Source organism: Salvelinus fontinalis, chromosome 13 (genome assembly GCF_029448725.1).
Source record: "Salvelinus fontinalis isolate EN_2023a chromosome 13, ASM2944872v1, whole genome shotgun sequence".
Classification (NCBI taxonomy): domain Eukaryota; kingdom Metazoa; phylum Chordata; class Actinopteri; order Salmoniformes; family Salmonidae; genus Salvelinus; species Salvelinus fontinalis.
This window is the reverse complement of record NC_074677.1, coordinates 9,065,955-9,210,133: the sequence shown is the minus strand read 5'-3', so window position 1 is coordinate 9,210,133 and position 144,179 is coordinate 9,065,955. Positions and strand designations below refer to the sequence as shown.

The 144,179-nt window shown below is 42.5% G+C and overlaps 4 protein-coding genes across 7 annotated transcripts in view; 1 reads left to right on the top strand and 3 right to left on the bottom strand.

The window, feature by feature from the left end:
* LOC129868042 (fasciculation and elongation protein zeta-1-like) overlaps nucleotides 1-18,168 on the bottom strand; it is a 43,679-nt gene extending 25,511 nt beyond the window's left edge. For 2 of the 3 annotated variants that reach the window (XM_055941617.1, XM_055941620.1), the window contains exons 1-2: nucleotides 17,803-18,168; nucleotides 1,133-1,501 (exon numbers count right to left, since the gene is read on the bottom strand). In XM_055941617.1, coding sequence (XP_055797592.1) covers nucleotides 1,133-1,458 — 326 coding nt within the window. In that variant the 5' untranslated portion in view covers nucleotides 1,459-1,501; nucleotides 17,803-18,168. Of the gene's footprint in view, nucleotides 1-1,132; nucleotides 1,502-5,197; nucleotides 5,365-17,802 lie in introns of all 3 variants that reach the window. The other variant, XM_055941618.1, reaches the window with a different exon arrangement.
* A 28,597-nt stretch (nucleotides 18,169-46,765) lies between these two features.
* LOC129868040 (vacuolar protein sorting-associated protein 26B-like) lies at nucleotides 46,766-54,003 on the bottom strand. 2 transcript variants are annotated; one of them, XM_055941614.1, is made up of 6 exons: nucleotides 53,513-54,000; nucleotides 52,582-52,738; nucleotides 51,779-51,943; nucleotides 50,244-50,419; nucleotides 49,828-49,970; nucleotides 46,766-48,656 (listed from the first exon to the last, which is right to left on the bottom strand). In XM_055941614.1, exons 1-6 carry the CDS (start codon nucleotides 53,733-53,735, stop codon nucleotides 48,522-48,524), a joined length of 999 nt encoding a protein of 332 aa, XP_055797589.1. In that variant the 5' UTR covers nucleotides 53,736-54,000; the 3' UTR covers nucleotides 46,766-48,521. The 2 variants fall into 2 exon arrangements, with proteins under 2 accessions (XP_055797589.1, XP_055797590.1); XM_055941615.1 differs by having other exon boundaries at nucleotides 48,532-48,699; nucleotides 53,513-54,003.
* A 601-nt stretch (nucleotides 54,004-54,604) lies between these two features.
* ncapd3 (non-SMC condensin II complex, subunit D3) lies at nucleotides 54,605-87,081 on the top strand. Its single transcript, XM_055941613.1, has 35 exons — nucleotides 54,605-54,712; nucleotides 58,325-58,491; nucleotides 59,165-59,327; nucleotides 59,489-59,655; nucleotides 59,833-59,997; nucleotides 60,109-60,170; nucleotides 60,264-60,351; nucleotides 60,469-60,602; nucleotides 66,168-66,240; nucleotides 66,848-66,973; nucleotides 67,057-67,309; nucleotides 67,417-67,455; nucleotides 67,538-67,630; nucleotides 67,744-67,811; nucleotides 69,957-70,091; nucleotides 70,425-70,645; nucleotides 71,363-71,554; nucleotides 71,859-71,956; nucleotides 72,919-73,028; nucleotides 73,138-73,245; nucleotides 73,402-73,516; nucleotides 73,700-73,795; nucleotides 74,042-74,280; nucleotides 74,576-74,655; nucleotides 74,776-74,913; nucleotides 76,727-76,860; nucleotides 77,025-77,230; nucleotides 77,536-77,646; nucleotides 79,560-79,727; nucleotides 80,102-80,223; nucleotides 84,335-84,423; nucleotides 84,548-84,595; nucleotides 86,216-86,278; nucleotides 86,374-86,428; nucleotides 86,515-87,081. Exons 1-35 carry the CDS (start codon nucleotides 54,661-54,663, stop codon nucleotides 86,585-86,587), a joined length of 4,251 nt encoding a protein of 1,416 aa, XP_055797588.1. The 5' UTR covers nucleotides 54,605-54,660; the 3' UTR covers nucleotides 86,588-87,081.
* On the bottom strand, nucleotides 86,689-130,593 carry LOC129868041 (junctional adhesion molecule 3B-like). The gene is made up of 9 exons (XM_055941616.1): nucleotides 130,457-130,593; nucleotides 92,605-92,673; nucleotides 92,342-92,455; nucleotides 91,953-92,105; nucleotides 91,016-91,218; nucleotides 89,925-90,024; nucleotides 89,252-89,381; nucleotides 88,975-89,029; nucleotides 86,689-88,898 (listed from the first exon to the last, which is right to left on the bottom strand). Exons 1-9 carry the CDS (start codon nucleotides 130,539-130,541, stop codon nucleotides 88,863-88,865), a joined length of 945 nt encoding a protein of 314 aa, XP_055797591.1. The 5' UTR covers nucleotides 130,542-130,593; the 3' UTR covers nucleotides 86,689-88,862.
* Nucleotides 130,594-144,179: the final 13,586 nt, after the last annotated feature.

Genomic DNA, 144,179 nt, shown 5'->3' with positions numbered 1-144,179 from the left:
CATTCCATCAACTGTGTTGCATAACATAGTTTATAGATTATGTATCACTTTTGGCTAGATAAAATAATGCTTGGATAAATGTGTATATATTCCTTGCATCACTACAAGGATAAGGATAGGGGAACCAATTTCAAAACATTCAAATCAAAACATCATATGATGCAGTTTCTAACTCTGCAGTGAAATGTAGAATACAGTAGATCATCAAATGCAAAACAAGGTCATTAATGCACCCCCACATGCTAACAACAGCATCCCCAACATACAAATTTGTATATCATTGTATATCATCAATACTTTGTCCTTTGGTCCTATGTACTCTGAATATGGATCAATAGGCATACCCAAGGGCACCTACAACCAAGCTATTTTTAGCAAGAGGGTTTATTTCCACCCAATACAAGAATGTCTGTGTTTCTGCTTCAGAGGCTGTTGGCGAATGGGAGTGCTAGCTGCCTGCTGGTAGAGGCGGCGACAGACCAAAAGAGCGTTCAAAAATACATTTAATAATTCAAGACCTATACCGGCTGTGGACTGCTGGGGTGGGCAGGGTCACACGGGTGGTTTGTGTTTTTGAGTTTTTCTGCTGAAGGGTGATTTGGTCGCTGTGAGGTGAGCTGAGTATCAGGATCTGAGTGCTGAGTCATGAGCTATAGTAGTGGTATATCAGCCAATGCTCTGTTTAGCTGATAGCTGTGGTGACTTGTGGTATTCTATCTAAACTGTAATGAATGCATAGGTGTAGTGTTCATAGCTGCTCCTTTCACACCATACCCAGACTTTACATGCTCTGTTTGCAGTAAATAGTGTGCCTTATGAATAGGATTGTATAGTCACAAAAGTATGCAGTATGACGACAGAAGAGGAAGACATCATCAGACATGATGGACTACCTAAACAAGTAAGCATTGAACAATGCTTTGTTCAAAAGATTGCTGCAAAGAATGTGCCATATTATCAAAAAGATTACTGGGGTGCATTGTACAACCCAAAAGGTAAGCCGCTGAAGTGAAAAATCACTTCCCCCGTCATACACCATTTGTATCTTAAACTCTTATCACAAAAGCACAGAACCTTTATGCTGAGGTCAGACTTAAGCTTAAAAACCACAAAGGTGGTGGCCAACACTTACTCTTCATCCTGCAGCCGCTCCTCGTCCTCCTCGGTGTGAGACTGGTTGCGCACGGGGGCCAGGCCCTCCGTCTTGGTGTTGTAGTTGTGGAAACAGACATTCAGCTTCTCGTCAAACTCGTTGACCAGGTCCTCCATGGACTTGAAACTCATCATCTCAGAGAAGTTCTCCAGTTCGGAGAAGTCCTCACGGGTGATTGGGACCAGGGGGGCCATGGGGGCCAGGGGGACGGTGCTGTAAGGGGTTCGGCTGAGGGGCATGTCCTCTACCCGGTAGGGCCTGAGGTCCTCAAACTCCTCATCCAGGCACACAAGCGGGGCCTCCATGGTGGGTGTCCCCAATCACAAGTCAATGACAGAGAAAGAAGCCCTAGCATAGGGAAGGAAGAGACCAAAATTAGAAAACAACATGGACTTTACAGGGGGTTGCTTTTTTCAATTTGTGTCATTAGATCATACTCCAGAAACACTGTCAATACCACTGACCCAGAAAAGACTAAGAATTTCTGGGTCCCAGCACCGGCACCAGTACTTCAGGTCTCAGGAAGACAGTAGCGATGCTAATTCGGCCATCTGCTACATCAGCAGTAGCACATCTGATTCAACAAACAAAGGCTTGGTGGTTAGTTGAATCAGGTGTGTTAGTGCTGGGCTGGAGTAAAAATACCTGATTACATGATACATTCACACATCAGTTTTCTCGAGTAATTTCAAATGGCTATTTACCAATAAAATACACATAGAAATTTTGTAGCAAGTCTGGAATGACAAAGTCCCTCCCAGACAAAGAGGAAGGGACTCAGCTGGACCAGGAAAGACCCAGTCCCCCAGGGAGCCAAAATGGTTAATTAAGCAATATTGGTGGGATTTCATTGATGAGGAAAGGGATTCAGGGACTGACAGTCATTATAAAGACACTACAGTGTCCACCCATTATGTCTTAAGAGCGATACTCAACAAAAGAAAGGGCATAGCTAGCCCTAAATTTAGACAATGTGCTAATTATAGATTTTATCGCTGTGGCAAATTCTGTTTCACAGCAAGATTGTACTAAGCACCATGAAATGTGGGAAACATTGTTCAAGATGGACACTAACCAACTTAAGTGCAAATCCTAAACACTTAAAACTACAGTATATTAGGTCATATAGCTATAATTATCAGACATCCTCAATGATGAATTACTCTGTATGTAATTCTTGTTATTACTATCCTGGTAAGTATGGAGTGCTCTGTACAAAATTAACAACAACAGTTGATTCTTGTGGAAGACTGTTGGATGAAAGTTGTGTTTCAGTCCAAGTTCTGATGCAGTGCAATTACAGGAGTGAGAGCTAAATGTACACTGCTCAAAAAAATAAAGGGAACACTTAAACAACACAATGTAACTCCAAGTCAATCACACTTCTGTGAAATCAAACTGTCCACTTAGGAAGCAACACTGATTGACAATAAATTTCACATGCTGTTGTGCAAATGGAATGGACAAAAGGTGGAAATTATAGGCAATTAGTAAGACACCCCCAAAAAAGGAATGGTTCTGCAGGTGGTGACCACAGACCACTTCTCAGTTCCTATGCTTCCTGGCTGATGTTTTGGTCACTTTTGAATGCTGGCGGTGCTTTCACTCTAGTGGTAGCATGAGACGGAGTCTACAACCCACACCAGTGGCTCAGGTAGTGCAGTTCATCCAGGATGGCACATCAATGCGAGCTGTGGCAAAAAGGTTTGTTGTGTCTGTCAGTGTAGTGTCCAGAGTATGGAGGCGCTACCAGGAGACAGGCCAGTACATCAGGAGACGTGGAGGAGGCCGTAGGAGGGCAACAACCCAGCAGCAGGACCGCTACCTCCGCCTTTGTGCAAGGAGGTGCACTGCCAGAGCCCTGCAAAATGACCTCCAGCAGGCCACAAATGTGCATGTGTCAGCATATGGTCTCACAAGGGGTCTGAGGATCTCATCTCGGTACCTAATGGCAGTCAGGCTACCTCTGGCGAGCACATGGAGGACTGTGCGGCCCCACAAAGAAATGCCACCCACACCATGACTGACCCACCACCAAACCGGTCATGCTGGAGGATGTTGCAGGCAGCAGAACGTTCTCCACGGCGTCTCCAGACTCTGTCACGTCTGTCACATGTGCTCATGTGCTCAGTGTGAACCTGCTTTCATCTGTGAAGAGCACAGGGCGCCAGTAGCGAATTTGCCAATCTTGGTGTTCTCTGGCAAATGCCAAACGTCCTGCACGGTGTTGGGCTGTAAGCACAACCCCCACCTGTGGACGTCAGGCCCTCATACTACCCTCATGGAGTCTGTTACTGACCGTTTGAGCAGACACATGCACATTTGTGGCCTGCTGGAGGTCATTTTGCAGGGCTACAGCAGAGTCTCACAACTCAATCGCTGGTTGAAAACTGTTTCCTGCCCCTCCCATAAGATATAATTTGTAGATAATTGGCCCTCTTTCTGGGACTCACCCACAAACAGGACCAAGCCTGACCTGCTGAGGAGTGACGGACTCCATCCTAGCTGGAGGGGTGCTCTCATCTTATCTACCAACATAGACAGGGCTCTAACTCCACAATGAAATAGGGTGCAGGCCAGGCAGCAGGCTGTTAGCCAGCCTGCCAGCTTAGTGGAGTCTGCCACTAGCATAGTCAGTGTAGTCAGCTCAGCTATCCCCATTGAGACTGTGTCTGTGCCTCGACCTAGGTTGGGCAAAACTAAACATGGCGGTGTTCGCCTTAGCAATCTCACTAGGATAAAGACCTCCTCCATTCCTGCCATTATTGAAAGAGATCGTTATACCTCACATCTCAAAATAGGGCTACTTAATGTTAGATCCCTCACTTCAAAGGCAGTTATAGTCAATGAACTAATCACTGATCATAATCTTGATGTGATTGGCCTGACTGAAACATGGCTTAAGCCTGATGAATTTATTGTGTGAAATGAGGCCTCACCTCCTGGTTACACTAGTGACCATATCCCCCATGCATCCCGCAAAGGCGGAGGTGTTGCTAACATTTACAAAACATTTACTAACATTTACTAACATTTACAAAAAAAAAATGCCGTTTTTGTCTTTTGAGCTTCTAGTCATGAAATCTATGCAGCCTACTCAATCACTTTTTATAGCTACTGTTTACAGGCCTCCTGGGCCATATACAGCGTTCCTCACTGAGTTCCCTGAATTCCTATCGGACCTTGTAGTCATAGCAGATAATATTCAAATTTTTGGTGATTTTAATATTCATATGGAAAAGTCCACAGACCCACTCCAAAAGGCTTTTGGAGCCATCATTGACTCGGTGTGTTTAGTCCAACATGTCTCTGGACCTACTCCCTGCCACAGTCATACTCTGGACCTAGTTTTGTCCCATGGAATAAATGTTGTAGATCTTAATGTTTTTCCTCATAATCCTGGACTATCGGACCACCATTTTATTACGTTTGCAATCGCAACAAATAATCTGCTCAGACCCCAACCAAGGAGCATCAAAAGTCGTGCTATAAATTCTAGGACAACACAAAGATTCCTTGATGCCCTTCCAGACTCCTTCTGCCTACCCAAGGACGTCAGAGGACAAAAATCAGTTAACCACCTAACTGAGGAACTCAATTTAACCTTGCGCAATACCCTAGATGCAGTTGCACCCCTAAAAACTAAAAACATTTGTCATATTACGAAAACAAGCAACACCCAAACATGACGGAGAGTAAGACAGGGAAACCGATTCAAAAACGAAAACGTGACTCTTCAACAGACACTGATGATCTAATATTCTCACCACCGGCAATGGTAAAGGTCGAAACCGATCTGTTAAAATCAATAAATGACAAACTGGGTATACTTGAATTAGTTAGTAAGGATATAAAAGAGTTGAAGGTAAGCCTAGAGATGAGTGATGAAAAAGCTGCGGCATTGGAGAAGGAAACACACGTGCTAAAAGGGACAGTCAATAAGATTGTAACCGAAATGAATGAAATTAAAAAGGAGAACACCGTTCTGAAGGAATGCTTACTGGACATACAAACTAGATCCATGAGAGAGAATTTGGTACTTACAAATATCCAAGAGAAAGAAGGAGAGGTTCCTGAATCTGTAGTTAGAGAGTTCCTTTTTGCAGCGCTTCAGATTCCACGCGAAGTTATCGATAAGATCCAACTTGAACGTGTACACCGCCTCGGACAGAGAGGGCAGAGGTACGAACGCCCAATCGTTGCCAAATTTGCTTCATTTAAAGATAAAATAATGGTTAAAAGCCTGGGTAAAAGACTTGCTGGGACCAAAATTGGCATGAATGATCAGTTTCCGAAAGAAATTGCAGAACGGCGCAAAGTTCTGTATCCAATTTTCAAAGAAAATAGATTAAAAGCGAAACGAGTAGCTCTCGTCGTTGATCAACTATAAATTGATAACCAGTTGTTCAGAGACACAAAGACTACTCCATGGTTATTTTAAAAAATACAAAGTTCTCGTAGATGAGGAAAATAAACACAATTCAAGCCCGGTTATTGATTGTAACAATACAATACAAAATATAGCTTTTCTATAAATCTTCACATTTAACTAATTGAACACAAGCACTATTTCTACATAGTGAAGATAAAAACTAAGTAAACAGAAGGCACAGTATGTGTGGATGGTGTGGTGTGTGTTTATTTTTATTTGTTATGTTTGGAAAGTTGAGTGAGTGAGTAATGAAATGGTTGCATATCCCAGAGCCAAAGTATTGCTGTGAGCCGGGTATGAGAGGGCTTTCAATGTTGTTCAGATGATGGATATACTTTTATAATGAATTATACGTCTTATTTATTTATTGTCCTATCATGGGGAACTACATTTTTAAAATAAATTATATCTAATTATTTATTATCCTATTTTAATGGTATGGTCCATGGCCCTATACCCTAGACACCCACATGAATGGCCCAGATACTAAGGAGAAGTCCCTAACTGTTTTATGTGCATGCTGTAAGCGGTCTGTATGCAGCCAAAATGAGGTCAGGGACCAAGAGCAGCACTGCCCCCTCAAGATTCTGAGCCTGCTTGGCAGGGTTGGTCCTACAAAGCCAAAGCCCCCTAAAGGGAGAGCATAATAAACAAGGAAATTCTCAAAGCTGCTAATGAGAACCTTGACGACCTTGTACCTAGCCGGTGGGGATTCCGGTGGGGTGCCCCCACCCAGGCAGTGGCAGTGCTGGCAACACTAGCTGCAGTAACCCATGGGGAGGGGGTCACACTCGGACATTCAGAGAGGGGGTATATTATTGTGGCCCTGGTGGCACGAAATCAAAGTCGGACTGCATGGAGATGCTTGTGGGTGTTTCAGGAAGAAGGTGTACATTTGACCTCCATCATCTAGGATGTGACAATGGTAAATAAATCTCTACATTTATGCTCATTTTTTGCGCGGTCTTGCAGGCCTTCTCATGCAGCTGCAACTGCAAGTACATTTGTAAATCATGACCCATCTTGAGTTGGGCTCTGGGATGGTGCAATTGTTGAGAGGGTGAGCTTATGGTTGTGTGGGGGTAAGGGCTGAATGTGTGTGGGTGTATGTGTGTATCCCACAACTGTTGCGAAGGAAGAAGTAAAAGATGTTAGGGACTATAGAGGATGATCCACAGCAATATGTAATAAAAATCGAGGTGAGGGCGATGGAAATGCATTTGGCAATGGATCTGCTTCGGTTCGGTGGATGGCGCTGTGTGCACTTTTCGAAGGATGGATCCCAGTCGGTCCGGGGCTGTGCGATGCGGGGGGTCGGGGGTGGTCTGCCGGGCATTGGGATGACAACCCAACTCGAGATGGGGGCTTTTGGAGGGTGGAATAGTGGGGACCAATTGGAGGTTTGCTTAGTGGAGATGCAAATGTCATGGTACAACTATATAGACACTCAATCATTATGTTACTTTTTAATAGGACGTTTACAAACATATATTTTGATAAAAATAATTGAAAGGTGTGTCTCATTATGGTAAGTGGTGAAATAAGTATGGCCAGTTACAATTGTAATGGCTTAGCAGATAATAAGAAAAGACGATCAGTATTTACCTGGCTAAAAGAGAAGGATTATAATATCTACTGTTTACAGGAAACCCATTCGACAGTTTTAGATGAAGTTTTGTGGAAAAAGATCTGGGGGAGCGAAATATATTTCTCCCATGGGCAAAGAAATTCAAAAGGGGTGATGGTTTTAATTAACTTTGATCCAAATGTGCAACTTGTCCAAACAGATCCTCAAGGTAGATGGATTATTTTAAATATGTTATTGGACAATAAACATATATGGCTTATTAACCTATACGGTCCGAATAATGATGATCCAAGCTTCTTTGACAATATATATAAGAATGTATCAACTCTACAAGCAACACTAGACTCTATTATTATAGTGGGAGATTTTAATACGGTCTTAAATACCTCTATGGACCGGAAAGGAAATCACACTACAAACTATCACCCTCAGGCACTTAAGGAAATCAGGAATGTCATGGATATATTGGAATTAGTGGATATATGGAGACTTAAATACCCTGACCTAGTGAGATATACATGGCGGAGGCTTAATCAAGCTAGTCGCCTTGACTACTTTCTTATATCATTCTCTCTGGCACCAAAAGTTAAAAAGTGTTTGATAGGGGACAGAATGCGGTCGGACCATCACATAATTGGCATATATATTACTCTTACAGAATTTCCACGTGGGCGAGGATATTGGAAATTTAATCAAAGCCTACTAGATGATAAATTGTTTAGAACTAGGACAGAAAAATGTATAACTGACTTTTTTAGACATAACATAGGTACAGCAGATCCCCATATTGTATGGGACACTTTTAAGTGTGCCTTTAGAGGCCATGCAATTCAGTACTCATCTATAAAACAAAAGCAATTTCGATCAAAAGAGTCCATATTAACAAATGAAATTGAAGGACTAACAGTACAGTTAGATAACAATAAAAACGGTACCATAGAGGCACAGAATAAGTTAGAGGAAAAACAAAAAGAAATGGAGGAACTTATTCAAGAAAGATCCAGTGTAATATATTATAAAAATAAAGCGAACTGGATGGAATATGGGGAAAAATGCACCAAATTCTTTTTCAATCTTCAATATAGAAATGCTACCAAAAAAAAACGTATTAAAACTTGTTACAAATGATGGAGTCACGCATGATTCACCAAATGATATTTTGAAAGAGGAAGTAAAGTACTTTAAGAATATGTTTTCGTTTCAGGCTCCTCCATCTCCACTAACTGAAACTAATTGTATGGATTTTTTCCCTAATAATAATGTAAAATTAACATCTGTACAGAAAGACTCATGTGAAGGCCTAATTACAGAGGACGAACTACTTGATGCAATTGGGGCCTTTAAGGATGGGAAAACTCCAGGACTGGATGGCATACCAGTGGAAGTATACAAACATTTTTTTGATATACTCAAAGGACCATTATTAGCTTGTTTTAACCACTCCTATATACATGATAGATTATCAGACACACAACAAGAAGGTGTGATATCATTATTACTGAAACAGGACCCAAGTGGTATATATAAAGATCCAGTCCATTTAAAAAATTGGAGACCTCTTACACTTCAGTGTTGTGATGCAAAAATCCTAGCAAAATGCTTGGCGCATAGAATAAAAAAAGTTTAGTCAGATATTATTCATCCTAATCAGACAGGTTTTTTCATGGACGATACATTGGAGATAATATAAGGCAAGTACTGGAAACAATAGAAAACTATGAAATATCGGGGACACCAGGCCTGGTGTCACGTTCCTGATCTGTTTTCTGTTGTTTTGTATGTGTGTGATGGTCAGGGCGTGAGTTTTGGGTGGGCAGTCTATGTTTTCTGTTTCTATGTTGGTTTTGGGTTGCCTGGTATGGCTCTTAATTAGAGGCAGGTGTTTTGCGTTTTCCTCTAATTGAGAGTCATATTAAGGTAGGTTGTTCTCACTGTTTGTTTGTGGGTGATTGTCGCTGTGTCTGTGTTTATTGCACCACACGGTACTGTCTCGTCTCGTTCGTTCGTTCCTGTTCATGTGTTCTTCGTTTCATGTAAGTTCGTAGTTTAGGTCTGTCTAGTTCGTTTTGTTATTTTGTATATTTAGTCAAGTGTATTTCGTGTCTGTCTTCGTCTTGAAATAAAGCATTATGTATTCATCACCCGCTGCGCCTTGGTCTACTAACTATCCGAAAGACGACCGTTACAGAATCACCCACCAAAACCCAGATCAAGCAGCGGGTTAACGGACAGCAACGACAGCAGCAGTGGGAAAAGGAGGATTGGACATGGGAAGAGATCCTGGACGGTAAAGGACCCTGGGCACAGCCAGAGGAGTGTCGCCGTTCCAAGGCGGAGCTGGAGGCATCTAAAGCGGAGAGGCGACGTTATGAGGAGGCAGCACGGAAGCAAGGCTGGAAGCCCGCAAGTACTACCCAAAAATTTCTTGGGGGGGTGGCTAAGAGGTAGTGGGCCGAGGGCAGGTAGGAGACCTGCGCCCACTTCCCAGGCTAACCGTGGAGAGCGGGAGTACGGGCAGACACCATGTTACGCAGTAGAGCGCACGGTGTCTCCTGTACGTGTTCATAGCCCGGTGCGGGTTATTCCACCTCCCCGCACTGGTAGGGCTAGGGTGGGCATTGAGCCAAGTGCCATGAAGCCGGCTCAACATATCTGGCCTCCAGTACGTCTCCTCGGGCCGGTGTACATGGCACCAGCCTTACGCATGGTGTCCCCGGTTCGCCAACACAGCCCAGTGCGGGTTATTCCACCTCCCCGCACTGGACGGGCTACGGGGAGCATGCAACCAGGTAAGGTTGGGCAGGCTCAGTGCTCAAGGGAGCCAGTACGCCTACACGGTCCGGTATTTCCGGCGCTACCTCCTCGCCCCAGCCCAGTACCACCAGTTCAGGCACCACGCACTAAACCACCTGTGCGTCTCCAGAGCCCTGTTCCTCCTACACGCACTCTCCCTATGGTGCGTGTCTCCAGCCCAGTGCCTCCAGTTCCGGCACCACGCACTAAGCCATCTGTGCGTCTCCAGAGCCCTGTACGCACTGTTCCTTCTCCCCGCACTCGCCCTGAGGTGCGTGCCCTCAGCCCGGAACCTCCAGTTCCGGGACCACGCACCAGGCCTATAGTGCGCTTCGAGAGGTCAGTGTGCCCTGTCCCTGCTCCCCGCACTAGCCTTGAAGTGCGTGCCGTCAGCCCGGTACCTCCAGTTCCGTCACCACGCATCAGGCCTACTGTGCGCCTCAGCAGGGCAGAGTCGGCCGTCTGCCCAACGCCTTCTGCACTGCCTGTCTGCCCAGCTCCGTCTGAGCCATCTGTCTGCCCAGCGCCGTCTGAGCCATCTGTCTGCCCAGCGCCGTCTGAGCCATCTGTCTGCCCAGCGCCGTCTGAGCCATCTGTCTGCCCAGCGCCGTCTGAGCCATCTGTCTGCCCAGCGCCGTCTGAGCCATCTGTCTGCCCAGCGCCTTCTGAGCCATCTGTCTGCCCAGCGCCTTCTGAGCCATCCGTCTGCCCAGCGCCTTCTGAGCCATCCGTCTGCCACGAGCCATTAGAGCCGCCCGTCTGTCCCGAGCCATTAGAGCCGTCCGTCAGTCAGGAGCCGCTAGAGCCGTCCGTCAGTCAGGAGCCGCCAGAGCCGCCAGCCAGTCAGGAGCTGCCAGAGCCGCCAGCCAGTCAGGAGCTGCCAGAGCCGCCAGCCAGTCAGGAGCTGCCAGAGCCGCCAGCCAGTCAGGAGCCGCCAGCCAGTCAGGAGCTGCCCTCCAGTAATGAGCTGCCCTTCAGTCATGAGCTGCCCAACAGTCATGAGCTGCCTTACAGTCATGAGCTGCCTTACAGTCATGAGCTGCCCTACAGTCATGAGCTGCCCTACAGTCATGAGCTGCCCTACAGTCATGAGCTGCCCTACAGTCATGAGCTGCCACTCAGTCCGGAGTGCCACCGCGGACAGATGCCCACCCAGACCCTCCCCTTGAGTTTTAGGGGTGCGCCCGGAGTTCGCACCTTGAGGGGGGGGTTCTGTCACGTTCCTGACCTGTTTTCTGTTGTTTTGTATGTGTGTGATGGTCAGGGCGTGAGTTTTGGGTGGGCAGTCTATGTTTTCTGTTTCTATGTTGGTTTTGGGTTGCCTGGTATGGCTCTTAATTAGAGGCAGGTGTTTTGCGTTTTCCTCTAATTGAGAGTCATATTAAGGTAGGTTGTTCTCACTGTTTGTTTGTGGGTGATTGTCGCTGTGTCTGTGTTTATTGCACCACACGGTACTGTCTCGTCTCGTTCGTTCGTTCGTTCCTGTTCATGTGTTCTTCGTTTCATGTAAGTTCGTAGTTTAGGTCTGTCTAGTTCGTTTTGTTATTTTGTATATTTAGTCAAGTGTATTTCGTGTCTGTCTTCGTCTTGAAATAAAGCATTATGTATTCATCACCCGCTGCGCCTTGGTCTACTAACTATCCGAAAGACGACCGTTACACCTGGTTTTTATAGCTGATTTTGAAAAGGCTTTTGATAAAGTACGACTGGAGTTTATATATAAATGCCTAGAATATTTCAATTTTGGGGAATCTCTTATAAAATGGGTTAAAATTATGTATAGTAACCCTAGGTGTAAAATAGTAAATAATGGCTACATCTCAGAAAGTTTTAAACTATCTAGAGGAGTAAAACAAGGTTGTCCACTATCGGCATATCTATTTATTATTGCCATCGAAATGTTAGCTGTTAAAATTAGATCAAACATTAATATTAAGGGATTAGAAATCCAGGGCCTAAAAACTAAGGTGTCATTGTACGCTGATGATTCATGTTTTCTTTTAAAACCACAACTAGAATCTCTCCACGGCCTCTTAGAGGATCTAGATACATTTGCTATCCTCTCTGGATTAAAACCAAATTATGATAAATGTACCATATTACGTATTGGATCACTAAAAAATACACATTTTACATTGCCATGTAGTTTACCAATTAAATGGTCTAACGGAGATGTGGACATACTCGGTATACAAATCCCAAAAGAAAGAAATGATCTCACTCCAATAAATTTTTATAGAAAGTTAGCAAAAATAGATAAAATCTTGCTACCATGGAAAGGAAAATACCTGTCTATTTGTGGGAAAATCACCCTGATTAACTCTTTAATCATATCACAGTTTACCTATTTGCTTATGGTTTTGCCAACACCTAGTGACCTGCTTTTTAAATTATATGAACAAAAAATATTCAATTTTATTTGGAAGGGCAAACAAAATAAAATTAAAAGGGCCTATTTATATAACGAATATGAATTCGGAGGTCAGAAATTATTAAATATTAAAGCATTAGACCTCTCACTAAAGGCATCAGTCATACAAAAGTTATACTTAAATCCAAACTGGTTCTCTAGTAGATTGGTACGAATGTCTCATCCTATGTTCAAGAAGGGCCTTTTTCCCTTTATTCAGATTACACCTGCTCACTTTCGGTTGCTTGAAAAGGAAATAATCTCCAAAATATCTTTATTTTTTAAACAAGCCTTAGAAAGTTGGTTGCAATTTCAGTTTAATCCACCTCAAAGGACGGAACAAATAGTACAACAAATCTTGTGGTTAAATTCAAATATAGTAATTGATAAAAAACTGTATTTATCGAAGAAATGTTTAAAAAGGTATAGTTTTTGTGAATGATATCATAAATAGGACTGGTGGAGTAATGTCACACATGCAGCTAACACAGACATATGGAAATGTCTGCTCTACCCAAAATTACAACCAATTAATTGCAGCATTACCACAAAAATGGAAGAGGCAGGTAGAAGGGGATAAAAGTAAGGAACTTGTATGTCGGCCTTATATTAAAGAACATAAATGGTTAAAGAAAAGTGTGATAAATAAAAACACATACCAATTTAATTTAAGGACCAAAAAACTGACAGCTGTGCCATATAAATTGCAAAATAGTTGGGAAGAGATTTTCGATGTACCCATTCCATGGCACATGGTTTATGAATTGATACGCAAAACAACGCTGGATTCAAAACTTCGAATTTTTCAATTTAAATTATTGTACAAAATTCTTGCAACTAATAGAATGTTATATATATGCGGGATACAATCTTTCCAGCTCTGCAGATTCTGCTGTGAGGAGGCAGAGTCATTAGACCATTTATTTTGGTATTGTCCGCATGTAGCTCGTTTTTGGTCACAGGTCCAGGAATGGTTGAAGAATTGCAACATTTGCGTAGAACTAACGCTACAGATAGCAATACTGGGGGATTTGAAAAGCCATAGTCAATCAATCAATAATATAATAATTATTTTAGCAAAAATGTTTATTTTTAATTTACAATCCGTGGAAGCTATGAGAATAGGAAGATTCAAATCTTTTGTGAAGTATCACAGCACAGTTGAAAAATATGTGGCAAATAAAAATCCGAAATGGATGATGTTGGAAGATAGATGGGAAAGGTTGAGTGGAGCTGAAGGGTGGGACTAATAACAAGATAAACAATGTAGGGCATACGGGATCTGTGAAATGTGTATAGGTGCGGAGCTATTGTGAAATAGCACAGTTACAAAAGGAAATCAAACTGGATGGACAACAGAAATAGAGGAAGGACTAAGAACAAACAAGAGAGAACTATTATAAAGTAGACTGTGTCTGTAAAATGTGTATAAGATGTATAAATTGAAGGTAAAAACAGAAATGTTTATCAGTTTACTCCAATTGGGGGATCGGTGGTAGGGTTTGCGGGGAATAATAATAAAGGTATACTCTTTAAAAAAAGTATGTATGTCTATGTAGGTATGTGTATGTATATATGTGTATATGTATGCATACGTGAATGGATATATATATTTACCCCAAAAAATATGGGGGATTGTAAATGATGCAGACAATTACATTGGAAGCAACATTCTTTCCGCAATATTAACCTGTTGAGGCTGGGGGCGCTGTTGTCACTATTTATGCTAATCGTGTAATTTTTGAAACGGCTTCCCACAAAATTCTTGATGGTACAATATGCATATTATTATTATTATTAATGGATAGAAAACAGTCTATAGTTTCTATAGGAGTTGAAATTTTGTCTCTAAGTGGAACAGAACCCATTCTACAGCAATTTCCCTGACATGGAGTCAGATTTCAGAAATGTTGGCCCCTGATCTGGAGTCAGTTAAAAGGCCACTGTTATTGCTATGAGTATACGGACACTGCTTACGTCTTCCCCTGGATGCCTTTACGTGATGACGATTTGAATGGGGTCGATTGCGCGTTCACAGGCACTATAAATTAAAAAGCCCTGTAGCTAGCAACTCTTTTCTTGGTGCGTCACGCGCGTGGAGGACACCGACCCGCACCTGTTCCAAGCATTAGTGTTGGGAGTAATCTTTCTCCGGTCATGTTAAGACTCGTTATAGGCGTTAAAAACATCATAAGGTAGTTAATTTAAAGCGTTTTATAGCAATTTATATCCGTTTAGTGCGATTTTGGGACATTTATTTCTGAAACGCTGTGAATCGCTGGGCACGCTTCCAGTTCATCCCGAACGCAGTTGGCATTTCCACATGGCAAGAGGACAGCTTTCCACCAAAAGACGATTAGACCCAGGAAAGGATCCTTTGCCCAAGATACTGATGGAAGAACAGCTCAAAGTAGGACATTTTTATTATGATAAATTGGTGATAGCTACTGGTGTTGGTGGACAAATAAAAGATGGTGGATTATGCTAATGTGTTTTTAGGTAATAGATTTACATCTTTACATATTGTGTCTTCCCTGTAAAACAGGGGATTTTCTCTCTCTCCACGGGGATTCTCTGCCTCTAACCCTATTACAGGGGCTGAGTCACTGGCTTACTGGTGCTCTTTCATGCCATCCCTAGGAGGGGTGCGTCACTTGAGTGGGTTGAGTTACTGACGTGATCTTCCTGGGTTGGCGCCCCCCCTTGGTTTGTGCTGTGGTGGAGATCTTTGTGGGCTATACTCGGCCTTGTCTCAGGATGGTAAGTTGGTGGTTGAAGGTATCCCTCTAGTGGTGCGGGGGATGTGCTTTGGTGAAGTGGGTGGGGTTATATCCTTCGTGTTTGGCCCTGTCCAGGGGTATCATCGGATGGGGCCATAGTGTCTCCTGACCCCTCCTGTCTCAGCCTCCAGTATTTATGCTGCAGTAGTTTATGTGTCGGGGGGCTAGGGTCAGTTGGTTATATCTGGAGTACTTCTCCTGTCTTATCCGGTGTCCTGTGTGAATTTTAGTATGCTCTCTCTAATTCTCTCCTTCTCTCTTTCTTTCTCTCTCTCGGAGGACCTGAGCCCTAGGACCATGCGTCAGGACTACCTGGCATGATGACTCCTTGCTGTCCCCAGTTAACCTGGCCTTGCTGCTGTTCCAGTTTCAACTGTTCTGCCTGCGGCTATGGAACCCTGACCTGTCCACCGGACGTGCTACCTGTCCCAGACCTGCTGTTTTCAACTCTCTAGAGACCGCAGGAGCGGTAGAGACACTCTTAATGATCGGCTATGAAAAGCCAACTGACATTTACTCCTGAGGTGCTGACTTGCTACACCCTCGATAACTACTGTGATTATTATTATTTTACCATGCTGGTCATTTATGAACATTTGAACATCTTGGCCATGTTCTGTTATAATCTCCACCCGGCACAGCCAGAAGAGGACTGGCCACCCCTCATAGCCTGGTTCCTCTCTAGGTTTCTTCCTAGGTTTTGGCCTTTCTAGGGAGTTTTTCCTAGCCACTGTGCTTCTACACCTGCATTGCTTGCTGTTTGGGGTTTTAGGCTGGGTTTCTGTACAGCACTGTGAGATATTAGCTGATGTACGAAGGGCTATATAAAATAAACTTGATTTGATTTGATTCATCAAAAGACAGATATTAATCTTTAGCCCCTCCTCTCTCTCTTTGTCTCTCTATCTCTTTCTCCCATCATACCCACCCTTATTTTCTGCAGAGAAGCCTCTGAGTATGTATTCATATAGCATCTCAAAGTTGGAATGCTGATGTAGGATAAGTTTGGCCTTTTCATACACGTCGACCTAGAGCATTCCAAACATGCTCAATGAATGACGTCTGGTAAGTATGCAGGCTGGAAGAACTGGGACATTTTCAGCTTCCAGGAATTTTGAACATATCCTTGCGACATGGGGCTGTGCATTAACAATGAGCCTCAGGATCTCGTCATGGTATCTATGTGCATTCAAATTGCCATCGATAAAATACAATTGTGTTCGTAGTGCATGCACATACCATAACCCCACTACCACCATGGGGTTTACATACACAAACGGATCGCCCACACGACTTCATACACGCTACCTGCCATCTACCCAGTACAGTTGAAACCGGGATTCATCCGTCAAGAGCACACTTCTCCAGTGTGCCAGTGGCCATCGAAGGTGAGTATTTTCCCACTGAAGTCGGTTACATCTCTGACGATGAGCATGCAGATGAGCTTCCCTGAGACGGTTTCTGACAGTTTGTGCAGAAATTCTTCAGTTGTGCAAACCCACAATTGAATTAGCTGTCCGGGTGTCTGGTCTCAGACCATCCCGCAGATAAAGAAGCCGGATGTGGGGGTCCTGGTTTGGTGTGTTTACACGTGGTCTGCGGTTGTGTAGGCCAGTTTGGATGTACTACCAAATTCTCTAAAATGACATTGGAGGCGGCTTATGGGAGATACATTAAATATAGTAAGAGATATTTGCAGCTTTTCATGGCTACATGAGAAGCTTTGAAAATTTGTTAGTTCTTAGTCCATGTGCTAATGAACATCTTGCAGGTAGATACAAAGAAAAGACTGAAAATAGCAGAACATTATTTTGTTCTGGTAGGCTGCCGTGAAATCACGGCTTAGAGTGACAATATGAGTTTGTTTGCGTGTTTGTGTATGTTTGTATGTGTATGCCCATGTGAATGTATATGCAGTGAGTGTAATGGTATGCACGCATGTGTGTGTGAATGGGACATTTGACCTTCACGTTAACCAATGGACCCAGGTAAAGGTGGTGTTAACCTACCAATGTTTTGCTCCTTGCCTAGGGCCAAAACACCCACACACCACCCAGACCAAAAAAAACAATCGCAGAATCACATCGGATGTCCTTTAATACAATGTAACCAAATAGATGTCCCCATTTTACACTGGCAAAAACAAACGCTAGCACAGTGACTAGAGAATAAATCAATATTTGTTGTTATGCCAAATCCATTGCCATAATTGCATTCCATAAGATCTTATGGCTGTAAAATAAAAATATATAATCATTTTTGGACATATTTGGGACAATTCAATCGATATAGCGATGGATGGATCATATGGTTGCATTTATCTCAGAACAATACAAACACGTCTTCTGCTATTCATATTCATATGGCTGTGTGGCTGCCTGCCAAAGTCTCTCTCTGTGGTAAACATGAATATTAATATGTTTACATCTAGTACTTTCATTGGCTACATGAGAACATGCTTGTCAGTTCCCATAGCCATTATGGAAGAAAATGGATTTGGGGAAGGAAGAGCAGAGAGAGGGAGAGGATGAGGGGACGAAGAGATGGAAGACAAGACCATGATTACATAAGAATGAGGGAGATGATGGAAAACAATGATGGAGGGAGAGGTGGAGGTAGAGAAGGATAGATAGAATGATAGATTACCTGCAGTAACTGTGCCTCCTGTAATATGGCTTAGAAACAGAGAGACGGTCCCTCCTTGTCCTGGGCAAAGCAGATCTGCACTACGGCACCTTCCTCTGCAAATCCCAACACTGACCAACCAACAGCAATTACAGTCATTACAGAGACTGAAGAGAAAAAGAGAATGAGAGAGAAAGAACCATGACAATGTCCGGTGCTGTTCTGTCCATCCGTTCTACTCCACTAACACACAGCCCCCTCACTTATCTCTTTCTGCTGCTAGCAGCGTGTTGTTTTTGAATTAGTAAGCAGCCTCAGCCACAGAGAGAGAAAGAGAGAGAGCCTGTGCATTGCTCGCTCGCTACATCACCTGCCTGCCTAACGGAATCATCATCCCCCCTCCCCTCCTCCTTCTCTCCCTTTGTCCATACCTCCCTTCCTCCCTCCTTCCAAGGCTCAAAGCCCTCAATATTAATGAGGAAAAGGGCGGGGGGAAGGTGAGGAGGTGAAGGGAGAAGCAGCTGCACCATGTGTGTACTGTAGAGACCAGGCTAACTGTGTCCGCAATGGCTACATTATTAGATTGCCCTGGAACCTGCTACTTATCATTCTATGTGTAGAATGGTAGGAAAACTAGCTTCATTGACCAGAGCCTGTGAATATGTTAGCTTGGCTGATTAGCATTTTGACAGGGACAGAATGCTGCTGGAACGGAAAAGAGCTGAAAGGAGGTACCTTGAGATTGGTGGTGGTGGTTAGCTTGCTTGCTAGCCTGTGAAGGAAGAAGTTTATTACTAACCTTATTGATGTCACTTGTTAAATACACTTTTTAATCAGTGTAGATGAAGGGGAGGAGACAGGTTCAAGAAGGCTTTTTAAGCCTTGAGACAATTGAGACATGGATTGTATATGTGTCCCATTCAGAGGGTGAATGGGCAAGACAAAAGATGTGTGTTTTTTCAATTTTATTTAACTAGGCAAGTCAGTTAAGAACAAATTATTATTTTCAATGACAGCCTAGGAACAGTGGGTTAACTGCCTTGTTCAGGGGGAGAATGACAGATTTTTACCTTGTCAGCTCAGGGATTCGATCTTGCGGCCTTTCGGTTACTAATCCAACGCTCTAACCACTAAGCTACCTGCCACCCCGATGGTTAAGGTGCTATGGTGTTAGGTGCCAGGCGCACCGTTTTTTTTCAAGTACTGCAACGTTGCTGAGTTTTTCACGCTCAACAGTTTCCCGTGTGTATCAAGAATGGTCTACCACCCAAAGGACATCCAGCCAACTTGACACAACTGTGGGAAGCAATTTAATCAACATGGGCCAGCATCCCTGTGGAACGCTTTTGATACCTTGTAGAGTCCATGCCCCGGGGGGAGTGCAACTCAATATTAGGACGGTGTTCTTAATATTTTGTACACTTAGTGTATATCTGTAGTTATCATAGGTCCTGTGATAGAAATATTGAGAGAGACAGAGCGACAGAGAGTGACAGAGGGAGATAGAGACTGAAAGGGAGTGACAGATTGAGAGAATGGCAAACAGGCAGCAATACACCTCTATTCCACCATGCCAGAAGACGGTTGTAGAGGGATTGCTGCCAACTTAGTTTTTGTCACCCTGTGAGTTACAGATGGCTTTACACACACCCACACAACGTAAACCCACTCAGCTCCTCGTCAGTCCCTGGCCTGCTTCCTGTCCCTAATCCCTGACTGGGTTTAATCTGATTCTGTAGTGGAGGTGAAATCCCCTTTGGAAGGCTCATAGCCAACATAGGAATAGAAACACGTGCTCATGTAACGGCTTCACGCACTATTATAACACCATGGCAGCACAGATAGTGATACAGACACATATGGCCATGCCATGATCTCTCCCTGGTACAGTTGGGCTATACTCTTCCGCTAGCTGCACTAGCTGGTTTCGCATAGCAGATTATCATAAATCTATTATGGGGCTAATGCAGTGCGTTTTGTGGATGACTTGATGTAATGTTATGGAGTTGAGTGTCTAAGCGTAACATCATCACCTTAACGTATCGATCAGAACCTGGTTATGGTCGGTCCGGTACTTAGGTTACACAGTTCCAATGTTCCCCTACCCACTGTGGCAAAGTCATGCAAGTGATAACGAGCTCTTATTGTGTGATTTAGTGTGCTTATTTGACACTAGACAAATATGAGCAAAATATATATCTTAGTTTCTTTCCCTGATATGACCTGGGGTGTTTTCACTAGGAAACAAACAGAAACAAATGGACCAAAACGGAGAGGAACCTTCCTGAATTTGTCCAATAAGAAACTCTCATTTTTGTAGCAAAACATTTTACTACGATGTTCACTAATGAATACACCCCAGAACATATGAAATATACTTTGTTTCAAAAGGAAGGAAGGAAAGTTCAAATATATTTCCAAACGCCATGACACCCAAACATCAATCCAAATTCATCTGAAAGCTATGGCTTTTTCTCAATTGTGAAAAAGTCTGTCCTCTCCTTGACTCCTCCGTTCTCCTTTCCTCCCTGACCCTGGTCACTGTAGAAGAGGATACATTTGTTAATAAGTGAACAAAGGAGTTGGCTCCTCTTCTCGATTGCCTCCTCCGGCGGAGGATTCACAGATGTATCCTACCACAGAAGAGTTTTGAAATCCGCCACACCCCCTTTGAATCAGCTGTGGTTTTGTCGGAGGAAAGCATGCACACATTTAAAAACGATACGCTACTTATCCTTATATCTATAAAATATCTAGCACAACTAACTACACTTCTTTTGCATTTTGGGACCCTCCTCTGTAAACGTAATTTGCCCGGTAACGCTAGTGGAGAAGGAGAATCTAATTTCATACGAATACATTTGATTCCACGTTTCCTCTCCTCGTTTAGCTTTTACATTTTTCAAAAGGAGGCGAGGAGAGAACAGAGAGGAGACGATACAAGGAATAAGTGTTGGAAAATCCAATACATTTTCCCAGAAATCCTGGTCGGAAAATGTCGGATTTCCTTGCTTATTCCCTCACGATTCCGGGAATCTTCCAACTGGGATTTGTGGAAAACTAGGGAATTTAAGGAAAGTTAATGGAATTTTGTAACCCTTCGAGGAATCAAGTAAATGCAATTGAGATTCTCCTTAAACTAAGGTGTATCTTGACTTAACACTTCCTTTGAACATAATGTTGATTGTTCTCCTACAAGCGTTCTCATGAGCCAAATCCGTTATCGACAGTCTTGACTACTTCACAATTGCATTGGGCAGACAAAAAATAAGTCTTAATTGAGAAGAGGGGAGGCAATGCTTGGTTTTTAATAAAATAAAACGAAATGGAAAAAACATCTGTAACAGTCTGTAATTTCAACATGTTTCAAGCTGATCACCATTGTCTCTGTTCCCATGAACTCCATGGTAACCTGCCTAAATGACTATCGTCCCACAGCACTCACATCTGTAATCATGAAATGCTTTGAAAGGCTGGTCATGGGCCACATCAACACCATTATTCCAGAGACCCTGGACCCACTCCAATTTGCATACCGCCCCAACAATTCACAGATGAGACAATCTCAATTGCACTTCACACTGCTCTCTCCCACCTGGACAAGAGGAATACCTATGTGAGAATGATGTTCATTGAATACAGCTAAGCATTCACCACCATAGTCCTGTTCCAAGCTCATCACCAAGCTTGGAACCCCATCTCCCTCTGCAACTGGATGCTGGACTTCCTGACTGGCCGCCCCCAGGTGGTCAGGGTAGGCAACAACACCTCCACCACGCTGACCCTGAATACGGGGGCCCTCAGGGATGTGTACTTAGTCCTCTCCTGTACTCCCTGTTTACCCACGACTGCATGGCCACGGACAACCCCAACACCATCATCAAGTTTGCTGACGACATGAAAGTGGTAGGCCTGATCACCGACGGTGATGAGACGGCGTACAGAGAGGAGGTCAGAGACCTCCCAGCTAGTACATTTGGTTCCTTGGAAGTTGTGGGAATGTAAGTTTTTGGTTTCCCATTGGTGCTGGGAACGAAGCCAAAGTTTCCTGACCGGTAAAACCAAAAGTTTTTTAAATGTTCTGAGAAAGGAAGTGTAAATTTGGCCTGTTCTAGAGGTCTCAAGAAGGTTCTGGGAACACTCTACTATGGTTCCCTGAACGTTTTCCTGGGAGGTTATATATTTAAAAAAAACTACAGTCGATGTCCGTGGCCCGACAAAAATATTCCCATCAAAATCTGTCATTTTAAGCTAGAGATATGTTTTTTTTGCATGGGCAACCAACTGCATCCGCCGATGTTGCCCTTCCGCATCAGCGGTGAAAAGTGGCAGAGCAAGAGCGGTGTTTGTCAGACCATGAGACATTCTGAAAATCGGTCTTCTCACAAAAACGTGTATTGCATCCAAACACTTTAACTATAAACTATTATGACCACTCTATGGAAAGATGAGACTCTGAAGTCGTTAGATCCGATCTGTCAACTTCTGTATGCAGCGTCTGAACCATTTGGGCTACACACTAATACCCCTCTGTGTAAAGATGAGTTTCTCACGAACACGTATATGTTGGTTGTGTTGTACTAGGATGCACACAAGCCCAACAAGACTAGTCTGAAGGTAACCAGATACCATTGTTTTTTAAATGAATGGGAGTATATATGGAGATAGTTTAGTGCCTAAAATAAGGGTTTAACTTCTTTGGTATAGGGGGCAGCATTTTCACTTTTGGATGAATTTCGTGCCCATAGTGAACTGCCTCCTACTCTGTCCCACGTGCTAATATATGCATATTATTACAATTGGATAGAAAACACTCTGATCTTTCTAAAACTGTTTGAATGATGTCTGTGAGTATAACAGAACTCATATGGCAGGCAAAAACCTGAGAAAAAATCCAAACAGGAAGTGAAAAATCTGAGAGTGGTTGATGTTAAAGTCATCGACTATTCAATTCCCTGTAATATATGGATCTGTTTGCTCTTCATACGCCTTCCACTAGACGTCAACAGTCAGTAGAACGTGGAATGAAGTTTATGCTGTGTTGTGGGACCGGATGGGAGGGGAATGAGTCAGTGGTCTGACAGATTGCCAGTTCTTGGTCACGCGCTTTCCTCATGTTGTCGTCTTGCGTTCCATTACTTATACAGACATGAAATAATGCTTCGGTTGGAACGTTATTGGACATAAATGATAACAACATTCTGAAGATTGATTCTCTACTAAATTTGACCAGTTTATTCGACCTGGAATATAACTTTTTGAAGTTTTCGTCCGACGTTTGCCTGCATCTGCGCGAGCGTTTGGACACGTGTACTACACATGCTAGCAACATTAGCTAATTGGACATAAGTAATGGACATTATCGAACAAAACAACGATTTATTGTGGAACTAGGATTCCTGGCACTGCATTCTGATGAAGATAATCAAAGGTAAGGGAATATTTATGATGTAATTTCGTATTTCTGTTGACTCCAACATGGCGGAGAAATGTTGTTAAATCTGAGCGCAATCTCAGATTATTGCATGGTGTGCTTTTTATGTAAGGTTATTTTTAAATCTGACACAGCGGTTGCATTAAGAACAAGTGTCACGGTTGTCTTGAGGTGAATGAATGGACCAAGGCGCAGCGTGATATGAATACATCTTCTTTTATTTTACGACGAAGATGAACACGAAACGAAACACTTATACAAACAAATACACCGGGCTATGTAGGCGAACCGGGGACACCATGCGTAAGGCTGGTGCCATGTAAACCGGCCCGAGGAGACGCACTGGTGGCCAGATATGTAGGGCCGGCTTCATGACATCCGGCTCAATGCTCAATCTAGCCCTGCCAGTGCGGGGAGGTGGAATAACCCGCACCGGGCTATGCACACGTACAGGAGACACCGTGCGCTCTACTGCGTAACACGGTGTCTGCCCGTACTCCCGCTCTCCACGGTTAACCTGGGAAGTGGGCGCAGGTCTCCTACCTGCACTCGGCCCACTACCTCTTAGCCACCCCCCCAAGACGTTTTTGGGGTTTACTCACAGGCTTCCTTGCTAGTCGCGTACCCTCATAACTTCGGTTCCTCTCTCCGGTTGCCTCTGCTCTCCTAATCGCCTCCAGCTGTTCCCATGGAAGGCAATCTCTTCCAGCTCGGATCTCCTCCCATGTGTAGCAACCCTTGCCGTCCAATACATCCTCCCATGTCCACGAGTCCTGGTTACTTTGCCGCTGTTGTTGGTTCCGCTCACGCTGCTTGATCCATGTGTGGTGGGAGATTCTGTCACGGTTGTCTTGAGGTGAATGAATGGACCAAGGCGCAGCGTGATATGAATACATTTTCTTTTATTTTACGACGAAGATGAACACGAAACGAAACACTTATACAAACTATACAAAACAACAAACAACCGTGAAGCTACAAACGAAAGTGCACACACAAGCTACTTACGTTCAACATAGACAATCTCCCACAATCACCTAAAGCCTATGGCTGCCTTAAATATGGCTCCCAATCAGAGACAATTAATTACATCTGTCTCTGATTGAGAACCAAACCAGGCAACCATAGACTTTCCTAGAACTCTCTCCTGAACACAACCCCATACACTATACAACACCCCCTAAACAATACACACACCCTAAACTAGACAAAACACACAAACTTCCCATGTCACACCCTGACCTAACTAAAATAATAAAGAAAACAAAGAATACTAAGGCCAGGGCGTGACAACAAGTGTATCTTTAATTATATGTAAAACATGTATCTTTCATCAAAGTTTATGATGAGTATTTCTGTTATTTGACGTGGCTCTCTGTAATTACTCCGGATATTTTGGAGGCATTGCTGAACATGGCGCCAATGTAAACCGAGATTTGTGGATATAAATATGCACATTATCGAACAAAACATAAATGTATTGTGTAACATGATGTCATATGAGTGTCATCTGATGAAGATGTTCAAAGGTTAGTGATTAATTTTATCTCTATTTCTGGTTTTTGTTACTACTATCTTTTGCTGGGAAAATGGCTGTGTTTTTCTGTGGCTATGTACTGAGCTAACATAATTGTTTGGTGTGCTTTCCCCGTAAATCCTTTTTGAAATCAGACATGTTGGCTGGATTCACAACACGTGTAGCTTTAATTTGGTGTCTTTCATGTGTGATTTCATGAAAGATTGATTTTTATAGTAATATATTGGAATTTGGCGCGCTACATTTTTTCTGGATTTTGGCCAAGTGAGATGCTATCGTCCCACCTATCCTAGAGAAGTTAAATACATCTAATATATATATATATAGTTTCCTGATCTTTCTTATATCTCTCAGATATAGGACAGACACTTCAGAACAAACTTCCTTTTGATTTTTTGGGGGACTATCTATTTATCCATGTATGAAGTTGTTATTCAATACATTTCAATGGGCTAATAGCAATAAGGCCAAATTCAATGTTTCATCAAATCCTTTTGTATATATTTTTTGATACCTTAAGTGGTCCTAAACTCAAAATCAAATATCTAAATGATTACTGGTATGACCATCTTAAAATAATTCCATGTTAGTAGTTTTCTTGTGTATTTCTTTAAGTTATCTAAATGTTCTGAGAACATGACTTTAAATAGAACCACGAGGAAACCTGTAGGAAACGTTATGCTGAAGTACTGAAATTCCCATAGAAGAATGTTGTTTGTTAATGTTCTCTGAACATTCTGAGAACATGACTTTAAATATAACCATGATGAAACCTGGTGGAAAGGTTATTCTGAAGTACTGAAATTTCCACAGAACAACGTTGTTTCTTAATGTTCTCTGAACTATTTGAGAACATTCCCAATTTCAAATCAGTTGGAGAACGTTCCTAGGACATTACCAAAAATGTATTAAGTGTAACCATGCTTGACCTGTTTGGAAACATTCTTTCTAAGTAATGAAATACCAAGAAAATATGTATTTTTTGTCAAATTCCTTAAATGTGCTGAGAATGTTCCAAACCCATGCAACTATCCTGCACCATTCCCAGAACGTTGTGGGAAGGTTGTATGCAAAATAACCATAGGACAACCACTCTCTCACCAAGCATTAGGAAATATATACAGCAGTTCTCAGATGCAGTGCTCTTGACTTCTTCCACATGTTGCTGTGTTAAAGCCTGAATTCAAAATCAATTAAATATTTTCTTCTCACACATCTACACACAATACCCCATAATGACAAAAATAAAAAATTCCGATTTTTTTTATACATTTATTGAAAATGAAATACAGAAATATCTCATTTACACCCCTGAGTCAAACCTTCGTAATCAAAATCACATTTTATTGGTCACATACACATGGTTAGCAGACATCACCGGATTCCTGCCATAGCTCTGGACCTTCGCATCGGATCATCGCAGCTAGCTAGCTGCTACCGAGTGGCTATAGTGGCTAACGCTCTTGTCCCGAAGCTAGCACCAGTTGGCCTCGAGCCAGGCGCATCTCCCGGCTAGCAAACGAAATTACTCCAGTTACAATATCTCTTTTGTCAATTGGCCTGGACACTTTGTCAACACGGAGCCCCGCCGAACCATCACGACTGGTCTGCCGATGTAATTCCGTCCGACGTGTCCTTAACCGGCCTTTGTCGGACATCGGTAAAGATGCTTCTGCTAGCACCGGCCTGCTAACTTTAGGAACGCCGTGTCCCCCTCTTGCTAGAGTAGTAACGACTACTTACCGGTTTCCCTGTTTCATCTATTGCTGTTCACTGGACCCTATGATCACCTGGCTATATAGCTGATGCCTGCTGAACTGTTCATAAATCACAGTACTCCATTTTTGTTTATCTGTCGGCCACAGCCTTGAACTCAGGCCCTGTGTGTAGTCAACTGACCCTCTCTGCCCATTCATCGCCATTTTACCTGTTGTTGTTGTCTTAGCTGATTAGCTGTTGTTGTCTTACCCATTGTTGTCTTAGCTAGCTCTCCCAATCAACACCTTTGATTGCTTTATTTCTCACTTTATGTCTCTCTCTAATGTCAATATGCCTTGTATACTGTTGTTTAGGGTAGTTATCATTGTTTTTTTTTACTGCGGAGCCCCTAGACCCACTCAACATGCCTCAGATACCTCTTTTGTCCCATTCCCACACATGCGGTGACCTCACCCAGCATAACTAGTGCGTCCAGAGATGCAACCTCTCTTATCGTCACTCAATGCCTAGGTTTACCTCCACTGTACCCGCACCCTATCATACCCATCTGTACATTATTCCCTGAATCCATTCTACCACGCACAGAAATCTGCTCCTTTTATTCTCTGCCCCCAACGCACTAGACAACCAGTTTTGATAGCCTTTAGCCGTACCCTGATCCTACACCTACTCTGTTCCTCAGGTGATGTAGAGGTTAACCCAGGCCCTGTGTGTCCCCAGGCTCTCTCATTTGTTGACTTCTGTAACTGTAAAAGCCTTGGTTTCATGCATGTTAACATCAGAAGCCTCCTCCCTAAGTTTGTTTTACTCACTGCTTTAGCACACTCAACCCCTGATGTCCTTGCCGTGTCTAAATCCTGGATTAGGAAGGCCACCAAAAATTCAGAGATTTCCATCCCCAATTACAACATTTTCAGTCAAGGTAGAACTGCCAAAGGGGGAGGAGTTGCAATTTACTGCAGAGACAGCCTGCAAAGTTCTGTCATACTTTTCAGGTCTATGCACAAACAGTTCGAGCTTCTAATTTAAAAATGATTCTCTCCAGAAATAAGTCTCTCACTGTTGCCGCCTGTTATAGACCTGGACAACATATGTGAATTGATTGCTCCCCATCTATCTTCAGAGTTCGTACTGTTAGGTGACCTAAACTGGGATATGCTTAACACGCTGGCCGTCCTACAATCTAAACTAGATGCCCTCAAACTCACAAAAATTATCAAGGAACCCACCAGGTACAACCCTAAATCTGTAAACATGGGCACCCTCATAGATATTATCCTGACCAACTTGCCCTCCAAATACATCTCTGCTGTTTTCAATCAGGATCTCAGCGATCACTGCCTCATTGCCTGCATCCGTTATGGGTCCGCGGTCAAACGACCACCCCTCATCACTGTCAAACGCTCCCTAAAACACTTCTGCGAGCAGGCCTTTCTAATCGACCTGGCCCGGGTATCCTGGAAGGATATTGACCTCATCCGTCAGTAGAGGATGCCTAGTTGTTCTTTAAAAGTAATTTCCTCACCATCTTAAATAAACATGCCCCTTTCAAAAAATGTAGAACTAAGAACAGATATAGCCCTTGGTTCACTCCAGATCTGACTGCCCTCAACCAGCACAAAAACATCCTGTGGCGGACTGTACTAGCATCGAATAGTCCCCTTAATATGCAACTTTTTAAGGAAGTCAGGAACCAATACACACAGTCAGTTAGGAAAGCAAAGGCTAGATTTTTCAAATAGAAATTTGGATCCTGTAGCTCTAACTCCAAAAAGTTTTGGGAGACTGTAAAGTCCATGGAGAATAAGAGCACCTCCTCCCAGCTGCCCACTGCACTGAGGCTAGGAAACACTGTCACTACTGATAAATCCACGATAATCGGGAATTTCAATAAGCATTTCTCCACGGCTGGCCATGCTTTCCTCCTGACTACCCCAACCCCGGCCAACAGCTCTGGACCCCCGGCAGCTACTTGCCCAAGCTGCCGGAGAGAAATGCTTATAGCAGAACATCCAGATAGCTGATGTTCTGAAAGAGCTGCAAAATCTGGACCCGTACAAATCAGCTGGGCTAGACAATCTGGACCGTCTCTTTATAAAATTATCCGTCGCCATTAGTGCAACCACTATTACTAGTCTGTTCAACCTCTCTTTCGTATTGTCCTAGATTCCTAAAGATTGCAAAGCTGCCACGGTCATCCCGCTCTTCAAAGGGGGTGACACTCTAGACCCAAACTGTTACAGATCTATATCCATCCTGCCTTGCCTTTCTAAAGTCTTCGAAAGGTAAGTTAACAAACAGATCACTGACCGTTTTGAATCCCACCGTACCTTCTCCGCTGTGCAATCCAGTTTCCGAGCTGGTCACGGGTGCACCTCAGCCATGCTCAAGGTACTAAACAATATTATAAACGCCATCGATAAAAGACAGTACTGTGCAGCCGTCTTCATCGACCTGGCCAAGGCTTTCGACTCTGTCAATCACCATATTCTTATCGGCAGACTCAACAGCCTTGGTTTCTCAAATGACTGCCTCGCCTGGTTCACCAACTACTTCCCAGATAGAGTTCAGTGTGTCAATCAGAGGGCCTGTTGTCCGGACCTCTGGCAGTCTCTATGGGGGTGTCACAGGGTTCAATTCTCGGGCCGACTCTTTTCTCTGTATACATCAATGATGTCACTCTTGCTGCTGGTGATTCTCTGATACACCTCTATGCAGACGACACAATTCTGAATACATCTGGCCCTTCTTTGGACACTGTGTTCACAAACCTCCAAACGAGCTTCAATGCCATACAACATTCCTTCCGTGGCCTCCAACTGCTCTTAAATGCAAGTAAAACTAAATGCATGCTCTTCAACCGATCGCTGCCCGCACCTGCACGCCTGACTAGCATCACTAGTCTGGACGGTTCTTAGAATATGTGGACAACTGCAAATACCTAGGTGTCTGGCCAGACTCTAAACTCTCCTTCCAGACTCATATTAATCATCTCCAATCCAAAATTAAATCTAGAATCGATTTCCTATTTCGCAACAAAGCCTCCTTCACTCACGCTGCCAAACATACCCTCGTAAAACGGACTATCCTACCGATCCTCGACTTTGGCGATGTCATTTACAATATAGCATCCAGCACTCTACTCAGCAAACTGGATGCAGTCTATCAGTGCCTTCCGTTTTGTCACCAAAGCCCCAAATACCACCGACGACTGCGACCTGTATTCTCTTGTCGGCTGGCCCTCGTTACATATTCGTCGCCAGACCTACTGGCTCCAGGTCATCTATACGTCTTTGCTAGGTAAAGCTCCGTCTTATCTCAGCTCACTGGTCACCATAACAACACCCACTCGTAGTACGCGCTCCAGCTGGTACATCTCACTGGTCATTCCCAAAGCCAACACCTACTTTGGCCGCCTTTCCGTTACAGTTCTCTGCTGCCAATGACTGGAACGAATTACAAATATCGCTGAAGTTGGAGACTTCACTAAATTTAAGCATCAGCTATCTGAGCAGCTTACCGATCGCTGCAGCTGTACACAGCCCATCTGTAAATAGCCCATCCAATCTTCCTACCTCATCCATATATAGTTTTTATTTACTTTTTTGTCTTTTGCACACCATTATTTCTTCTTCCACATCATCATCTGCACATCTATCACTCCAGTGTTAATTTGATCAATTATAATTACTTCGCTACTATTGGCCTATTTATTGGAGTAAGGAGGTAATCCTTACTCCCTTTGCACACACTGTATATAGATTTTTCTAATGTGTTATTGACTGTACTTTTGTTTATCCTATGTGTAACTCTGTGTTGTTGTTTTTTGTCGCACTGCTTTGCTTTATCTTGGCCAGGTCGCAGTTGTAAATGAGAACTTGTTCTCAACTGGCCTGCCTGGTTAAATAAAGGTGAAATATATATATTTTTTAAAATGATGACAGAAGTGAGTGCTAAGGGGCGATAGTCATTTAGTTCAGTTACCTTAGCTTTCTTGGGAACACGAACAATGATGGCCATCTTGAAGCATGTGGGCACAGCAGACTGGGATAGGGATTGATTGAAGCACCTTTGGCAACAAGTACAGCTGTCAGTCTTTCTGTGTAAGTCTCTAAGAGCTTTCCACACCTGGATTGTGCAACATTTGCCAGTTATTATTTTCAAAATTCTTCCACCTCTGTCAAATTGGTTGTTGATCATTGCTAGACAACCATGTTCAGGTCTTGCCATTAATTTCCAAGTAGATTTAAGTAAAAACTGTAACTCGGCCAATCAGGAACATTCACTGCTTTCTTGGTAAGCAACCACAGTGTAGATTTGGCCTTGTGGTTTAGGTAATTGTCCTGCTTAAAGATAAATTCATCTCTCAGTGTCTGGTGGAAATCAGACTGAACCAGGTTTTTCTCTTGGATTTTGCCTGTGCTCTATTCAGTTTATTTTTATCCTAAAAAACTCCCCAGTCCTTGCCGATGACAAGCATATCCAGGATGCAGCCACCATCATGTTTCAAAATATGAGGAGTGGTACTCAGTGATGTGTTGAATTTTCCCCAAACATAACACTTTGTATTCAGGACATAAAGGTAATGTCTTTGCCATATTTTAGTGCAGTTTTACTTTAGTGCCTTATTGCAAACGGGAAGTAAACAAGCAAACAGCTGGAGGCAGGGCTTTCTCCTATAGAGCTCCATTTTTATTTAATGGTCTGCCTACGCATGTGAGAGACGCAGACTCGGTCTCAACCTTTAAGTCTTTACTGAAGACTCATCTCTTCAGTGGGTCATATGATTGAGTGTAGTCTGGCCAAGGAGTGTGAAGGTGAACGGAAAGGCTCTGGAGCAACGAACCGCCCTTGCTGTCTTTGCCTGGCCGGTTCCCCTCTCTCCACTGGAATTCTCTGCCTCTAACCCTATTACAGGTGCTGAGTCACTGGCTTACTGGTGCTCTTCCATGGCGTCCCTATGAGGGGTGCGTCACTTGAGTGGGTTGAGTCACTGACATGATCTTCCTGTCTGGGTGTGGTGGAGATCTTTGTGGGCTATACTCGGCCTTGTCTCAGGATGGTAAGTTGGTGGTTGAAGATATCCCTCTAGTGGTTTTGGGGCTGTGCTTTGGCAAAGTGGGTGGGGTTATATCCTGCCTGTTTGGCCCTGTCTGGGGGTATCATCGGATGGGGCCACAGTGTCCCCTGACACCTCCTGTCTCAGCCTCCAGTATTTATGCTGCAGTAGTTTATGTGTCGGGGGGCTAGGGTCAGTCTGTTATATCTGGAGTACTTCTCCTGTCTTATCCGGTGTCCTGTGTGAATTTTAGTATGCTCTCTCTAACTCTCTCTTTCTTTCTTTCTCTCTCTTGGAGGACCTGAGCCCTAGGACCATGCCTCAGGACTACCTGGCATGATGACTCCTTGTTGACCAGTCCACATGGCCGTGCTGCTGCTCCAGTTTCAACTGTTCTGCCTGCGGCTATGGACCCCTGACCTGTTCACTGTGATTATTATTATTTGACCATGCTGGTCATTTATGAACATTTGAACATCATGGCCATGTTCTGTTATAATCTCCACCCGGCACAGCCAAAAGAGGACTGGCCACCCCTCATAGCCTGGTTCCTCTCTAGGTTTCTTCCTAGGTTTTGGCCTTTCTAGGGAGTTTTTCCTAGCCACCGTGCTTCTACAGCTACATTGCTTGCTGTTTGGGGTTTTAGGCTGGGTTTCTGTACAGCACTTTGAGATATCAGCTGATGTAAGAAGGGCTATATAAATACAGTTGATTTGATTTTGAAGCATTTTTTGGAATATTTTATTCTGAACAAGCTTCCTTCTTTTCACTGTAATTTAGGCTAGTATTGTGGAGTAGCTACAATGTTGTTGATCCATCTTCATTTTTCTCCTATTACAGCCATTGAACTCTAACTGTTTTAAAGTCACCATTGGCATCAAAAATCCCTGAGGTTTCCTTCCTCTCCGGCATCTTTGTATCTGTATCTTAGTGACTGGGTGTGTTGATACACATCCAAAGTGTAATTAATAACTTAACCATGCTCAAAGGGATATTCAATGTCTGCTTTTATTTATTGTTTACCCATCTACCAACAGATAATTGTATGTGTGGGGTAGAGATGAGGTAGTCATTCAAAAATCATGTTAAACAATTATTGCAAATTATTGCAGATAGAGTCCATGCAACTTATTATGTGACTTGTTAGCCCTTTCCTGCAGTCGAATGACCTAGTGGCCTCATGGGTGGAATGTTTAATATTTTTCAAAATTTCATACTCAAAAAACATTATTTATTTCTAAACACCAAAACTCCCGTGTTTCTATGTCAAACGGTTTTGATATTTTTCAGTCTCCTGTGACACAGTTGAAGTCGGAAGTTTACATACACCTTAGCCAAATACATTTAAACTCAGTTTTTCACAATTCCTGACATTTAATCCAAGTAAAAATACCCTGTCTTAGGTCAGTTAGGATCACCACTTTATTTTAAGAATATGAAATGTCAGAATAATAGTAGAGAGAATTATTTATTTCAGCTTTTATTTCTTTCATCACATTCCCCAGTGGGTCAGAAGATTACATACACACAATTAGTTCCTCTTAGTTCCTCATTCCTCTTGACAGAGCTGGTGTAACTGAGTCAGGTTTGTAGGCCTCCTTGCTCGCACACGCTTTTTCAGTTCTGCCCACACATTTTCTACAAGATTGAGGTCAGGGCTTTGTGATGGCCACTCCAATACCTTGACTTTGTTGTCCTTAAGCCATTTTGCCACAGCTTTGGAAGTATGCTTGGGGTCATTGCCCATTTGGAAGACCCATTAGCTAACAAGCTTTAACTTCCTGACTGATGTCTTGAGATGTTGCTTCAATATATCCACATAATTTTCCATCCTCATGATGCCATCTATTTCAAATCAAATCAAATCAAATCTTATTTGTCACATACACATGGTTAGCAGATGTTAATGCGAGTGTAGCGAAATGCTTGTGCTTCTAGTTCCGACAATGCAGTAATAACCAACAAGTAATCTAACCTAACAATTCCACAACTACTACCTTATACACACAAGTGTAGAGGGATAAAGAATATGTACATAAAGATATATGAATGAGTGATGGTACAGAACGGCATAGGCAAGATGCAGTAGATGGTATAGAGTACAGTATATACATATGAGATGAGTAATGTAGGGTATGTAAACATAAAGTGGCATAGTTTAAAGTGGCTAGTGATACATGTATTACATAAAGATGGCAAGATGCAGTAGATGATATAGAGTACAGTATATACATATACATATGAGATGAGTAATGTAGGGTATGTAAACATTATATTAAGTGGCATTGTTTAAAGTGGCTAGTGGTACATTTTTACATAATTTCCATCAATTCCCATTATTAAAGAGCTGGAGTTGAGTCAGTATGTTGGCAGCGGCCGCTAAATCTTCGTGGTGGCTGTTTAACAGTCTGATGGCCTTGAGATAGAAGCTGTTTTTCAGTCTCTCGGTCCCTGCTTTGATGCACCTGTACTGACCTCGCCTTCTGGATGATAGCGGGGTGAACAGGCAGTGGCTTGGGTGGTTGTTGTCCTTGATGATCTTTATGGCCTTCCTGTGACATTGGGTGGTGTAGGTGTCCTGGAGGGCAGGTAGTTTGCCCCCGGTGATGCGTTGTGCAGACCTCACTACCCTCTGGAGAGCCTTACGGTTGTGGGCGGAGCAGTTGCCGTACCAGGCGGAGATACAGCCCGACAGAATGCTCTCGATTGTGCATCTGTAGAAGTTTGTGAGTGCTTTTGGTGACAAGCCAAATTTCTTCAGCCTCCTGAGGTTGAAGAGGCACTGCTGCGCCTTCTTCACAACGCTGTCTGTGTGGGTGGACCAATTCAGTTTGTCCGTGATGTGTACACCGAGGAACTTAAAACTTTCCACCTTCTCCAATACTGACCCGTCGATGTGGATAGGGGGGTGCTCCCTCTGCTGTTTCCTGAAGTCCACAATCATCTCATTTGTTTTGTTGACGTTGAGTGTGAAGTTATTTTCCTGACACCACACTCCGAGGGCCCTCACCTCCTCCCTGTAGGCCAGGGGTGTCAAACTCATTCCACGGAGGGCCTAGTGTCTGCAGGTTTTTGGTTTTTCCTTTCAATAAAGCCCTAGACAACCAGGTGTGGGGAGTTCCTAACTAATTAGTGATGTTAATTCATCAATCAAGTATAAGGGAGGAGCGAAAACCCGCAGACACTCGGCCCCCCGTGGAATGAGTTTGACATCTGTGCTGTAGGCCGTCTCGTCGTTGTTGGTAATCAAGCCTACCACTGTAGTGTCATCCGCAAACTTGATGATTGAGTTGGAGGCGTGCATGGCCACGCAGTCGTGGGTGAACAGGGAGTACAGGAGAGGGCTCAGAACGCACCCTTGTGGGGCCCCAGTGTTGAGGATCAGCGGGGTGGAGATGTTGTTACCTACCCTCACCACCTGGCGGCGGCCCGTCAGGAAGTCCAGGACCCAGTTGCACAGGGCGGGGTCGAGACCCAGGGTCTCGAGCTTGATGACGAGTTTGGAGGGTACTATGGTGTTAAATGCTGAGCTGTAGTCGATGAACAGCATTCTCACATAGGTATTCCTCTTGTCCAGATGGTTTAGGGCAGTGTGCAGTGTGGTTGCGATTGCGTCGTCTGTGGACCTATTGGGTCGGTAAGCAAATTGGAGTGGGTCTAGGGTGTCCGGTAGGGTGGAGGTGATATGGTCCTTGACTAGTCTCTCAAAGCACTTCATGATGACGGAAGTGAGTGCTACGGGGCTGTAGTCGTTTAGCTCAGTTACCTTAGCTTTCTTGGAAACAGGAACAATGGTGGCCCTCTTGAAGCATGTGGGAACAGCAGACTGGGATAAGGATTGATTGAATATGTCGGTAAACACACCAGCCAGCTGGTCTGCGCATGCTCTGAGGACGCGGCTGGGAATGCCGTCTGGGCCTGCAGCCTTGCGAGGGTTAACACGTTTAAATGTTTTACTCACCTCGGCTGCAGTGAAGTAGTGAGGTCTGCCCGCAGGTTTTGGTAGCGGGCCGTGTCAGTGGCACTGTATTGTCCTCAAAGCGAGTAAAAAGGTTACTTAGCCTGTCTGGGAGCAAGACATCCTGGTCCGCGACGGGGCTGGTTTTCTTTTTGTAATCCGTGATTGACTGTAGACCCCGCCACATACCTCTTGTGTCTGGCACTTCACTTATTTTGTGAAGTGCCCCAGTCCCTCCTGCAGCAAAGCACCCCCACGACATGATACTGCGACCCCCGTGCTTCACAGTTGGGATGGTCTTCTTCGGCTTGCAAGCCTCCCCCTTTTTCCTCCAAACATAACGATGGTCAGTATGGCCAAACAGTTCTATTTTTGTTTCATCAGACCAGAGGACATTTCTCCAAAAAGTAAGATCTTTGTCCCCATGTGCAGTTGCAAACCGTAGTCTGGATTTTTATTGCAGTTTTGGAGCAGTGGCCACTTCCTTGCTGAGCGGCCTTTCGGGTTACGTTGATATAGGACTCGTTTTACTGTGGATAGATACTTTTGTACCTGTTTTGTACCTGCATCTTCACAAGGTCCTTTGCTGTTGTTCTGGGATTGATTTGCACTTTTCGCACCAAAGTACGTTCATCTCTAGGAGACAGAACACGTCTCCTTCCTGAGCGGTATGACGGCTGCGTGGTCCCATGGTGTTTATACTTGCATGCTATTGTTTGTACAGATGAACGTGGTACCTTCAGGCGTTTGGAAATTGCTCCCAAGGGTGAACCAGACTTGTGGAGGTCTACAATTGTTTTCTGAGGTCTTGGCTGATTTCTTTTGATTTTCCCATGATGTCAAGCAAAGAGGCACTGAGTTTGAAGGTAGGCCTTGAAATACATCCACAGGTACACCTCCAATTGACTCAAAGTATGTCAATTAGCCTATCAGAAGCTTCTAAAGCCATGACACAATTTTCTGGGATTTTCCAAGCTGTTTAAAGGCACAGTCAACTTAGTGTATGTAAACTTCTCTACCCACTGGGATTGTGATAAAGTGAATTATAAGTGGAAAAATCTGTCTGTAAACAATTGTTGGAAAAATGACTTGTGTCATGCACAAAGTAGATGTCCTAACTGACTTGCCAAAACTATAGTTTGTTAACAAGAAATTTGTGGAGTGGTTGAAAAACAAGTTTTAATGTCTCCAACCTAACCATTGGACAAAGGATGTACCCCACAAATGTTTGCTTAGTTTTTTTTGCCAAACTAACAATGTCTTACTGTATTTAAATTATTTTATTTGATTTCAACTAACTTAAACTTCCGACTTCAACTGTATATATAGAGGGCTCTATTTTCGTCTGGTGTTAAGCTGGCGCTAGTGTCAAACACAGGTTAGTTTGCAATTTCATTATGTAAAAACTGCCGCACTGGTGTTTTTACCTGTCTTATATCAGCTCACTTGTGCTCAGTGTCCTTAAAAAACATGATTCAAAGTGATAATTTCAGGCAGTGCTGATGGGGTTTTACAGTAAGATGGTTTTAGTGGTAATGCAGTTGGCTATGGCATGAATTTTGACAACGGAAACACCCCTATCCAACCGTGATGCACACTGCCCATATGCACATGAAACAACAGTAGCCCAATCTGCTTTTGGAGCCTGAATACTTCATATTTAGAAACATAAAAACTCATGTTTTTTCCCCATTTCATTTTATTTGATTAAAGACCAAGCATAGCCTCCTCTCCTCTCAATTAAAACCTGTTGAGGACAGAGGGCGCTGTTTTCACTTTGGGGAAAAATCGTGCCCAATTTAAACGGCCTCGTACTCAATTCTTGCTCGTACAATATGCATATTATTATTACTATTGGATAGAAAACACTCTCTAGTTTCTAAAACCGTTTGAATTATATCTGTGAGTAAAACAGAACTCCTTTTGCAGCAAACTTCCTGACAGGAAGTGGAAAATCTGAAATCGATGCACTCTTCAAGGGGCTGCCTATTAAAGTCCTTGTTATTTATTAGTTTAGATGCACTTCATACGTCTTCCACTAGATGTCGACAAGCAGTGAGAGAAGAAATTGAGTGTGTAACTTGATCTGGACTCGAATTATAGCTCTTGGCATGACGTGTCACCAGTTTCCTGTTTTCTGGAGAGCGCGAGGAGGGACCTGGATTTGCCTTCTCATAAGCTGCCATTATGGACGACTAATATCTCCGGCTTTGATTTTATTTGATACATGTGACAATATCATCGTAAAGTATGTTTTTTCTATATAGTTTAATCAGATTATTGAAATTGTTTCGGGAGTTTTGCCGTGTTCCGTTCTCTTCCGTTTGTTGACATGGAGAGATTCGCGCCACTTGGCAAGTGTGCTTGCTAAATCGAGCGGGAAAAAGGCCGTTCTAAATCTAAACAACGATTGTTCCCGACAAAGGACCCCTTGTACAACATTCTGATGAAAGATCAGCAAAAGTAGGACCCATTTTATGATGCTATTTCATATATCTGTCGAACATGTTGTGTTAGTCGTTTGCGCCCAGCTTTTGGGTACTCTCTCGCTATAACTAAGCTGGATGTCGTAATGAAGTTTTTTTAGAATTCTAACACGGCGATTGCATTAAGAACTAGTGTATCTATCATTTCCTATACAACATGTATTTTTTAGTTATGTTTATGAATAGTAATTTGGTCAGAATATGTGTGTCAGAAAAAGTGTCAGAAAAATATCCGGACGTTGTGGGAAAAAGATGCTACGTTAGCACAATGTATAACCACTGATTTCAGCTCTAAATATGCACATTTTCGAACAAAACATAAGTGTATGTATAACCTGATGTTATAGGACTGTCATCTGATGAAGCTTATCAAGGTTAGTCAAAAATTATATATCTTTTGCTGGTTTGTCACGATCGCTAACTTTTACTACTGGGGAATGGCTTGTGTTTCTGGCTATTGTGGTAAGCTAATATAACGCTATATTGTGTTTTCGCTGTAAAACACTTAAGAAATCGGAAAAATTGTCTGGAATCACAAGATGCCTGTCTTTCATTTGCTGTACACCATGTATTTTTCAGAAATGTTTTATGATGAGTATTTAGGTATTTGACGTTGGTGTCTGTAATTATTATGGCTGCTTTCGGTGCAATTTCTGATTGTAGCTGCAATGTAAACTATGATTTATACCTGAAATATGCAAATGTTTCGAACAAAACATAGATTTATTGAATAACATGTTATAAGACTGCCATCTGATGAAGTTGTTTGTTGGTTAGTTTGGTTGGTTCTTGGTTAGTTAGGTTGGCTTTGTGCATGCTACCTGTGCTGTGAAAAATGTCTGTCCTTTTTTGTATTTGGTGGTGAGCTAACATAAATATACGTGCTGTTTTCGCTGTAAAACATTTTAAAAAATCAGACATGTTGGCTGGATTCACAAGCTGTGTACCTTTCATTTGCTGTATTGGACTTGTTAATGTGTGAAAGTGAAATATTTCTCAAAAATATATTTTGAATTTCGCGCTCTGCCTTTTCAGTGGAATGTGGGAGGAGTTCCGCTGGCGGAACGCCAGAGTCAGACAGGTTAAGGCTTTTTTTTGTCTGCCCAATGCAATCGCAAACTAGTCAGGACTATCGATAAAGGGTTTGGCAAAGCTTTATTCAATATTTGTAGGCAGGCCCACATTATTTTAGCCATGCAGGTCCTGTTTAGGATTTGCGTAAAACTCCCTCCATGCTCATCATGAAACGAGAGATGCGTACCTCTGTGAATACCTGTGAACCTCGTATTTAAAAGTTATCTGTAACCTGTAAAAAATTGTTTCCTATATTATTCAAAACCCAAGCCCTCCCGTAGGCCTACTATAACGAAGGCTTGTTCAACAGCAAAGTGTGTCTTTTTTATCCTGGCGATTGTATGATATCATTGCATTTTACATGTTTTTTATTTTTATTTTTAACTGCTTGTTTTTCATTACATTTTATTACAACCAAACTTATTAGAATGTTTCACCTTCCTGGTTTTATGGAGACAACGTCCGCTTGCAATGCAACTTCTGGAAATGTGTGAATACGATCTGATCTGTAAAATTGTTATGATTATGTTAATAAAACATAGGCCTATTTAGGAGCAGTATAACGGTGAGTGGACATTCTCCCTTTCTCTTTATATTGGATCTTTGTCTAGCTACTGAGAAAAGTGTGGATGTGCGTAAAACTATCCATATTCTGCATTGTTTTAATATTATATGCCCACGGAAAGAAATTATGGTGCCTGTAAGTGTGACATATCCTATTTTGTTTAGAATTTGATTAGAATTATTCATTCTCTTTTTAGGCCTTATCAATATTGAACTTAACCTTGCTTATTGACAATGTTTGGCGTGTCCATGCACAGCCATAATGCAATTTACAGTAGGCCTATTGCTTTTATCAGTGTGAATACTACTAAAACCTATATCAGTGTGAATACTAGCCATGCAATTACTTAGAACAATGTGGACTGCAAATGGGTTCCAGTTAATGTATTTCGTGAAGATAGCTCTACATTTTGTTATTTCATTTCTGTAAGCCATTTAACAAACTATAACTGACTAACATTGGAATTGGAGTTGATTCCAAGGCAATACATAAAAGACCATAAATACACAGCATGAAGCAACCACATATTTCGCCATGGAGCACAGCGCCAGCAAGTGTGGCAATAATTGTGATAGTGAAAATAGCAAAAATATTTCTGACACACCCCTGAACCTATAGCAGTACTGCCTTCGCTTAGTTTTACCATTGCATTAAGTTTATTAAAATAGAGCCCAAAGTGTAAAATTGGGATGCAAACTTTGAATTGAATGCATTTATACTCTATATCTGAAATGCTACAGGTGTCTTCTTCTTTTATGCCCATAACCATGTGTGTGAGGTGTATGTACAGTGCATTCTGAAAGTATTCAGACCCCTTGACCTTTTCCACATTTTGTTACATTACAGCCTTGTTCTAAAATTGATTAAATTAATTGTTTTCCTCATCAATCTACACACAATACCCCATAATGACAAAGCAAAAAATAAATGTTTGCACATTTATAAATAAATAAAAAACTACTGAAATATGATATTTCCTTAAGTATTCAGAACCTTTACGCACCTTTGGAAGTGATTACAACCTTGAGTCTTCTTGGGTATGACGCTACAAGCTTGGCACACCTGTATTTGTGGAGTTTCTCTCATTCTTCTCTGCAGATCCTCTCAAGCTCTGTCAGTTTGGATAGGGAGTGTCAATGCACAGCTATTTTGAGGTCTCTCCAGAGATGTTCGATCATGCTGTCAATCCAGTATGACTTCTGCCGCATTTAAAACAACTGGAAACTCGGAACTGGGAAAACTCAGACTTCAGTGAGTTCAAGACAACTGGGAACTCTGAAAAAAACAAGCTCCGACTGGGAAAATACGTTTGAACGATCATCCAACTCGGGAACTCTGGCCTCTTTCTAGAGCTTCGACCTGAAGATCACTGTCATCATGATTCAACCTTGTTTTTTTTAATGATTTCCCAGTTGTCTTGAAAGCACCATACGAATGGCAGACTTTGATGACAAAATTTGCCCACAAGAAGGATCGCCGTGCCACCTTCTGTTTAAGTGAGCACACAAGGCTCTGCTGATAGCCAGGTGTAGCGGTGGTAAGGATTCACTCCCTGGTGCTGAAAAGAAAGCTCTGTTGTTGGGACAGCTTTATTTTTGTGGGCACTGTTTGTCACCATTATAGTGCAATTCATGTATTGTTTAGTGCTGTGTTGTGTAGTGGCTTTTGTTTGCCACACCAAGAATTGACATGCTAAAATCGCCACTGCTTCTGCATAACGTAAAATCAAACAAACCATAACACTCAAGGATACATTACCCTTAATGTGACCACAATAGGTGATGCAAGGTCACATATGTAAAGGAAATCATGTTTAAACAAATAGGAATAGCTTTGGGCCTTTAAACGGTTCTCTTTTCTAGTAGAGCAAATTATTTTTTTCTACATTATCAGCAACACCCGGATACCAGTTTTGATTGAATAAGGAGAACCCCAACGTGCAATCGGATCCGGGGAAGACCATACACCTCCACTGTTGGTTTTCAAGGTTAACAATTTGTTAATATGGCTGCAGTTCAAGTTTCTGGGCTGGAGCCTAATACTGTGTGAAAAGGCTTTAGCTCTTCAGGCCCAGTGGATAAGTGGAATTTGCCTGAAAATAATCAACACTGAAGAACACAGCACACATTTTTCTGATGGCTTCATTCCTCAACTGATAAAAATACATCGGTCAGCAGCATCTGCTCAATCAATACCAATAACCTTAGCATGGATGAGTTACTGTAGAAGGCTGCCACTGACTGACTGCTCTTCCATCAGCAACCTTTTAGACCGCATCTACTAAACTGTCCATCTCATCTGGCATCCAGCCTCTGGCAGGACTAAAGACGCTCACTTACATTACAATGTAACAATGTAACAATGTGTATGCACTTTAGGGTGCATCTTAATAGTCTACAGTGACTTCCTTTCCTTGTCTCCTTTTCTTACTTTACACTCCTTTGGAGTCACAGGATAGGTAGAATTATTTCAGAAATTTCATTTCACTTGAATTTAATTTTACCATCTTTCACCATTACATATGACGGAAATGAAAGGGAGCCACTTCCACCCTCAGTGTTTGAATGGTTGAAAATATACTATCCCTCTCACAGAGAGACGGGAATAAGGTCTTCAAAGACATTGAAGGTCTAACCAGGAGTACATGCAAGCCTACCCCCTAGTGACAATGTTTGTGTGTCACATCATGAGAGGTTCAAGCCAGGCATTGAATAATAACATATAATTTTCAGGCTCTCTTTTAATCAGAGAAATAGGATTAAAAACCATTTTCAAAAACAGAAATACAAAATACAACTATTAAAGGTAAAAGATACTTGTATCCTGTATGAGCATTTAGCTTTTAGCCTACAATGTCACACCCTGATCTGTTTCACCTGTCTTTGGGCTTGTCTCCACCCCCCTCAAGGTGTCGCCCATTTCCCCATTATTCCCGAAATCAAATCAAAGTTTATTTGTCACGTGCGCCGAATACAACAGGTGTAGTAGACCTTACATTGAATCGCTTACTTACAGGCTCTAACCAATAGTGCAAAAAAGGTATTAGGTGAACAATAGGTATGTAAAGAAATAAAACAACAGTAAAAAGACAAGCTATATATAGTAGCGAGGCTATAAAAGTAACGAGGGTACATACAGACACCGGTTAGTCAGGCAGAATGCACAGGTAGATATGGTTAAAGTGACTATGCATATATGATGACAAGAGAGTAGCAGTAGCGTAAAAGAGGGTGGGTGGTGGGTGGCGGGACACATGCAGATAGCCCGGTTAGCCAATGTGTGGGGGCACTGGTTGGTCGGCACAATTGAGGTAGTATGTACATGAATGTATAGTTAAAGTGACTATGCATATATGATAAACAGAGAGTAGCAGCAGCGTAAAAAGAGGGGTTGGGGGGACGCACACAATGCAAATAGTCCGGGTAGCCATTTCATTACCTGTTACCAGGGGTAAAAACTGTTGAGAAGCCTTTTTGTCCTAGACTTGGCACTCTGTTACCGCTTGTCATGCGGTAGTAGAGAGAACAGTCTATGACTGGGGTGGCTGGGGTCTTTGACAATTTTTAGGGCCTTCCTCTAACACCGCCTGGTGTGGAGGTCCTGGATGGCAGGCAGCTTAGCCCCAGTGATGTACTGGGCCGTACGCACTACCCTCTGTAGTGCCTTGCGGTCAGAGGCCGAGCAATTGCCGTACCAGGCAGTGATGCAACCAGTCAGGATGCTCTCGATGTTGCAGCTGTAGAACCTTTTGAGGAGCTCAGGACCCATGACAAATCTTTTTAGTTTCCTGAGGGGGAATAGGCTTTGTCGTGCCCTCTTCATGACTGTCTTGGTGTGTTTGGACTATTCTAGTTTGTTGTTGATGTGGACGCCAAGGAACTTGAAGCTCTCAACCTGCTCCACTACAGCCCCGTCGATGAGAATGGGGGCGTGCTCAGTCCTCCTTTTCCTGTAGTCCACAATAATCTCCTTTGTCTTGGTTACGTTGAGGGATAGGTCGGGCACCACCCGGCCAGGTCTATGACCTCCTCCCTATAGGCTGTCTCGATTGTTGTCGGTGATCAGGCCTACCACTGTTGTGTCGTCTGCAAATGTAATGATGGTGTTGGAGTCGTGCCTGGCCATGCAGTCGTGGGTGAACAGGGAGTACAGAAGGGGGCTGAGCACGTACCCTGGGAAGCTCCAGTGTTGAGGATCAGCATGGCAGATGTGTTGCTACCTACCCTCACCACCTGGGGGCGGCCCGTCAGGAAATCCAGGATCCAGTTGCAGAGGGAGGTGTTTAGTCCTAGTCACATAAGTGTTCCTTTTGTCCAGGTGGGAAAGGGCAGTGTGGAGTGCAATAGAGATTGCATCATCTGTGGATCTGTTTGGGCGGTATGCAAATTGGGGTGGGTCTAGGGTTTCTGGGATAATGGTGTTAATGTGAGCCATTACCAACATTTCAAAGTATTTCATGGCTACGGACGTGAGTGCTACGGGTCTGTAGTGTACTTATACCTGTGTTCTCTGTTGCCAGTTTGTTTTGTTTCGTCAAGCCTACAAGTGGTTTTCCCATGCTTCTGTCTTGCTCTAGATCCTGTTTTCTAGCTTTCCTGGTTATTGACCATTCTGCCTGCACGCCGTTCTGTACCTTTCGGACTCTGCTCTGGACAACTGACCTCTGCCTGCCCTTGACCTGTCATTTGCCTGCCCACCTGTTTCTGTAATAAACTTTTGCTACTTCGAAACTGTCTGCATCTGGGTCTTCTCCTGAGCCTTGATATACAGCTTTGTCTGTATACTAACATTCCCTTTCACAAATGGGATAGTACCTTATAGCTTGCTATGAAATATGAATTACGTTTATTTTAGGTCAAAATACACATACATTTCTGTAAATACACTTAAGGCTACAGTGTAGGATTGGGACATCCATTTTTTTCTCATAAATGAATGGTATATAGTCATATATTTTTGAAAAATACAAATCATGAGCTTGTTTACCTCAATTTATTGTAAACAATACCATTGCAAACAATGTACAGTCGTTGCCAAAAGTTTTGAGAATGACACAAATATACATTTTCACAAAGTCTGCTGCCTCAGTTTGTATGATGGCAATTTGCATATACTCCAGAATGTTATAAAGAGTGATCAGATGAATTGCAATTAATTGCAAAGTCCCTCTTTGCCATACAAATGAACTGAATCCCCCAAAAACATTTCCACTGCATTTCAGCCCTGCCACAAAAGGACCAGCTGACATCATGACAGTGATTCTCTCGTTAACACAGGTGTGAGTGTTGACGAGGACAAGGCTTGAGATCACTCTGTCATACTGATTGAGTTCGAATAACAGACTGGAAGCTTCAAAAGGAGGGTGGTGCTTGGAATCATTGTTTTGCACAAAAGATTGCAAGATTGCACCTAAATCGTAAATTGTAAGATTGCACCTAAATCAACCATTTATCAGATCATCAAGAACTTCAAGGAGAGCGGTTCAATTGTTGTGAAGAAGGCTTCACGGCGCCCAAGAAAGTCCAGCAAGTGCCAGGACTGTCTCCTAAAGTTGATTCAGCTGCGGGATCGGGGCACCACCAGTACAGAGCTTGCTCAGGAATGGCAGCAGGCAGGTGTGAGTGCATCTGCACGCACAGTGAGGCGAACACTTTTGGAGGATGGCCTGGTGTTAAGAAGGGCAGCAAAGAAGCCACTTCTCTCCAGGAAAAAAAACCAGGGACAGACTGATATTCTGCAAAAGGTACAGGGATTGGACTGCTGAGGACTGGGGTAAAGTCATTTTCTCTGATGAATCCCCTTTCCGATTGTTTGAGGCATCCGGAAAAAAACTTGTCCTGAGAAGACAAGGTGAGCGCTACCATCAGTCATGTGTCATGTCAACAGTAAAACATCCTGAGATCATTCATGTGTGGGGTTGCTTCTCAGCCAAGGGAGTGGGCTTACTCACAATTTTGCCTAAGAACACAGCCATGAATAAAGAATGGTACCAACACATCCTCCGAGAGCAACTTCTCCCAACAATCCAGGAACAGCTTGGTGACAAACAATGCCTTTTCCAGCATGATGGAGCACCTTGCCATAAGGCAAAAGTGATAACTAAGTGGCTCGGGGAACAAAACATCAATATTTTGGGTCCATGGCCAGGAAACTCCCCAGACCTTAATCCCATTGAGAACTTATGGTCAATCCTCAAGAGGCGGGTGGACAAACAAAATCCCACAAATTCTGACAAACTCCAAGCATTGATTATGCAAGAAAGGGTTGCCATCAGTCAGGATGTGGCCCAATAGTTAATTGATAGCATGCCAGGGCGGATTGCAGAGGTCTTGAAAAGAAGGGTCAACACTGCAAATATTGACTCTTTGCATCAACTTCATGTAATTGTCAATAAAAGCCTTTGACACTTATGAAATGCTTGTAATTATACTTCAGTATTCCATAGTAACATCTGACAAAAATATCTAAAGACACTGAAGCAGCAAACTTTGTGGAAATTAATATTTGTGTCATTCTCAAAACTTTGGCCATGACTATATAGCTTCAAAACTGTCAGTCCTTGCATCTGGAGCGCTGTCTATGTGGTGTAATATTTTCCCATCCCTCAGCTGTATGTTAAAATAAGTGGCAGGATGGCCATTTTTTGTATTTATTTTTATTTGCAGACTGTAGTTTTAAAGGTTTGTATGATATCTTTATGTTGATATATTTATGTTTCATTTATGTACCTTTCTTTTGAGTCATTTTGAATTAAATCCATCATTCTCTAATACGTTTAAGAACCTTTGTTTAGCATTAATAAAGCATAACATGGCTGCATGGGCTTTATACTAATGCGACTCTATGCAGCCAATAACAATATCCACGACAGGTATATAATGCCAGTAACCGCTTGTGGATTTGACAGCTCTAATCCAGTTCCACCCCCAACACCGTCAAAACAACAGCTATGTGGTAGTCGGCTAGTGCAATCTGAATGAATCTAGCCCAAAGTCTAGTTAAAGGCCATAATACAGTGCCTTCGGAAAGTATTCAGACCCCTTCACTTTTCCAGATTTTGTTACGTTAAAGCCTTACTCTAAAATTGATTAAATAGTTTTTCCCCCCTCATCAATCTATACACAATACTGCATATTGACAAAGCAAAAACAGTTTTTTAGAAATGTTTGCAAATTTATTTCCTCTGACACAAATGTATTTACTTTTGACACATTCTTTGTTTCTTCATATTATTTACAATCAAAATTACACCATTTTGAGGACTTCAGTGCATTCACACCGGAAGTCATGTGCCTGGTGTAAAATGGTTGGAGATGACAGGAAAAACAAGCTGTGAGGTTGTTTCTCGAATTGAACTAGAGCCATTAAGCAATTAACTTTTTGCCTAAGGGTTATCCAATGCTGGCAATGTCTTCTAGGTACTTTTAAAACAAATTACTGACAGAAAACAGACTGATTTCACATAATTTGGATCTAGTGCAAATAAAAATGAATGGTTTAAATGTATCTTATTTCTGGTTGATAGTTTGGAAAGGTTACACCAAAATCTTTCACACGTATTAGCAGCAGTGGCAGTATGTAAGTTAGTTTTGAGTGGGTGGAGATTTCAGTAGGACCAATGGAATGGTCTAAAATAAGAAAACCCTGCCTACCCAGGGAACCGGCATGGTATACTGATGGTTTCTCTAAACTGATGGCTTCTACGGTAAGATGGAGTACATTTTAGCTAAGCCTAACCCTTTTCCTAACCTTAACCTAATTATCCTAACCTGCTACATTAATTCTCCTAACATGCTACATTAATTCTCCATCTAGCCACAACCGTGAAAGCCATTAGTTCCAAGAAACTATCAGTGTCACCACACTTGGGCCATGCAAAACGAACTTGGCCAATGTTAATGGACATAAGCCATCTGGCTTACATTTCTAACAGATAGATGAACCCAGAACATGTATAATGTTACTAAAAGATCAAATACATAAAAAAAGATTCTGTTAAAAAATAAAACATTGCTGTTTACATCTACTGATAATGACAAAGCTTGGAATGGAATGTTTTTTTTGATGATGGAATGGAATGGAATGCAATGCTGATAGTTGATGTCTGACAATTGAAATGTAATTTTCCCAAAATGTTCCCTATTTGCATGACATTTCGCACAATAAAAAAACATTTAGCATATTCTCTGATTCTAAAGCCACGTTTATACCTGGCACTAACATGTGTCCAGTGTCCACATACAGTGGACGGATGAGAGACACATTTTTGTGTCGACGGAAGAGACCTTGATCAGATAGTGATTTGATAATCTTGATCGGATGACGACCACATGTTAATGCAAAGTGTAAACAGGACTTAAGAAACCTTGCATGTCCATTGAGTCCAACTGCCAAAGACAAGTATTCATTAAGAGATGCCTAAAGGAAGCTATGTCAACAGCAGCTGTTTTCACCATAGTTTCGAGTTAAGAAATCACTATTTCAAAGAAAATAAAAAAGCATATTATGCTAATCAGTACGGCAGAAAAACCTAGCTAAAAGTTAATAAAATATACCCTGAGAATGCCTTATTTCTTCAAACATGAAATTTGTCATCCCTTTTCAACTGCAGTTGTTGTAGAAAGTGCCATCAGTGTTTGTGGTGAGATGGCGATGTTGAAATGGGCGAGGGTAGAAATATATGCCTAAGATGGCTGATGTTCACATATTGAATATCAACACACACATGCTCTCATTCAAAGATGCTCTGATAAACACACACACATTCATAGATGCAGTGAAAAAACACATGCATTCTTTCTCACATTCATAGATTCACAGACATGTACACTACATTGTACACACACTGTACATGCACACAGACACACACACCTGTACAAAGCGATGGAGTGTAGGCTATTCTGGAGTTTTACTGTTCCTTAGCCTGGGCCTGAGCAAGGGCTTTCTCTGCACTGGACGAGCCCTTGAAGCGCTGTGAGGCGATGGCCGCTTGGTGGGACATGCTCTTTTTCACTATGTCCCCCTTCCTCCACAGAGTGATCTCCTAGAACAAGGCAATAAAACAGAATGAAACAGAGAGAAACTACCTGGACATGTCCAATAAGAATGTCCATTTTTATTTCCCGTTGTGATAATGAACACATCCCAGTTTAACTACTGCACTCACCAACACACAGCCTACTATACTCGACCTTGTCTCAGGATGGTAAGTTGGTGGTTGAAGGTATCCCTCTAGTGGTGTGGGGGCTGTGCTTTGGCAAAGTGGGTGGGGTTATATCCTTCCTGTTTGGCTCTGTCCGGTGGTATCATCGGATGGGGCCACAGTGTCTCCTGACCCCTCCTGTCTCAGCCTCCAGTATTTATGCTGCAGTAGTTTATGTGTCGGGGGGCTAGGGTCAGTCTGTTATATCTGGAGTACTTCTCCTGTCTTATCCGGTGTCCTGTGTGAATTTTAGTATGCACTCTCTAATTCTCTCTCTCTTTCTTTCTTTCTCTCTCTTGGAGGACCTGAGCCCTAGGACCATGCCTCAGGACTACCTGGCAAGATGACTCCTTGCTGACCCCATTCCACATGGCCGTGCTGCTGCTCCAGTTTCAACTGTTCTGCCTGCGGCTATGGACCCCTGACCTGTTCACTGTGATTATTATTATTTGACCATGCTGGTCATTTATGAACATTTGAACATCATGGCCATGTTCTGTTATAATCTCCACCCGGCACAGCCAAAAGAGGACTGGCCACCCCTCATAGCCTGGTTCCTCTCTAGGTTTCTTCCTAGGTTTTGGCCTTTCTAGGGAGTTTTTCCTAGCCACCGTGCTTCTACACCTGCATTGCTTGTTGTTTGGGGTTTTAGGCTGGGTTTCTGTATAGCACTTTGATATATCAGCTGATGTAAGAAGGGCTAAATAAATACATTTGATTTGATGTACACCTCATGTTACAATTTGCTATGGTGTGATACAGGTATGATAGGACCTCTATTTGATGTCCTTTCTTTACATCCCAATACAAATAAATGTTTTTTTACAGCCTACTGTTACACAGCACTCATACACAGAGTTGAAATTAACAATGTGCTGACCTTGTACCTTGACATGAACCACAAATTTGTCACCAATCAGATCAAATAGAACAACAGCAGCTACCTGCCTGCCATTCTATCTCTATTATGTGTTTATTGTTTCTACTGTCTCTACTGTGTATCTGCATGTACCTGCTGTTTGAAGTAACGCCTCTCCTCCTCGTCTATGAGCACCAGGTTGAGGTAGTACCGCACAGAGTACTTCTTGTTGATGTCCCTCATTGTAGGAGTCATCTCATAGCCAGCCAGGAATAGTCGGATAGGGATGGACTCCCCTGAAAGACAAAAGCCATACTATTAAAGTGATAGTTCACTGTAAAATATATGTTTTTTGGCAGACGTTTTCAATCCAAGTCCCATGCCCATCATTTGTGTAAATCCAGCGTGGAGGCTGGTAAAAGGAGAATCCGCAGGATGGGCTCATTGTAATGGCTGGAATAAAGTCAACGGAAAACTATCAAACATACAGTTCCATTCTAGCCATTAGAATGAGCCCTTCCTCTGGTTTCACCTTCCACCAGCCTCCACTGGTTGTCGGTGCCACTTACCTCTCACTGGTGCTCCGTCCATAATCTCATACTTGGCTATGGTGTCGTTCTCATGGTACACATTTGGGCCCGTGCCTGTCGTTTCTCGCTTGATGATGTCAATCTCCATGTGTCTGATCTTGAGCCGTACCAAGAGGAAGTAAATCTTTCCCACGATTACATCTTTTAGGTGGTATCTGCATTAAAGGGACAGTTCACAGTTAAAGGGACTGTTTAAATGGCATATTTAGGTTATGGTTTCCTTACCTTGAAAGCAGTCTATGGACAAGGAGAGACCGAAATCCACACTTTGGTTTTGATTAACTGTCCACTTCCATCCAATACTAATAAACAGTAATGACAGAAGTTGTCATAACAAGTACTTTGACAATGTTTCACTCGCCTCAAACTGATCAGTGTTTAATTTGCGACATAAGCTACTTCAAATGTCCTATTACATTCAGATGTTTTTTCCTCAAAAATCATACGATACAGCGCTATCAACAAGGCAGGTCCTACAGGCCCTAATTTTGTTGCACCTGGACTAGTATTCAGTCGTGTGGTCTTGTGCCACAAAAAGGGACTCAGGAAAATTGAAATTGGCTCAGAACAGGGAAGCACGGCTGGCCCTTGGATGTACACAGAGAGCTAACATAAATATATATATTTTTATATATATTTTATTTAACCTTTATTTAACTAGGCAAGTCAATTAAGAAGAATTTCTTATTTACAATGACAGCCTACCCCTCCAAACCACGACGACGCTGGGCCAATTGTGCGCCGCCATATTGGACTCCCAATCACAGCCGGATGTGATACAGCCTGGATTCGAACCAGGGATTGTAGTGACACTTCTTGCACTGAGATGTAGTGCCGTAGACCACTTGCGAGCCACAAAAAATATTTATGTTGAATGCACCGAGCTGTCTGTTTGAACTACTTGCACACAGCTCGAACACCCATGCATACCCCACAAGACATGCCACAAGAGTTCTTTTCACAGTCCCCAAGTCCAGAACAGACTATGGGAGGCGCACAGTACTACATAGAGCCATGACTACATGGAACTATATTCCACATCAAGTAACTGATGCAAGCAGTAAAATGAGATATAAAAAACAGATAAAAATACACCTTATGGAACAGCCGGGACTGTGAAGCAACACAAACAGACACATGCATACACACACACGTTAACATACGCACTATACACACACGTACACTGGGATTGTAGATATTGTAGATATGTGGTAGTGGTGGTGTAGGGGCCTGAGAGCACACAGTGTGTTGTGAAATCTGTGAATGTATAGTAATGTTTTCAAAATTGTATAACTGCCTTAATTTTGCTGGACCCCAGGAAGAGTAGCTGCTGCCTTGGTAGCAGCTAATGGGGATCCATAATAAATACAAATATAAACATGCTATTAGCATAGGAGTTTAGGGAAGTTGAACCAGGGAGACTTAAGTTTGACTTCACTAAAGCTCTGCTATATCATCATTCAAAAACATGAATATTTTTTCAAATATGATAAACCATGGTAACAGAGTCATACTTGGACTTGTTGTACTCAAACTCGATGTGTAGACAGTCTTCGATTCCCACTTCCATCTTGATCGACGAGTTGAGTTCTGGGTATGTGCTGAGCGTGTGCACGACAATGTCCATCTCTTTACTGATGTCGTTCAGTCTCCGGCTTACCGTTGCCCTCAGAAAGTAGCTGAAATATAAAAGAGAAGAGGCAGAAAATCAACTCATCTACTCAATGGGTATAAATGCATGATGCACAAAGAACAATTCAGAAAGTCTCCAATAGGAGTCACATTCTACCCATAAAGACCACAAATAGCTGGTGAGACACAGTAGAAATCAGGTGAAATCTGTGCTTTGATATAACTGTATTTGCACTTCACTCTACAGGCAAATGATACTCTCATGTTAACATATTTGACATATGTACAGAAGTTAAGCTACTGTAGATATACACTGTACTGGAGACATCGGAAATGGCAATTCTCTAGACTGGGCTCCAGTCTATCTCTATTTTCAGATTCTATTATTTCTGTTTCTATTTCCTTGTTTTGCCAAGGCAACAATTCTGTTTTGTTGACTGCATAACTCTTTAAATGGCACTCTAGAGCTCCATTCTTTTGGACAAAGGCATTTTTATCACAGACAATCAGCTTTACAATGCTTAAAATTATTACAATTAACTAAATGGCCTAGAATCACATGCATACATGTGATATACATACATATTTAGTGATGGAACTCAAATTGTGTGTGAGGGTAATTGATTTTGACCTATAATGTTGTACAAATGGTTCATGCATGGTTTGTTGCCAGATACTTCCTTACCGTAATTTGACATTCTGGCCTGTGTAGGACTCGTATGGTTTCTCCACGTGTGTGAACTCAAAGTCAAAAGCCTGGGACTGTGTTAGCTCTCCCGGTCTGGCCAAGTCTTTAACCAGAGACACAAACTCATGGTGGTTCCCCCTGTCGTAGTACAGCTCTGACAAGAGAGAAATAGTTAGTCACCAGTTTTCAATGGTGAAAAATTATCTTGAAGAGTTTACAGATTACTTTCTATCCCTTTAAAAAGGCATTACATGTAGTGTGAATGGATTAAAGGTAATGTTATAAATGACAACTGGTTACTGCATCTTACAACTGTGTAATAACGTTTATTACAATGTAACTATAAAGGACCTATGATATAGGCCACATTTATGTTCAAGTGTAACTGACAGGTGAAGTAAGTATCATGATTCTCACACATCTCTGAACTTCTGACCAGGCAGATAACTAATCTACTGTAGGAGAGTTTCTGTGGCACAATAGTGCTTCTGTTTATCACTTATATCACAGCCAACCACAGGTCACTACGTTTTAACCCGTGCCCAAGCAGCGTGCAGTGAATAGACTAATGAGCATGGCATGACTTAATACCTTCACTCATCGACTAAAACGTTGCATATCAATTGTAACATACTCAAAGCAAACTAAAGACCAGTTGGTGATAACATATATTTCTCTTTTAACGGGCAACACACGTGGCACATACATACATGTATGTCATATGACTTGGGTCATCGAGCTACAGTTGCAACATTGATCAATCAATCGACACAGATAGTTAATTTAATCAGCTTGACAATTCATTAGGAAGACAACATCACGAATAGAGACTTCTTAATCGAAGTAAATTCATGTTTTGCGCCATGGATAATTGTGTAGCTTATTAAGTTATTTTGGCAGTGACAACCCTGCTGTGTCATAGACTTACCAATCTGCCCAATAAACTCCATTTTGATGCCTTGATGCTCGAGTCTTTTCCCTGGATTCTTAAGTGTTACGTTGACGTTTCCAGATACTGTCTCACCATCATATAACAGAAAATATTTGTCCTTTTTCCCATCCTCAGTCTTATGTTCAACTCTCTTTCTTGTCTCAGTGTCTTTCAAAACGATATCGATTTCTGCACTTTGACCAAAACTAAAGAAACTCATCACTGGACCTTGTTTCAGAGCCTATACCTTTTTCAACAAGCCTTTGTAGATTTTGCATGTACAACAAAACTCTTACGTTACTGTATTCCAAATGCTTCCTACGAGTGATTTCCTCCGGAATTTAGATTGTGCTGTCTGTCCTATGACACGAAACTAAACGAAGCGATTGTTGAATGTTTCCAATTACAGCAATATTGCAATGCCCACTGTAGCGTTTCCTCGTTAAATGCGCATGCGTGTGACTGCAGGCTCGGGATCAGTGTAATGTGTATTGCATGCAGATATTCAGATAGAAATGGCCAAATCATTTTGGATAGCTATAGGCAACTTCACACTGACACCATATCAGATCACAGAGAAATATTACAATTTTGAAGTGTTCATTTTTCATTTAAATTCTTGTGATTTTCCTGACCCCCTTGCTCAACGAATGTATTTCTTATCCATTATAGTTAGAAGAAAGGAACCACCTATGTCAAGAAAAATAATTTTATTCCAGATGTGGCAAAATGAAACAATATTTAAGCAATAAGGCCCTAGGGGCTGTGGTATATGGCCAATATACCTCGGCTAAGGGCTGTTCTAACGCACGACACAATGCGGAGTGCATGGATACAGCCCTTAGCTGTGGTATATTGCCCATATACCACAAACCCCAGAGGTGCCTTATTGCTATTATGAACTGGTTACCAACATAATTAGAGAATAAAAAAAATATTGTTTTGTTATATCCGTACCACGACTGTCAGCCAATCCGCATTCAGGGCTCAAACCACCCAGTTTATAAAAATATATATGTCAACCAAAGCGGTCAGCTTCAGTTTCTGCGCAATTTCGACGCAACATTTCTGGTGTAAATATAACCGACGATGACGTAAATCAAGGGCGCGAATGTAGAGGAGTTGGCGGGTTTATTCAAAGAAAGATGGAGTTGATACGTGCTCTAGATTTTCTGAAATTGAAAGACGTCTCCGGAGGTAAGTCCTAATTTGAAAGGATATGTGTAATGAAGTAGTACGGAAATAACAATTGGCCTGCTTATATTATTGATATTTTAACGAATTTGCCGTGCCAGGTTGCAAGAGAACCGATGCTATCTAGCTAGCGTGAACGCCTGACGTGACGTTATCCCTGTTTTGATTTGCTAGTTTTTTGCTAACCAGCTAGCTACTGTTAAGTCCTAATATGTTAAGTGTCACCAACTTCAGTGATATGAGCTTATCTAACACTTTACCAATACTAGTATGGCAGGTTTTATCGACTTAGCTAGCTAACGTTACATTTTATTGTTATAACACTAACATTACTGTGGTTGTGTAGTTCCATTTGTCACTTGCTAAATTCAAGTTGCCATACAAGTCTGTATTCCCATTCCTTTGATGAATATATCATACAGTCCATGCCTAGTATACAGTACACTGTTCATTCCATTTCCACAGTAGCACCTACACTGAAATGGCATAAGAGTATCAACACTGAGCTAACTAATAGCTACAGCTGCAGCTAATAGCCACAGCTGATGACTTGCAGCCTTATTCCAGGAGCTGTTCCAAGACTCCTCTTCGTCTCCCTCTTTTATGAAAGGAGTGTTTCGAAAGGCTCTGTGTATTTCCGTCACTGCTAGCATACGTTTGACAGCTATCAGGCTCTTGTTTGACAGCTGTCGGGCTCACTTGAACATTCCAGAACGTAGGAACAAATGGCAGATTTCGCTGTACATAACAAAGAAATAGTCAGGGTTTAGCTAATATAATTATCTCACATTTACCTACAACAATAATGACTTGACAAAGTTTCATCATGATGTAGGCGTAAGAAACAATGTTTGGAATACAGTAACGTTACATGCTGACTACACCGCTCGCGTGCGTTAAAAAATAAATTTTGAAATCTATGTTACTCGATTATTGCGGCAAGCGAGCGTCTGCGTTGCTAAGGGCTAAAATATAAATCAGTTATATTTCTGATGCAGATCGCGCTGCAAGTCCTGCATCTCCCATCTCCTCATTGGTTTATAGAAGCAGGTACCCATGTGCCATCTCCTCATTGGTTATACCCACGTGGGTGACTGGAAGACAAACGAGGTCAGGTAATGCACCTAATTTATGAAACTTGCAATATAATGTCGCTACCAGGAGACAGGCCAGTACATCAGGAGACGTGGAGGAGGGCGTAGGAGGGCAACAACCCAGCAGCAGGATCGCTACCTCCGCCTTTGTGCAAGGAGGAGCAGGAGGAGCACTGCCAGAGCCCTGCAAAATGACCTCCAGCAGGCCACAAATGTGCATGTGTCAGCATATGGTCTCACAAGGGGTCTGAGGATCTCATCTCGGTACCTAATGGCAGTCAGGCTACCTCTGGCGAGCACATGGAGGGCTGTGCGGCCCCCCAAAGAAATGCCACCCCACACCATGACTGACCCACCGCCAAACCGGTCATGCTGGAAGATGTTGCAGGCAGCAGAACGTTCTCCACGGCGTCTCCGCGGAGGTAGCAGTCCTGCTGCTGGGTTGTTGCCATCCTACGGCCACCTCCACGTCTCCTGATGTACTGACCTGTCTCCTGGTAGCGACCAAATGCTCAGGACACTACGCTGAAAGACACAGCAAACCTTTTTGCCACAGCTCGCATTGATGTGCCATCCTGGATGAGCTGCACTACCTGAGCCACTTGTGTGGGTTGTAGACTCCGTCTCATGCTACCACTAGGGTGAGAGCACCGCCAGCATTCAAAAGTGACCAAAACATCAGCCAGGAAGCATAGGAACTGAGAAGTGGTCTGTGGTCACCACCTGCAGAATCACTCCTTTATTGGGGGTGTCTTGCTAATTGCCTATAATTTCCACCTTTTGTCTATTCCATTTGCACAACAGCATGTGAAATTTATTGTCAATCAGTGTTGCTTCCTAAGTGGACAGTTTGATTTCACAGAAGTGTGATTGACTTGGAGTTACATTGTGTTGTTTAAGTGTTCCCTTTATTTTTTTGAGCAGTGTATATATATATTTTTTTGGGGGGGGGGGTGTAATATAATGAATTTGAAATTATTTATACTTTTACTTTTTAAAGTTAAGTATATTTAAAACCAAATATTTTATGACTTACTCAAGTAGTATTTTACTGTCTGACTTTTACTTTTAATTTTCTATTAAGGTATCTTTACTTTTACTCAAGTATGACAATTTAGGTACTTTTTCCACCACTGCACCCTATAATCTGTAAACCGTACATGATACAGACATCTTGGTGTCATCATTATACCCATTATAGTGTGCACTGTCCTCTAACATATGGAGTATGTCTAGATTCTGAAATACACATTTCAATTTATTCAATGTTAGTCATATTAATAGTTTTATCTCAACTACCCTTTTTTATTTAGCTTATTTTTAGACTTATTGTTTGAAACAATATACTCTTCAAACGCATACAATTTCCAGAGTGGGCTCTCTGGTACTTATAATGATATTACCCATTTTATACATAGAAATTGACGTTATAGGTCATTAACCATTGTGCCAGCAGCATACCACCCTGCATACCACTACTGGCTTGCTTCTGAAGCTAAGCAGGGTTGGTCCTGGTCAGGCCCTGGATGGGAGACCAGATGCTGCTGGAAGTGGTGTTGGAGGGCCAGTAGGAGGCACTCTTTCCTCTGGTCTAAAAAAAAAAAAAAATATCCCAATGCCCCAGGGCAGTGATTGGGGACACTGCCGTGTGTAGGGTGCCGTCTTTCGGATGGGACGTTAAACGGGTGTCCTGACTCTGAGGTCATTAAAGATCCCATGGCACTTATCGTAAGAGTAGGGGTGTTAACCCCGGTGTCTTGGCTAAATTCCCAATCTGGCCCTCAAACCATCATGGTCACCTAATAATCCCCAGTTTACAATTGGCTCATTCATCCACCTCCTCTCCCCTGTAACTATTCCCCAGGTCGTTTCTGCAAATGAGAACGTGTTCTCAGTCAACTTACCTGGTAAAATAACGGGAAAAAAAATAATAAAAAATAAATAAATAATAATAATAATAATAAATAAAAACAATCACATCCCTCCTTTAGAATTGCACATTCAGTAAATCACCAGCCGGGGGAGTTCACTTTGAATCCATTTACCATTCACTGTGGTGTTTGGAAAATTGGTCTTTAAAATAAACAAAATCAAAAAGGAGAGTTTTTTTCATATGAATATTTTTTATGTTGAATAAATTAATCTCTATTTGAGAATCTAGAGTAGACATACTCCATATGTTAGAGTACACTAGAAGAGGTATAATGACCAAGATGTTATCGAAGGCATGTATAAGTCAAAAAATTGCATAAAATGGCCACTTTCTTCATGATTTTCTTAAGTGGTTTGTAATACACATTTTTAAAGCATGTCAAGTGTCCTGCCTCCAATTGTTCTGGCAATTCTCACATAGGAACTTCAATCTGAGATGCCAAAAATATTTTCCGCTCCAGCTGGCGTGGAATTGCCCTATGATAGCTAGCTGATTTATTATCATGTCAAGTCAGTCTTGCATTCATTGTTCAGAGTTTGGGCTCAAGTAAGGAGTTTAAACTAATATTCATTGGTGTTTTTTGTGCAGGTTGGGTTGATGCTGTGTGGGATTTTGAATTCACTGAAACTGAACCACTGGATGCTGCCATTGTCATAAAAAATGGATCCAAGGAATTCAAAACGTTGTACAGTCACCTGCTACCCTATATGACTGACACTGAGGTGTCCACTTTAGGAACTGATGGCACATCACAAGTAAGAACTGTTTTAGTAAAGAGTTTAGCTTGAAAATTGCATAGTCTTTTCTGTTTGGCTGTCCTTAACCTCAAGTACTTGTAGCATACCCTTTTTAAAGATGGAATTGTAATGTTGAAACTGCCAGGTCCGTTTAGGATATTACAACAACAAAGTTACTGCAACCAACCAACACTGACACATCATTGCACGTGCGAAAGAACATCAGAATATGTACCACATTTACCGACGCACCTCACCTCGCTCAGTTTCATCCACAAAATAAAATAACAAAGGTGCTGGAGTGGACAGTAGAGCTGTTTCCTCTAGTGTGAATTCCATCTTGAAATGCATGGTTTTATTTCTATCAACTTCATACTGGTCATGAGGTTAGTTATCAAATCAGGAGCGTGTAATACCATGTCTGTTATGTTTAGTATGAAAATCAGAGACCTGTGGCGGACGGTGGATGGGGTCTTCCTGGGACATACATCTATATTATAATAAAAAATTGTGCAGTGGAGGCCATGATTTAGCAGTGGCGTTGCGCCACTGCTACATGCATATAGGGGAAACACTGAATAATTTACAAATAGGTTTGACTTGAAAGTTGGGAACCTTTCTGTTACAGAGAAGCAATCCATAGAATGTACTCTGATTTATCATTCCCTTGATTCTGTGATTGTATTTTTAGAGTGTCTGGACAGTGTTCGGTGACAATGGGGTCTCTGTCAAGTCACTTGTGGCGGTGCTGTCGTACTTTGTTTTGGGAGGGAAGTCCAAAACAGCCAGCGTTCAGCAAAGGATAAGCGCTCTACAGGCATCCTCCCTCTACTTACTGCTACTGGGAATCCCAGGTATGTTCTGTACTGTACTAAGTAAAATTCTGAAGCATGTTTGATTAGGACTTCTAATGTGGACAGGTGAAAATAATTTCCTGTGGGCTGGAGGTTACCCTGTGAATGTGTGTTTACTCTGGTCTGTCTCTTGGTCTTGCCTTTCTGTCTGTCTTCCACAGGTAGTGTGGTCAACAAAATGTTCCACCAAATACTCTTTGACACTTGCTTGAACACCGTGAGCAACTGTTGGCCCCAGAGCTTGGTCAAGAAGCGCAAGAAAGATACTTTGAAGAGCTCTCAGGCTGACGGCAAACGGTCCAAACCACACAGGAAAGACAATGACGAGGTTTGTCACAGATATACTGGAAATGTCCAGGCATGTTCCTGTTTTCATACTTGGGGCTGTCTTACCTTACACAATATTGTATAATGACACTGATCAAATCTCAATGATCCTTTAATTTTGCCAAGGTTACTTACTTTGTTCATTCTAAGTGTTTTTGTCTTGTCTCTCACTCAACAGATGGAAGTAGATGAGAATGAGGAACAGGAGGAGGAGGTCCATTTGTCTCCACAGGACCTCATGAAAATCAGAGAGGGAGTCGTCCTCCTGGTGAAAAGCCTCCTCCGGCTCCTCCTCAAATTTCCGTTGAAGGATGAGCCACAGAGTGCAGACAACTGTGTACAGGTACTTCTGGATAGTGCCAGTATCTATAGGCTAGGTGGTTTTGACCTCGTTGTCTATTAAAATGTTGAGCAGTTACACCATTAAAAGCTGGATCTTCTTTGTCAACTTTAGATGTTTGCCAAGCTGACTAACTTTGAGCCTGTTATTGGAGAATTGACCTTTGGTGCTGGACAGTAAGTACACAGACATACATACACTTCATTATCCTATGTGAACTTAAATATTTTCAAATATTTTTTTTTTTAATTGTATTGATCTGTGCCCAGGGATATCGACGACATGAGGACAATGCCTGAGTTGGCCTATTACGGATTGTGGTTGCTCTGCTCCTCAAATCATGGAGATGAGAAAGTGGTATTTAGGAAAATGCATATACAACACATCTTCCTTGGTCAAAACATTGCTACTGACTTACTACCGTAATGAGTTTAAGCTCTGGTTCTTTGTTGTTGAATTAACTTGTCTCTCCAGTCTCTGGGCCGGGTTTTCCACAGAGTCCTGTATGTGATCCTCATGATGAGCAAAGGGGAAAGTGGCAAGCCCTCCCTCATGATGGCCACCCAAGCTGTCCTCGCTGCCCGGGATCAGGCCATTGGCTTTGTCAGGTAAGGAATGGCAGTTCACAACGTGAATCAATAAACATGCTTCCTCTCCTTCACTCCATGTCCATCTGCAATGATCAGGAAACAGGAGGATATGTCCAAAAAAACATTTTGTCAAAAGCTTCATAAACAACAGGTGTAGACTAAAGTGTTTTGATTTTGATACCAAGTTTAGTATCACAAAAGTCGATACCATCACAATACCAAAATGATACGGGGGGGGGGGCGGGGGCATATTAGCCGAAGTCACAGAATGGCACTTGATCCAGACAGATTTTTGAGTTCAATATCATTACATTTGACATTTTTTAATGTATGCATTATAAAATCATACAATCAATTTGACTTTTGTAAAAAATAAAAAATAAACTATGTACTACATAACATAATGGTATTCATCAGGACAGGCTAGAGCTAGCAATGAGTAAGTGGCGCAGGCTGTGAGGAGGCTCAGTGTTCTCGCGCTATAATTATTGGGACATCGGCTGCATTGATACAGACTTTATCCTCTCAAGCAGTAGACGATGACATGAGACACATTTGACAGAAGTATAGAAAGTAAAAATAAAAAATGTAGTACAGACCTATTTTCACGTTTGGCCTTGCGAATGTTAACCTGTTTAAAGGCCTTATTCACATCGGTTAATAAGGCTGATGGAACAGATTGTTCGGAACAGCTGGTGCTATCATGCATGGTTCAGTTTTTTATTTTTTTAATAATAGAACATACAATTTATTTTTTCCTTTCAAAGCATTTCATGGCTATAGATGTGAGTGCTACCATGCAATAGTCATTTATATATACGTGTGTGTGTGTATATATGCATATATGCATATATATATATATATACACACACATAGACATACGTGTACACTGCTCAAAACACTGCTCAAAAAAATAAAGGGGACACTTAAACAACACAATATAACTCCAAGTCAATCACACTTCTGTGAAATCAAACTGTCCACTTAGGAAGCAACACTGATTGACAATAAATTTCACATGCTGTTGTGCAAATGGCATAGACAAAAGGTCTGGACACTACGCTGACAGACACAGCAAACCTTCTTGCCACAGCTCGCATTGATGTGCCATCCTGGATGAGCTGCACTACCTGAGCCACTTGTGTGGGTTGTAGACTCCGTCTCATGCTACCACTAGAGCGAGAGCACCGCCAGCATACAAAAGTGACCAAAACATCAGCCAGGAAGCATAGGAACTGAGAAGTGGTCTGTGGTCACCACCTGCAGAATCACTTCTTTATTGGGGGTGTCTTGCTAATTGCCTATAATTTCCACTTGTTTTCTATTCCATTTGCACAACAGCATGTGAAATGTATTGTCAATCAGTGTTGCTTCCTAAGTGGACAGTTTGATTTCACAGAAGTGTGATTGACTTGGCGTTACATTGTGTTGTTTAAGTGTTCCCTTTATTTTTTTGAGCAGTGTGTGTATTTATATATATGTGTGTGTGTGTGTGTGTGTGTGTGTGTGTGTGTGTGTGTGTGTGTGTGTGTGTGTATATATGCACATATATACAGTGGGGCAAAAAAGTATTTAGTCAGCCACCAATTGTGCAAGTTCTTCCACTTAAAAAGATGAGAGGCTTGTAATTTTCATCATAGGTACACTTCAAATATGACAGAGAAAATGAGGGGGAAAAATCCAGACAATCACATTGTAGGATTTTTAACGAATTCATTTGCAAATTATGGTGGAAAATAAGTATTTGGTCAATAACAAAAGTTTAACTGAATACTTTGTTATATACCCTTTGTTGGCAATGACAGAGGTCAAATGTTTTCTGTAAGTCTTCGCAAGGTTTTCACACACTGTTGCTGGTATTTTGGCCCATTCCTCCATGCAGATCTCCTCTAGAGCAGTGATGTTTTGGGGCTGTTGCTGGGCAACACGGACTTTCAACTCCCTCCAAAGATTTTCTATGGGGTTGAGATCTGGAGACTGGCTAGGCCACTCCAGGACCTTGAAATGCTTCTTACAAAGCCACTCCTTCGTTGCCCGGGCGGTGTGTTTGGGATCATTGTCATGCTGAAAGACCCAGCCACGTTTCATCTTCAATGCCCTTGCTGATGGGAGGTTTTCACTCAAAATCTCACGATACATGGCCCCATTCATTCTTTCCTTTACACGGATCAGTCGTCCTGGTCCCTTTGCAGAAAAACAGCCCCAAAGCATGATGTTTCCACCCCCATGCTTCACAGTAGGTATGGTGTTCTTTGGATGCAACTCAGCATTCTTTGTCCTCCAAACACGACGAGTTGAGTTTACCAAAAAGTTATATTTTGGTTTCATCTGACCATATGACATTCTCCCAATCTTCTTCTGGATCATCCAAATGCTCTCTAGCAAACTTCAGACGGGCCTGGACATGTACTGGCTTAAGCAGGGGGACACGTCTGGCACTGCAGGATTTGAGTCCCTGGCGGCGTAGTGTGTTACTGATGGTAGGCTTTGTTACTTTGGTCCCAGCTCTCTGCAGGTCATTCACTAGGTCCCCCCGTGTGGTTCTGGGATTTTTGCTCACCGTTCTTGTGATCATTTTGACCCCACGGGGTGAGATCTTGCGTGGAGCCCCAGATCGAGGGAGATTATCATTCAGTCTTCCATTTCCTAATAATTGCTCCCACAGTTGATTTCTTCAAACCAAGCTGCTTACCTATTGCAGATTCAGTCTTCCCAGCCTGGTGCAGGTCTACAATTTTTTGTTTCTGGTGTCCTTTGACAGCTCTTTGGTCTTGGCCATAGTGGAGTTTGGAGTGTGACTGTTTGAGGTTGTGGACAGGTGTCTTTTATAATGATAACAAGTTCAAACAGGTGCCATTAATACAGGTAACGAATGGAGGACAGAGGAGCCTCTTAAAGAAGAAGTTACAGGTCTGTGAGAGCCAGAAATCTTGCTTGTTTGTAGTTGACCAAATAGTTATTTTCCACCATAATTTGCAAATAAATTCATAAAAAATCCTACAATGTGATATTCTGGATTTTTTTTCTCTTTTTGTCTGTCACAGTTGAAGTGTACCTATGATGAAAATTACAGGCCTCTCCTTTTTAAGTGGGAGAACTTGCACAATTGGTGGCTGACTAAATATTTTTTTGCCCCACTGTATATACACACATATATGTATGTGTGTGTGCATATATACATACAGTTGAAATCAGAAGTTTGAATACACTTTGGTTGGAGGAATTTAAACTTGTTTTTCAACCACTCCACAAATGTATTACTAACAAAGTATAGTTTTGGCAAGTTGGTTAGGACATCTACTTTGTGCATGACACAAGTAATTTTGTCAACAATTGTTTACAGACAGATTATTTGACTTATAACTCACTGTATCACAATTCCAGTTGGTCAGAAGTTTACATACACTAAGTTCACTGTGCCTTAAACAGCGTGGAAAATTCCAGAAAATTGTCATGTCTTTAGAAGCTTTTGATAGGCTAATTGACATCATTTGAGTCAATTGGAGGTGTACCTGTGGATGTATTTTAAGGCCTACCTTCAAACGCAGTGCCTCTTTGCTTGACATCGTGGGAAAATCAAAAGAAATCAGTCAAGACCTCAGGGGGAAAAAAATGTAGACCACAAGTCTGGTTCATCCTTGGGAGCAATTTCCAAACGCCTGATGGTACCACGTTCATCTGTGCAAGTATAAACACCATGGGACCACACAGCCGTCCTACCGCTCAGGAAGGAGACGTGTTCTGTCTCCTAGAGATGAATGTACTTTGGTGCGGAAAGTGCAAATCAATCCCAGAACAGCAAAGGACCTTGTGAAGATGCTGGAGGAAACGGGTACAAAAGCATCTATATCCACAGTAAAACGAGTCCTATATCGACATATCCTGAAAGGCCGCTCAGCAAGGAAGAAGCCACTGCTCCAAAACTGCCATATAAAAGCCAGACTACGGTTTGCAACTGCACATGGGGACTAAGATCTTACTTTTTGGAGAAATGTCCTCTGGTCTGATGAAACAAAAATAGAACTGTTTGGTCACAATGACCATTGTTATGTTTGGAGGAAAAAGGGCTAGCAAGCTGAAAAACACCATCCCAACCGTGGAGCACGGGGGTGGCAATATCATGTTGTGGGTGTGCTTTGCTGCAGGAAGATGAAGATTGAAAATTATGTGGATATATTGAAGCAACATCTCAAGACATCGGTCAGGAAGTTAAAGCTTGGTCGCAAATGGGTCTTCCAAATGGACAATGACCCCAAGCATACTTCCAAAGTTGTGGCAAAAATGGTTTAAGGACGATGAAGTCAAGGTATTGGAGTTGCCATCACAAAGCCCTGATCTCAATCCCATAGAAAATGTGTGGGCAGAACTGAAAAAGCGTGTGCGAGCAAGGAGGCCTACAAACCTGACTCAGTTACACCAGCTCTGTCAGGAGGAATGGGCCAAAATTCACCCAACTTATTGTAGGAAGCTTGTGGAAGGTTACCTGAAACATTTGACCCAAGTTAAACATTTTCAAGGCAATGCTACCAAATACTAATTGAGTGCATGTGAACTTCTGACCCACTGGGAATGTGATGAAAGAAATAAAAGCTGAAATAAATCATTCTCTCTTATTATTCTGACATTTCACATTCTTAAAATAAAGTGGTGATCCTAACTGACCTAAAACAGGGAATTTTTACTTGGATTAAATGTCAGGAATTGTGATGCACCTTAGCCAACTACATTTAAACTGTATGTAAACTTTTGACTTCAACTGTGTGTGTTTTATATATATATATATATATAACATAAAATAAAATAAACATGTACTCCTGAGCTCTGATGCGGTAAGGCAGGGGTTCTTACATTTTTTCACTCGTGGCCCCCCTTCCAGGATAAAACTTATTTCCTGTAATTCTACACTTCGTTATTGAATTTTTTTATGCAAGTCAGTTTATAACAAATTCTTATTTACAATGATGGCCTACTGGGGAACAGTGGGTTAATTGCCTTGTTCACGGGCAGAATGGCAGATTTTTACCATGTCAGCTCGGGGATTCGATCCAGCAACCTTTTGGTTACCGCTCTGACCACAAGGCTACCTGCCGCCCCATGAGGCGCAGAGAAAATCTAGCAGTTTTAATTCTCAAATTCTTGGAATTATATACATGTGTATTCATGTGATATTTGAGTCACTCAAACATTACAACAATCTATGGGCTAAAAAAAACTTCAGCTGACATTGGCTAGTTGATCTAGACATGGCTCTCTAAGGTATGCAATGACTGACATGCCAAGGAAAACTTATGATGCACTCCCAATTGCGGCTTGTGCATTCTAATTTGACAACTTTCAAGAACTAGTTGAAAGCCGGTCTGAACGCCCCAGTGTACGGGGGGGGGGGGGTGATCCCCGTACACTGCTGTTTTACCCTTTACCTTTTTGTATGTAGAATCTTTAAAAAGCTCCCTCAAAGTATATTTAAAAAACTAACATGCACTCCTGTATGGACTCGTAAGAACCCTTGAATTTTTTTGTTGCAGTTTGAAATGCATATCACTAGTTGCTGTAATGGATCTCGCCCTGTGTGTCTCATCATAGTCATGTTGTTGATGAACTGAAAGAGCCAGCACTGCCCTTTCTACGGATCCTCCTGCAGCACATATCCTTCCGGGTAAAACTACATTTACTTTAAAATGCAATCCATACATTTTTTGTCAATTCGGAACTAATCCAACATCTGTCTAAAAGAGAATTTACTCCTATAAAAGACGTTGGGGCCTCCCGAGTGGCGCAGTGGTCTAAAGCACTGCATCGCAGTTTTGCGTCGTCACTACAGCCTGCGGTTCGATCCCAGGCTGTGTCACAACCAGCCGTGACCAGGAGTCCCATAGGGCGTCGCACAATTGGCCCAGCGTCATCCGGGTTGGGGAGGGTTTGTCCGGGGTGGCTTCACTTGGCTCATCGCTCTCTAGCGACTCCTTGTGGCGGGCTGGGCGCCTGCAGGTTGACTTCGGTCGTCAGTTGAACAGTGTTTCATCCGACACATTGGTGCAACTGGCTTCTGGGTTAAGCGAGCAGGTGTTAAGAAGTGCGGATTGGTGGTTCATGTTTCACAGGACGCATGACTCGACCTTCGCCTCTCCCGAGACCATGGGGGAGTTGCAGCAATGAGACAAGATCGTAATCCTGAAAAGGGGGATAAAAGTTAGAACAGAAAATACAAATAAAGACATTGGATCACATTAGATAATAGCTTTGTCCTGGCATGAATTTTTCAGATGGTGGACAAGACAGACTACCGTACGCATGGAGCCCAGGCCGTGGCCAAGCTGCTGGCCAAAATGCCCTGTGGAGACTACGCGTCATTCATAAAGTGGCTATTTGATTACTCCAGACAATCAAAGGTAAGTGCTGTCAAGTATGAATTAGTTGGGATTTGAGCTGTTGGCTTTGAACTGAATCTGAACTTTCTGCTGTCTTCCTCTAGGTGGCGTACCGGATGTTTGCACTGGACGTGTCCATGGCTCTGCTGGAACAGCCAGAGAGGGAAGCAAATGAAAATTTAGACGCAGAACTAGTTTCCTTCCTGTCCCACAGGTTCCTGGTCCACAACATGGTGTTTGGCCGTCGCTCAGACGCTTCGCCCACAGTCCGAGGCCACGCCCTCACCTGCCTGGCCCAGTGCCTGGAGCTGCCCTCCATGAACGCCACACGCAGCATCAAAGAGCTCTTCTCCACCAGTGAGTCTCACACACACAAACATTAACATATGCATGTATGTACACATGCACAAAGCACCAAATACTAGTTGCATACTAAACTAATTTGTAATTTCTATCAATTTTAGCATCTGCGCAGACTGTCTTGGAGGGTAACGGTTCTGATGGTAAGCTCTAGAACAGCTTTAAATCCAGTAATATAGTTGGATATTTTTGTTTGTTTACTCAGTGACCTGCTCCTTTTTTTAGGCACTTTAAATTCACAGACGACCCAAAAAACGTTCAAGACTTTACCTTTCAAGACTATTGAGATCACAAACAATGACCATGCAAGTTTTGAGGGTAAGTCCAAAAAAAATTACAGGCTTTTTAGGTGTTTATTTATAACATTGTTTGATGGGACATGATTTCAGTATTTGATGGTAATGTGATGCTCATGTTTTCTTTTGCAAAAGACACAATGGCTTTACTGAAGCGCCGTGTGAGTGACCCAAAGACCAACGTGAGGAAGTGTGCACTGCAGGTACGTACTTCTGTCTTTGTTTAATGTGTGTACTGTACAGTAGTTGACATGACTTAAAGAGCTGTAGGCTTCTCTTGCATGGTTGTATGCCATTAACCTTCTTGAGTCAATTAGCATAATATAAAAATCTGCCAGTTTGGCCTGTCCACTTTTTATGACCCTTTTATGGAAAGGTGAGACTCTCACGAACACACTATCTAGGACGCTCACAAGACTCGTCTGAAGGTACCCTGGTACCATTTTTTTATTTTTATGAAAGGAAGTATACAGTACTGTGCAAAAGTTTTAGGCAGGTGTGAAAAAATGCTGTAAAGCAAGAATTGTTATATTTATCAATTAACAAAATGCAAAGTGAGTGAGCGGAAGAAAAATCTACATCAAATCAATATTTGGTGTGACCACCCTTTGCCTTCAAAACAGCATCAATTCTTATAGGTACACTTGCACACATTTTTTGAAGGAACTTGGCATGTAGGTTGGCCTAAACATCTTGGAGAACCTAACTACAGTTCTTCTTTGGGTTTAGGCAGCCTCAGGTGCTTCTCTCTCTTCATGCAAACCCAGACAGACTCGATGATGTTGAGATCAGGGCTCTGTGGTGGCCATACCATCACTTTCAGGACTCCTTGTTCTTCTTTACGCTAAAGATAGTTCTTAATGACTTTAGCTGTATGTTTGGGGTTGTTGTCATGCTGCAGAATACATTTTGGGCAAATCAGATGCCTCCCTGATGGTATTGTGTAAGTATCTACCTGTATTTCTCAGCATTGAGGAGACCATTAATTCTGACAAAATCCCCAACTCCATTTGCAGAAATGCAGCCCCAAACTTGCATGGAACCTCCAACATGCTTCACTGTTGCCTGCAGACACTTATTCGTGTACCACTCTCCAGCCCTTCGTTGAAGAAACTTCCTCTGCTACAGCCAAATATTTCACATTTTGGCTTATCAGTCCAGAGCACCTGCTGCCCTTTTTCTGCACCCCAGTTCCTGTGTTTTTGTGCATAGTTGAGTCGCTTGGCCTTGTTTCCACGTTGGAGGTATGGCTTTTTGGTCGCAAGTCTTCCATGAAGGCCACATCTGACCAGACTTCTCCGGACAGTAGATGGGTGTACCAGGGTCCCACTGTTTTCTGCAAATTCTGCTGCAGTAAGCTCCTTGGCTGACCACTGCATCTACAGTCCTCAATGTTGCCCGTTTCTTTGTGCTGCTTCAAAAGAGTTTGGACAGCACATCTGGAAGAGACCTTGCTGATGCAGTATAACTTCCTTGTCTTGTTGCGGTGCTCAGTTTTGCCATGGTGTATGACTTTTGACTTCAGCAACCTCACCTTCAGCAACCTCACCTTGTTAGCTGAGTTTGGCTGTTCCTCACCCAGTTTTATTCCTCCTACACAGCTGTTTCAGTTCATGATTGTTTCAACCTACATATTGAATTTGAATTTTTACCTGTTTGGTGTAATTGTTTAATCTTACACCTGACTATATGCCTACAAAATCCCTGACTTTGTGCAAGTGTACCTACAATAATTTATGCTGTTTTGAAGGCAAAGGGTGGTCAAACCAAATATGGATTTGAATTAGATTTTATTCTGTTCACTCACTTTGCATTTAGTTAATTGATAAATATAATCTATTAACATGTCTATTTTTGAAAGCATTCTTACTTTACAGCATTTTTTCACACCTGCCTAAAACGTTTGCACAGTACTGTATATGGAAGTAGTTTAGTACCTAAAAAAAAAAGTGGTTAAATATGTAAAAAATAAATACATTTCCTGATGTTTCTTATCTCAGATATAGGACAGGCACTTCAAAACAAACTTTCCTAAAAAAAATTGGGGACAGTTTTTCCATGTGTCACTCTGTTATTCAATGTGTTTTTATGGGCTAATGGCAGTAAGACCAAATTCAATGTTTAATCAAATAATAAATACCTAAAGGGGTCCTAGCATTCAAAATAAAGTATCTAATTGATTCTTTGTATGACCATCTTCAAATAATTCCATATGTTAGCTTAGTAGAACACCGATTGTGGAATGCACATTTCTTGCTTGCTACTCATTCTACCTGCTGGGGCAATATAAGGTGTGCAAACACGACCAACCCGCTCTTTAAAATCTCACTAACCCTCATTGTGTCCAGGCGATGATGGGCCTGCTGAAGCACAACGTGATCATGCTCAGTGAGGAGAACTTGGCTGTGCTGTCAGAACGCACCCGGGACCCCGCCCTGTCTGTCAAGAAGAAGGCCCTGCAGTGCCTCATGGACCTCCTTGCTGTGAGTAGCTAGCTCTGTCTGTGTGGGTGGCACTGCTCACTGCCTCTCCTTCTACTACCCTCTAGTCTAGGGTACTGCTGGGGGTACTCGAGGACTGGAGTTGGGAAACACTGCCCAAGTCTAGTTGAGCTTCTGCCATATTGTACATGAGCAGATCAACACTTCCATCCTATTCACCTATGGAGTTTCCATGGTCCAGGAAACTGGCTCATAAGGTTTAGGAGCCTTGTAGATCTCTGGCCTGTATAGTCAACTTCAGTCATTCACAAGCACTCTCCTCTTTTCTCCATATTTTTCTCATATCTCTGTGCCTGGTGCTACCCCTCCATTCAGGCCCACCCAGAGAACAGCCTGGTACAGAAGGCATGGCTGCGGGGCGTGGTGCCGGCCGTGGTGGACGCAGAGAGCTCTGTCCAGGAGAAAGCCCTGGAGTGCCTAGAGCAGACCATCCTCAGCCAGGTGAAGAGCCACGGCTCCTACAGCTACAGGGATGCCCAGCAGACACTGACCTGGGACCTGCTGGGCCTGCTGTGTGACCACTGCCAAGACCTTGGGTAGGTGCTGTTAAAAGAATTTTGATTCCTGTTTATTAACCAATTCAATTAAAACACTCTGCCCATAAATAAGAATTTGTAAGATAAATCTGCATAAAATGGACAGATCCCAGTCTTAAAATCAATCAATCAATAGCGTTTATTCTCGAGAGTACTGATCATAATACATTTTACATCAGGTTATATAATAAAGATGATGTCATAGGTTTTAATGTCCAACCTCCTCTCGGATACAATGGCAATACAGTTCGAGTTCTCATTACTGTCTGCCACCTGTTCAACTATCTACAACCAACTCAAGGTCTTTCCCCTCCCTGGGTAGAGACATCATTCTAGCCTGTCTGAAGATAAACCCATTCTTTCTAACAAGGAACACATAACATTCAGCATTTATGAGTTATAATTCTAAGTCAAATGTATACATATTTTAGTCATTAAACACAAAAATCCCGTAACAGGTGCACATTCACGCTGCTTTCGGAGACTTCATGTTAATTAAGTGCGTCTGGGGGTGCTCTTCAGCCAAAAGTGGTCTGCTAAATGTCCAGAAATAATCTAATCTAGAAGTGAGGAACACCTCCCCACAGCCAATATTATGCTAAATATGTATGAATTATATTCAAACAAAAATCTGACCTAAACAATTAACTTCCATGGTGTATCTAAGTGGGGACACAAAAACATTTATTAAACCTTTGCGTTCCTCCTCCTCTACAGCCGGTACTTCAGCAGGGCCTTCACGGTGTGGTCCAAGCAGAACAAGTTCACTGCAGCCTTCATCAACAACCTCATCTCTCACACGGAGGCAGAGCACGCGGCCGGGGCGTGGCTGCTGCTCTCCAAAGTGGCCAGCTCCTGCCCCCGACTCGACTACGGAAAGATCTTGGACGCCTGGGATGACCTGGTCAGGTCAGTGTAGTTCAGGCTATTGATAAATATCTTACAGTATTTATTTTTGTAAATAACTGTATCCGGCGCGCTCTCTTGCCTTCTCTTAATAGTAAGACAATGCATCCTTTCTTCCTCCGTTCCTTTAAGTATTTCCTGACCTTAGACAATGTGATTTGGTGAAAGCAGAGGTTTCACAACATGGCTTTCACCAGTCCAGTCACTATACAGACTGGTCATTATGTCAAGAAAGGGATGCTGCGTATTTTCAAACAGCCCATCTCCTGTCCTTGTCAAATATTTTACTGAATGTTTTATTTTCTAGGTCAAAGAACGTCACAGTGACAACATCCTGCCATATCCTGTGCGTGATCGGGGACATTGGCGAGCATCTGAACGAAGACACCAAGAGCAGGATTGTCGGTGGGTGTCCAAGTTGCTTTGAATGGGATGACACAGGATGAACTGTCAAGATGGCTCTTTCTAAGGCATAAAATTAACACCTACCAAATGTGGCTAGAGTTAGCTATAGCTAAGAATGTGTATTTCACCAGCCACGTTGGCGGGTAGTCAATTTGCAGGGCTCTACAGTGCAAGCATTACATTCGCATTTAAAAAAGTAAAGTATGAGCACAATTTACAGAAGAAAAATACTACAGTTTTCTAAAATTTTGTTTCGTATCTGCTAATCGTACAAAGAAATATGCATCCTATATCTTGCCTCAAGCAGCAGAGGAGCTGTGCGTACTGAGTGAAGTACTGAATGATTTAGTTTTGGAGGTGCTGCACACAAGCATAAAAGTTGGTCTAATTTACTCAAGTTTACAAATTGAGACTTTGTCCTTGTGTTTCTTGGCTATTTACATTGTTTTGTTCACAAGCTCGGTTGTTTTTAATGTTAGTTTGAGTCTGCTGCTTCAACTGATAGTGAAGAGATGCCCTAGTCAGGTCCCAAATCTCTCATATGACTGGAGTGGCCCCGTTACCATGGTAACAACCTGTTCTTAAAGGGGCAGCTGAATATTTTGTCTCATCTGATATTTTGGTTAAAATGGAATGAAATTTAGCAATATACCACATTAATTCTTACTATCACATTTCTTGTTTTTTAGGAACATTACAACGTCTGTTGTTTTGATGCAATTATGGTAAATATTTTGGCTGGTAAAGTGGCTGGTAGATTTTATTTTTTAAATTTAGGCCCCGGTTCCCTCCCCTCTATTGTAGGAGTTTTTCTTGATTGGGAGAAATTCTGTGCCTTTGACTATAACTAGGGTTCAGATTTTTTCCTGGTCGCATCATGTGGTCTGGAAATAGCCCTGACCCTAGCTATCCTTACTTTTTGTTTGTGAATCTAACTTATTTTTTATATTTTTTAATGGCAGAGGACATTATTACCTGGCTGAAGAGCTTTGACATGCCTCTGGAGGTGATCAGTGCCAGTGTGGAGACTCTGTGTCGACTGGGCAAGGCAGAGGCAGTCAGTGACACACAGGTAGTTTTTGTGTGCGAGCCTCAAATATTAGAATAAATCCCAGTAACTCACTTCCGTTCTTTTAATGTGGACTGTATTAGCTAACCAGAAGTTAAATTATGCTTTGCAGACATTCCTTAACCAACACTGTGGAGAACTAGTCTCGGTCTGTGAGGCGTATCTTTCCGGCGTCATCCTGAATGAAAATGGAGCACAGAATTTGAATGAGGATTTGGTGGTGAGAGAAATGAACATCTAAACAGAATCACTCATTGACAGGTCCTTTGAATACTATTGCAAAGCGAGTGTAAACTGGATCTTTTGTGTATTAATTGGGCTTCATTGAGGTCATCTTGCCCATCCATCTACCTACTAATTTTTCCCCCCCGGTCAGGTGAAGCACCTGTACACACTAGGCGTGGCGTCGCTGCATTGTCCCTCCAAAGTGGGCAAACGCATTGTGCTCCTGGTCCAGTCTGTCCTCACCTCCAGTGTGGAACAACAGTCAGGTATTTTAATGCATTATTCAGAGAATATTAGAATGTTATGGAGCCCTTAAGTGGCTGCAGGGGGAAAAACCTTTTGTAAAATCAGCTGTTCAGTATCTTTGGTCACATATGCATTGTTCTTCTGGTCCATTCACAGCTATGTCAAATGTTTCTTTCTACTATACATGTTTCGTGTTCTAACAGAGGGGTCAGAGGAGCTGGCTGGCTCCAAGCCTCTGTCTCAGTTTAAGGCTTCCTCCATGCCCAGCAGCGTCCGGGCTCATGCTGTCATCACTCTAGGTATGACCTCACCTCAGACCACCTTCCTGGAAATGAATGTAATTTTGGCTGAGACACTGTCCAGAAACAACCCCACACCATTATGCTATAGATATATGGTAGGGGCCTGAGTGCACACACACAATGTTTTTAGAATTGTATAACTGCCTTAATTTTGCTGGACCCCAGGAAGAGTAGCATACCATAAGCACTCTGCTCCAAAAATAACTGGATCGCTAACTCTCCACCCCTCCCGTCTCCCTACAGGTAAGCTGTGCCTGCAGCACGAGGAGCTGACCCGCAAGTACCTGCCGGCGTTCGCCCGCGAACTGGAACTGTGCAGCGAGTTGTCGGTGCGCAGCAACGTGGTCGTGGTCATGTGTGACCTGTGCGTGCGCTACACCAACATGGTTGACCGCTACGTTCCCAACGTGTCGGCATGTCTCCGCGATAAGGAGCCGCTCATCCGCAAGCAGACCCTCACCATGCTCACTAACCTGCTGCAGGTAGGACTCAGAAACGATAGATGGCGCCCTCTGCTGTACCGGTTGTGGCTGGAGGACAATAAACTGACAGAAATTAAGTGTTACTAGGGCTTGATTGATTTAAAATGTATCAATATTCTTAAATGACTTTGTCCTCCTAAATGTTTTTCTCAGTCGCTGTAATCCTGGAATTATATATACTTGTTATTCCTGAATTCAGCTTGCTAAAGCCACAATGTAAAAGTTTTTTCCAATAAACCTGTCACTGTCAGGAAGAGGGTAAAGAATTATGAATCGTTTCTGTTGCTGTTTGTAGGAAGAGTTTGTCAAATGGAAGGGCTCGCTGTTCTTCCGTTTCATTGCAGTGCTGGTGGATTCTGACCCTACCATTGCTAGGTAAGTGGTGATCATTATGTATGCTGTCACCAGTTCCAATGCACTCAATACAAAAAGCAAAAAATGAACATAACTGAGGGAACTAGTAAATTAATCCCATCACATTTATTTCCATTCCAGTCTGTGTGAGTACTGCCTGGTTCACCTCCTGCTCAAGAAGAACCCAGTGATGTTCTCACAGCACTTCATTGAGTGCATCTTCCACTTCAACTCCTATGAGAAACACAAGACCTACAACAAATTCCCTCAAACGGCCAGGTACAATTTATGTCCTATTTTTGGCTAAAAGTAGTTTTATATTGGCTACCAATTGCTTTCTGAACTCAGCAAAGAAAGAAACGTCCTCTCAATTAACTGTGTTTATTTTCATCAAACTTAACATGTGTAAAATATTTTTATGAACATAACAGGATTCAACAACTGAGACATAAACTGAACAAGTTCCACAGACATGTGACTAACAGAAATGAAATAATGTGTCCCTGAACAAAGGGGTCAAAATCAAAAGTAACAGTCAGTATCTGGTGTGGCCACCAGCTGCATTAAGTATTGCAGTGCATCTCCTCCTCATGGACTGCACCAGATTTGCCAGTTCTTACAGTGAGATGTTACCCAACTCTTCCACCAAGGCGCCTGCAAGTTCCCGGATATTTCTGGGGGCAATGGCCCTAGCCCTCACCCTCTGATCCAACAGGTCCCAGACGTGTTAATGGGTTTGAGAGCCGTGCTCTTCGCTGTCCATGGCAGAACACTGACATTCCTGTCTTGCAGGAAATCACGCACAGAACGAGCAGTATGGCTGGTGGCATTGTCAGGCTGGAGGGTCATGTAAGGATGAGCTGGCAGGAAGGGTACCACGTGAGGGAGGAGGATGTCTTCCCTGTAATGCACAGCGTTGAGATTGCCTGCAATGACATCAAGCTCAGTCCGATGATGCTGTGACACACCGCCCCAGACCATGACGGACCCTCCACCTCCAAATCGATCCCGCTCCAGAGAACAGGCCTCGGTGTAACGCTCATTCCTTTGGGGATAAACGCGAATCCGACCATCTCCCCTGGTGAGACAAAACCACGACTCTTGCCAGTCCTGTCTGGTCCAGTGACGGTGGTTTTGTGCCCATAGGCGACGTTGTTGCCGGTGATGTCTGATGAGGACCTGCCTTACAACAGGCCTACAAGCCCTCTGTCCACAATACACTGAAAGAGGTTGGACTATCTGAGCACTGATGGAGGGATTGTGCGTTCCTGGTGTAACTCGGGCAGTTGTTGTTGCCATCCTTTTCCTGTCCTCCAGGTGTGATGTTTGGATGTAATGATCCTGTGCAAGTGTTGTTACACGTGGTCTGCCACTGAGAGGATGATCAGCTGTCCGTCCTGTCTCCTGTAGCGCTGTCTTAGGCATCTCACAGTACGGACATTGCAATTTATTTCCCTGGCCACATCTGCAGTCCTCATGCCTCCTTGCAGCATGCCTGGAGCACGTTCACGCAGATGAGCAGGGACCCTGGGCATCTTTCTTTTTGTGTTTTTCAGAGTCAGTAGAAAGGCCTCTTTTAGTGCCCTAAGTTTCCATAACTGTGACCTTAATTGCCTACCGTCTGTAAGCTGTTAGTGTCTTAACGACCGTTCCACAGGTGCGTGTTCATTAATTGTTTATGGTTCATTGAACAGGCATGGGAAACTGTTTAAACCCTTTACAATGAAAATCTGTGGGACATTTCTTTTTTTTGCTGAGTTTACAAGGATGATGATAAGGACTATTCTAAGTTGGTGATTCTGAGCTTGCACTTTAAGATATTGCTGATCAGCCACTCCGATGGGGAGATGGTCACAACAAGATATGTTCACAGTAAAAATGCTTTCTAATCAGTGGAGTAGTATTGGACTTGTTCTTTGCTGTTGTAGTGTGATTGTGAACTAGCTAGACTATTGAACTGGCAATTCTATTCGAGCAATTGTGCGAAATGGAAATGTGTGCCATGTGTTACAATGGAAAATTATGTCGTTTGCCAGTCCCTAGTCCATGACAGGCTGGGAAACACTGTAGTAAATGTCTGTTTGTCCCCCAGTGAGAAGGCTAAGTTCTCCCTGAAAGGAGCCCAGAACAAAGAGAGGAGGTTCACGATCTATAGGTTCCTGCTGGTGCACTTCACAGACGCCCAGCGCTTTAACATCACCATCAAGATCAGCCAGAACATCCTCGGTAAACGCTCCAAGAAAACTGCTACATTGAAATGACATGTACTCTTCAAATGTGTATTGGTGAGAGCTTATCGAATGTTTGCACCTTTGTCTCTCTCACTCATATGCTCTCTTTGCCTCTCCCTCTCTTTCGCTGTGTCTCTGCCTCCACCCCATCCCCTTCAGCGTGCTTCGTGGACGGTGAGCTGCCTCTGGACGGTGACGGGGCGGCAGTGCTGGCTGAAACATTTGGGATCCTCAGCCTCAAGGAGATCAAGCTGTCAGCACTGAGCGGAGCGGCGGGGGCTGGTGGTGATGAGCCGCAGGAGGACGAGCAGATGGCCATGGCCAAGGCCGTCATGCAGGTGGCCCAGAAGAAGGTGGTCTCACAGGTATGTTGAGCTTTGAATAATGGTAGTAGTAATGAAATGGGGGGCCAGGACTCGGATTTGGTTGCAATTTAAGCTTTCTTTAATTCTTTTACATGCAACACGTCTTAATAGGACACACAATTTTGTATTCTAAAACAAGTAGTAGTAATGATAATATTACTATTTAGCAGTCATTTATATCCAAAGTGACTTACAATAAACATGTATTTGTCCAGCACTACTTAAACCCACAAATGTTGTGTTCCAAGCCTCTAGAGGGGGCCAACGGCTAACTAACAAACCTCTGTTCATCCATCCACCCACAGGTCCAGAAGAAAGTGTTCATCGAGAGCATGATTCCCATCATCATTAATCTGAAGAGCATGCTGGAACAGAAGCGCTCGCCAGTCCTGAAGGACCTCATGGGCTACCTCCAGGTAAGGCAGAGAGGGAAGACGGCCATCATGACATCCATTGTCAAGTATAATGTATGATAGCGCAATTAGAAATGTAAAATATATTAAAACAACTTAGACATTTTGAAAATACATTAAAAGCAAAACCTTAGGACTGAGCATGGTTTGCAGTTCAAAATGTATCCCATGACAATGTTTGTATCCACCAGGATAGTGAATACAGTGGAGTAGGGCTCTTCTGATTCCAACGCTACATTGGAGTCATTCAATGTTCCTTTTGATTAGCTGAGGTGATTTGGTCAAGTTTGAAACACTCTTATTTGGAAACATTTTCTTTGTTTTGCGAAACAGTTTTGGAAACCTTGAACACTCAACTTAATAATGATCCAAAAATAACTTTGTAAATACAAACAGATTTCCTGAGTAAAAAAAAAAAAAAATCCAAACACCACTTTGAGCCAATGTTTTGTGTTCTCGCCGGAGTTTCCATTAGCTCTGGAAGTGTCATAGTTCTGGTAAATGTGCAACTAGGGATGTTAATCGGTAAGCTACTGAAAAGACACATGACTGGTCATGCTTATCGGTCTATAGGTTAATTAGTATAATTTAGTGGAATTAAATTGGTGCGTGTATTTTGGGTAGTCGTCATGTATCTTATTTATCACGCATACACAGCCTAGTTTCAGGAGCGGAATAGCTTATCGCCGCCGGTCACAGGGCAAGAGCAGCTGGTACTGGTGCAACCTGTTCTTTTATAAGCCCAGTTTTTCCGTGTTAACTGTTTTGATGTCCATGATTTTAAAGAGCTACAATTTTCTTCTTTCAACTCAAAGTTAAAGCACGCCTCCCATTCGAGTGCATAGGCGATAGTCAATAGTAGGCATGCTATCAGTGAGTCACCCATCACTTTGCAATGTGGATTTGAGGCAATATCATTGTTTGAAACCTGAACATTTTACTTTACTTCAAACAATCAGTATAGGAAAAACATGCCCAACATACCACTATTGCCTCTGAATGCGACGCTTACCCCAAAAGTTTGCAGCAAACATTGAAAGGAGCTGACACAGGAGTCTGTGCCTGTGCTAGCAGTTAGCAAGCATGCAAACACAGGCCACCGAGGAAAGTACCATCTGTAGCTCTTCAACTTCAGAGAGGGACTCTGGTGCAGAACCTAACCATTTGCTCCCGCCTACCATAAGGCCATTGTGAAGCAGAGGCCGGTCACAGGGCTGTTGTAAACTAGAGAAGACAGACATTGGTTTTCATAACAAGTTTCTTTCGTTGTCCAGAAGCTAAAGGCACAATTCTAGTTATATTAGCAACCCATCCTAGTTGTTTCTAACGGATTTTCATCTGTCACATATGGAACCGCTCGCATTAAGTGCGCTGTTTAGACTTGGGTTTTTCCGCTAATTGCAGTTGCGTGTTCAATAATAGCTTTTCGACTTTAAGACGATAGGATTTCTATTGTTGCATCTTGATGAAAAACATCCTACCCTTGTATGTATGCATGCATAGTATTTCCTGTTGGTCATGTCATTTTACTGTTTGGAACAATTTTGTTGACTGATTAATAAGGGTCTGTTAGTCCTCAGCCAAATTTACTAAAATGTGCATCCTTATGTGCAACGCAAAACACCTCGTGGAAATCTGTGTTGAAGAAGCCCACAGTAAGTGGATCTTCTATATTTGTCCAATTTATTTTGGGGGTGATATGAAGTTTCCGAGGTTTCCAAAAGCATATTGCACACAACGATTATTAAGGGTTAGACAGGGTGTCGGGACTGTTGTGCACATTGGCTGCGCTGTTGTCAATGGTTCGAATGAAACCCAATGTCTGTATGGACCTTGGGTTCTCAAGCTAGTCTGATCCTAGATCTGTTCCTAAGGCCAAATCCTTAGGGGATATAACACTTCTCCCTGCTGTCTAGCTGACCATGCAGGACTACCGCAGTGAGGTGAAGGAGTTCTTTGCAGCGGACGAGCAGCTGGCAGTAGAGCTGGAGTACAACCTGAAGATGTATGAGAAGGAGCAGGAGATGGAAGCCCAGATGGTCCACTGCTCCCTGGGAGGGGATGCTGCCTCTGGAGGCACGCCGGTGAGCACTAGGCCTAGTAATGTAGGGAGGTCTTGTCTTTTTTTTTTTTAGATAGGAGTACTTTCTTACAGCCATTACTCTTTGCTGCGAACAGCCTGAATAGCAATCCATCAGGTGCCCTGCTGGTAATGGAGGAATTGCCCCTTGATGCCTAACTTCCACTTAAGTCAATCTCACTTACATTGATGTCAGTAGGTGAAAATTCTATTTAAGTGGAAATTAATTAAAAAGGTTACTAAATCTGTCTGTAAAAGAGAGAATATGAAGAAATGCCTGACTCAATGTCAATTGTCTAAATGTCTACAGGCTACATATCCCATACATACTCTCATAATTGTCCTCCTCCACCATACCACCCCCTCCCTGTCTCTCAGATCCTGGGCTCCCCTGCCCCTGCTTCTGCCCACAGGCTTCTCCAAACGGGCTTTGCCACGCCCCAGCCCGTCGGCCCCAGCCACCGAGGCCTGCTCACCCAAAGACTTGCCCAGTCAGACAGGTACAGCTCTTAGCTGCATATAAGCACAATGCTTTCATACCTACCTACTAGGATTTCTGTTAGGAAAATGTTTATTTATCGAGGATCGAACCCCAGGCTGTAGTGACGACGCAACACTGCGATGCAGTGCCTTAGACCGCTGTGCCACTCGGGAGGCGCGTTTGATTATGTTTTTGATGGAATGTTGGGAGTGCTGCAGAGATGCGTCTCCAACAGCACCCTTGAGAGGCGCGCTGAGAATAGACAAGCTAAATATTTTGTGCCCCTGCCTTTAACAAAGTAGGCACTGCTTATCTAAGGACGGCATCAGAGCTCACCTAAAAAGCCCATATGCCACTGGTTGAGGGAAGTTGTCATTGTTTTTGTCAGAATTATGTGAGGTTTTATGTGTTGGCCAGTTCAGAAAAAGGCACCATAGGCGGCCGCCTAATCATGCCTAATGAGCGTGCCGGCCGTGATAAAGTCATTCTTTATAGGGGAAATACAAGCAGGATATTATATTGCGACAGTTGGAACTTAAAATGGCTCAACAGAATGAAACAAAACACTTGCGAACTGGTTTAAACCTTCACAGAAATGTTATAGGCTATATTGCAGCAATTACCAGGAAGTGCATACCATACCCAACGTATGACAATAATAGGCTAATGACCTTTTATAAATAGGCCTACAATAATGATAAAACAAATTGTTATATATACGAAAACATTTATAAAGTTCCAAAATTCAAGTCTACCAAAATAGCGAGTTGCACATTTGGCCACGCCAACGTTCTTCTCATCTTTGTGAAGAACTACAATATTAAAATGCCATATGGAGGACAGCTCTCTTTACTATAGGCATATACTACAGGGTTTCCGTTAGGTAAATGTGGAGCTGGACATTTTGACCAGCAACATTTTCAATTGCCAGACATTTGATAAATGTACCTGATCCATATGCGTTGGGTGCTTAACCTGATTAGGGCATCCACGCACGGTGCAGATCACATTTAGAATATGGTAATTGATATTACTAGAACATGCAAGTCGAGGATGCAACGATGTGCGATCCTTTCCGAATTCTGTTGTGTGCTTTGAACATGTTATAACTGTCTACATTTACTTTTCCTCAGCCAACAAGACCAGTAACAAACAGCAAAATCACTAGCCTATGTCAATCTACTATAGTAGAAAAGTTTATGCTACCTACTTTATTGGTCAGCATGTCGAGAAAGAAATGGCCTATTCCAAACAGACTCTGGGACAGTTGTGAGACGATGGATCCCAAAGTCATACAATGAGTAGGCCTAGGCTATATGAGTCTGATGCAACAGCTCAAAACGTTTAGTTGATTAACTATTTCTTCACATTATAAGCGCAGCAATGAGCACAATGCAGTAGGCTACGCGTGAATGTTCATTCCATTATGCAAAAGGACACTGCACATGCTAGCGGTTTCATGTGACAATGAAATGATCTGTTAGAAATTTAGAAAGGGAGGAGATCTAATGGGCTACCTTGAAGCAAGGTAAGACTTGTGTCATGTGTACTAAAACATTCAGGTTTCAAACAATTAAGTATATGTTTTAAAAATGCATACTGCCTTCGGCTCATTGCAAAGTGGTGTGTGACGGCTGATAAAGCCTGCCTTCCGTTGCCGTTTGATGCCGTGTTCAAAACAACTGGGGACTCAGAAATCTCTGACTTCCAACTTCAGTGCGTTCAAGACAACTGGCGGGGAAAAAACAAGCTCCGACTAGGAAAATTTGTTTTGAACGGTCATCCAACTCGGGCCTCTTTCTAGATCTCCGACCTGAAGATCACTGAAGTCATTATTTGACCTCGATCTTTCAGTGTTCACAATTGTCTTGAAAGCACCACAAGATGGTGCAGCAGCAACTCTTGCACTGTCAGACAGATTTTCCACTCAAAGGCTCTATCTGTATGCGTGTGATAAATATGTATAATGAATATGCTGTACACGGGCCAATTTAATTCCACAAAAGAATGCTAATTAACCTATAGACCAATAAGCATGACCAGTCAACAGGTATTTAAATAAATTAATGAGCTAAAAAGCATTATTTCTCAAAGGGATTTTTATCTTCTGGCCAATGTCCGGTGTCAATTTTATTTATCACTTAAAAAAAATAAAAAAATCGTACGAAAGACTGCTATTACTGCCTAACGCAAACCCTGGCATACTCTAACTTTAATTTTACTTCAATTAAAAAGGCCTCCATCTTTGCAATCAACAGTAGCCCAAAGCTCCTCTCTCGCACGTTCTCTCCTCACCAGTAGGGGCAGGCACGTAAGGCAGCACGCAACAGTCGGGGGTGCATGATTTATTTTGTTGGCCAAAAGCCAGCAATTACCGACTGTCGGAAATCCAGCTACTTACCTATACTGTACATACAGTGCATTCCGAAAGTATTCAGACCTCTTGACTTGTTCCATGTTTTGTAATGGTAGCCTTATTCTACATTGTATTAAATTACATTTTTCCCTCATCAATCTACATAATACCCCATAATGACAAAACGAAAACAGGTTTTAAATTTTTTTGCAAATGTGTTGGGGGGGAAAACACACCTTTTTATTTACGTAATTATTCAGACCCTTTGCTATGAGCTCAGATGCATCCTGTTTCCATTGATCATCCTTGAGATGTTTCTACAACTTGATTGGAGTAAATTCAATTGATTGGACATGATTTGGAAAGGTGCACACCTGTCTATTTTAGGTCCAACAGTTGACAGTGCATGTCAGTGCAAAACCAAGCCATGAGGTCAAAGGAATTGTCCGTAGAGCTCCAAGACAGGATTGTGGCGAGGCACAGATCTGGGGAAGGGTAGCAAAAAAAAATCTTCAGCATTAAAGGTCCCCAAGAAAACAGTGGTCTCCATCATTTTTAAATGGAAGAAGTTTGGAACCACCAAGACGCTTCCCAGAGCTGGCCGCCCAGGCCGAACTAAGCAATCAAGGGATAAGGGCCTTGGTCAAGGAGGTGACCAGGAACCCGTTGGTCTCTCTGACAGAGCTCCAGAGTTCCTTTGTGGAGATGGGAGAATCTTCCAGAAAAACAACCATCTCTGAAGCACTCCACCAATCACTACCTTTATGGTAGTGGCCAGACGAAAGCCGCTCTTCAGTAAAAGACACATGACAGCCCAGTTGGAGTTTGCCAAAAGGCACCTAAAGGAATCTCAGAACATGAGAAACAAGATTTTCTGGTCTGATGAAACCAAGATTGAACTCTGTGGCCTGAATGCCAAGCATCACGTCTGGAGGAAACCTGGCAACATCCCATGGTAAAGCGTGGTCACAGCATTGTTTCATACATTTTAGAACAAGGCTGTAACATAACAAAATGTGGAAAAGGTGAAGGTCTGAATACTTTCCGAATGCACTGTACCTACCTTAAGACTACTTATACTTGGTGTGAAAATATTACACCCATTTTACGTCACCTTGAATCCTCTCTACTACAAGGTGGGGTGGATATGTCTTGACACATTCCAGTCCCAGATTGAGCAATCTCAAAAGGTGCTATTAAATGCCTAATAATCTTAGGTCCAATGCAGCCTTTTTATATATATATATATATATATAATTTCTGGGTAACAATTTAAGTACATTACTGTGATTGTTTTCAATTAAAATAGTTGACAAATTGATTTTTAAAGAGCAAAGAGCAATTTCTTAAGCAAGAATTTAGCTAGGAAGGGTCTAAGTGGGGAAGGGAAACATGAACTAGCTGTTATAAGAGAGTTCCAAACCTCTGCCAATTTGTTAATGAACTAAATTACTACCTGGTGATGTCACTAGGCAGGCCAAAACTCCATCCCACCATAACAGGCAGAAACTTAAGGCGGTTTCAAAATCATAAATTTCACAGTATTATTCCAGACTCCTAGTCTGGAAATGTATATAAAACACAGGAAATCATGTTTTTGACTGCACTGTGCCTTTTGATCTGGTATTAGAGGCATTACTCCCATTGTCACTTCAGCTACACCTACAACAACATTCTATTAAAACCACCACTATGGGCACACCTTGCTGCTATGTGGAATGGGAGAGCGTAATTAAGCTTGTCTCTCTGACTGGGTGTTGTGCTCGAACCCCAGGCGTCAGCCAGCGAAGCAGAGGAGCGGGCCACACAGGAGCTGGGTCATGGTGACCGGCGACAGAAACTTCACACCTCTGGATGGATCAGGTATGGCCGTCTCATGACCACACCGCTGACTAGACGGATCTAGATGTAAATAGCCAACTCCGACTTGGTGAGATGTGATTCCATTTGACAGATTTCTTTCCTTTTTATTCTTCCACTATTACAGTGAAGCCGAAAGGAGGCGTCTGCGATCGAGCTATAAGCACCCCGCAGGGTAAGTTGGACAAACCCGGATCTGAATCCTCCTTCTCCTTCAGGAGTCAGACATGCCAAGTGTATAGGCTGTGTGCATGTCCCAAGAGCAGCTAACATTGAATGAGGAGTATCATGTGGAACTGAATGGATCACACTGCTCTAGACATACAATCTCTATATGCATTGATCATGCAGTGGTTACCATCCATTGTGCCCAATAATGCTGATGCTGCTAGATTTCCCTCATTGGAGATCTTTGTACATGGGGTCTTAAGAAACCTTGTGATTGGGGAAGGAGCCTTCTGAATATCACTGTGGGTAGTGTTTTCAGGTACTGTCAACAATTTACTGACTCAATGAAAGCTTCTTCATGTAGAGCAAAAAGAGCTGCTGTTGGGCCACAAGTCGATGGTTGGCAGCCCCGTGATAAACCCCAACAAAAAAAACGTTGTCCAGAGGTGGTCATTTCCCACTCACTGAAGTCATTCATCAATTGGCACTAACTGGCAAAGCTGGATGTTCTACCATCTTCTTAAAATCTTTTTTTTAAACTAACTCTAACCTTAACCATACTGCTAATCTTATGCCAAACCCTACACTTAACCCTAACCTTAAAAGTGAACTATACCACTTTTCAACCTCATTTTCATTGTCTCCAATGAAATACCAGTGTCAACTTATGTAAAATGTGATTTTTGAAACACTATTATTAGATTGTCAGTGACGTGGGGGGAAATAAAATACCCTCCTTTGGGCTAGAAACCCGTTGCAGGTTTTGAAAATCATTGTTTTTTAAAAAACTTTTAAACTCCTGTGTCACAGGATAATTTTCTTACGACCTTAACTTTTTTTTTTTTTTTTACCACAGATCATTGAAATGCACTGTTTTCACACACTATATGACCAAAGTATGCCAGCTAGTGAAGCGTGATTCTTCACTTCAGAGAACGCATTTCCACTGCTCTAGAGTCCAATGGCAGCGAGCTTTACACCACTTCAGCCGATGCTTGGTATTGTGCATGGTGATATTAGGCTTATGTGCGGCTGCTCGGCCATAGAAACCCCTTTCATGAAGCTCCCGACAAACAGTTCTTGTGCTGAAGTTGCTTCCAGGGGCAGATTGGAACTCGGTAGTGAGTGTTGCAACCGAGGACAGACGATTTTTACACGCTATGTGCATCAGCACTTGGCGGTCCCCTTCTGTAAGCTTGTGTGGCCTGCCACTTCGCGGCTGAGCCGTTGTTGCTCCTAGACATTTCCCCTTCATAATAACAGCACTTACAGTTGACCAGGGCAGAAATATGACGAACTGACTTGTTGGAAAGGTGGCATCCTATGACGGTGCCACGTTGAAAGTCAGTGAGCTCTTCAGTAAGGCCATTCCACTGCCAATGTTTGTCTATGTAGATTGCATGACTGTGTGCTCGATTTTATACACCTGTCAGCAACGGGTGTGGCTGAAATGGCCGAATCCACGTACTTTTTTGTATATGTAGTGTATGTAGACACTGGTTTGGTGCTGAAGATGAGGTTGAAAAGTGGCGGAATTGCCGTTTAACCAAACTACTAACCTTATGCCTTAAATTAAATATCAAAAATCTAATTCCCCAACATAATATCCCTATTACATGTTACTCAGGTAACATAAATGAAGTTACATTCGGGGAAGGAGTCAGCGCCATCTTCAGTGACCGGAGAACAGGTATGCAACATTTGGACCTTTAGACAGGTGCCATTTGATCACAAGTGGACACTGATGATGTGTTTGGTTTGACTTTTTAGTTTTTTTCTTCATAGGTTCAAAGACTGGAGAAGAAGGACGTGTCCTTCAATTGATCTCACCTGATCAGCAGTAAGTACTTATTTTTTTTATCAAAGTAAGCTTTAAACCATATCATGGTCGGAAAGTTTCACCTAATTCATTTCTTGTGTTTTCAGAACTCCAGTGCCAAGGCAATGGAACGTGCAGTCCCCACTCAATCAAAAAAGAACAAGACAAATACATCAGTAGCTATTTCTTTTTCATGTTCTCTTCTGTCTATACTGAACACACTTGATGTCCCATGTAAAATGTTCTTTATTTTTGTAAATGAAAATCCAGCACCCATGTCAGAATATTAGAAGTGAGTTTTATTAATCATTAACATACGGTTCAAGAATTCTCAGAGGATTTGTACCAGGCCCGAGATGGGTGTTACATTAGTTTGGTTCAGAAAAATCATGTTCTCAATCAAATAAACGTGTGAACACTTGAAACGCTTGAACCTTCACATGATTTCAACGCCAACCTCAAGTATTGGAGAAATTCGAGGCAGATTATCAACACTGGATAGCTTGAACCTCATCAACCTTGGATTGGAGGAAAAGCGTGATTGGCAGTCAGTATTTGGCTTAGCTAGCCCCAACCATAGAACATGTATTGGAATCTCTTTCACTGTGTATTTAAAGCTACATATTGCCGGTTTTGAAGAGGGCTGTTTAATAAAAAAAATATCTTATTTTCAATGCCTTGGAAGTTGCCTGTGTTTTCTGGCCTTTATGGTAAATGTAGGCGGCATGCTTTTGTTTCTCCATCTATTTAATCTGTTAACAAACTTTGTGTATATTTTCTTCTATTTGTGTCTTTACTCTACCAAAAAGAATTCTCACTATTTAGGCACTATTGCATAATAAATCTCTTTCTACTCCAATGGAAAAAAAAGTGTAATCCTTTAAAACAATGCTAAAAGAAAATAATCTATTTACAAAACAAAGCAGATATGTAAAAATGATTTGGGTGGGAAAATGTTCCATTATTCTTGTCAATGTCATCATTCCTCTCAAACGCCGTTCGTGGAGTATTAAACATGCAATTGAGGTTTTTGTGCATTTTGCAGTATTGTGATTGAGAAATACCTTTAAAATAAAATGTTAAAATGTGTTAGATGGCATGAAGCTGATCTACTGTTGTAATGGCAGAAGGCACTTAAGAGGAATGATCTTTATCAAAGTACAAATGAAAACCTTAAGTACCTGTTTTGTAAAAAAAAAATGTTTTGCATCTGCATTAATTGGTTTCTACTAGCTACAGGCAATTACTCTATCTTGTAATGTTTTGTAACTCTTGGATATAAATTAATTTGGGAAAACGTCAAATACAATGTCTTAGGTCGTTTACTTGAATTTGAAATTCTACGTTTTTTGCCTGGTGTAGAGAAGCTTGTTCAATGTAAAATGTCCTATGTGCAAACATTAGGCAGATCGTCTCTACCATGACCATGTATTTTTCAAACCATGGGAAGAGTTTCATATTGCCTCCTTGGGGACACACACACACACACATACAAACAGTTATCTATATACAATTTTTAGCCAACATAAATCCTGTATTACAAATACTCAATGTATTCCTGACATACAGCAACAAAAAAAATGACAATATATTCAATATATACAAGATAAACTCAAGCATAGAAGGACACTTAAAATCAAGGATATATGCAGCACTGATTGTATACAGTATTTCCCAGCTTTTGGCTGGTACTCATTGAAGCCTTTTACTGTCCAAGACACTATCTACAAACATTTAACTTTCAATATTAACATGGAAATCCCAACAGAAAATAAAATATGTAAGACCGTTCTAGAACCAAACCTTTATGGTAAAACAAGTCATTTTGTGATTGCGTTTTTTTGGGGGGGTAGGAAAGGTGAAATTTTACAGCTGAATACTGAGTGGTTGAAACTTATTTTTCCCACAACCAAATAAAAAAGTATGCTAGTATTTTACAAATATTTAAAAAAGTAAACCTTTATCTATAGGCATTTCAAAATATATTCCATCAAAAATAGTCTGACAAATTTTGCTGGTAGAAAAAAAAGTTATATAAATGACAAAGGTTTAAAGTAGAAATATGTCATGTTAGATTTACTTCAGAACTTAGCTAGATGTTTTTCCCCTCCTGGCAGAACATCTTACATAAATGCTTTTCCCCAGCAGATAGTGTTAAAAACCTTATTGAAACATGCTATAACTTTAATGTAAAAATCTCCATAATTTAGCAAAATAAGTTGTTTGGTGATAAAAAGGTCAACAAGCGGGTTTCAATACTTATCTGTGTCTGTAACAATGGTTAATAGTTCTATATAGATTTGTGAAAACTTGTCACCTTTGGCAAACTTGAATCGTTTCAGACGTGCAGAGAGCTCAAGGCACATACTGTGGCAGCTCACTGGTCATCTCACACACTTAGTGAGTTCAGTCCAAAGTATCACACCTTTCCCGTCCATGCCCTTCGTCTTCCTCTTCAGATGACAAATGAAGATTTGTGTCGGAAGTCGCCCTAGAATAAAAAGGGAAGAGCAAGTAAGAAAAAGTTGGACTGCCTAGTTTAAAATATCGTTTTTTTCTTTACGCACCTCGTCCTCTGTCCTGACGTAGTCCACTCCATCTCCTTTCGCTGGGGCTTTGTAACTGTCAGACACAATGGAGACATGATCAGAAGACATTTATGGTGTTGCAAAAACAACACATTTCTAGTAAGAATTGTTCCATGCATGTTATAAAACCATTGGCTGTGAGTTGACCAGGTCAAGTTGTGAAGTCAAGGCTGTTCATAAGGTCTAAATAGGCAAATGTTAAACCTCAATGAGCCATGACCCATTGCCGCGCCGCTCAAGAGGAAGTCTCACTCACTTGTTTCCTGTCTGTTTCTGGCTGACAAAGTAGCCTCGCTTGTACGCACAGCAGATGCCCACTGTTATACACAATAGCACCACCACCACCACCAGCACTCCCAGGATAATCCCGGCAATATTGATGTTATCTGGGGAGAAACAACAGGATGAATGAAGAATTTATGTTGAGGTATCTTTAACTGGCTCTTTATGAAGGAAATACCGGACTACGGGAATAACATGCTTCAACATGTAGGCTTGGGCGATATACTGTATACTGGGGTATTTCGAAATACCGACAGTATGATTTTCAATACTGTTTTTAACCCACTGCTTATAACTAAGTTAAGTATAACTATATGAAATCTAAGATGTGTCAAATAAATATATCCAGCTCAGGGCTCCAGCTATGCATTTGGTTTGCTAACTTGCTAGTGGCTAGATGTCAAGATCAAGCTTCTTGGTTACAGCAGAGACATTCAATCCCCTCCTGGATCAAGATCCCTGTTGACTAAATTGTTTTGTGCTTGTTTTTATTTATTTATGTCACCCCTTGTGTGTGCAAATTCTGTAATACCGTATACCCCAGTATGGTACAGAAACGGTATGATGATATGAAAATCTAGATACAGCCCAACTCTAGTGTGTTGTGTAACTTGTATACAACTGTGTCAGCTGTCAAACAGACTTACAGACTTCCATCGTCTGCGGTACACATTCTGAGTGACCCGCGTCGTTCTTTGCTCGGCAGAAGTACTCTCCTGAGTCGTCCTTTCTGACAGCACTGAATTTCTGCAAAGGAAAAACCAACAACAGTATAACCGGTGTCCTTTTGTTCTGGTGTATGTACAGATGCTGTAAAATATATCGGCACCCTTGGCACTTTACAATGGAGTGCAGTGTTCAGAATGTTCCGTTTTTTCTTTTAAAAATGGGTTGACTGGCTATTTTTAACCTGTAGGCACCTGCAAACTCACCACAGTTGAGAAATTACATAATAAATGTGAATCATTGCCTCTAACCAAATTAATTAGAATTTAGAAACATTGTCCATGCTATTTTTGGACTTTGTAGTGAAAATGTTCCATTTTAGTTTAGATTATTAGTTGTTTTGGTCCTATGCAGTTGTAAATCAAACAAATGCACATGTAAACACACAGTTTTTCAAATGTCAACTTATTTTCGAAGAAATAGTCAATCCTGCAAGGGTGCCAATATATTTTACTGCATGTGGTAAAGTGCAGGTTTATAACGAGGTCCAATTGGGATTACGTTGCAGGTGGAACTGTCACCAAAATTAGTTGCTTTGATGTTCAACAGATATCGCTTCAGTTTTCGTATGCTGTCTCCCATCACATTTGAACCCAGGCTAATGATGTCTTGTCCTCTAATTCTAGTCCTGTTGATAGTTAGTTTCCTTTTGGTTAGTTGGATACGAAACGCTGATTTGGCAGTGTAAACTGGTGGTCTTCAAGTAAAAGAGGCCGGTGTAGCATGTAATAGGGTGTGACTCCCTGGAAGTATGTCAGTGACAGCCAGGCCAACCTTTAGAGGCTAGTGTGAAGGTTGAGTGGAGGGCCTGGGGGCGAGCCATTGACTGTGTCTGGCTGAGCAGGGGAGAGGGAGTTCAGGAATGTGCCAATGAGGACTGCAAATTCCCCTCATGCCTCAATCCCTGCGCACCATCAACTGTTTCCCCAAAATATCCGCACCTACCCCCACAGCCTCGCCCTGCCCTAGAGTCCCCTTCCCTCCCAGTCCTCACACAAAAACACACACTTACCAGGGTTCCAGTTTCGGCGTTGAGCGTGTAGGAGGAGTTGGAGAACTTGGGGCTGGTCTTGGGGTCATCGGGGATCTCCTCCTTGTTGCGGAACCACTGGTATTGAGACTTGGGAAAACCTTCGTCCTCCACGCAGCGCAGCTCCGCCGCCTTCCCCACGGGCACCGATTTGGGGACAGCACATTTCGGCACCACTGGCTTCACTGTGGACACAAACACATATTCAGCAGTGGCAACATTCAGCATCTGAACGTGTCAAATCAGCACAACCCATGATACACATTTGGTTATAGTTACTAGGCCAATGAATGACCTCTGAGAATGGGTACGCGTCTTTTGCCCTGTGCCAAACCCTGTCAACTAAACACACGGCACTTTCCATCTTTAGCGGTGCTATTTGGCGGGGATGCAGTTTCAGAGGTTTCCCCATATAGCCCAGAACACGCCTTTGCGGCAGGGACAGGCCAGTCACAACGCATCCTCATACGTGTGCCAAAGAGTTGGCCTGACCTACAAAAAAGTTTCAGCTTACAGCATTGAAAGTAGTAACCTCTAAGGCTGTTTGTAGGGACAATGAGTATGTTCATTGTGTTTTGTATGTTATGCTTCATAGCAACTTCCAAAAGCAACAAGGTTTAAGACTAAGAGAAAATATTTTGGCAGTGAAATTATGAGATGCATTAAAGAATTGCATCGCAAATGACTTGGCAAACATGCAATTTCAGCTAGGTAGTGGCAATTCTTCCTTCCCCAAACATGCAATTTCAGTCATAGCCACAGGGTGATGCATCTTTGTGTTGGTGTAAAGTCTTAAATTTGTTCTGGTTTCAATATTATACCACAGTTTACTTTCGTAATACAACTAATAATGTGATTATGGTGCAAAAAGCTAGTGGTGTGTTGGGTAGATGTGAGTTGAAGCGGCTGATATACCTACCTCTTACAACAAGGTTGATCAAAATCTCATCAAAGGTTTTCTGGTCAATTGGGGCGGTGACCTCGCAACGATAACTGGCTGAGTCTGATCTTGTGGCATTGGTTATTACTAATGTTGCAGGCTCTCTGATCCTTGCTCTGCCCTCCAAATCTCCTGCAGGAGAAAAAAAAACACACTAAGTTCCCGCTGATTTAATACAGACATAATTGATGAGTATAGAACAGAATGTCATTCCCTTATTAGTCAGATAACTGCTGTTTGTAAAGCAGGAATTGTTTGTTTCTGTAAGATGATCAAAATGTTTTATTTATTTTTGTCCCTTTGTGTCACTTTGATATTGATATTAGTGAAGATGACATTAAGACAAAGCACTCAGTTGAGTCCGTTACCTGAGATCTTCTTCTCAAAGTAGACATAACTGGGCTCCCCATCCTTAATTTTCTTCCATTCGATTCTGGGGTCGTTTGTGGAGATGGACTCTATCAAACAGGACAATTCGATAGCTACCAGACGAGAAGAGAGGAAATTAGATGCAAGGCTTTCAAAATGAAGAACCAAAGGATTGATGTTGTTTGGTGGTTCTGGTTCTTTAGTGTCAAGTCAAAGTCATGCACATCGGTGTATACATTACGAGATCTCTATTGGCTCTTACATTCAAACTCGTTGGCCCATGGCGCATCATTCGTTGTTCTCAGAATCACTGCCAACACGTTGAAGTAACCTGCAAAACAGGAAGGAGGAGGAAGAAACATAAGTCTCACAGTCACACGAACTTTGCCATTACACTGATGACCTCACAAACTATGTGCGATGCCCATTAGTGCCTGTTTGCCGGGCTATGGTTGGTGAGCTCGCTGTTACGCCCCCATTAGGGTTGTTTCTAGCCAGTTAGCTCATCCAAAATTCCAGGAACTAAATTAACATCAATCCCCTCGCTCCCAATCTACCACCCCACCCAGACGCATTCTTCATTCTTCCCAGTGTACCATGGTCTGGATCTGTTACCTTCCATTTTTAGTCTGGCGGGGCGAACCGACGTGGACTTAAGGGGGGGGCACAGTTTCTACGCACTGTGAGTAATTGTGCAGGGAGGCGCATGCCCTTCTCGGCACGAGCTCTCCCATGCCAGTGGCAGCCTAGCAGCCTGCCCGGCCCCTCTCTCTCCCTCTCTGGGCCTGACGCGAGTACCCATGTGGCAGTAATGGGCCATGGGAGTGGGCACTGCTGAATCATCCCGACAGGCCATTCCTCCACACATGCATACCAACCCAGTCACACAACCATGAATAGTCTCCCTGAGACTCAGATGATGCTTAGGCTCAAGTAGCTGCTGGTCAGGGTCACAGAGGCTTGGTCAGTTGGCTTGAGTGAACTGCATGTCAGTGTGAATGAATGTCCTAAAAGGGATAGTTCACCCAAATTGCAAATGGACATATTGGTTTCCTTAACCTGTAAGGCCAGGACGATACCAGTATCACAATATTTTTTCCATGGAAAAGAATGCAAACATGAAGCAGACCTTACACTTTGGTCCGTTAAAAACCTCCTGTATGAATAATATTGTGTGCTATAGCTTGGAAAATAAATACATGTGACTCTGGATGACAACATAATGCTTGTTTTCAACATTAGGGCTGTTTTTCAAAAAAAGTTAAATCTGCTTCGGGTTTTGTTTCCTTGCCACGATACTAACGAGTATCGCGATACTGGTAATGTCCCGGCCCTAGTAAGCAGTCAATGGACAAGGTATGTCAGCAATCCATGCTTTGGTTTAGTTTCCCTGGCACTGTTTCCAAATGCTAATGTTTTAGCATTTGTGGCACAAATCCCATTCAGGACATGGTACCGATATTAGCATTTTTCACACATCATATTCAAATAACTCATAAGTGACTTTGTTGAGCTTTGCAATCAATTTTAGATGCTTTCGGATGATTTGGACATGATGCGCCAAAAATGCTAATATCGGTACCATGACTTGAATGGGACTTGTGCCACTAAACGGTGCTAGAGAAACTAAACCAAATCATTGATTGCTGTCATACCTTGTCCATAGACTGCTTACAGGGTAAGGAAACCAATGTGTAATCTGTGTGAACTATCCCTTTTTATTTCCTGCAGTGTGTGCCACTTCCCACTGCCAACCCCTAACTTTACTGTTCCACTCTATTAGATTGTTTCTCCTGGTGACGCACTTTGACTGAGGCCAGTGGCTACTTCACCTGACTGAAACCAATAACCAACTCCAACTCTGTGGGCGTTTTCATTAAGTGGTTACCTCCAGGAGCCTTACTGATCCAGTAACACGGCTTGGCGCCCCATTGCGTCCCAGCTCCCCATCCCTGTCTAAAGAAAGAGGCCTAAGTGCCCCTGTCCATTAAAAAGACAGGAGCACATTTAGAGCCTTTTACCGGCTGAGTTCACCGGGCCTCTGCTGACACAATGAATTAGCAAGACACCACACAGTTCTTTCACACAGTAAGGCAAGTCTGCGACCTGAAGAGACAAGTCTGTCTGAAAGCATAAGGTTACGGATCCTTTGGTAGACCTTTCCCCAGGAAACTCTCCTCACACCCAGGCATTAGTAGGTGTATTTCCTGTCCCCCTCACCCTGGTCCTGCTAAGTCAATGTCAGTCTCATACCAGTTCCTTGCTAACTATCCAATGCACGCATAGGTGTGGGAGCTGTTTGGGGTCGCCCTCTAAAGCAGACTGGGTAAGCTGCTTACCCTAAGGTCTATGAGATCGTTACTAGACCACAGCTTGTTTACCTTATGTCGTCAGTTTAAACACCAAGCTATACATTGTCCCACGGGCTGAAAAAGGCGAATATTCACCCGCTTAACTTAATATAAGATTAAACATTTAATGAAATGTAAAGTTCAGGAGTGGGAGTGATGGAAAGGAAGGACTATAAGTAAGTCTTTAGTGTAGGCCTTCAAAGCTTTAATGTTCCCCCATTGCTAATGTTAATTGCTATGAATCTTTAATAGCAATATTTTGGGCTTTGTCTCTCGAGATGTGATCCATTTCATATAGTTCTAGTTAAACAAAGACAACACAAGTTAGGCCCTGAGAGTAAAAAGTTCTACATTTATATATGTATATACAGTGGCAAGAAAAACTATGTGACCCCTTTGGAATTACCTGGATTTCTGCATAAATTGGTCATCAAATTTGACCTGATCTTCATCTAAGTCACAACAATAGACACACATAGTGTGCTTAAACTTAATAACACACAAATTATTGTATTTTTCTTGTCTATATTGAATACATCATTTAAACATTCACACTGTAGGTTGGAAAAAATATGTGAACCTCTAGGCGAATGACTTCTCCAAAAGCTAATTGGAGTCAGAAGTCAGCTAACCTGGAGTCCAATCAATAAGGCGAGGTTGGAGATGTTGGTTAGAGCTGCCTTGCCCTATAAAAACACACATTTGAGTTTGCTATTCACAAGAAGCATTGCCTGATGTGAACCATGCCTCGATCAAAAGATATCTCAGAAGACTAAGAATGGTTGACTTACATAAAGCTGGAAAGGGTTACAAAAGTATCTCTAAAAGCCTTGATGTTCATCAGTCCACGGTAAGACAAATTGTCTATAAATGTAGAAAGTTCACCACTGTTGCTACTCTCCCTAGGAGTGGCCGTCCAACAAAGATGACTGCAAGAGCACGGTTCAGAATGCTCAACGTTAAGAAGAATCCTAGTGTCAGCTAAAGACTTATAGAAATCTCTGGAACATACTAACATCTCTATTGACGAGACTACGATACGTAAAACACTAAACAAGAATGGTGTTCATGAGAGGACACCACGGAAGAAGACACTGCTGTCCAAAAGAAAACGGCTGCATGTCTGAAGTTCGCAAAAGTGCACCTGGATGTTCCACAGCAGTACTGGCAACCTATTCTGTGGACAGATTAAACTACAGTTGAGTTGTTTGGAAGGAACACACAACATTATGTGTGGAGAAATAAGGCACAGCACACCAACATCAAAACCTCATCCCAACTGTAAAGTCTGGTGGAGGGAGCATCATGGTTTGGGGCTGCTTTGCTGCCCTGCCCTGGACAGCTTGCTATCATCAACAGAAAAATTCATTCCCAAGTTTATCAATACATTTTGCAGGAGAATGTTAGGCTATCTGACCGCCAATTTAAGCTCAACAGGAGAACGACCCAAAACACAGAAGTAAATCAACAACAGAATGGCTTCAACAGAAGAAAATATGTCTTCTGCAGTGGCCCAGTCAGAGTCCTGACCTCAACCCGATTGAGATGCTGTGGCATGACCTCAAGAGAGTACTTCACACCAGACATCCCAAGAATATTGCTGAACTGAAACAGTTTTGTAAAGAGGAATGGTCCAAAATTCCTCCTGACATTTGTGCAGGTCTGATCCGCAACTACAGAAAACGCTTGGTTGAGATTATTGCTGCCAAAGGAGGGTCAACCAGTTATTAAATCCAAGGGTTCACATACTTTTTCCACCCTGCATTGTGAATGTTTACACAGTGTGTTCAGTAAAGACATGAAAACGTATAATTGTTTGTGTGTTATTAGTTTAAGCAGACTGTGTTTGTCTATTGTTGTGACCTAGATGAAGATCAGATCACATTTTATGACCAATTTATGCAGAAATCCAGTTATTTCCAAATGGTTCAAATACTTTTTCTTGACACTATATAAACTCAGCAAAAAAATAAATGTCCCTTTTTCAGGACCCTGTCTTTCAAAGATAATTCGTAAAAATCACTTTAAAGGGTTTAAACACTGTTTCCCATGCTTGTTCAATGAACATGCACCTGTGGAACGGTCGTTAAGACACTAACAGCTTACAGACGGTAGGCAATTAAGGTCACAGTTATAAAAACTTAGGACACTAAAGAGGCCTTTCTACTGACTCTGAAAAACACCAAAAAGAAAGATGCCCAGGGTCCCTGCTCATCTGCGTGAACGTACCTTAGGCATGCTGCAAGGAGGCATGAGGACTGCAGATGTGGCCAGGGCAATAAATTGCAATGTCCATACTGTGAGATGCCTAAGACAGCGCTACAGGGAGACAGGACGGACAGCTGATCGTCCTTGCAGTGGCAGACCACGTGTAACAACACCTGCACAGGATCGGTACATCCGAACATCACACACAAATTAGCTACTGTATTTGTAAACTGAAACATCAAATAGTTTTGTCAAAGCCTGCAAGTCATTCACATATTCCACAACATCGAGAGCCTAGTTGAAAGTGTTCAGGCGGAAGTAATAGAATAGCTCCACGTAGAAAAAAACGTATTTGCTTGTTTGGTAACTCGCTAATGCCTCTGACAAGCCCTTGCAGCCATGGTTATGTGGCAAACTGTACTTTTGAAATGTCAACTCCTTCTTGATTGGAATAGTCACAGAGGGAGAGATTCTCAACTGAGAAAATCAATTCTATAGTAGAATTGGTGCAGAATAAAGATGAATATCAATCACCACTTTCCTCATATATTTCTAGCTATATGCAATCTTATTTGCACAACTGCAGACATTTCTTCCCCCCTCAGAGTTCAATTATGCATGTATGTAGGAGTGTATGTTAATGAGAGAATTATATAGGCCAAGTATCTCATGGTACATGATAAAATAAAACAAAAACCTCTTGATTGTGTGCTCATTAAAACAAAGCCACAAAAGCTTACCTAAATATATCACTTAGCACAATAGTATTTTGTCTTTGATTTCACCAAACAGCTTTCTTTTTGTTTTGACCAGCTAATGGACTAGCTTAGGCAAGCCCCTGTTCCATCTTCCTTGTTAACTCAGATAGTATTAGGTGCAGATTTGGTGCTTAAGTGAGCTTGATACTCCGATAAAAGGTTGTGAGGTTTGCCTTAGGTTTGCCTTAGAAGCAGCTGCAAAAGTGTGCAAAAACCCCAGTCAAAATTAATAACTTTAAAGTCCCAACATCCAGACCACAATATTAAAGTCAAAACTCTCTTGGTGAGTGCAGAAGGCAGCTTTTTAAACAACACACTAAATAATACTGTGAAAATATACTGTCCCTAACAAGTCCCGATCTTTGGTAATTTACACACACAGTCTTGTCTGCAAGCAGGATGGCTGAATTCTTAATAATTTCCCAGGGTTGGCAGGTGAGGCTAGGTGAACAAAACAGAAATGGAGCAGATCCAGCAGGCCGGAACCTTGGTTGAACATACATCCTCTTAACAATTACATCCTCCTGAGCGTTTGCACGGCAACAGATGGAGCTTTCCTGATGGGGGCATTAGCTGAGAGGCGGCAGTGGCCAGGAAAGTGTTCGAGGACTAAGCAGCAATAAAGAAGTGATGACTGTGCACTGTGGGACAGGTGTCTCCCGTCTCTCTTCCCTTCCCCTGTCTGCCTCATCCTGAACTATGACCCATCTGTCATCCTGTCTGTTCTCTCTCTCTCTCTGCTCTCCCCTAGGAAAGATTCTAAGGTATTGACCGCTTCCCAGAGCCATGATGCATCTCCTAACACCTGCGTCTGAGAGGCTGCAGTAGTGTTTCCCACTGTCTTCATATACAGTAGATGGCCAGGTCTTTGTGGTGTGTGTGTGCCTGTGTGTGTAGTTTAAGCCCTCAAACCATGCAGGTGCTCCGTGACCTACATTACCTTGTCTTTCCATCTCTCTTTCTCGTCTTCCTGGCAGGGCACAGCTGTGTGCGATCTGGCAATCTGCATGGGAGTATTTTAATCTCCCTCGCCCTTCTCAAGAGGGACGGCTGGTTCTTCTTGGTAATCTTAGTGTAATGCCCTGATAAAACCCCAGGCTTTGCGATGCTGAATAAAACAATAGATGAGGGACTGGAGACAAAAGCTATCCCTTGGCTTCATTTAGAATTATACGCAGATGACATGGAGCGATGGAAATTGAACTGAGGACTAGAGAATGGATGCCTGCATGTGAATTGGCTCCTAGCTTTCTGTGGTGTTACTATTGGAAAAATCAACAAGATTTCCCTTTCTGCTAGTAAAAGAAAGTTATAGAGGAGTGTGATGTCATAAATGGAGGGGTTCATTAAGCTTCCCAGTGAAATCCCTAAAGTAACAATTCTGCCTAGCACCTCCGCGAGATACACCCACGTCCCTTTAAAACCCCAGACATCAAAGTACCTAGTTTTGCAAATTATCTGCTAGTTGCTGTTTTTCGAAGCTTTGTTCATGTAAGGCTACACCCCTTTGGAACACACACAAACACACACGTGATTAGGGATCACATGGGACTTGGTAAATGGGCAGAATCTGCTTTGACACGTCTAGTCAGTGAACATTGAGCACATCCCGTTCATTCAGCAGCGCATGAAGCAGATAATATTCCTTGTTATTTTTTAACTGCTGCATTGATTTAATTCCCCGAAGAGGAGGACGGCTGTTTGTTCGCTGAGCAAGTGGTGCCCACGGAAAAATGCATTATCCTCAGTCAGCGCCAGCAAATTGGATGGGATGTGTTTTTGTGCTCTGCAGCTTCCACTCCATATGTGGATTGTGTTAAACTAGGCTCTATCCCAGTGCTAAGACATATACAGTCCAGTATAACACTCCGCAAGACTTAAGAACTCTTCTCCCTCCGCTGCCCTAAAGGCTCTGCAATGCTGCATGTTGGCCATGGTGTGTAGTGGGTCACACATTCTCCAATTCAACCACCCGGGTAACTGCCCTCCTGTACCTCCACAGTGTCTTGGCCTGGAGAGTTTTACTTGTAGCTGAGGGAGTCTATGTGAACACTTGGAATTCCTTCAAAGAGAGTAAATATTTATCTTTACAAGCAAAACTAGGTTACAGTTTTTGTCACCACATACTTGACCACAGAGTTTTCTTTGGTCGGTGCTGCAAGAAATTAACTGGCAGGCCCCTCATGAAATGTGCATGCTAAACCAGATTGTGGTTTCAGTTACGTTTATCCCAGAAAATCCAAACACTTTCACAAGACTGTCAGACAGGATAGTTTTCAAAAAATATTTTTTTAAACGTCTCTGATACATTTTACCCTTGGGCGATGCCAATTCTCACTTAGCTTAGTTGCTAATGTCTATCTGGATGCAAAGCCAGACTAATGAATGAATGAATTGACATTTACATTCCATACAGCATAAGCTCCTTGCTAAGAAAAGATTTTGCACTGATTCCAAACAAATCATGCTCCAGTTTCCACAGTTTCTATACCTAAACATACAAATTCCTAGACTTTCTTCCCTTACCCCACCAGTAAACAGAAGCTCTGGTGGTGACCCACCTGTTTGTGTGAGCTGGGGAGAAAGTGGCTGAACTGACCTCAAGTCCTCTGTGAAAATAACAACCTCTAACAACAACAATAGGAGGGACTGGTTTTAGGGCTAAGCTCGCAGGCCAAGTGACCGCAGGTTGTGTGGTAACAGCTGTGGTCATCCGGCAGTGGCGGTCACTCTCGCCAGCTGACTTGTCCGGTCAACTTTCTTATCCCCCCTCACCCATTTACATTTACATTTAAGTCATTTAGCAGACGCTCTTATCCAGAGCGACTTACAAATTACACCCCTATTTTTACCCTTCCACCCACAGTTTAACATTATGGGATGGGAGGATACATAGTGGCGAGGGCACACTGAAGCCTCTTTACATAAGCACTGAAGATTACCACCATGTGCCTACTATTACCATACCAGAGGTCTTATGTTGAATTTTCATCTCTTTTCTTTGGCCTATCGAAAAGTGCCACTTCTGTTCTTATTGGATGACACTAATAACCTCTGGTTTCAATAAAACACTGAATCCATCTGTTTATCCACCAAGCTTGAGCTCTGACCAGATATTCTGAAATGAAAGGTTTGTCTGCTGTCACAGACAGTCACAGATATGAAACCCAAGGAGCAGTAACAGCATCTGCGTAGGCGGCAATCAAATAAGTAACCCTAGGCAACTAAAACAATTTGACTATTGCAGTGATATGCTGTGATAGCACAATATGCTGTGATAGTGCCCTAAGATTCTCATATCTTTGTGCCTTATTATCCCGAATCACAGTTTGTCGCTAGACTTGCCTTGCCATCTCTGTTTTTCTCTCTCTCATCATAATTGCGTAATAGCTGAACAGTCTACAGATGGCACCGGCAGAAAGTCATTTTGTATCCAGAAGGCTGGTGTTGCTAGTGGATACCAGAGCTGGGAATTACGTCACATTGGCTACATCTATATGATGATTGAAACAGTCTCTGGATGATTGTCAACTGTTGTGAAAGGATGACAGATCTGCTGAAAACGCGTACAAGCAATCAAATTCCAAGTTTGGAAATGTACAGGAGGAGCTTTGTAGTCTTCGCTCATTCCAGTGTGACTAAATATAGTGCAGTTCAAGCAAAGATAACGCAAGCCTCAAAGAAAATGCCTCAGATACTCCTTCAGCTGCTGAGCAAATGTCACCAGGCTTGATCTTAGAGAGGAGGGCTGAGCGTAGTGACAGTGCAAGAGAGCAGCAAACTTCAATTGTATGTCAAATATCATGCTATATCAAACGGTATAAAATCAAATCAAATTTATTTGTCACATACACATGGTTAGCAGATGTTAATGCGAGTGTAGCGAAATGCTTGTGTAAGAGACCTACTGCTGAGAAACTGCACTGTGTATGTGTCTAATGGTCCCTGATTAGAAGTTGTGGCTGGGTATCAGGAGTGAGCTCATTTGCATTCCATCTTTTCCAGGTCGACTCTGACACAGTTCAGTGTTACCGGGAAGGGCTCTTTGTGTATTCATTTATTCTTCATTTGTGTGGCTGCAATAGGCCCCGCTCTGTGATGCCTTCTATTCCAGGGCAGCCCCCTGTGCCTTTATGGCAGGGATGGAGCCCTCTTGATCTACACAGGTCAAAGACTAGGCCTGACTAGAACCACTGAGAGAGTGGAGGGGGTAGTAGGGGTGACGGTGTCACTGAATGCCTTGGAAGCTGTCACTTTGTTTCAGCATTAACGTCTGCATCTGGTCCGCTCTCACTTTGTCCTCCAGCGGAGTAGTTACTAACTCACAAGACTGGTCCACGGAGTGGTGGATGGAACTTTCACTCTGCCAGCTTTGGACGGGATCTAATCTTGCTTAACTTTAGAATAAGATGTGTCAAGTACTCTAAAATGTGCTATTCAATTGAGTGCAGACATTTTCTGAATGGTCTTTGAGGAAAATATTGCCACCCACATTCGAGTCATGTGCCCTTTCCTGTTTCAGTATGACAATGCCCCCTTGCACAAAGCGATGTCCATACAGAAATGGTTTGTCGAGATCGGTGTGGAAGAACTTGACTGGCCTGTACAGACCCCTGACCTCAACCCCATCGAACATCTTTGGGATGAATTAGAACGCCTAATCGTGCAACATCAGTGCCCGACTTCACTAATGCTTGTGGCTGAATGGAAGCAATTCCCGGCAGCAATGTTCCAACATCCAGTGGAAAGCCTTCCCAGAGGAGTGGAGGCTGTTATAGCATCAAAGGTGGGACCAACTCCATATTAATGCCCATGATTTTGGAATGAAATGTTCGACGAGCAGGTGTCCACATACTTTTGGTAGTGTATCTTCACTCAACAGACCCTCTGTATACATAGACTTTACAGTTAGACATCACTCCTCACAATTTCAAGCATTTATTGTTACTTTTCTCCATAAACTATTCAGCTGAGCTAAACTCAAAAACACAGGCCTACATTTCCAGTATGTAGGCTATTGCCTGTGTTGTATTAAATGGCAAGCATACTGTTTATGTAACTGCCTCTTAGGTAATCTCTCCGTATTCGGTCTAAGTAAGCACCTACCTAATCATTTCCAAGGGCAACGTGAAATTCAGAGATGTCTGATAACATCAAATTAAACTTTTTTGTCACATGCGCCGAATACAACATTTGTAGACCTTACTGTGAAATGCTTACTTACAAGCCCTTAACCAATAGTGCAGTTAAAGAAAGAGTTAAGAAAATATTTACCAAATAAACACAAGTAAAAAATTATAAAAGTAACACAATAAAATAACAATAACGAGGCTATATACAGGCGGTACCGGTACCGAATCAATATGCGGTGGTACAGGTTAGTCGAGGTAATTTGTACATCAATAAAACTACGAGAGGGTGATCTGATGACAGGTAAAATAATCTAAGCTTGGAGCTGCTAATATAAATATTTATATCCAGGCACAATATTTACACAGGAAGCGTTATAAGTGGGTATGAAAGTGAGAGTGGAGAGGAGTGGTGTGCCAGTTCGACATGCTGCTGTGCATAAAGTGAAGCTGCCCTGCTATGGGTTGTGTTTAGCCAGTTTTTGAGTCAATTCTGTCATTTGAGCCGGTGTCAGTGCATGTTAGTGATGATGTAGTGGACAATCGGAGGCAGCAGGTCTGTGAGTTATTCCTCAGTTATTAAGAATAGGTTAGCGTTTGAGAAGCCTTGCGGCTATTTATAGTGGCTGTCAACGCCAGGCTGGGCCCCCACAGTTTGCTAATTGGTTGCAGGTAAGTGTAGCAGCACTACATCTCCTACCATTTCACAGGCAGCTGGGGAAGCCTTGGCCATCCTCCCTTAATAACATCAATTGGTGGCTCATTTTTCAACCCCAGACTGGCCCCAGTGTAAGATGCTGTAAACGCCTTCTGTCAAGGCAAATCGAGGCATAATGCAGAGGCGATAGTTACCCTGACATGGCACTCCAGTGCAAACAATATGACACGCCACACATTTCGGACGTCAAAATAAATTGGGGAGCTCTCTGAGACCGTGGTGGGGGCTTAAGAGATCCAGGGGCCTAATTCAGCTCAACACAGCGTTTTTGGGGCAAGGGACAGAGTCAATCCTATGCTCGTAGCGAAGCTCCTACCACGAAAATCTGTGTAACATCGGGTGCCAGAATTAGCTGCTCTCTGCACAGATGGCATTGGCTCTGCTCGCTGCAAATACCTCGCATTCTAGTCCAAGCAGACTGACCTCTTCCTTAATCCTAATTAGGAATGTAATTTCCACCCCAGCCTTACCAAGTGCAATTAAAATAAATGTCTTCGTGTTGTGTCGGGAAAGGGAAAATATGCTTTTGTGGGTTTTAATTGGTTTCTGTGTGAAATATTATGGTCAAGAGATGGGCAAGAATTGCTGATTGTGATGACATTTTGAAATATAAACTCAAGCAATCAGGTTTAAACATGGGTATTGCTTGTGCACTCCATAACTCCTGACAGTGTGTTCATAACAATACACAGATACAGTTGAAGTCGGAAGTTTACATACACTAAGGTTGGAGTCATTGAAACTTGTTTTACAACCACTCCACAAACTTCTTGTTAACAAACTATAGTTTTGGCAAATCGGTTAGGACATCTACTTTGTGCATGACAAGTATTTTTCCAACAATTGTTTACAGACAGATTATTTCAATGTATAATTCAATGTATCACAATTCCAGTGGGTCAGAAGTTTACATACACTAAGTTCACTGTGCCTTAAACAGCTTGGAAAATTCCAGAAAATAATTGAATGGCTTTAAAAGATTCTGATAGGCTAATTGACATCATTTGAGTCAATTGGAGGTGTACCTGTGGATGTATTTCAAGGCCTACCTTCAAACTCAGTGCCTCTTTGCTTGACATCATGGGAAAATCAAAAGAAATCAGTAAAGACCTCAGGGAAAAAATGGTAGAACTCCACAAGTCTGTTTCATCCTTGGGAGCAATTTCCAAACGCCTGAAGGTACCACGTTCATCTGTACAAACAATAGTATGCAAGTATAAACACCATGGGACCACGCAGCCGTCATACCGCTCTGGAAGGAGACGCATTCTGTCTCCTAGAGATGAACATACTTTGGTGCGAAAAGTGCAAATCAATCCCAGAACAACAGCAAAGGACCTTGTGAAGATGCTGGAGGAAACAAGTACAAAAGTATCTATATCCACAGTAAAACAAGTCCTATATCGACATAACCTGAAAGGCCGCTCAGCAAGGAAGAAGCCACTGCTCCAAAACCGCCCAAAAAAAGCCAGACTACAGTTTGCAACTGCACATGGGGACAAAGATTGTCCTCTGGTCTGATGAAACAAAAATAGAACTGTTTGGCCATAATGACAATTGTTATGTTTGGAGGAAAAAGGGGGAGGCTTGCAAGCCGAAGAACACCATCCCAACCGTGAAGCACGGGGTGGCAGCATCATGTTGTGGGGGTGCTTTGCTGCAGGAGGGACTGGTGCACTTCACAAAATAGATGGCATCATGAGGATGGAAAATTATGTGGATATATTGAAGCAACATCTCAAGACATCAGTCAGGAAGTTAAAGCTTGTTAGCTAATGGATCTTCCAAATGGACAATGACCCCAAGCATTCTTCCAAAGTTGTGGGAAAATGGCTTAAGGACAACGAAGTCAAGGTATTGGAGTGGCCATCACAAAGACCTGACCTCAATCCTATAGAAAATATGTGGGCAGAACTGAAAAGGCGTGTGCGAGCAAGGAGGCCTACAAACCTGACTTAGTTACACCAGCTCTGTCAGGAGGAATGGGTCAAAATTCACCCAACTTGTTGTGAGAAGCTTGTGGAAGGCTACTCAAAACGTTTGACCCAAGTTAAACATTTTAAAGGCAATGCTACCAAATACTAATTGAGTGCATGTAAACTTCTGACCCACTGAGAATGTGATGAAAGAAATAAAAGCTGAAATAAATCATTCTATCTACTATTACTTTGACATTTCACATTCTTGAAATAAAGTGGTAATCCTAACTGACCTAAGACAGGGAATTTTTACTAGGATTAAATGTCAAGAATTGTAAAAAACTGAGTTTAAATGTATTTGGCTAAGGTGTACGTAAACTTCCGACTTCAACTGTATATAATACATGGAGGTATTGTGGTTAAATTCCTGGACAGTTTAAAGAGTTGGCAACGCATGGTTTTTTATTGGACTGTTAACTAATTTACCGCCTGGTGATTTACCGCATAGCTCTATCCCACCAAAACAGGCAAAAATTTCAGGAACTTTTCAAACACCTCTTACACTTAAAGGGCTTTATCATTATTTTCACAATTTCAAAGTATTATCACAACCTGTGGAAAGGTATATATGTAAATCCCTTTTTTGACTGCACTGGGCCTTTAACACAGACCTTTTTTCCCCCAGCGATTACCTTAGCTTGTAATGCCTTATTTGGCCCAATACACTAGGCTAGAATTCATAGAATGGCGCCGGAGGGGATGGCTGCCATTTTACGGGCTCCTATTTTGTATTGTTTGTAACTTATTTTGTACATAATTTTGCTCCTACCATCTCTTATGACCGAAAAGAGCTTCTGGATATCAGAACAGCAATTACTCACCTCGAACTGGACGAAGATGTCTTCTTTAATGAGTCCGACGTGAAGGATATACTGCTTCTCTGAGACCAGGCCCAAATCCCCGTTATTCGCATGAAGAAAAAAGATCAGGGTTCCTTGTGAGAATTTGTCGGCGAGTTGGTAACCCGCTTCTACCATCCGTTCTATTGGCCAACGTGCAATCACTGGAAAATAAACTGGATGATCTCTGCTCGAGACTATCCTACCAATGGGTCATTAAAAACTGTAATAGCTTACGTTTCACCGAGTCGTGGCTGAATGACGACACGGATAATATACAGTTTGCTGGGTTTTCCGTGCATCGGCAGGACAGAACAGCTACGTCTGGTAAGACGAGGGGTGGTGGTGTGTGTCTATTTGTCAATAACAGCTTGTGCGCAATGTCTAATATTAAAGAGGTCTCGAGATATTGCTCGCCTGAGGTAGAGTACCTCATGAAAAACTGTAGACCACACTATCTACCAAGAGGGTTTTCATCTATATTTTTCGTAGCCGTCTATTTACCACCACAAACTGATGCTGACACTAAAACCGCATTCAATGAGCTGTATAAGGCCATAGGCAAACAAGAAAATGCTCATCCAGGAGCGGCACTCCTAGTGACCGGGAACTTTAATGCAGGCAAACTTAAATCTGTTTTCCCTCATTTCTACCAGCATGTCATATGTGCAACCAGAGGAAAACATAACTCTAGACCACATTTATCCACACACAGAGACACGTGTCGTCCCCACAGTGACCGTACGTATATATCCCAACCAGTAGCCATGGATTACATGCAACATCCGCACCGAGCTAAAGGCAAGAGCTGCCACTTTCTTTTTTTTTCTTTTCTTTTTTAACATTTTATCCCCTTTTCTCCCCAATTTTCATGGTATCCAATCGCTAGTAATTACTATCTTGTCTCATCGCTACAACTCCCGTACGGGCTCGGGAGAGACGAAGGTCGAAAGCCATGCGTCCTCCGAGGCACAACCCAACCAAGCCGCACTGCTTCTTTAACACAGCGCGCCTCCAACCCGGAAGCCAGCCGCACCAATGTGTCGGAGGAAACACCGTGCACCTGGCCCCCTTGGTTAGCGCGCACTGCGCCCAGCCCGCCACAGGAGTCGCTGGAGCGCGATGAGACAAGGAAATCCCTACCGGCCAAACCCTCCCTAACCCGGACGACGCTAGCCCAATTGTGCGTCGCCCCACGGACCTCCCGGTCGCGGCCGGCTGCGACAGAGCCTGGGGGCGAACCCAGAGACTCTGGTGGCGCAATTAGCACTGCGATGCAGTGCCCTAGACCACTGCGCCACCCGGGAGGCCCAGAGCTGCCACTTTCAAGGAGCGGGACACTAATCCAGACGCTTATAAGAAATCCCGCTATGCCCTCAGACAAACCATCAAACAGGCAAGGACTAAAATTGAATCCTACTACACCAGCTCTGATGCTCGTCGTGTGTGGCAGGGCTTGCAAACTATTACGGACTACAAAGAGAAACCCAAACGCGAGCTGCCCAGTGACGTAACCCTACCAGACGAGCTTAATGCATTTTATGCTCGCTTTGAAGCAAGCAACACTGAAGCAGCATGACTGTGTGATCACGCTCGCCATAGCCGATGTGACCAAGACATTTAAACATGTCAACATTCACAAGGCCGCAGGGCCAGGCGGATTACCAGGACGTGTACTCAGTGCTTATCGGACAAACTGGCAAGTGTCTTCACTGATATATTTTCAACCTCTCCCTGACCGAGTCTGTAATACCTACGTGTTTCAAGCAGACCACCATAGTCCCTGTGCCCAATAAAGCGAAGGTAACCTTCCTAAATGACTACCGCCACGTAGCACTCACGTTGGTAGCCATGAAGTGCTTTGAAAGGCGGGTCATGGCTCACATCAACACCATCATCCTGGAAACTCAAGACCCACTCCAATTCGCATACCGCTCCAACAAATCCACAGATGATGCAATCTCATTCGCACTCCACACTGCCCTTTCACACCTGGACAAAAGGAACACCTATGTGAGAATGCTGTTCATTGACCACAGCTCAGCGTTCAACACCATAGTGCCAACAAAGCTCATCACTGAGCTAAGGACACTGGGACTAAACACCTACGTCGGCAACTGGATCCTGGACTTCCTGACGGGCCGCCCCGAGGTGGTAAGGGTAGGCAACAACACATCTGCCACGCTGATCCTCAACACGGGGGCCCTTCAGGGGTGTTTGCTTAGTCCCCTCCTGTTCTCCCTGTTCACCCACAACTGGGTGGCCAAGCACTACTCCAACACCATCATTAAGTTTGCTGACGACACAACAGTGTGTCCGACAACGATGAGACAGCCTATAGGGAGGAGGTCAGTATGGTGACAGGACAACAACCTCTTCCTCAATGTGAGCAAGACAAAGGAGATGATCATGGACTACAGGAAAAGGAGGGCAGAACACGCCCCCATTCACATCAACAGGGCTGTAGTGGAGTGGGTCGAGAGTTTCAAGTTCCTTGGTGTCCACATCACCAACTATTATGGTCCAAACACACCAAGACAGTCGTGAAGAGGGCACGACTATACCTTTTCCCCCTCAGGAGACTGAAAGGATTTGGCATTGGTCCCTGGATCCTCAAAAAGTTCTAAAGCTGCACCATCGAGAGCATCCAGAACGGTTGCATCACCGCCTGGTATGGCAACTGCTCGGCATCCGACATTAACATGCTGACCAGACCAAACCCGTGTATCCGTGTGCACATGTTGATTTTGTCCACCCACACCAGAACGATCAGAACACGGAAGTTGAAATATCAAAATGAACTCTGAACAAACTATATTAATTTGGGGACAGGTCGAAAGCATTAAACATTTATTGCAATTTAGCTAGCTAGCTAGCTTGCTGTTGCTAGCTAATAAACATTGGGTTGTTATTTTACCTGAAATGCACAAGGTAAACTCCAACAATTTATCCACAGATAAAAGGGTAAACCGAGTTTGTTTATAGTAATCTCTCCTCCTTCAGGCTTCTTCTTCTTCGGACTTTATATGGCGGTTGGCAACCAACATTAATTTGCATTACCACTATCAACTGGACTGGAGTGTGGTCCTCAGTTCATCTTTCAATCACCCATGTGGGTATATGCTCCTAAAAACCAATGAGGAGATGGCACGTGGGTATATGCTCCTAAAAACCAATGAGGAGATGGGAACCAAGTTGTAGGCGCTCTTCGACGCGCGCAAGCGGTGTGGGTGCAATGATTGAATAACATGTATGTGTACATTTATTTTGGTCAGCATGTAAGGCGCTACAGAGGGTAGTGCATACGGCCCAATATATCACTGGGGTCAAGTTTCCTGCCATCCAGGACCTATATACTAGGCGATGTCAGAAGAAGGCCCAAAACATTGTCTAGGACTCCAGTCACCCAAGTCATAGACTGTTCTCTCTGCTACCACACAGCAAGCGGTACCAGAGTGTCAAGTCTAGGTCCAAAAGGCTCCTTAACACCTTCTATCCCCAAGCCATAAGACTGCTAAACAATTAATCAAATGGCCTCACTATTTACATTGAACCCCCCCTTTGTTTTTACACTGCTGCTATTCGCTGTTTATTATCTATGCATAGTCACTTTACCCCTACCTACATGTACAAATGACCTTCTAACCTGTACCACGCACATTGACTCGGTACCAGTACTCCCTGTGTATAACCTCGGTACTTTTTATTGTATTTTTTACTTTAGTTTATTTAGTAAATATTTTCTTAACTATTTTTCTTGAACTGCATTGCTGGTTAAGGGCTTGTAAGTAAGCATTTCACGGTAAAGTCTACCCTTGTTGTATTCGCCACATGTGACAAATACAATTATATTTGAAATTTGATTCGATTACTCAGCCACGTTGAACCGAACACTAGGCTCAGCCACGTTGGCCTGGGCTACATTGATAAGCGGCCATTGTTGTTAGTGCCGGCCAATGTGTGTAGCAGATACCGGTGAGCTAAGGCTTGCCTGACAGCTGAATAATAATGTCACACTGCTAGCAGAGACGTGTTGACTTAGTGAGGCCAAAAGCCTTAATCCGCCTCACTTCCTGGTCCAAAGGATGCTCGCTGTGCGCTGAAAAGAGCTGAGTTGAAAGGGAGTCCCCTGTGACACTGCCTCTGGGGACAAGGCCATTGGCAAGACTTCATTGGCTCACTTGAGCTTTTCCTCACTAGTGTTTCACAAAACTGAGCCTTTTCACAACCTATATATCTAAATCTAACAAAGTGATTTGGCTTTATCTTTTCATGTCTGTGTTTCCCAATGGGAGTCATCTACTACATAGCCTTAGATCCTGTTGGAACTGATTGGAACATGCCAATTTTCTATTGGGCAATGTGATAATGGCTGAAACACATTGTAGCACAGCCAGAGATGGTCACTTACTCTTTAGCAACACAATTGTGGTGTTCACAGGCCAGAGTGTGTGAGAAGGCAGCAGGGAGCTCATAAAGTCTCCATCATGGGCCTCCCAGCAGCATTCAGTCCACTCATTGAGATCCTATCGGCCCTAGAACAGCAGGCCAAGCACAAATCCCAGTGCTCCCATTGTTTTCCTCTCCAGCAGTGGCCCCCCATAGCCGATCTCATTAATTGCCTTTTGTTTGCACTCCTGAACAAAGGCATCTTGTGCAGTGGGGCAGCAACTCCGAATGCCTGAACAGTTAGGCCAGTTGAATGCATAAATAGCCTATACATCCCCATATTCATCTCTCTATTCTGGACACTTAAGTTCTGTGAAGCTGATTATTTTTACATAAAATACTCTGGTTTCATACTGTGGTTTCATGACTTCCTGGTTGTTAACAGGCAAATGATTTGATGCATTTTTTATCACCCATGATTCTGTTGCAAGGTATTCCTTTAATAATGTAATTCTCACTGGCATTAACAGAAACTGTAGGCAGAATTAACTAGCATCTTTGCTGACTCAAAGATGAAGGTTCACACCTCTAGACATCTATATATTTGTAAAATTAACCTCAGTTAAGTCTTTCGTTCCATAAAAGTCATTATTTTGCATATACTGGCCATGCAGGAAGTGCTCTATGGCAACCCAATGAAAAATGTGTCCTCTTTCCACTTGCTTTCACTGTGATTCGGTAGCAATGATGGATGTCAACGGGGTAGGGCCTTTAAATCAAGGCCGCCAACCCCCATTACTCCATGAATAGACTCTTGAAAATGATAGGCAGTTACGCAAGACTTGATTCAGAAAACAAATAACAAGGGGTGAGGTTTGAACATGTAGACTAACTAAACATAGTGTGAGGCATTCATAACAGACTATTCAAACTAGACTCGTTTTATTTTGTACTTATTTACTGACAAAATAGTAGTGTCTACATTTTATTCCGGTGTAGAGCTGTCCACAATCATTACTATCGAATGAGGGAGTCTGGGTTCAGACCATATCCTGCTCCACCTAAAAGATCCATACTTGGACAAAATATTTATTTTGACCAGATTTGAAGTAGACCTAGACTCAATAAATATGGCTCTATATTTTGTTAAATGCTGTGGGCAGCAGTTCTGGCCTGTTTAATTGTTAGTTAGTAAGCAGTTAGTGTGGAGTGAGTGCGGGGGAGTGTAGAATGTGAGGTCACCCAAAGCTTTTGACATCGTGGGGACAACCAACCGGTAGTGCTGAGCGATTAGTGCTTTTTGAGGTTGGTTCAGTTTCTGTTAATAATCTGAATAAAACAATTGATAAAAGTTCCATGATAGTAGTGACTGCCCATTACTGCTTATCACTTATTAATCAACATTTATTCACATTATTTTAATAAAATATTTCAGTTGTTGTGTATATTGCATTAGTTTTATTTGATTACTTTATTTTCATTCCAAGTCATCATCTCATCTCTATAGAGCTGCTGCCTATGCTCTGACAAAATCATTATTTTAGTAGATCTTCTAAGTAAATAAGACATACTTTTATGACTGCTGAATACCAACTATCAATCACTTAGATCATGTATTTTCAGGTAGAGAGAGATACCACCCGAAGCAACTGCTCTCTATCCTTCTCGATAACGCATTCTTCTCTCTTTTAAGGAGCATGCTAAAAGAAACACGGACTGGACAAGTAGGCATGCAATGGATTGTAAGCATGTATGGTCATTGTAGTTAATTACCACGTTTTCTGCGCTAATCTATGTAGAATATTGGCCTGTTGGAAACTACAATTACTACTACATAGCACAGTTCGGGATTGATCTGATTTATCTCTAGAGAAAACGTGCAATGTGCGCACTGAGCTCACAGCACAGAAAAAACTGAACTTAATGGAATTCAAATAATCGATCAATTAGTTGTTTAAAAATTAAAAATAACTGACATTTCTGTTAATCACTCAGCACCAACAACTGGTCACAGGTGATGCAGAGTTTTGATAAGCGTGGACAGGGAAAAGGGTCACTTTCCAAAAGGAACCTCATTTGAGGTCAACTAACGACAACAGTCATAACATTCCCTGATCATTTATTTACTGTCCATTTTGATAATCCTTGCTAGTTAGAATACCCTTGTCCAGATGATATTTTAAAAAGTGCCTTGCTCAGAGGCAATTATATTGTTCTGCTAAGATATAGTCTATGTAGTAAATGTCAATTAAAGTGTTTACTACAGTATGGTTTGTATTTTAATGTTTGGCATCACAAAATTACTGTGTTCTGACTTTTCTGATGGAAGACGCACTCTTACCACCCACTATCCCAATGCTAAAGACTACTAAATTCCACAACCTAGGATATATAACTGAATAAATCAGGACTATTTCATAACCATTTCTAGACTAGATACTAACACAATGCTCTCCTATACCAAAAAGGATTGCTCTCCTATATCAAAAATTGCGTGCTTTGAAGGATTGCGACATCAAAGTGTGCAGTTCCCTGGTGAGCGATCCCAGCGACTGACCCAGTGAGCAGGCCTTTAGAACAACATGTGTACAAAAGCATACTCCAGACTCAAATAGTTAGCATAGGCAGTCTGAGGAGCAGGGCAGAGAATGTTGCTGAGCAACAGGTGGGAGAAAAGGGGATAACCATCTGAGCCTCATGCTACCACTGACAACCCCAAAGGACCCCTGCTTCCATCACCTGCTCGGGAGGAATCCCCCACGGGTTTCCATGGGAAATGCCGGACAAACGCGCCGCATAGCAAAACTGCTGAGCGCTCCATGCAGCCCATTCTGTGGCCGAATTTAACGCTAGCAATGTAGTCACACTCATGCCATCACAGGAAGTAAGACATACTGTTCAATGTTACAATGCAACCTGGTGGTTGGACACAATGGTGAGTCACAGAAGTGTGTTCATGGCAAAAATAGAGGACAGCTGTTGACCTTTGTCACCTGCCTGTTTTTGCAAACCTAAGTGCTCTGTGGTGTTCTGTTTGATAAAGCAAAAGTGCCCCTTCGATTGCCCTCCATTTTTTTGCCTCAAACTTAAAATTGGAAAAGGGGGGGAAACATCAAGAATTAAGGATGGAAAAAGTTGCATACAAACATGAAATTGGCAGGGACTTTTTTCAATATACCATTTGCCTTTCTCTGAAGCTCTGAAAGACAATGATTTACATGGCAGATTACACACTGTTTACATGTCAAGACAGAGTCACAAAAAAGAAACACGCTCGCATCTGGATCTTGATCCAGAGAGAAAATGATTTTGTTCACTAGACAGATGTGTAGTGCACCGCTGAGGTGTGTTCATAAGCCCATCTCCAAACCAAAGAGAACGATCACCAGTCTCTGTCTTATGGTCTCTTGCTATGCTTGTTCTCATCTTCTGTATATCATGCAATGGAGAATTCCTTGGAAGATGCACTTTAATGATACAGGTTAACAGTATTATTACAGTCCTAGCTGAGTAATTCTAGCATAACTCAGCTAACCAAGATTTGTTTTTTTTTAAGCCCTTTAAATGGGAAATAATTATGGCCAAACTCATTAGTCACACTAAGGAGAATATCCCGTCAATTACTGGGGAGTGTCACTGGTCTGCATATTGCTCCCAGTATGGAATGTCCAGACTACGATGGAATCTTTGCAGCTGCACATAGTAATTATAGTGACCCCACCCCTGATAAGTGATGTCTCCAACCGATTGGCCAACTGCTGTCTGATCTCTAAACAAGCGTCCAGCTAAACTCTGGGGGAAAACCATCAAATTGAGTGGGCATCGGTAGGTTTAACCAATATACAGTACTCTACGCTACCTTCATTGCTCACATCTGGGGCCACTTGTAGATCTGTTCGTTTGACCACGAGACCTTCCGAGTCCTGTCATTCCCAGGTCTGTCTCGAAACATTGGGCTAACCTACGCCCTGAAACCACAGTATGCTGCCCAAAGTCATATGCAGGATGATCCTGAGTGTTGATGATCTGAAATAAAACTGCATGGTTGGCCAGTTCCGCATGAATGACCCTCAGAGCGGGGAATTAATTACACTGAGAATCGGGGGAGGCTATTTAGAGGGACTCATCAGCCCAGAGATATAGATTCCCTCTGAAAGTGTGGTGAAAATGCACAAACCCATAAGATCATTGTTCTGGCTCAAACCGGATACAACCGGAATGGATGGGTCTGAGGAGGCTGGGGGGAAACTTTTGTGTTTTTCCTCTCCTCATCCAAAGGGCACACTCCGAGACCCTGTGTGAGCACCATCAAATAACTCGTCCTGCCTACTAAAAGGCTTTTGTTCTTATGTTTTCTACCATTCTTATTTATTTTCTCAATAAATTATTTGTTGGCTTTATTCTGTCACTGCTGTTTTATGCGTTCAATATTTCAAGAGCCGCACATCTGTGCTCTCATTGTTCTTTCAGAAAGACTATAAGACATGTCTTCATCGTACCAGCAGTGCATACTGGAAATGAAGAACACAGGTCAAGCGTAGCAAATCTTCTTATGGTGCCGCCTGACCAGATTGTTCCACCAGGGTCATTGTACTTTCATCTAAAATGTGCAGGGCTGTCTGGATATATCTCTCAAAACAATTTATTTTCATGGTTTGTATTCAACATTCTACATGGGTATGCAAGCAGCCTATGTTTTAAGATGTGGGTTTTTACAGTGAGGGCCTTAAAATGTAAATGGGAGGGGGGGATATGAAAAGATGAGGCTGTACAGCTTTCCGTTAATTGTGACTGTGTGTGTGAAATGTATATGCATAGAGGGTCCTATCAATCAATGACAGAGCACTGTTTTTAGAAAGGAATGTTAGCCTAGTGGAGACACGACAAATTCTGCATCTAGGCCTAGTGCTTCATATTCATCCTTTGAGCTTTTGCCATGACAAAATAGATGAATAATAAAGAAAACATGTCATTTTCTATCACAATCTATTATAATCCTGACTTCAAACGTATTATTGTTGCTTCTATTGGGATTAAATAGGTTTTAAAAGGACAAGTTTAATCTGTCTTTTTCTCATCTCCCATGTTGCCACGATACATTTGCTTTGTTCACAAGTCGTAATTTCTATATCTCTATATCATCTAGAGTGGTCTTGAATTCATTCCAGCGTTACAATGAACCTCTTCTATATGGCTATGGTGAATGTACTAGTATCTTTGTTGTGGTGTTATTCCACATTGTGAGAATCTCTTTTAAGCCTCACACAATCATCCCCAATAATAATGTCTGATTATTCTGCCTGTGTGAAACCTCTCCAAGGTCTTGTTGGCTCCTTTTAAGGTTATCTTGTAAGACCTGATAATGACCATTGTATAAACATGTTCAACTCGGGAAGTCGGACTATCTAGGAGGAAATGGCAGATGAGATAGTGTGGTCATTTTGGGATGTCTCTGCTGCATTTCACATTAGAATAAGACTAGAATGTTGAGAAACTGACAATTTAGTTTAATTGCAACCTTCCTGCCTTAGAAATTATCTAGATGTGACAAATTTGATGAGTTGTTCCACATCTTTTTTTCTGTCCTATTCACTTTTTCTTTCCAATGGCTGACACGACGGTGTTTATGAAAATCTATTCAAATTTCTGTGCACTTCCACGCGTTGGCCTTTTCTTTTTTTTCTTTTTTTTCTTTTTTACCTGCTAACGTCACCAGTTCAGGCAAGCACCCTTATCAGCCCCTATAGGCTCTGCTACTAAAATGGACTCTTAAGCACACGGATGCCTAAACTCTCTCTACAGCTCTGAGGATGCGGCCTTGTCTAGCGTCCGGTTACAGTGATGACAAATGCCCGCCAAACCTCTGAGTCACAATAAAAATGACTCAAATTGTTTTTATTTTTCTACAGCTTGCTGTAGCATGGTTGACAAGTAAGTACTACAGGCAGTACACCCTCTTACGAAGCTCAGTCTAGGGCCACCATGTTACTAACTCGCCACCAATGTCTGGCATGCCGACAAATATCTCAGGCACTTACCCAGGGTATGCACTCACACACGTGTGGCAGCTGTACTGTGTACATGCTGTATCTGGGCTTCTACCGTGTTCTCAGGCACGACTCATGGCAAACCAAAAACCTAGGGTTGCCCATGTCCCAGTGATACATTCTGACAGGATTATGAAATGCCATTAATGTCGCTCGATATCAAAGATTTCAGTGCTCACTGAGTATTTTATACATGCTTGGTCCGACACTTTCTCAGGCTTAACTGATGATGAAGTTTTAATGGAAGTGCTCCAGACTAGGTCAGCTGAAAGCTATCATGAAGATATGTTCTTATGTCTGGCTATACTTAGTCTTGTCTCTGCTTATAATTATTACTTGGTATGAACTCGTAAAATTATGTGATAACAATTGATATTTTTTGGTCCTTCAAATATAGCAACACAAATGCTGCTTCTTGTTTCAATGAATCCCAAATAAACCAAACAAATAGTTAAGTAATTATTGAGTGATTACCATTTCTCCATGTCATTTCTAAGTAAGTGCCAGGTAAATAGCATATTGTAAAATAAAGAGTATCCTTATTAAGAGCATTAATGGGACAAAGGAATTACTGAGGTTATACTTGCTCAGTTAATGTTACACTGTCGCATCTCTGCTGCATAAAATCATCCTTTTTACCAGTTAGGCCTAATACTGTAGCCCAAGTGTTAACCCCAACACCAGGTCACCAGATAGTCTGGTTACAATCTACCAACACTATCTGACCAGTCAGCTAAATGTACATTGCAAGTCGGATGCTAATGGTGGCTTTTCAAAAGTAGACAGGATATTTATTCTACTAAGACCTTCCTTTGTTTGATACAAATCAATAATCATTTATTGTAGCTCTGTCTGTTCTCTATCGCCTACTCACCATCATTCTGACGTTCAGTGAACTTGCTAACGCCTACATACCTTGTTTGAAGAGAGAGGCTTTATTGTGAAATACATTCCATTTGAAACTGTAGTTGTAGGCCTACCTATCAGCTGCCTAAATAAGAACCTTGGACCAATTTACTGAAACTGTGTATTACCAAACATGTCATACTTTGATGGATTATTTGTGATGGCATGGCAGTCTTCAATGGACTACATTTCCTGAGCTTGAGATGGTCATAAGAATGATTTAGCATGATTTGATGCCGAGTTTCTGCCTGATGATGAATAATTTGTGGCATTTGTGTCACTGGGCTGATAAAGCATCTGGGACGATTACCTCGGGTAGAAACGTGAGAGACACTGCAGTGAGAAGTCACAGAGAACTCCCAAACACCCCTACTCCACCCCCCTTACTCACCGCAATGCTACTCAACAAAAACTCCCTTTGTCTGACTGCCAACATTTTTGTCAGGCCTTAGCACAAGACTTGCACATCCCTTCACAGAGGCCAACTACATTTCCTGAGCTTGAGATAGTTATAAGAATGATTTAGCTTGATTTGATGCTGAGATTCTGCCTGATGATGAATCATTTCTGGCATATGGTCACTGGGCTGATAAAGCATCTGGGCCGATTACCTTGGGTAGAAACGTGAGAAACACTACAGTGAGAAGTCACGATGCACTCCATATTTTCATACCTTCATATCGTTCCTGTGCCATACAGTATTACCGGCAGTGCGCACAAGGGCCACTATTTCTTTCTGAATGGAAAAAAATGTTGGCAGCAGGGATCTTGATCCAGGAGGGGATTGATTCTCTGCTGTAACCAAGAAGCTTGATCGAGCAAGCTAGCCACTTAAATAGCAAGTTAGCAAACCAAATGCATAACTGGAGCCCTGAGCTGGTAATCATTTATTTGGCACATAGATAGTCAGATAGTTAATTTTAGGGTGCACCAAACCCCCAAAAAGAGAACTATACCGCCCAAACCTACCGCTACTCCACCCCCCTTACTCACTGCAGATGGGTTCTGACTTCTAAACTTGAAATAAATCAAATCAAAATCAAATTAAATTTTATTGGTCACATACACATGGTGAGCAGATGTTAATGCGAGTGTAGCTAAATGCTTGTGCTTCTAGTTCCGACAGTGCAGTAATATCTAACAAGTAATCGAACAATTTCCCAACAACTAACTAATACACACAAATCTAAAGGAGTGGATGAGAATATGTACATATAAATATATGGATGAGCGATGGCCGAGCGGCATAGGCAAGGTGCAATAGATGGTATAAAATACAGTATATACATATGGTATGAGTAATGTAAGATATGTAAACATTATTAAAGTGGCATTATTTAAAGTGGCATTGTTTAAAGTGACTAGTTATCAAAAATTGGGAGATAATATGGCCGGCATTTGATTGTAAGGAATTCTAGGTTGGGTGAGCAGAAGGACTTGAGTTCCTGTATGTTGTTATGATTACACCATGAGTCATTAATCATGAAGCATACACCCCCGCCCTTCCTCTTCCCAGAGAGGAGTTTATCTCTGTCGGTGCGATGCATGGAGAAGCCCGGTGGCTGAACCGATTCCCACAACATATCCCGAGAGAGCCATGTTTCTGTGAAACAGAGGATGTTACAATCTCTGATGTCTCTCTGGAAGGCAACCCTTGCTCAAAGTTCATCTACCTTGTTGTCAAGAGACTGGACATTGGCGAGTAGTATACTCGGGAGCGGTGTGCAAGGTGCACGTCTACGAAGCCTGACCAGGAGGCCGCTCCATCTGCCCCTTCTGCTGTGCCGTTGTTTTGGGTCAGCTTCTGGGATTAGGTCCATTGTCCTGGGTGGTGGTCCAAACAGAGGATCCGCTTCGGGAAAGTCGTATTCCTGGTCGTAATGTTGGTAAGTTGACGTCACTCTTATATCCAATAGTTCTTCCCGGCTGTATGTAATAAGACTTAAGATTTCCTGGGGTAACAATGTAAGAAATAATACATTAAAAAACGAAATACTGCATAGTTTCCTAAGGACTCGAAGCGAGGCGACCATCTCTGTCGGCGCCATCTTGCAAATATTGTTAATCATCAGGTATCCTATGGAAATGAGGAGTGCCACAGCCTGGTTCCTACACCAAAAGTTACAGGTTATCTGTAGGAGGAATGTATATGGTGGAGTCAATTAAGCTTGGAATGTAATGAGTAAAGGAAAGGCGATCACATAGTTGCAGTCACAGATAAGGGTGGAGAGCTGTGGATTAGTGAGGAATGGGGACCGAGGTCAGGTCACATTAAGGGAGAAGGAACAGTTAATTACCTGCATCACTTAACTTCTTCCCTAGCAATAAAGACGTAATGTTTAGAGGGAAGGAGGAGACTTCATCCAAATTGGGGTATATATACTTGTGCTGGTGGAACCATGTCTTTGTCTCTTCAGCTGTCTAATCCTTTGGGTGAATAAACTTGGTTTGAGCTTTACTAATCGTCTGTGAGTTTTTACTTGGTTCATTTAGAACCTAACACCGCAATGCTGCTCAATGGGTTCTTGAGTGGCGCAGCGACCTAAGGCACTGCATCTCAGTGCTACAGGCGTCACTATAGACCCTGGTTCGATTCCAGGCTGTATCACAACCGGCCGTGATTGGGAGTCCCATAGGGCGGAGCACAATTGGCCCAGCGTCGTCCGTGTTAGGGTTTTGCCGGGGTAGGCCGTCATTGTAAATAAGAATTTGTTCTTAACTGACTTGCCTAGTTAAATAAAGGTTAAATAAAAAAATATTAATAAATAAAAACTTCCTTTGGATGACCACCAACATTTTTGTCAGGTCTTACCGCAAGAATCGCACAACACTACCCGGAGGCCGTACAACCACATACATGGCTCTTGCATACCAGTCTCTTTTGCAAGGCCCTACATCAAGAGAACGCCTCGGCGAGGATTAGTTATGGTCAACAAAATGATTGGGATGTCTTTTTTTATCACAAGGCTGGTGTCATCTGCCCTTCATACTGTAGAAGACACTTAAGAACTCAGCTGGCTGCTGCGAGGGATTGGAGTCATTGTCAGTTCTGCAGATCACAGGAAGGAGAGTATTTTGACTGTCAGCTTGGCTGTTGGTGATAGACTTGTTTTAGGAATGAAAAGTGTTCTCGCTGAAAATGCCAAATTGCCTTTTAAGAAGGGTAGAAAAGCGGTGAGGATGGTGCTGAAACTAGTCAGTTGTCGTCAATGTGTATTTAAGATTTAAGATGAACAAATGCATTTTCAGATAATGCCAATAGTTTCTATTTTACTATGCTTAGATATGAATATGTTTAATCTCGAATCATATATTTAGAGTTGCTTGAATACAAGCCCAATGCTTTGGAATGAACAGCGTTTAAACACCTGAGGCTGTCATATGATTCTGCCATCTGGCTATTTATAGAGAGAGTAATTGCCTTTGTGACAGTATGGTAAACAGAGGATGAATCCAAAGCGATTATCTGGCTATGACTCCTAGCATGTAGCCCAGACTTCCCTTCCCTTGCCTTTTCAGACAGGCAGTGCTTCAGCAGCATTCACTCTATTATCTGTGCCCTGCCATTAATGAATCTGTAATTATTTCCCTAAATTGACAGCATCCCAATGTGTGATTGATGGCGGTTCCTCCTGACCTATTGATGTGCTGGCTCTGTCTGAATCTATTGAATGAACACAGGGAGGAAAACCACTCCGGCGTTCTTCCCCTAGGGATCACGTGACTACAGATAAAGATCGGCAAACAGGAAATCGCCAAAACACTGCCCTAAACTCAGACAGCCAATTGATGAGCATTTCAAAGATTATCCCGCAGACACAGAAAAAACATTGCATGATAACGTCTTGGCAAAACAAACAGATTTCAACTGCTACTGACAAGGTGAAATATCACTTCCAGACTTATTATGCCATATCTCAGAAAAAAGTGACATCTCTGAGAAATATAAATAATTGTTGTGCTCGATCAAAATTCCCCAAAATTACACCAAGGCCTACAGATGGGCTTAATGCAACAACAACAACAAATCTGAGACGAGCCAAAGCTGATGTTATATTTTAATGGGGGGTTTTGGCCAACTACCTTCAGCCTAGCAGCCAGGCTCTAGACCTTTTTTTATTGTTTATCAATGCCTCTTCCACACGATAGTCTTATTAACATTTGAAGAATGCACGTGCTTGCCATTCCTGGAACATAACCATGTCCATTTTCAACTTTCCCCTCAGCATCTGCTACTGCTTACCAAAAGGAGAAAAAATATATAAAAGCAGGGTAGTGCCTACTTCAATAACCTTTCAAGTTCTTGGTGCGAAGTTCAAGTGGATTTCTATCTCATGAAAGGCCATTCAAATCCACCTTTTCTGTTATGCTTTATTTCTTAGTCAACTACCCTTTCATTCTCTTGAAGACCAACTTAAAACAGGTGAGTGGGAGGGGTGAAGTAATTCACAGTACATTAGAAGTTTTTTCCTCCGTATGCTTTTTATTCACAATGCCGCATTTGCTGCTAACAAACAGTGTCTGGGGTTTGGGAGGGACGCCATAGATATTTCTGGTCACTCGTGCCTTCTCCCCAAACCCATCCACCCACTCCTGCTCAGCTGTTTCGGGCCATTCCATTGTTGGAATCATGTGCTTTGCTGCCTTTATCCCATGCATGGTCCTTTGTGGCGCGGTTATCCAAGGTACAGTGCATTTGGAAAGTATTCAGACCCCTTTTTCCATATGTTGTTACGTTACAGCCTTATTGTGTTACGTTACAGCCTTAAAATTGATTAAATATGTTTTTTCCTCATCAATTTACACACAATACCATATAATGACAAAGGAAAAACAGATTTTGGAAATTTTTGCAAATGTATTACAAATACAAAACAAAACCTTATTTATAAAAGTATTCAGACCCTTTGCTATGAGAATCGAAATTGAGCTCAGATACATCCTGTTTCCATTGATCAACCTTCGAGATGTTTCTACAACTTGATTGGAGTCCACCTGTGGTAAATTCAATTGATTGGACATGATTTGGAAAGGTGCACACCTGTCTATATAAGGTCCCACAGTTGACAGTGCATGTCAGAGCAAAAACCAAGCCATGAGGTCAAAGGAATTGTCTGTAGAGTTCAGAGACAGGATTGTGTCAATACACAGATCTGGTGAAGGGTACCAAAACATTTCTGCAGCATTGAAGGTCCAACAACACAGTGACCTCCATCATTCTTAAATGGAAGAGGTTTGGAACCACCAAGACTCTTCCTGGAGCTGGAAGAACGGCCAAACTGAGAAATCCGGGGAGAAGGGCCTTAGTCTGGGAGGTGACCAAAAACCTGATGGTCACTCTAACAACGCTCTACAGTTCTTCTATGGAGATGGGAGAGCCTTCCAGAAGGACAACCATCTCTGAAGCACTCAACCAATTACGCCTTTATGGTACAGTGGCCAGACGGAAGGCACTCCTCAGTAAAAGGCACATGACAGCCTGGTTGGAGTTTGCCAGAAAGCACCTAAAGACTCTCAGACCATGAGAAACAAGATTCTCTGGTCTAATGAAACCAAGATTGAACTCTTTGGACTGAATGCCAATCGCCACGTCTGGGGTAAACCTGGAACCATCCCTACGGTGAAGATTGGTGGTGGTAGCATCATGCTGTGGGGATGTTTTTCAGTGGCAGAGACTGGGAAACTAGTCAGGATCGAGGGAAAGATGAACAGAGCAAAGTACAAAGAGATCCTTTATGAAAACCTGCTCCAGACTGGGGTGAAGGTTCACCTTCCAATAGGACAACAACCCTAAGCACACAGCCAAGACAGCGCATAAGTGATACTTATGTAAATGTGACATTTCCGTTTTTCATTTTTTATAAATTAGCAAAAATGTCTAAAAAACATGTTTTACTTTGTTACTATGGGGTATTGTGTGTGTAGATTGAAAAACAATTTAATCAATTTTAGAATAAGGCTGTAACCTAACAACATCTGGAAAAAGTCAAGGGGTCTGAATACTTTCAGAAGGCATTGTAGATAACTACTATTGTGGTCTTGTTGTTGGCCAATGATTAGCTTTAACTTCAGTGTAACTTCTAAATGCTGAGATGAATCTGCATGAATCGTGCATAATACATTATTCAAAATGTCAATTCAAATTGTTGTCAAAACCTAACCTCAGTATAGATTAACTGCAAACTAGAGGTCGACTGATTAATCGGAATGGCCGATTAATTAGGGCCGATTTCAAGTTTTCATAACAATCGGTAATCGGTATTTTTGGACACCGATTTGCCAAATAAAATAAAAAATATATATATTTTTTTACACCTTTATTTAACTAGGCAAGTCAGTTAAGAACACATTCTTATTTTCAATGACGGCCTAGGAACGGTGGTGGGTTAACTGCCTTGTTCAGGGGCAGAATGACCGATTTTTACCTTGTCAGCTCGGGGATTAGTTTTTGCAACCTTCCGGTTACTAGTCCAACGTTCTAACCACCTGCCTTACATTGCACTCCACAAGGAGCCTGCGTGGCAGGCTGACTACCTGTTACACGAGGGCAGCAAGAAGCCAAGGTAAGTTGCTAGCTGGCATTAAACTTATCTTCTAAAAAACAATCAATCTTAACATAATCACTAGTTAACTACACATGGTTGATGATACGACTAGTTTATCTAGCGTGTCCTGCGTTGCATATAATCGATGCGGTGCCTGTTAATCTATCATTGAATCACAACCTACTTTGACAAACGGGTGATGATTTAACAAGCGCATTTGCGAAAAAAGCACTGTCGTTGCACAAATGTGTACCTAACCATGAACATCAATGCCTTTCTTTAAAATCAATACACAAGTATATATTTTTAAACCTGCATATTTAGTATATTTAGTTAATATTGCCTGCTAACATGAATTTCTTATAACTAGGAAAATTGTGTCATTTCTCTTGAATCAGTGTATATGCAGTAGTTTGGGCTGCCTGGCTCATTGTGAACTGTGTGAAGTCCATTTATTCCTAACAAAGGCCGTAATTAATTTGCCAGAATTGTACATAATTATGTCATAACATTGAAGGTTGTACAATGTAACAGCAATATTTAGACTTAGGGATGCCATCCGTTAGATAAAATACAGAACGGTTCCGTATTTCACTGAAAGAATTAACGTTTTGTTTTCGAAATGATAGTTTCCGGATTTGACCATTTTAATGACCAAAGGCTCGTATTTCTGTGTGTTATTATGTTATAATTAAGTCTATGATTTGATAGAGCAGTCTGACTGAGCGATGGTAGGCACCAGCAGGCTCATAAGCAGTCATTCAAACAGCACTTTCGTGCGTTTTGCCAGCAGCTCTTCGCAATGCTTCAAGCATTGAGCTGTTTATGACTTCAAGCCTATCAACTCTCGAGATTAGGCTGGTGTAACCGATGTGAAATGGCTAGCTAGTTAGCGGGGTGCGCGCTAGTTAACGGGGTGCGCGCTAATAGCGTTTCAAACGTCACTCGCTCTGAGACTTGGAATAGTTGTTCCCCTTGCTCTGCATGGGTAACGCTGCTTCGAGGGTGGCTGTTGTCGATGTGTTCCTGGTTCGAGCCCAGGTAGGGGCAAGGAGAGGGACGAAGCTATACTGTTACACTGGCAATACTAAAGTGCCTATAAGAACATCCAATAGTCAAAGGTATATGAAATACAAATGGTACAGAGAGAAATAGTCCTATAATTCCTATAATAACTACAACCTAAAAATTCTTACCTGGGAATATTGAAGACTCATGTTAAAAGGAACCACCAGCTTTCATATGTTCTCATGTTTTGAGCAAGGAACTTAAACGTTAGCTTTTTTACATGGCACATATTGCACTTTTACTTTCTTCTCCAACACTTTGTTTTTGCATTATTTAAACCAAATTGAACATGTTTCATTATTTATTTGAGGCTAAATTGATTTTATTTATGTATTATATTAAGTTAAAATAAGTGTTAATGCAATATTGTTGTAATTGTCATTATTACAAAAAATTAATTAAAAAAATTGTCCGATTAATCGGTATCTGCTTTTTTTTGGTCCTCCAATAATCGGTATCGGCGTTGAAAAATCCTAATCGGTCGACCTCTACTGCAAACGGCTTTACAAACAAACTGGAAATGTAGGCTAGAGCTGCAAGCCTAATTACAGGACATGGGCTACCGTGCTAGTTTAAACGGACAGTGGGTCTACCATTCTCACACAACTGCTTTGTCTGTTGGGAATAACTCTTAACTCTCTAAATAAACTAGCGCTGAGTGGGCAGCCACTCCTCTCTGTGCTTGCTATTCGTTTTTCTCTTTTTCCCTGCCATTTACTGTCTACACTAAAATGTCAAGCTGTATGTGACTCGCCCGGGGGTTCCAGCATGCCATTCAGGGAGTGCTCCAAACATTTGCTCACAAGCTGTGGATGGGAAGGGAAGCATCTGACAACAAGCACCTCCTGGGGGGAAGCGCTATCAGCACTTTCCCTGGGGCTCACCAACTCCTGCCGGCCCCACCAGCATTGCCACACATTTTATACAATGAAGAAAACACCTGTCATCTGGCTCCTGTTTAAATTAAGTCAGCAAAGAAGACAGGCGTCTTATCCTTCATCGTGTGTGTGTGTGTGTGTGTGTGTGTGTGTGTGTGTGTGTGTGTGTGTGTGTGTGTGTGTGTGTGTGTGTGTGTGTGTGTGTGTGTGTGTGTGTGTGTGTGTGTGTGTGTGTGTGTGTGTGTGTGTGTGTGTGTGTGTGTGTGTGTGTGTGTGTGTGTGTGTGACCAAACATTTTGCCATGATGGAGAGACTTATCAGGGGAAAACACTCCAACATTAGCTAAGCAAAGGCGTTAGCATATTCGCTGGCTTGCACAACACTCGGCAGCTAACACAGGCAGCTTATTCATTGAAACTAGCTAATCCATTGTGATTTAATTAATGCACTTAGCTAGCTACCATCCCATAGCCTACATTGCATATGAAGTGTGACTGGCTCATCCGTGGATGTATGGAGAAAATGTCCCCCTTTTGGGGGGGTTCATGCTCTCTGATTGTCTCAAAGTCAAGTTGTTGGCCGCTGACGAGCATTGTGATTCTACAAGTAGAATCGATAGGTTTGTTGCTAACAGGTCGGCATGAAGCAGGTACCGCTTTTGTTCTAGTAAGAATAGGAACAGCCTCCCACTGTGATAAGTACCTATAGGCTGTCTATCGGCAATGGGATACTCGATGTGTTTCATGCTTAAGGAGGCAGCTTGCTTTTCTCTCCCATATCTCTTCAGATAAGGGACTTCTCTTCTCACCCAAAGAGGTATGAGGCTTAAGCAGACTTACTGTGAGCTGCCATAGGGCAAAAAAACTAGACCAGGTTCTCACATTTCAGTTGGTCATGCCTCCATGAGTAGCCTAATCAATTTCCCACTCATTTGCTAAAGGGTAATTTATCAAGTCTGAAATGACATTTGCCACAACCATTGTTATTGATCTTTCTTTCACTTTTATTCAGACTGGAAAACAAGTTTTACTGCCACTGAATAAATGTGAATTTCTTGAGGTCAAAGAAGCCAATAATTCTCAAACTTCAAATAGAGGTGACTGGACCTTAAGGGTTAAGATTTGTAAAGGTGCTTCTTCTAAGACTAGTAAGGAAATATCTCAATATTAATCTAATCAAATTTTATTGATTGCATACACATATTTTGCAGATGTTGTCGTGGGTGTAGCGAAATTCTGATGTTCCTAGCTCCAACAGTGCAGTAATACCTAACAATACAAAACAATACACGCAAGTCCAAATAAAAATAAAAGAATATTGGCTTGGTTTATATTGGCTTTGGTACTGTTCCACTTTCAGCACTGTCAAGCTCCCACATATCTTGGCACTTCTAAGTCTTGGCAGGATCTCAACCCAATTGAACACTTATGGGAGATTCTGGAGCGGCGCCTGAGACAGCGTTTCCGGCCACCATCGACAAATCACCAGAAGATGAAATTTCTTGTGGAAGAATGGTGTCGCATCCCCCCAATAGAGCTCCAGATACACTACATGACCAAATGTATATGGACACCTGCTCGTCGAACATCTCATTCCAAATTCACGGGTATTAATATGGAGTTGGTCCCCCCTACGCGCTTCAGCACTCGGTGGTCCCGTTCTGTGAGCTTGTGTGGCCTACCACTTTGCGGCTGAGCCGTTGTTGCTCCTAGACGTTTCCACTTCACAATAACAGCACTTACAGTTAACCGGGGCAGCACTAGCAGGGCAGAATTTTGACGAACTGACTTGTTGGAAAGGTGGCATCCTATGACGGTGCCAAGTTGAAAGTCACTGAACTCTTCAGTAAGGCCATTTTATTGCAATGTTTGTCTATGGAGATTGCATGGCGGTGTCCTCAGTTTTATACACCTGTCAGCAACGGTGTGGCTGAAATAGCTGAATCCACTAATTTGAAGGGGTGTCCACATTCTTTTGTATATATAGTGTACTTGTAGAATCTATGCTAAGGCGCACTGATGCTGTTCTGGCGACTCGTGGTGGCCCAACGTCTTATTTAAAAAAAACTTTATGTTGGTGTTTCCTTATTTTTAGCAAATCCCTGTAATCTCATACCTATTCAAAATACATTCAAACTATGACATGAGTTCAAAACAGTTCCTTGGAAATGAAAAAACAAGCCAATGATGAATAAGCCTAAAACCAACAAAAGAATGTGCATAACAAAAGAGTTCAAATAGATTTGTACATTTAAGCAATAAAATCAAATTACATAGTACATTTACATTTACATTTAAGTCATTTAGCAGACGCTCTTATCCAGAGCGACTTACAAATTGGTGCATTCACCTTATGATATCCAGTGGAACAACCACTTTACAATAGTGCATCTAACTCTTTTAAGGGGGGGGTTAGAAGGATTACTTTATCCTATCCTAGGTATTCCTTAAAGAGGTGGGGTTTCAGGTAACAGGTGTTTAAACGTACAAAGCTGATTCAAGTTATTTTCCTCAAATTGTGAATTATGTTTTTCTTTCTGAACTGTAATTGAGTGGTAACAATCTTTCCAACAACAATCAAGGTTAACTAGCTCTAACTATAGTATATAGCCTATAGACAATAACAACTGGGCAAGCTGTAAAATAATAGGCAACATTGCTTCAAACACACTAAATCAGATTCTCAGTAGGTCTAATTCCTGCTCGACATTGAAAGACACCAGCACCATCTTTGGAAGCAGCCCTCTTGCTATCCATATTTAAATTCACAGATAATTAAGCCAGTCCACACACTTGGATGACCAGAGGGGCTGAAGGCACACAGGTCTGTGCTTCCTTTTGTTCCGTGTGTCTCTCTTCAAGAACGATTCAATACATGCTTAGCACTTCAGGAAAAACAGTTAAACCCTAAAGCAAACGACCACCACCAGTCCATCACGTGGTGCTGTTTAAGATCCTGCTATAATCTAGCCTTATGTGTTGTGTATATCAGTAGCCTTAACTTATTTATCAATAACTTTAGTGATTCAAATTCTCATTACAATTTGAATATGAGGTAAGCTATAGCACCTGCTATGGGCTATTAGGAAACATTTGGGAACAATTCAACAACAAAAAAAATCATTCTTCTTATTCAGAGTTCTATTTCGTTTAATTTAGCATGTCAATGACATCAGCAATTGGGAAAGTTGATACAAATGTCTCTGAAATGTCAACATAATGATTAAACATTCTTTCCGAGAAGGATCTGAGTATGTCTGAGTTAAACACGAGGGAGCGCTTCATGGGAACGAATTGCATCATACTCTTCCAGCAACATAGCTAAAAGATTTGTCTCTGCATCTGGCCAAATTGTAAACAGTTCTAACAGTTATTTCATGTTTTAATTAGGGTCAAATCAAAACAATAACTGTTTACATGCCGAGACAAATCGCTTAAGATGGCTAATAAAAAGTTACAAAATCTACATTTTAGAACCGCTCTTCAAAGAGTTCTCAACGCTGACAAAGCGAGCTGCCTGCTGCTTTCAGATAGGCTCCTCCCGCGAACTGTCTGTCTTTATTCCCCAATGGAAAAAACCGTTATCTCGCATCACTGAATACTGCGAGACTGAACTTTTATCAACCACGATTCAAACACGTTAAAAACGTTTAAGCAAACGTATATTTATATGAAATACTTATTTCTTAGACAATAACACATTTATAGTTTACAGTCGAACACTTTTGAAAGTAAGAAGACAGACTAAAGGGGGAGTCCCCTTTTAAAAAACAAGCCTCTAAATGAACGGATACATTGTATCTCTTCTTGCTATTTCATCATGTAAAGTTTGTAGCCCATTAAAACACGCTAACTGTATGTAGAACATTTTACGAAAGGTTTCTATCTCTGAAGAGTTCGATAAACTAGACATACTTCCAAATGCCAAACTGCACTGTCCGGCTTCAGATAGATCAAACATTCCAACGAGCCGACACAACAGGACTTGAGGCTCTAGCGTTACCAAACCATTTCTTAATTCTGGTCTTCGATTGCCTACTTTATAATTGAATATATCTCCATTTAAATCAGAACATCATCTATTAATAACAAAATAGCTGGCTGGCTATAGCTAGCTTGCTGAGAGAGTTGGGTCAGAAATGATCACTTATATCCTTACGCAGATCACGTCTCGCAAATAACAAAGTAGCTCATTTCAAATGACACAAGCGAGTGTCACGTCCAGAATGTCTCGTCCAGAATGTCTCAGCAACGGCAATAGGCTAGAGAAATAAAGCTCAGTCCTCATGTATTTACTTACAGTGAGTTGAGAGGAGGACCAGAATGCAAGCCAGACGTGTTAACGCCATCTTGGAGTCGATGCAATGTTCAGTTTGGCCGTACATGCGCAAAGTCAAGAGCTTTTCAGTGGATGGAGAGGACTGGCCAGGGAGAGAGAGGCAGGGGGAATGAATCTATTGTATCTGGTTTCTATGGCTACCGATAGCATCACTCAAACAGTCAAGAATGTATGGTTGACAAGATGTGGGAGGACCAGACGTTTTACAACCGTGGACCAGGCAGCTTGAATCTCTGATTGGGGACTACTGTATTAGGCTACCCATTTTACCCATTCTATTCTATCAGACACTATTCTGTGCTGTACAATTACGATAACATTTACAAATCTTTTTTATTTTTTATTATTGATTTTCAGAGTAGGCTTTGCATGTCAGATATCCAGACAAATTCCATTCTTAAAAATAGAAAACTCAATTGGCATCCTTCCTAAAACAACTGGCCTTAGGAATGTTTTGTTGACTATTCAAATAGTGTAGAGTAAACAAGGGATTAATTAGCATTGATTGGAGGCTCTTTTTACTGGCCTAATCCTGTCTGTTGTAACTGCATTTAAAGAGAACCCCACAGCTGTGTCATCAGGCAGATCAGGCTTGAAAGAATCAGCTATTTATCTCAGTCAATCTCAATTGATTTTGCACGCAATCGTTATTGCTTTTATATAGCTAAGCCAACCATTGGAATCGTGTCTGCTAGAAAGTCCACACTAATGTGTGTGGCCCAAATATGTTGCTTGCAATTTTATGACAATTACATATTATTAAATGTATGTTGCTTTGATAACTGGAGGGAATAAAGACTATTCATTGCATTACGCTTTTCGGGTTGTCATGGTGTCTTCTCCCTAATGAATGTACAGTTCTTATGGTTTTTCAATATCAGAAAACTATGTAAGTACTAAGTATTAATACAGAAAAGGGGACAATGGTCGTTTTACAAGTAGTTGAAATGTGTTCTATGTTATCAAGGTCCACACACAGTGAATAGAGCTTAAATGTAAAACGAATTCCCAATATGCACCTGATGCACCAGGCTTTATAGTTTGACGTACAGTGGAGGAAGTCATAAGGTGAATGCACCAATTTGTAAGTCGCTCTGGATAAGAGCGTCTGCTAAATGACTTAAATGTAAATGTAAATGAGGAAAGTAACCCTTAAAGTCCCTTCCCCCATACACGCACAAACAATATGTAACAGCCTCTTTTGTTTCCATTGTTTTTCTCTTGTCTTTTGAATGATAGAGGCGCTTTAGAAACATCCTGAATTCTCAGATTTACTTTCAGCACTTAAGACGACAGACTTTATCCTTTGCCATCCACTTTATGTCCTAGCTTTTGGCTCTGAGCCCACATTGTATTCACGGTCATCATGCCTATCACCAGCATGCTCTTTCAGGGTATCTTTTAGCAGAACGGACGTATAGAAACGGAGTGAGGAAGAGCGAAATGTTGACATTCATGTTTTAATATTTTTTTTTTTTACATGGTTTCATGTATCTATGTATCTTCCTTTCCAACTCCATCTAAGTAATAATAAAAAATATATATATGGTCATTAGCAGATGCTGATCTGGAGCGATTTACTGTTGTGCTCAACGGTAGAGGATTGTTAGGATCTGAATCCTACAGCCCTCCAGTTGCCAGATCAATTCTCCCCCATTTTTACTGCCGCCACAACCAAACCCACAACCCTGGTGCTGTAAGCACCACGTTACAAATAACTGAGCCATCTGAACCACCATTTTGGTTCGGTCCTCTGGCTTATGTAGCTAAGTAAATATAACTCTGACATCATGTCTATGCTCTCTTCCCCTTTTGTAGAGAAATGTAAAGATGCAATTTGAAGGATTAATATGCCAAATTATCTGATCTAAATCTTAATCACATTTTCCAGAGTGTGCGCTGCTGTTTTCATGTATCACAAGACTCTTAGTTTACATTTAAGTGATAATGCCTGAGAAGCAAGTGTTTGGAGGATATATTGGCACGGGTGTTGTTAGGCCCCAGGGCTGGCAAACCGTGCCAATATATCCTCCAAACACCGGCTTCGAGGGCATTATAACTTTTATACAACGGGTTACCAAGATATTCAAATAATGATTGAAATGTTTTCATTAAAAACATTATTTTTATTAATTTGTTCATACTATTTAATCGTTCCACAAGATATAGTCCAGGCACAAATGTAGGGTTGCTAGAGACACGACCCAGTCGTTCAGTCTTTTTTTTCTGTACCTATGGACACGACCCAGTCGTTCAGTCTTTTTGTTCTGTATCTATGGACGCAACCCAGTCGTTTGTTCTAAATGTTCTATTACCATACTGGCTGGCAACGTTCTTATCCCTTGCTTGCTAGCTAGCCAGCTACGGCTAACTTACACAGTCACGTCAAACAGTGCAGCCAGAATAACAACAGTAGCTGCATTTCCATTTGTTTAAGCTGTTTTCTAGTTAAGTGATAATGCCAAAGAAGCCAGTGCTTGGAGGATTTATTCGTTGAGGGCCTGCAAACCGTGCCAATATATCCTCCAAACACCGGCTTCGAGAGAATTATCACTTTTATACAACGGGTTACCAACATATTCCAATAATGATAGACATATTTTCATTAAAAACGTTATATTGATTAATTTATTCATATTATTTCATCCTTCCACAAGATATAGTCCCGACACAAATCTAGGGTTGCTAGAGACGCGACCCAGTCGTTCAGTCTTTTTGTTCTGTATCTATGGACGCGACACAGTCGTTCGTTCTAAATGTTCCATTGCCATACTGGCTAGCAAAGTTCTTATTACTTGCTTGCTAGCTAGCCAACTACGGCTAACTTACAGTTACGTCAAAAAATTGCTAGCTAGCCAACTACGGCTAACTTACAGTTACGTCAAAAAATTGTGCCCAGAATAACAGCAAAGTAGCTACATTTGCATTTGTTTAAGCTGTTTTCTAGTGACATTTATTTAGATACATCCATAACAATGAGCTAATGAGACGCGATTTCGCCTGGCATAGAAAATGTGCTCACTCATCAGGACACTGTTGTTCAGAGGAGCTAGCCAAAAACACAGCTACAGTAACACAATCACTTCAAACTGAAGCTGGAAAGACTGCAAATCTTCGTTTGACTTTTTTTCAATTTACTTTTTTTTGTATATATCCATAAAAATGATGCCAGCTGATTCATGATTTCGACTGGCTGAGAAAAGCTCCCTGCCTGTTTGTCTCGTCCCGACAAGTTCATTACTATGGGACAACTGGAGATCAAATTTGAATATTGAAACAACGTTGCAAATATAGGAGATACAGACAGCAATGTTGATACAAATCTCCGCTTTTGAAAACGAAATGTTAGTCTAAAATAAATGTGAGATAATATCTAGATGCTTTTTATAGTGGAGATCAAAGTTATAAATTGCCTAGCTGGGTTGATGAGACAGTGGATTACGCAGTCAAATGGAACAGTAAATAGGCATTTTAATGTCATAGATTTAGCCAGTGGCAACTTGCTGAATAGACACCAGCTGGAATGCGGTTTTAACCAATCAGCATTCAGGATTAAACCCACCTGTTGTATAATTAAGCAATAAGGCTGGAGGGGGTGCGGTATATGGCCAATATGCCATGGCTACGCAAAGTGGAGTGCCTGGACACAGTCCTTAGCCGTGGTATATTGGCCATATATCACAAACCCCCGAGGTGCCTTATTGCTATTATAAACTAGTTACCAACGTAATTAGAGCAGTAAAAATACACGTTTTGTCATACCCATGGTATACGGTCTGATATACCATGGCTGTCAGCCAATCAGCATTCAGGTCTCGAACCACCCAGTTTATAATTACATTTATTTGGATACATCCATAACAATGAGCTAATGAGGCGTGATTTCCCTTGCCATTGAAAATGTGCTCTCGTCAGGACACTGTTGTAGTGTTACGGCTTTCATATTCCTCCTCCTCGGACGAGGAGAGGCGAGAAGGATCGGACCAATACGCGGAGTGGTTAGTGTCCATAATTTATTAGCATCGAACTGAACACTATAATGAAACAAAATAACAAATAGAAAACCGACAAACAGTCCCGTGTGGCACAACGACTACACGGAAGACAAACACCCACAAAACACACGTGAAACCCAGGCTGCCTAAGTATGATTCTCAATCAGGGACAACGATAGACAGCTGTCTGTTTGAGAATCATACCCGGCCGAACACAAACATCCCAACATAGAAAATCACACATAGACAAACCCACCCAACTCACGCCCTGACCAACTAAATAAATACAAGAAAAAGGAAAACAGGTCAGGAACGTGACACGTAGCTAGCCAACAACAACACAGCTAACACAATCACTTCAAACTGAAGCTGGAAAAACTGCAAACTAGTTTCATTTTGTTTCGCTTGACCTTTTTTCAATTTGCATTTCTTTGTATACAGTATATCCAGAAAAAATATTAATGATTTCGACTGGCTGAGAAATGCATTTTAACGTCATAGATTTAGCTGGTGGTAACTTGTGGAATAGACACGGTTGGAATGCGGTTTTAACCAATCAGCATTCATGATTAGACCCACCCATTGTATAATTCCCCTAGACTCTGAGTGTTGGCTCGATTGCTGCTACGGTGACATTCTCATGTTGTAAAACGCTGCGGACAGAAGACAAACTACCTCCCATGGTCTGTTTTACACGGCCGCTCCGGGTTCACTGAATCTGTCAGTGATATTTATTTGGGTCCGGTGCCGCGACCTTGAGATGTTTTAGCCCGTTAGCACTATAAACGGTGAATCTCACTGTCCTCTTTATTGCAAGGAAAATCAAATCCAATTTTATTTGTCACATGCTTCGTAAACAACAGGTGTAGACTAACAGTGAAATATGCCACCAGATGGTACGTAAGCAAAGCCTTCTGGTTCTCTGTCACCTTGGGTAAGCAATTTATATTGCACTGTAGACTAAATCTCTTTTTAAGAGGGCCTCCATGATATTCCACTGCTGTGCAGTATTTGATTTCGATTCATGCTTTTGACTAAAGGACTTGTAGGAGAGTATATATCAGGTTTAAGAGGATCGATGGGTAGGTAGGTAGGTACCCATCCAGGTATGTACAGTACATACTGTAAGTGGATGGATAATGTGTCTTGTATCATGGTTTCTAAAATCCCTCAAGGCACATAGCAAATAAACAAATAATGATATACTGCACATAGTCAATTCAACAGTCCCAGTGTAGAGGTGGTTTTGTGAGTAACCTTGCCTGAGACCTGAAGAATCGCATTAGCTCCCAGAGATGATACCTCATCTTAGTAGTTTCGTAAGGTCATTTTTGAATAACAAATCCTCTGAGACAGTAGAAGAAGAAAGTAGAGAGGAATTGTCTAATCAAATAAAAATAACCATATCTGTCCCCTCTGTCTTGTCCTTTCAAAACAAGGTTCAGCAGCAAAGCCATTACATTACCCCGCCGATGTGTGAATGTTACAGGCTTTAGTCATTTGGAGCCCTTATCAGAGTCAAGGACGCCCAAAAGAGAAATCTGAAAACCCACAGCCCTCACAGCACTCAGACTGATCCTCAGTCTCCACAAGGGGCCGGGGAAGCAGGCAGGCACGCAATCAGGGCCCAATGTGAGAGTTGATTGGTGAAGGGTGAAGACAAGGGTATCAAGTCAGTCAATGTATTTATATCCTTGATCTTTCATGTCTTATATTTAGAATGTGATGGACAGGACAACTGAAAGCTTTTGTCACCCAAATTCTCTGCAAAGGCATCTTGCATAGAAATAAAAATACTTGTGAAAAAACACTCGTATCCAGTATAGGATGATTTGGCTGACATGGTCGGTAATATTTTCCTCCTTTCGTGCTCATTTATAATTCCCACTTGGACCTGGCTTAAGCGGGTAAAAGGATTGAGGGAAAAAATAGGAAGCAAATGAGAATTCAGATCAAATAAATAGGGCATTTTTTCCCAAGGGGACACGATGTGTCTCAAGTAATCACTTCTTGTGCTCGACAAATCTGTCATGGGCATATCAAGGATGCTGCTACCATACTGTTATCATTACAGTTTAACTTGGAATGACCCTCAACTCCCAGACACGTAGTGCTTAATGTAGCACTGTAGATATTCTCCTTCCTATCACTAAATACCCACAGCAAACCCATACAGCATGAACCTTAGAGGAAACAAAGCACGAGTCACTGCTAAAATTAGATGAACAAAAAACATCTTAAGTACTAGGAATTCCCAAATTACTTTTTTTATACTTTGTTTCATTTCCAATCAAATCAAATTTAGTTACGCTGCTGGGACTGTGCCATGAAAAACAAGAACTCTAAAAGTTGTAGCTGTGCAAATTGTGTAACAAAAACAAACATGTATTTATTCATTTTATTTAACCTTTAGTTGACCAGGCGATTACTTAAAAAATAGGGCAAACGCTTAATAGAGTACCTTGCATAGCTATTCCACTGCTTTAAAACATCCCAGCTTTGAGCGTGATTTTATCGTACAGTAACAGAAAAGCTGTTATAGAATCCATCGCTTAGTTGTTTGCTTGTCTGTTTGTGCATATGATGAAAAGAAAAGGGACCAAATATGAAACTATTTGCACTTTTGGAAATGTAGAGATGGAGAAATTATTTATTTAATAAATCATAAATACACGGCACAATGTGCTCATGAGGTGAATAGCGGGCAAGCGTTTTTCAGTTCTTTGCACACAAACAAACAACAGACCTCTCTCTTCTGAGATGTGTGCCAGATGGCACTCTGGGTAGGTGGTCAGTGAGGTGGACCTGGGGGATAATGGATGGGTCAACCCCCACCCCCTAAGAGGTGACATGAGATCAGCCAAGCAGACATCCACAAACCCTTACCTACGAGAAACTCAAAACAGCAAAAGCAGGGGATCTTTATATCAATAGGTAAAATAATATATAACTTGTGAAACACAAAGCATAAGGATAAAGGTGTCATCTGAACGGGGGGGGGATGTGAGTGGTGTTTTTTTTTAAATGCAGGAAAGAAGGGAAGGTGTCTGCAATACAGTTGCCCTTACAGGATATGTAGAGTTTAGTGTACTTAGTCATAAAGAATGGAGCTCAAACACAATTCTACAATTATTTATGTGTACCTACACTGTGGTTACACTGAACCTGTCTACAGGCTTTGTAACTACCATGTACTGACAAAAAATATATATTGGCCATTAACCTTGATGTACTTGGAGCTCTCCATTACTCCTAGATTTAGTGAAAAACCTGAGGCATGTGACAAATTTGCTAGTGGTGATGAAAAATAGGTCTTCCTCCATTTATAAGTAAACGGAAAGGACCTTACATAAATGTTGTGTTCATGAACATAATATCTTCCAAAGTCTTGAAAAAAGGCGGAGTATCTTAAAAGCAGATATTGATTCGGGAGATAATGTAACGGCAGCCTTCCTCCTCTTCATCTGAAGAGGAGGTGTAGCAGGGATCGGACCAAGACGCAGCGTAGTTTGTGCTCAACATATTTAATAAAGACGATAAACGTGAACACTTACACAATACAAAATAACAAATGTGGCAAACCGATACAGTCCTATCTGGTGCAGAGAAAACACAAAGACAGGAAACAACCACCCACACAATCCCAACACAAAACAAGCCACCTAAATATGATTCCCAATCAGAGACAACACACAACACCTGCTTCTGATTGAGAACCATATTAGGCCAAACATAGAAACAGACAAACTAGACACACAACATAGAATGCCCACCCAGCTCACGTCCTGACCAAACATTAAAAAAAGTAAAGCACACAAGAACTATGGTCAGAACGTGACAGATAATCTGTTTGTGAAATCAGTTTTTTTGTCAGTCAGATTTTTTATAACGTTTCTCAACAATGAATTCCTTTAATTAATTCAGTAGGCTATAAATCCAACGTTACCAAAACATAATGCTAACATGCTAATATGCTAACATTGACTAAACTATGATATGAAGGGTTCTTCTACTTTTAAAAATCCACCTCTCTAAAAACAAGTCTCTCACTGTTGCCGCCTGCTATAGACCACCCTCTGTCCCCAGCTGTGCTCTGGACACCATATGTGAACTGATTGCCCCCCATCTATCTTCAGAGCTTGTGCTGCTAGGCGACCTAAATTGGAACATGCTTAACACCCCAGCCATCCTACAATCTAAGCTTGATGCCCTCAATCTCACACAAATTATCAATGAACCTACCAGGTATCACCCCAATTCCGTAAACACGGGTACCCTCATAGACATCATCCTAACCAACTTGCCCTCCAAATACACCTCTGCTGTTTTCAACCAAGATCTCAGCGATCACTGCCTCATTGCCTGTATCCGTAATGGGTCAGCGATCAAACGACCTCCACTCATCACTGTCAAACGCTCCCTGAAACACTTCAGCGAGCAGGCCTTTCTAATCGACCTGGCCGAGGTATCCTGGAAGGATTTTGATCTCATCCCGTCAGTAGAGGATGCCTGGATATTTTTTTTAAATGCCTTCCTCACCATCTTGAATAAGCATGCCCCATTCAAGAAATTTAGAACCAGGAACAGATATAGCCCTTGGTTCTCTCCTGACCTGACTGCCCTTAACCAACAGAAAAACATCCTATGGCGTTCTGCATTAGCATCGAACAGCCCCCGTGATATGCAACTTTTCAGGGAAGCTAGAAACCAGTATACACAGGCAGTTAGAAAAGCCAAGGCTAGCTTTTTCAAGCAGAAATTTGCTTCCTGCAACACAAACTCAAAAAAGTTCTGGGACACTGTAAAGTCCATGGAGAATAAGAACACCTCCACCCAGCTTCCAACTGCACTGAAGATAGGAAACACTGTCACCACCGACAAATCCACTATAATTGAGAATTTCAACAAGCATTTTTCTACGGCTGGCCATGCTTTCCACCTGGCTACCCCTACCCCGGTCAACAGCACTGGCCTCCCCTCTGCTACTCGCCCACGCCTTCCCCATTTCTCTTTCTCCCAAATACAGTCAGCTGATGTTCTGAAAGAGCTGCAAAATCTGGACCCTTACAAATCAGCCGGGCTAGATAATCTGGACCCTTTCTTTCTAAAACTATCTGCTGAAATTGTTGCCACCCCTATTACCAGCCTTTTCAACCTCTCTTTCGTGTCGTCTGAGATTCCCAAAGATTGGAAAGCAGCTGCGGTTATCCCCCTCTTCAAAGGGGGGGACACTCTTGACCCAAACAGCTACAGACCTATATCTATCCTACCCTGCCTTTCTAAGGTCTTCGAAAGCCAAGTCAACAAACAGATTACCGACCATCTCGAATCCCACCATACCTTCTCCGCTATGCAATCTGGTTTCAGAGCTGGTCATGGGTGCACCTCAGCCACGCTCAAGGTCATAAACGATATCTTAACCGCTATCGATAGGAAACAGTACTGTGCAGCCATATTCATTGACCTGGCCAAGGCTTTTGACTCTGTCAATCACCACATCCTCATCGGCAGACTCGACAGCCTTGGTTTCTCTAATGATTGCCTCGCCTGGTTCACCAACTACTTCTCTGATCGAGTTCAGTGTGTCAAATCGGAGGGTCTGTTGTCCGGACCTCTGGCAGTCTCTATGGGGGTGCCACAGGGTTCAATTCTTGGACCGACTCTCTTCTCTGTATACATCAATGATGTCGCTCTTGCTGCTGGTGAGTCTCTGATCCACCTCTACGCAGACGACACTATTCTGTATACTTCTGGCCCTTCTTTTGACACTGTGTTAACAACCCTCCAGGCGAGCTTCAATGCCATACAACTCTCCTTCCGTGGCCTCCAATTGCTCTTAAATACAAGTAAAACTAAATGCATGCTCTTCAACCGATCGCTGCCTGCACCTGCCCGCCTGTCCAACATCACTACTCTAGACGGCTCTGACTTAGAATATGTGGACAACTACAAATACCTAGGTATCTGGTTAGACTGTAAACTCTCCTTCCAGACTCACATCAAGCATCTCCAATCCAAAGTTAAATCTAGAATCGGCTTCCTATTCTGCAACAAAGCATCCTTCACTCATGCTGCCAAACATACCCTTGTAAAACTGACCATCCTACCAATCCTCTTTCACTGTATTATTGACTGTATGTTTGTTCTACTCCATGTGTAACTATGTGTTGTTGTATGTGTCGAACTGCTTTGCTTTATCTTGGCCAGGTCGCAATTGTAAATGAGAACGTGTTCTCAATTTGCCTACCTGGTTAAATAAAGGTGAAATAAAATAAAAATAAAAAATGAAATACCCTAATGGCTCCTTACTGGTACATACTAGCAGTGCCATGTTGCTAATTTTAGCTGAATGTCTTTTTAAAGGAATTCTGCTGTTGTAATGGTAGTCATGACAGTGGTCCCTAATTGGTTGATGAAAATATTCATTGAATAATGGCAACAGATGCATGGTTAATACACAAGTGATTCATTTCTCGCTGCTGATGTGAGCGCTTTGCACATATTCAGCCATTGGATTCTGTCCCGAACTATGTTTTTATTGCTCGGCTAAGGCTCTGTTTTTCTGTACCTTGCATCCTGTAACCCACCAGGTTTTTGTTTGCACAGTTCGGGAGGTCACTCATTTTGGCATGCCTTCTCTCATGCCGTGTAAGGCCTGGGTGTCGGAGTGGAAGTCAAGCGCAGGCAACAGCAGGTGCAATAACCAAATGTTCTTTAATGAACATGCAGAAAACTAGGCCACCCAACTAACACACTGGGTGACCACTTAAACAACCCCAGACACGGGGAATACAAAACAGTACAGCAAACACGATGCACGGAACAAACACCACCACTTACAAACAAACAATCCCGCACAAAGAAACCTGTATGCCGGCTGATTAAATAAGCCCAACTAATTAACCCTCATACAAAACAGGTGCGCCCAATAAACACATAGGGAGGGGGAGAAAAGGATCAGTGGCAGCTAATAGGCCGGTGACGACGACCGCCGAACGCCACCCGAACTGGAAGGAGAGCCTGCCTCGGTCGAAGTCGTGACAGTACCCCCCCTCTGACGCGCGGCTCCCGCAGCGCGCCGACACCGGCCTCGAGGTCGACCCGGAGGACGAGGTGCAGGGCGATCCGGATGGAGGCGATGGAAATCCCTCAACATAGACGGATCCAAAATGTCCCCCACCGGTACCCAGCACCTCTCCTCCGGACCGTACCCCTCCCAGTCCACGAGGTACTGCAGGCCCCTCACCCGGCGTCTCGAGTCCAGAATGGCCCGTATCGTGTACGCCGGGGACCCCTCGATGTCCAGAGGGGGAGGAGGGACCTCCGGTACTTCACCTTCCTGCAGGGGACCAGCTACCACCGGCCTGAGGAGAGACACATGAAACGAGGGGTTAATACGATAATAGGAAGGGAGTTGTAATCGATAACACACCTCGTTTATTCTCCTCAGGACTTTGAAGGGCCCTACACACTGCGGACCCAGCTTCCGGCAGGGCAAGCGGAGGGGCAGGTTTCGGGTCGAGAGCCAGACCCTGTCCCCCGGTACAAACACGGGGGCCTCACTGCGGTGGCGGTCAGCACTCCTCTTCTGCCGTCCACTAGCTTGTTGGAGTGATTCCTGGACGGCTCTCCATGTCTCCTTGGAGCGCTGCACCCATTCCTCCACCGCAGGAGCCTCGGTCTGGCTCGGATGCCATGGTGCCAGGACCGGCTGGTACCCCAATACACACTGAAAGGGGGACATGTTAGTAGAGGAGTGGCGTAGTGAGTTCTGGGCCATTTCGGCCCAGGGAATGTATCTCGCCCACTCCCCTGGCCGGTCCTGACAATACGACCGCAGAAACCTACCCACCTCCTGGTTCACTCTCTCCACCTGCCCATTACTCTCAGGGTGATAACCGGAGGTAAGGCTGACCGAGACCCCCAACCGCTCCATAAACGCCCTCCATACTCGGGACGTGAATTGGGGACCCCGATCAGAAACAATGTCCTCCGGCACCCCGTAGTGCCGGAAGACGTGGGTGAATAATGCCTCCGCAGTCTGTAGGGCTGTAGGCATACCGGGCAACGGGAGGAGACGACAGGACTTCGAGAACCGATCCACAATCACCAGTACCGTAGTGTTCCCCTGAGACAGGGGAAGATCGGTCAGAAAATCTACGGACAGGTGCGACCAAGGCCGTTGTGGAACGGGGAGGGGTTGTAACTTCCCTCTAGGAAGGTGCCTAGGAGCCTTACTCTGGGCGCATACCGAACAGGAGGAAACATAAACCCTAACGTCTCTTGCCAAGGTAGGCCACCAATACCTTCCCCGAAGGCTCCCCACTGTCCTCTTCACCCCAGGGTGACCCGAGGAGGGTAGAACATGAGCCCACCGAATCAATTTGTCCCGGACACCAAGCGGCACGTACTTCCGCCCCACCGGACACTGAGGAGGAGCGGGTTCCGCCCGTAACGCCCGCTCGATGTCCGAGTCCACTTCCCACACCACTGGTGCTATCAGCCTAGAGGCGGGAAGGATGGGAGTGGGTTCGGTGGGCCGATCGTCCGAGTCGTAAAAACGGGACAGTGCATCCGCCTTTACGTTCTGGGAGCCCGGTCTATACGTTAAGGTAAACTGGAATCGGGTAAAGAACATGGCCCACCTTGCTTGACGTGGATTCAGTCTCCTGGCTGCCCGAATATACTCCAGATTCTGGTGGTCGGTCCAGATGAGAAAAGGGTGCTTAGCCCCCTCAAGCCAGTGTCTCCACACCTTCAGGGCACTGACCACTGCTAACAACTCCCGGTCCCCCACATCATAGTTACGCTCCGCTGGGCTGAGCTTCTTCGAGAAGAAAGCACAGGGGTGGAGTTTTGGTGGCGTACCAGAGCGCTGTGATAGCACGGCACCTACCCCAGCCTCGGACGCGTCCACCTCCACTATGAATGCTAGAGAGGGATCCGGATGTGCCAACACGGGCGCATCCGTGAACAGCGCCTTCAACCTGTTGAAAGCTCTGTCCGCTTTTGCTGACCACTGCAAACGCACCGGACCCCCCTTAAGCAGTGAGGTAATAGGAGCTGCCACCTGGCCAAAACCCCGGATAAACCTCCGGTAGTAGTTGGCAAAACCCAAAAACCGCTGCACTTCTTTTACCGTGGTCGGAGTCGGCCAATTACGCACGGCCTTAATGCGGTCACTCCCTACCACCACGCCCGAGGCGGAAATGCGATAACCCAGAAAAGAGACGGCTCGTTTGGAGAACACACACTTCTCAGCCTTGACATATAGGTCATGCTCCAGTAGTCTACCAAGCACCTTGCGTACCAGAGACACATGCGCGGCGTAAGTGGCTGAGTAGATCAGAATGTCATCGATATAAACAACCACTCCCTGCCCGTGCAGGTCCCTGAGAATATTGTCTACAAAGGATTGGAAAACGGCTGGAGCATTCTTTAACCCATACGGCATGACGCAGTACTCATAATGGCCCGATGTGGTACTAAATGCGGTTTTCCACTCGTCTCCCTTCCGAATACGCACCAGATTATACGCGCTCCTGAGATCCAATTTTGTGAAGAACTGCGCTCCGTGAAATGATTCCATTGCCGTAGCAATGAGAGGTAGTGGGTAACTAAACCCCACTGTGATGGCATTTAGACCTCTATAATCAATACACGGACGCAAACCTCCCTCCTTTTTCTTC

Excerpts from the sequence above, each read along its gene's own strand:
- ncapd3 (XM_055941613.1), top strand. The coding sequence starts at position 54,661 with ATGGAGTTGATACGTGCTCTAGATTTTCTGAAATTGAAAGACGTCTCC. Across the intron at positions 67,456-67,537 it reads GGAGGGTAACGGTTCTGATG|GCACTTTAAATTCACAGACG; the intron begins GTAAGCTCTAGA and ends TCCTTTTTTTAG. Across the intron at positions 79,728-80,101 it reads CTGCCTCTGGAGGCACGCCG|ATCCTGGGCTCCCCTGCCCC; the intron begins GTGAGCACTAGG and ends CCTGTCTCTCAG.
- LOC129868040 (XM_055941615.1), bottom strand. The coding sequence starts at position 53,735 with ATGAGTTTCTTTAGTTTTGGTCAAAGTGCAGAAATCGATATCGTTTTG. Across the intron at positions 52,739-53,512 it reads GGAGTTTATTGGGCAGATTG|AGCTGTACTACGACAGGGGG; the intron begins GTAAGTCTATGA and ends CTCTCTTGTCAG. Across the intron at positions 49,971-50,243 it reads GGACGGAGCACCAGTGAGAG|GGGAGTCCATCCCTATCCGA; the intron begins GTAAGTGGCACC and ends TTTGTCTTTCAG.
- LOC129868041 (XM_055941616.1), bottom strand. The coding sequence starts at position 130,541 with ATGTACGGCCAAACTGAACATTGCATCGACTCCAAGATGGCGTTAACA. Across the intron at positions 89,382-89,924 it reads ACCGCAGACGATGGAAGTCT|ATAACATCAATATTGCCGGG; the intron begins GTAAGTCTGTTT and ends GTTTCTCCCCAG. Across the intron at positions 89,030-89,251 it reads CAGAAACAGACAGGAAACAA|TTACAAAGCCCCAGCGAAAG; the intron begins GTGAGTGAGACT and ends TGTGTCTGACAG.